This window comes from Marmota flaviventris, chromosome 3 (assembly GCF_047511675.1).
Source record: "Marmota flaviventris isolate mMarFla1 chromosome 3, mMarFla1.hap1, whole genome shotgun sequence".
In the NCBI taxonomy this organism is placed as follows: Eukaryota; Metazoa; Chordata; class Mammalia; order Rodentia; family Sciuridae; genus Marmota; species Marmota flaviventris.
In genome coordinates, this window is record NC_092500.1 from 143,606,879 (window position 1) to 143,751,057 (window position 144,179).

General features: G+C 37.9%; 3 protein-coding genes across 9 annotated transcripts; 2 read left to right on the forward strand and 1 right to left on the reverse strand.

Annotated features, from left to right (window-relative positions):
* The first annotated feature begins 7,526 nt into the window (after positions 1-7,526).
* Positions 7,527-51,500, forward strand: Cenpu (centromere protein U). 2 transcript variants are annotated; one of them, XM_071610501.1, is made up of 13 exons: positions 7,527-7,621; positions 15,546-15,594; positions 17,545-17,662; positions 21,610-21,715; positions 26,525-26,585; positions 27,210-27,461; positions 34,098-34,167; positions 39,131-39,239; positions 46,311-46,389; positions 47,006-47,053; positions 47,850-47,911; positions 50,179-50,335; positions 51,180-51,500. In XM_071610501.1, the coding sequence occupies exons 1-13, from the start codon at positions 7,536-7,538 to the stop codon at positions 51,291-51,293; spliced, it is 1,311 nt and encodes a 436-aa protein (XP_071466602.1). In that variant the 5' UTR covers positions 7,527-7,535; the 3' UTR covers positions 51,294-51,500. The 2 variants fall into 2 exon arrangements, with proteins under 2 accessions (XP_071466602.1, XP_027783020.2); XM_027927219.3 differs by lacking the exon at positions 7,527-7,621 and adding an exon at positions 12,643-12,815.
* Positions 51,501-51,580: 80 nt separating this feature from the next.
* Positions 51,581-87,530, reverse strand: Primpol (primase and DNA directed polymerase). 5 transcript variants are annotated; one of them, XM_071610499.1, is made up of 15 exons: positions 87,263-87,530; positions 85,761-85,925; positions 84,962-85,031; positions 81,042-81,267; positions 79,627-79,724; positions 77,564-77,693; positions 72,955-73,102; positions 68,400-68,687; positions 65,511-65,673; positions 63,090-63,178; positions 60,804-60,890; positions 60,618-60,726; positions 54,645-54,727; positions 54,495-54,541; positions 51,581-52,075 (listed from the first exon to the last, which is right to left on the reverse strand). In XM_071610499.1, exons 4-15 carry the CDS (start codon positions 81,219-81,221, stop codon positions 51,833-51,835), a joined length of 1,665 nt encoding a protein of 554 aa, XP_071466600.1. In that variant the 5' UTR covers positions 81,222-81,267; positions 84,962-85,031; positions 85,761-85,925; positions 87,263-87,530; the 3' UTR covers positions 51,581-51,832. The 5 variants fall into 5 exon arrangements, with proteins under 5 accessions (XP_071466600.1, XP_071466598.1, XP_071466599.1 ...); XM_071610497.1 differs by having other exon boundaries at positions 60,804-60,893; positions 87,263-87,529; XM_071610498.1 differs by lacking the exon at positions 87,263-87,530 and adding an exon at positions 87,143-87,224 and having other exon boundaries at positions 60,804-60,893.
* Positions 87,531-87,549: 19 nt separating this feature from the next.
* Casp3 (caspase 3) lies at positions 87,550-113,370 on the forward strand. 2 transcript variants are annotated; one of them, XM_027927122.2, is made up of 7 exons: positions 87,550-87,653; positions 100,743-100,810; positions 103,906-104,030; positions 107,766-107,894; positions 108,330-108,505; positions 108,970-109,090; positions 111,572-113,370. In XM_027927122.2, the coding sequence occupies exons 2-7, from the start codon at positions 100,758-100,760 to the stop codon at positions 111,799-111,801; spliced, it is 834 nt and encodes a 277-aa protein (XP_027782923.1). In that variant the 5' UTR covers positions 87,550-87,653; positions 100,743-100,757; the 3' UTR covers positions 111,802-113,370. The 2 variants fall into 2 exon arrangements, with proteins under 2 accessions (XP_027782923.1, XP_027782924.1); XM_027927123.3 differs by lacking the exons at positions 87,550-87,653; positions 108,970-109,090 and having other exon boundaries at positions 100,748-100,810; positions 111,572-111,736.
* The last annotated feature ends 30,809 nt before the right edge of the window (positions 113,371-144,179 follow it).

Below are 144,179 nucleotides of genomic sequence, written 5' to 3' on the forward strand. Positions count from 1 at the left end.
ATTTCAAGAGACATTGGCAGTGATTAGTCATGAGGGCGGGGGGTGGGGGTTAATTCTGTTATCTTTCAGTAATTCTCTTACTATAGAACTATTTCAGAAGATATCTCAGATATAGCAGCCAACTTTTTTTCCTCTATCCCTATCTTACTCCCTGTTACCATTTTAAAAATTTCCTTTTCCATGGATATTAATTAACTCCTATTTTTTTTCCCAAGCTTGTTGTTTTAAATCAATCTTCCTTTGTCACTTAAGTTTTTATGTTTAGTGTGTTTTGTTTGTTTTCCTTCCTCTGAAGCCCAAGCCCTATGCACATATCACTGATAAGGCTTGTCTTAGCCCATTTTTCTGTTGCTTTAAAAAAAATACCAGAGACTGGGTGATTTGTAAAGATTAAACATTATTTAGCTTATCATTCTGGAGGCTGGTAAGTCTAAAAGCATGATACTGGCATCTGGTGAGGGTCATCTTCCTATTATATAGAGTCCCAAAGTGGTACTGGATATGGTGGCAAAAGAGCCCACAAGAGCTAACCAAGCTGACTTATATCAGACTCTTGTGATAACTAACCAACTTCCCTATTGCCCATTGTGTATGAATGGGTGAACCCATTCCTGAGGGCAGGGGTCTTATGACCCAATCCCCTCCCAAAGGTTTCCTCTCTAATTATCAATAACATAGGACTTTGGGAATTAAATTTCCTTTTTTTAGGGGGAGGGGGAGTCCTGAGGATTGAACTCAGGGCCTCATGCATGCTAGGCAGGCACTCTACAACTAAGCTAGATCCCTAGTCCTTGGGAATTAAGTTTCCAACACATGAATTCCAGAGAATAAATATTCAAACTCTAGCAAGGTTCCTGGATCATTCTGCCTTCTTTAGTTATTAAAAGCCTTGTCTAATCTTGTCTTAAGTGTTTATTTATATGTGGTGCTGAGAATTGAACAAATATTTATATGTGGTGCTGAAAATTGAACCCAGGGCCTCACACATGCTAGGCAAGCCCTCTACCACTGAGCTACAACCCCAGCCCAGTGCACATGGTTTTGATTGCTATCTGATGGTTTTCCTAACTCTTCCCTAACTACAGTCTGAGGTTCTTGGGAATAGGCATTACCTTCCTTTTCCCTCCCTTAGCACCTGAACAAATGGCTTAGAAACCAATAGATGTTCATTAAGTAAGCCTTTTAAACAGAAGCTTGAAATTTTGAAAGTTCCTCTTGCCACTGGGTCAAAAATAAACGCTGGGGCTTGTTTGATGATGGTGAAATACACATGCAGTTGCCATCTTAACCATTTTTCAGCATGCATTTCAGCAGCAAGTACACAAACATTCTTGTTGTCTCCTCATCCATTCACAAAACTTTTCATCTTGCAAAGAAGCAGCTTTGCATCCACTGAATGATAACTCCTGCATCTCTTGTTTCTGTGACCGTGAGTAAATACCTCCTTCAAGTGCAATCTCACAGCAATGCACAAAAGTTCTGTTTTCCTAAATCCTCCCTAACCCTTGTTTTATGTGGTTATTTTGTTTCTGTTTTCTTATCATCCTAATGAGTATGAAATGGTATCTTGTTTTGATTTGCATTTCCCTTATGATCATTGATGTTGAACATCATCGTTTGATAGCCATTTGTGTATCCTCTTTGGACAAATTTTTATTCAAATCCTTTGCCTGCTCTAACACTGAGCTACATCCCTCGCCTTTTTTATTTTTGATTTGAGACAGGGCCCCACTAAGTTGCCTGAGCTGTCCTTGAGCTTGTGATCCTCTTGCCCCATCCTCCTGAATCACTGGAATTACAAGTGTGCACCACCATGCCCAGCCACCCATTTTTAAAATTGGGTTCTTTGGAGTTTTGTGTTATTGAGTTATAGGAGTTCTTTATATATTCAGGCTATTCATCTGGAAACACTGTTTTTTTAATTCTTAAATTTCACGGTGCATTGACTGGGGTCATTGCCTGCTCAGCAGCACTGAATATACAATGGAGCTTCTTCCTACAAATCAAAACTGCACCTCAAAAGCCCACTGGTCTCTTTCTCTCTCTCAAACCCTCCTCTTTAGTCAGTACAGAAAACAGGAAATATTATTGACCACAGCTGGGTTTTGCCTGGCAGAGAGGCAATCGTTTCTTCCAACCAGGCCTCCTGCATCTGCATGTTAAGCTTCTTTCAGCAGCTGCCACACAAGCTGGTTCTGGTGGAACTGAGCCAGGAGGCCCGTGTGAGTAAGTGGTGGCAGCTCAGCTGGCCCCTCCTTCCTGGCCCCAGCAAGGACACACCCTCGCTTTATTTCTAAATTGGAAAAGCAGTTTGTTTTTAAGTATATTTGATGTTTAGTAAATATTTTTGCTTTTCTCCCTGGCTTTAGACTTACTTAGGAGAATAATAAACTAAACTGTACAGTGTTGCTGCACACCAAGCACATTTTACATAGATTAGCCCTTTGTATATTTCCAACCTTTTGAGCCGATTTCTGCCTGTATCCCCAGTTTGCAGATGAGCAAATCAACACACACAGGTTTTGATCCACGTCATGCACCTAGACGAATAGAGCTGGCAGTCTGGCCGCAGAGGACCCTTCACCTCAAGCTATAGATTACTCTTCTGTCTTCTCTGTTTATAGCAAGGTCTACTTCCAGACAAACTGAGCATCATCAGTGCACGTGGTTTGGTTTTTTGGTTTTTTTATTGTTGTTTAGTATTTTATGAATTGTTGAAGGACCTTTATTTATTTATTTATATGTGGTGCTGAGAATTGAACCCAGGGCCTCACACATGCTAGGCAAGCCCTCTACCACTGAGCTACAACCCCAGCCCAGTGCACATGGTTTTGATTGCTATCTGATGGTTTTCCTTCGTCATAGCAGAGGCTATTACCACTTTTATTCTGGATTTATGACTTAAATTAAAAGTCAACAATTATGTACAATGGTAACCCCAAATTCAACAAGGACCAAAAAGCTGGATAGAACCAACCACTGCCTGTTAGGAAGAAAATTTGCATCAAGCTGGGTCACAGACATTTTGCAGGTTCATGCTGTTCCTTAGAACTTGTAGAAATTTCCAACTTTGGAGGTGATAACAGCTACAGATATTGTGGATTTAGTATGCAGAAACACATACTATGCTATTTACCTACACGTTTAATTCTTCCCAAAACTCTGGTAGGTAATCAGTCCATAATTATGTATTTGCCATCTGCTAAGTGCCAGGCCCTGTTCTATAGGGACACAGCAGACCCCATCCTTGACCTGGAGAATCTCAAAACTGGAGATAGACAGCAGTCAAGGAGTAAATGAACAATTTAAAATTGTGATAGATGCTTTGAAGAAAACACTTGTATTAACATTGTTCATTTTTAAGTAGGGTGGTCAGGAAAAGTTTCCATAAGGAGATAACATGGAAGGTGATAACCTGAAGACTGAACAAGATCCAGCTTGCAAAACTTTGGGGAAAGTTTTCAAACAAAATAAATGGTGAGGGTTTGGAGTTGTAGCTCAGTGGCAGAGCACTTGCCTAGCACATGTGAGGCCCTGGGTTCAATCCTCAGCACTACATAAAAATAAATAAAGGTATTGTATCCATCTATAATGTAAAAATCTTAAAGAAAGAGTGAGCCCAAAGGCCCTAGGGTGAGAAAGCTCAATATATTCAAAGAACTGAAAGGAAGCTGATATAGCTAAAGCACCATAAGCAAGGGAAAGAAAGGAACCACCCAGCAGCTTGGGAGGCTGAGGTACGAGGATCACAAGTTCAAAGCCAGCCTCAGCAACAGCAAGATGCTAAGCAACTCAGCAAGACCCTGTCTCTAAATAAAAAATACAAAATATGGCTAGGGATATGGCTCAGTGATTGAGTGTCCCTGAATTCAATCCCCAGAACCAAAAAAAAAAAAAAAGAACCAAAAGAAGTTAGAGATTCCTGATAATCTGGGTTGGTAGCCCTGAAAGAAATCTCAATTTTACTCTGAGCTCAGGAGGAAATCATTGAAGGCTTTTGAGGCATAGAGGTATATTCCCTGGATTACCCATTTGGAAGACAAACTCTGGCTGCTTTGAAAAGATCTAGAGAATGATGAGAACAGAAGCTTAAAGAAGACCAGGTAAGGACCACAGAGAGAGGATAGCTTCTTGAACTAGGCTAGTGGGAGTGAAGAGAACAAAAGAAAATGGGAAAGTGATTTGGAGGCAGAAGTACTGCATACGGGGACTCAGAAGAAGCGAAGGTTTGGGTGTAAGCGTAGCTGGTAGAGTTGTGCACACGGAGATGGGGAAGACTCGGAGGTGCATACACTTAAGGGGAAGGACTCCAGAGCTGGCATTTGGATAGTTTTCATTTTAAGTTCCTGCTAGACCACCAAATGAAGATCCAGATGAACCTGTAGCTCAGAAGACACATGGAGCTGGAGATAGCAATTCGGGAAGCTAGAGAAGGTATTTAGAGCTGTGAGACCTCATCAGGTAACCCCGGAAGATGTAAGGATGGGCAATAAAGGAGGGCCTCAAATCTAGCCCCGAGGGTCTCTGATATTTGATTGGAAGTTTAAGGAGCCACAGTGGGGAGTGAGAATTACCTTCTGTGCATCAAGATGGAACAGTGTAAGAGCGGTAGGCCTAAAGCTAAGAGAGCAAAGTGCTTGGGAAGATGGTAAGGGGCACCAATTCTGCCACATGCTGTTGGAAGGTGGAATAAGATGGGGACACAGCAAAGGGTGGCGGCTGTGAAAATAACGTTTCTGTGGAGCAGGGAGGATGGTGCTGTGGGGCAATGGCTGAGGCATGAACTCCCAGGAGCAGCAAGAAGAGCAAAAAAGGGCTGGGGGTGTGGCTCAGTGGTTAAGTGCCCCTGGGTTCAATTCCCAGTACCAAAAAAAAAAAAGAACAAGCAACTCCTTTTTCTATGAAGGACATCAGATAAATGGATGGTAACTGGACAAAGATGGGTGGTTAAGAGGTGAGATTTTGCAGGTTGTGGTGGCTCTTATGATGAAAGACACTAGAGCCTAAAGACAGGCTGATAAAAATGATGCAGAGGAGAGACAAGGTGCTGGTTTAGGAAAAGTGAAGACTGCAGCCCAGGGAGGGTGTCAGGGCTAGAACTGAAGTTAGTGGAGGCACTGACCAGTGATGAGACTTCTGTTGTGGCAGGAGATGGGAGACCTGGGCCAGGGAAGGGGAAGCTCCATGGTGAATGGAGCAGAAAGGTTAGAGAGCTTCTCTCTGAATACTTCATTATGAACTGTTATTTACTTTTTATAAGAAAAAAAATGACACTGGGAAAGATCAACTAACTTGTCCAAGTCCAGATGCCTAGTAAGAGGCTGAGCTGAGGTTTCTGACTCCAGGGCCTCACCCTACCTGGGCCACTTGTTTTGCTGGTCCTTCTCCCTCCAGGGTGTGAAGCCCGGTGCTTTGAGCCGTCACTGCTGAATGTTTTCTTAATTAGCCAATCCTGAGGTACAGCTTAACTTTCCATTGCAAACATACCGATTGCAACTGTAAGTCAGTTATGCCGGTCAGGTAAAGGAAGAGAAATGCCCTGGACTGTGGAATTTCCTTTGTGTTTTCAGCCACATTTCCAGCTGCTGTTTCCTCTCATGGCAGCCTGTCCCTAGCTGCTGACGTGAAGCAGGAAGACAGAGGGCCGAGGTTCTGGTAGCACTGTGGCCAGTGAGGGCCCCTGGTCAGGCCCAGAGCATCCCTCCTATTCTACCTCCAGCCCCCTCCTCATTTGTTGTGAAAAGTAGCTGCAGTTGTGAGTCTACTACAGGAAATGTGCCTGAGATTCTCAGCACAGAGGAACCTTCTGTCCTCAAAGCAAGCATGGTACCCAGTGCTGACAAGCCTGGGCTCCAGGTTAGCCTAGAACTGCAGAATAGAAGATCCTGTGGGGCCACCTCCCGCCCACCCCACTCCCATCAATACTGCTGTCCTTTCACGACTGTATCCCTGATTAGATTCCAAAATATGTGTTGCTTCATATTAAACTCCCTTCTCCACTCCTACTTTCTTACCCATATATTTGGCTTAAAAAGCAATTTTAAACTTCTTTGCATCACTGACTTGCTCAAACAGCAGAAGTCTTGCTAGATGAATTTTGCTCCTAAGCAATGTTCTTCAGGTGCAGAGGGATTCTGGTTTTGGCCCAAAGCAGCATTTTTTGCCACCACAAATGTATTTTGCATAGAAGTTCTTAGTTACTCTTTTTTGTTGAGATTTTTCACAGGGGAAGGGGAATAGTTTTGACTGTCAAATTTCTCAGACCAAAAATGACCATACTCAATCATACTAAGGTGGCTGGATTTCCCCCCTCCAAGAACTCTGGCAGCTTTCCTGCTTTGCTTGTGGCTTGGGAAAACTAGGGGGCTGGGTAATGGGAGTAATCCCAACACCAGTGCCCTGCTGCAGGGGTGGGTAAGCACCACACACTGACGGGGCATGTGGGAAGCATGTGTGAAAACCAGTTTGCTCACATTGTATATTAAGCAACATGTGCCAAGGCTGAGGGACTCCCATTTTTGGGTCTCTAGCATTCCCACACCCACTGATACTGCCTTCCCCCACCCTGCTGGTCCTGTGCCAGCTCCTCAGCCCTACCCAGTCTCAGTTGTCAGAGGGCCATGTATTTGAGAGAAATTTGGGGCTGGCCCAGACAGCCCCAGACACCAGGTCTTATTGATACTTTCTGTTGTCTATCAAATCTGGACATTTTTCACTGGGCATGGTGGCACATGCTGGTGATCCCAGCTACTCAGGAGGCTAAAGCAGGAGGATCATAAGTTCAACACCCGCCTCAGCAACTTAGTGAGACCCTGTCCCAAAATAAAATTAAAAGGGCTGGGAGATAGCTCAGTGGTAGCATGCATGAGTCCCTGGGTTCAATCCCCACTATTGGTGGGATGGGGGGTAAGAAAGAAAAGAAAAGTCTGGCCACTTCCCTCCATTCCTCATGCCCACTGCCCAGTGAGGGCAGAAGTCATCTCTTGTGAGGACAATGGCAGCAGCCTCTTAACTGGCCGGCCACCTTGTCACCTCTCTAGATCTCTGCTAACTCACCCACTTTGTAGTAAGAATGATTTCTCTAACTGACAAGTCTTATCATATGACTCCCTCAGCTTACTCTTTGAGAGGTTTCTTAATGCTCTCCAGCCTGAACTCTTGATATAGCCAGAGGAAGGCTTCTTGAACTTCACAGTGCATCACATCATCTGAGGAGCTTAAAATGCAGATTCAGATTCAATGAGTCTGGAATTGCCATTCTGCATTTCCAACAAGCTCCAGATGGTGCCAGTGCTGCTGATCTGGGTACCCCCACTTTGAGGAGCAAGGAGCTGAAGGAGCCTCACTTGCTTCCCTTGCCTCATCTTTTGCCACCTCCCTGACTCTGTCCCAGCCCTGCTGAACTTATTCCAGCTGAACTTATTCCAGAATGCATCATGCTCTTGCTCTCTGCAAGCCTGCTGTCCTTTCTCCTTAGAGCATGCTCTTACCCTGGCCCAGCTGACACCTATGCCGTTTGTTCAGTTGGATTGTAGATGCCACTTCCTCCAGGAGACTGTCTCTTACTCTCCAAAGACCAGAAACCGAGTCACGCATGTCTGCAGCCTCACAGTGGTATGGGGTATGGTGACAACGTTTTTTGCTAAAGCACAAGGTCAAAGGGCTGAGGGAGTGAGCTCTAAGGTAAAGGGCAGAAGCCAAGCATGGGGACAGGGGCTATGTCTTCCTAGGGAACGTTCTAGGCAAAATGGTTCTGTCACCTGGGAAGCCTGTTTGATGGGTGCTGTCTGTTGACGGTGACTTTGGCTGTCTCACTAGTCCCTTCTCAGCTGAGCAGGAGTTATTGAGGTAAGGACACTGGTTGCTGGGAACCCTTTGAATAGGGCCAGCCTGTGTGTATTCTCAGGCCACCAAAAATAATATCACAGTAACCAAGGTCATTAAAAAGGTGAAAACTTTTTCAAAAAATTCTTTTCTGATGATAGTTTGAGGGAGAGCTGTACAGACAACTGTAAGTAGAAATTTTATTTTTTTACATATTTTCCCTTCATTATTTCCCAAAGAAAGTCTTTTTCCTTGAGGTGTCCTTTGATTTTTATTTTCTCTTTCTCAGCTTTAAGTGCTCACTTGGCCCATTAACCTCAGCTTGAGTTATAATAAAATTATTTCCTAAGCAGGTTGGAAGTCTGCTATTCCTTGGCTAGAGAAGTCCTGGATTTTGCTGGAATACTCCTGCCAAGATTCCAACAGCAGCTCCTCCCAGCCCTTCAGGGAGCTGGAAATGGAATCTGAAACACGTGACATTGAATGGTTATGATATACTGGTCAGACCTATTTAATCATGTGATCTCAGCTTGGGCAGGAACACTGCCAGTCAGGGCTGGAAAAAGTAGGGCAACATTAGTTACAGAGCAAATAAGTTTAGTCATTGGGTAAGAGAGCCGGGGCACTGTTGAAGAGCATGTGACATGTGAAGGAATCTAATGTCACTCAGTTTGCTACAATGGAAAATCTTCTTGCCCTCCAACTTTAAAAGACACTGACTTCCTTTCTGGGACTCATTTCCTCTTAAAGGGAACAAGCAAGAGAAAGTCTCCTCCTTCCCTCTTCCCCGCCCCCTTCCCTCCTGGGACATCTCGATTTGTTTTGCAGTGTCATAGTCACAGATGTTGAGCAGTTGGTCTGTTTAAAACAGATAACTACCTTAGTTTAATGAAATGCAAGTTGAGTGAGATATTACTGTTTACCCAATATTTAGTAAGTGCTACAGGAAGGTAAATAACAAAGTAGGAAATTTTGAGAAATAAAGTATTTTCCTCTCCACAACAGAAAGTCAGAGTCTTTGCTTTAGGGGAAACTAGAACAGATTTGATGAATTATGGAAGAATAGAAATCAGGTGAAAAGAAAAATGAGCTAATTATTGGCAGTTAAAGCTTCTAGGCTTATTAATCTTCTTGAACTGACTTTGAACCAATTTTTTTAAAACTGATATTTACAGGTTTGAAAATGAGTAGATCAGTTCTCCCATTACATTTTCAAGTCTCCAGTCCCTTTCTTTATCTGCCCTCTGGTGGACACAGTGTTGAACAGAAAATTCAACAAAACTCCCTAGAAAAAAAGCAGAGGCAGGTTCAAGAACGATAAGTTCTTCTATGTATCTAGGGACCTGTTCCTCACTCTTATCTTCATGATAATTCTTTAAGATAAATAATACTCTTATTTGAACATCAAACTAATAATTCCAAAACATAGAACTAAAATATACATCAATCTATTCCTCAGGGAAGCTTATATGTCCATAGGGAAAGGTTCATACACACTCACTCACTTTATCCTAAGCATCCAAGAAGTTTTATAGTTCTTTTATTTTCTGTAGTTTGTATTATAATAGGCAATAGGGGTTCTTTCCCATTTCCCAAAATGAAAGTATTTTATATAATTTAAGGACCATCACTCAGATGTCCTCCAGCATCCTGAAGTGACCTATTCTAAGAAATCTTCAAGGTCTCTCAGAAGTTGGTCATCTTGTTCTAGGTGTCCTAGAGTAGGGATAACCCCACATTCTCCACTCCAATATCCTCAGCCCTCTTCCCACATATATGCTTCAACCCATCCTGAAGAATATCCTTCATTTTTCACCACCCCCCTAGACATCCATACAAGATGGATGAGCTTGGCAAACATCTGCAAAAGTAACTTTGGTGGAAAGAGCACAGCACAACATGGGCTCCATCTTAAAAAACAAAACAAAACAAAAAACAGAAAATACTGTCACAGCTTCCGCTTCAAAGTAATCACTATTCTTGTGAGGCATTTCTCGTTGGCTGGAAACTTCCTTGGCTGTAGCTTCTGTCTGCTGGATCCCTCCTCTTCCCTTCACTGGAGTTTCTACCAACTGGCCAGCCTCCAGCCCCTACATTTCCAAGAATGCCTTATAATGAGCCTTTTTGTGATCCATCTCTCTCCCCAACTAGGTTCCACCCCTGCCTTTACTTATTCAGAAGCTCATGAAGGTGCTCGGCTTTTCATCCTCAACAATACAGATGGCCAAAAGAAACTATGAAATTGCTATTCTGCTTCAAATTCTTTGGCATGGTTCTCACATAACCTCAGGCCAGAGCAAATGAGGCATCTTCTTCCTAGGACAGCTCTGTCTTGGTTTATCATGCTACATCCACCAGAGAGATCCCAGAATTTCCCTTTCCCTCTGCTTTCTCCTCACCCAACTTGAGAGTCACTGTCCTAAGCTGATAGTTTAACTGAGAAAGCGGCATGATGGGGAACAAAGATGAGTTTGGGTGGAGAATAATACCTAGACTGAAATTCTTGCTTCCTTGACTACAACCCTAGCTCTATAGTCTTGGGCAAGTTTCAGCCATAGACTTGAATTATCTGTCATTGAAGCTTCTATTTTCCCTTTCCCAATATCCATCCCTCCCACCCACCTCCTGAATTGCAGTGAGAATTCATATGGTTCCAGGAAGCTATAGAACATATTGCTTTTCCCTGGCCACAGGATTGGTTCAGAATAGTGTGATTGTTAATGTTATGCACCAATGTGGTTATGCTACAGTGCCCAGCTGGTTGGTTAGACATCACTCTAGATGTTGCTGAAAGGTACTTTTAGATATAACTATCATTTAAATTATTAGACTCTGAGTAAATAAAGTAGATTACTCTTCATAACGTATGTGAGCCTCATCCAGTTAAAAGCCTTAAGAGAAAAAGACCAAGGTTTCCTGGAAAAGGAATGCTCTCAGAGAAACCTGAGTTCCTAGTCTGCTGCCTTCAGAATTTAGACTCAAAACTTCATCACCAATACTTACCTGAATTTCTAGCCTGCTGGCCTTCCCTACAGATTTTGGAGTTGCCCGTTCTCCAGTTTATGAGACAATTCTTTAAAGCATATCAATCTCGGTCTCCCTTTCACATAAATACTGGTTCTGTTTTTCCAGAGAATCCTGGAAAATACAGGTATGTGTGCCAGTCTTTTTTTTTCTGAGAATACTGTGGTACAGCAAGGCTCTCTCAATGAATGGTAGAACTCAGATATGAGACTTGGAATGGCTGCTGGGTGCAAGTTCTGGCCCAGACTCGGGGTCTAGCGCAGGTACCACCACTAGCAAGTGGTGGGACTGCTTCTTAGAATCTATAAATTGGGATTTAGTGATTACCAACTACATAGGATTATTGAGAGCATTCAACAAGTTAATAGATACTAAATACTCAGAATAATGCCTGAATCATTGTAAATATCTAGGAAATCCAGGCAATACTGATGATATTGATGACAAGAAAACTCAGCCTAAGGAAAAGGTTAATGTAGAAGGAAGACAAGAAACTGAAGTCCAAACCCAGATTGCTTCTCAAACCTCTGGATTAAACTGAGCTTAACACTTCTGAACTTTTCAGTGACATGTGCTCAAAATTTCCTTTTATTATTTAAACCTATTTGGGTTAAATTTTTATTTCCACCCAGAGTACGAAATCTCTTCCTGTCTTAACAATTGAGCAATTTCTTTTCTCAGATCTGCAAGCACAAAAGGTTTGAATGACTATACCACCCTTTCCCAGAAAATGGAACTACCTGTCCACTCTCCTAAGGGTAAAAACTTCCAATCTATCCAGAAAACCTGTTTCTATGCATCAGTGGGAAACTTCCTTCAATATCACAAAGGTGATTTATCTTTCAATGGCAGTTGCCCAAATGATTTCTGGGTAAAGAGAACCTGCATTTCTCTGAAGAGGTAGCAGGAATCACCTACAAAAAAATGAAAAGATGATTTACTTCTGGGAAATGAAAATCGGGAATACAACAGGATACTATTTCAACTTATTAGATAGGCAAAATGTAAAAGTCTTGAAAATTCTAAGTATCTACAATATGTGAATACTGCTGTTGAGAGTATACATTGTACAGTCTACAAAACAATGCGTAAAAATGGCATATCATACAAAGTTGAAAATGTAGCCTACATAGCAGTGATATTACTACTAATTCCATCCCTAGAGAAACATTTAGACACATGGCCTGAAAGTTTTGCACAAGAATGTTGAGTTCTGCATTGTTGATAGTAGCAAAACACTAAAATTGATGTATCCATGCACAACAAAATAAAAAAAAATAAAATGGTTTATTTGCTTAGTGCTTTTCAAGGATAATGAAAGTGAATGAACTACCTCTAGCTACATAGATGTTGCATACAAGTCTGGATGATTACAAAATTCATAGCTTTGGGTAAGAAAGAGCATGCCAAACTCCCACAACCAAAAGCAGCAGGGAGCTAAAAGCCAAACCCTGTCCATTTCCAATGCATTACACTAGACAACTGCGGTAGGACTCCAGCGCAGGCGGCTCAATTGGATTTGGACTCCTCATTTTTTGTCCTGGGCCCACCCTCTGATTCGCGTAAACAGTCCACCTTCCTCCCCCCCACCCCCCGCCCTCAAGGTCTCAGGGCTTTGGAGCTCTTAAAAACTGGTGCGGGATCCCTGGTGAGAGTGAAAGTCCTGTTAACATCAGGTTGAGAGGCGTGGTCTCCGGCTCAGTTGCGGTCTTTCGACGCGTCTGGGTTTTCTCTCTCGCTCCGGGTTTTCTCTCTTGCTCCAGGCGGGGCGGGGCCGGGGGGCGGGGCCGGGGAATGGGTCCTGGGCCCGCCCCGGGAAGAGGCCTGGGTGGGGCTTGTGCTCATGCTCGGTCCTGATTGGCTGGTCTAAGCAGCGCGGAGCTCGGCGGGAGTTTCGTGGATCTGGCGGGTTCAGGAACGAGCCCCATGGCTCTGCATTGGCGGGTTAGGTCCCCGGCGCCGGCAGGGTAAGTGCGGCGGAACCCCAGGCCTGGACCGACTTTGTTTTCCGCTGACGTGGTCTGTACCACGCGGAGTTGTTCTTGCTGCCACTGAAACTTATCCGAGTGATTACTCAGGGTCTGTTTCCACTTCTGTAAAACCCGGGTAGCAACAGCCCCGGTGTTTATGGTTATCGTGAGATTGCAGGAGTTAACAGTGGGCAGGAGGGAGAACGTTAGCTAGTGGTAGTATTGCTTTGTGTGTGTGAGTCTCAGAGTAGTTCAAACAAAATATGCAGCAAATACTTGGAAGTACCTTTCATTTGCCAGACGTTACCTCATGGAGGGAAGTTTACACTCTGGCTGGGCGTCCCTACTCTTATTTTCCAAACGCAGCTGTTTTTGTAGTAGAAACTACAGATAAACCAAATTTCTGGCTGGAGGACTAAGCTGCCGCTTGTTATTATTAAATGCCATTCCACAGTGGATCAAGCCACTTATTTTTATCAAAAGGGGCCATGCACTTAAAAATAGATTGCAAAAAAATTGATCTAAAAGATTAATTTTTATTGGATGCGTTGGCGAGTTGCCCTGCTGGCGATGTCTAAAGCGCATCCAAGGCCTTGTCTGGACCAGGCTAGCAGGTTGCTAAGGGAACGCTCCCAAGACCGCACCCCCAAGAGTTCCTCCAGATCCTGGGTCCACCCGCTGGAGAAGGCGTCGTTTGTGTGGGGATGGAGCAGGGCACAGCCATGAGTAGATGCTTGTAACCAGTTGAGAAAAATAGAAGAGAATAGAGTAGCCTGGCACCTTAGCTGAAAACGGTTAAACTTTTCTTAATAGGCCAGTAGTCCCCCCCCCCCCCCCCCGTTTAGGGGGATGAGGGTTGAGATTCATGAAATGTGTTCATACACAGATGCACATACTTTAGAATCTTAAATATGGTTATCACAGATGTTTCCATCTTTTGGAAGCCCCACCTAGAATCCAGCCTAAAGCAGGGAGGATCCTTGATGGGATGTTTGAGCCCAGGCAGTTGAAATAGTTTAGATTAAGAAACTTAGGAGATTCTAGTTTTTAGACTTATTTATGTTACTTGACTGTGTGATCATTGAACATTTACTTTTTCTGAACCCTAGAATGATAGTCTGTAAAATTGCCGTAAAACTTTCTACCAGGTTTTGAGAATCAAAGCCTGGAACTTGTTAGAAATGCAAAATCCCAGACCTCGCCCCAGGTTTACTAAATCAGACACTGGGCTAGGGATGGGTTGACTCCAAGCAATTTTGTTTTACAAGCCTGTTATGTCATGCTCATGCCTGCTAAAGTCTGAAAATCACTGCTCTAAACAGTTTTCCAATTTTTTCTTTTTCAGTGATTCACAGAAATGATATTTTACATCATATAGTACACACATAACAAAAAGTTTATTAATAAAGTACTATACCCTAAAACAAATAAAAAAATATTTATAAAAAAAGTACTATACCCAGTGCAATCTCATATCTCTATTCTGTACTTTTTAAAAAAAATGCTAAGATGAAAAATCTTTTAAAATATTCTAGGGTAATAAAATGAACTACCGATAATTATGTCAGTGTTGAATTACTTGATTTTAGAAATTGTATTATGATTATTCAAGATAATTCCCTCTTTAGGAAAGCCATGTTGAAGTACTCAGGATTAAGGGTGCAGTGTCTTCAGTTTACTATAGACACACACCACAACAGAGGAAGCAAATGAGACAAAATGTAAACAATTGTTGGATCGGGGTAAACAATATACTGAGTGTGTTTTTATTACTTTTAAGTTTGAAAGTCTATCACACAAAAAAAATACTCAAAGAAATACTGATTTGTCTACCGACAAATGAGTATTTGAAAATTTCAGGTGTAATCTGCATGACATATTTTAAAGTCAGAGCCTACGTACTGTATTATACCAGAGTATCCCCTGGTACCACTCTGCAGTGCCTGGTATGTGGAGGATTCTCCGTAAGTATTCAGTGTCAACTGACAATGTTACTATTAATAATATACTACTATATAATGTTTTTCCTGTCAGTGTTTTTTCTAGTTATTATTATAGTCACTAGTGTTACATTTGTTTACTTTAAGCTTGTTGAAATTATGCAGCTTTATCCTTTTTAACCTCAGTGCCCCATGAAGGAATATTAAGGGTTGTAAAGAAGGCAGGCTTTAGATTGGAAGTAATGTAGATTTTAATGCAGGCTTCTTTCCATCCTGGCTGTGTATTGCTTTGGGCAAGTGTACATCTGTAGCATGGGATTTGCTTCTACCTTAAAGGACTGTTAGAGTTAAATGAAGAAATGTAGGTACAATAGCCAGGCATAGGTTGGAACAGGTGTTACGTGCCTAGTAAATGTTCGCATGCCTCCTCTTGGCTCAGTTGTGCAGAGATAATCAATCATTGTTGATTGATGAGGACTTCAGGGACAGAATAACAGCAGGATTAGGAGTTCTCCACCTCCTTTAGAGAGAGAAGTGTTATTTTATAAATTGGCGATATGATTTGACCTATAAAAATACAGTTAAATTTGTGGCATACAGGTTCTGCTTGCTAAAAAGGATTTTGCCATAACCTAAATTCCACTGGATGCATGCTATTAATTCAACTAATGAGGAATGTAATTTGGAAAGAAAATGCTTGGAAAGTGTCACAAGTTACAGTGTTTTCCCCAATTACTTAACACATTTACTAACTTTCCCTTTCATGTGTGTGTTTTCTGTTTAATAGTGCAGGATATTCAAAGAATGAATTGGGAAGAACACATCCCATGAAAGACGTAAGTTATCTTTTTACATTTTAGTGTAATTTTCTCACTGTTGACAAAACAAAATAACATTTTGTGGGAACCTGTTTTGTAGACCTCTCTTGGTAAACTCTGTTTTATTATTGGGAAAAAATATATTTCTTTGCTTCCACTTTTTCCAATACGATGGAGAAAAATAACCTTTGTTAACATTTTAGAAAGGGCTTTTTTTCCTATGGCTAAATTGATTTTATTTTCATCCAGATAATTGACATCATGTTAAAATTGTGTCACATATATTTTGCCATTTTTCATACATAGCAATTTTTCCATGTTACAGTTTTCAACACTTGTTTATGACATTCCACTTAGTCCCCATATAGTTTTATCTTTCTTCAGGAGAGAGTTTTAGAATCGGTTAAAGGTAGGTACATTTCTTTAATGCCCATGGTAGCTGATTCCAAATTATTCTCTAGTGGCTTTTCTGGTTGCCTATGGTATTTCACATTCACCCTGAAAAGCACCTACTTTTCAGGTTGCATGAAGTTGAGGGTTCTTTTTGGTCTCTATTCTGCCCCTCCTGTCTGTCTTAAGTGGTCTTGTCTCTGTCCTGACCCTAGCCATCAGAGGATGACACTTAGATTCCTCATGAAACTCTGGGATCCTCTGTGGACTTGTGCTTTGCTTTCTGCTCCCACCCCAGCCTTGGCTCACCTGCTCAGTGGATGGATTTCTCTCAGCTCTCCTGTCCTACGTGCTACTCCTGGTAGCCGAAGTCCAGTGTGCCTTGGGAGGGATTTCTCTAAGCTTTTTAGCTCTGATCCCAGGCTGCCTTAGTTGAAAGTTCCTAATGCCTGGAATGGATTTCTTCTTCTCCCGTCTTCTTCCCTCTGCAAGGCAGCCTGCCTAACAAGTGACTCTAAGGCAAAGGAGGACTCCTTTGCCTTAGAGTGGCACCTCTTTTGTGGCATTCCACCACCAAGTATTCCATGAATGGTTCTTTCACTGAGGTCTATGAGTGGTGACGTTTTTGTTTCATTTGCTGGTTTTTTTGTGTCTCCTGTGTGTCTTCCAGAATTTTCTTATCTGTTAATAGTATCCCTCTACATCTTCCATGCTTCCATGGAAGTTTTCCTCATCTTATGTATGTTTGGGTCTTTCATTAGGATTTAGGATAGCAAACTTCATGGATTTACAAATAGGTCGAACTGTGAACCCTGGTCTGTCCTAGGGCCAGGAGATTTTTCCCTTTGTGCCTTTGAAATGTTAATGAACTTTTGGGTATATGACATATTTCTGGGGGAGAGAGCCCATAGCCTTCCCTAGATCAGAGATTTAGGCAAACTGTAAAGCATGTGTGCCAAAACTGACCTGCCACTTGTGTTTGTACAGCCTTGCAAGCTAAGAAGCGTTTTTATAAGAAAGGTATTTATTTATTTATTTGCAGTGTTGGGAATTGAGCCTAGGACTCTGCACACGATGACAAACATCGTGACCTGTGAAAATGATCTAAAATTCAAATTACAGTGCCCATGAGTACAGTTGTATTGGAATGCAGCTAAACTCCTTTTTTTCTGCATTTCCACTATCTGCTTTCACACTTCAGTGACTGAGCTGAGTAGGGACAGCAGAAATCTAGTAACCTGTAAAAGCCTACATTATTTACTTTCTAGTTCCTTTTAGAAAAAGTTTGCCAACCCTGCCTTATTATTATCAAAGGCGTCTATATCCCCAGGATTGCTTTTTTTGTTTGTTTGTTTGTTTTGATGGACACAATGTCATTATTTATTTTTCTGTGATGCTGAGGGTTAAACCCAGTGCCTCACATGTGTGAGGCAAGCGCTGTACCCCTGAGCTATCAGTCCAAGGATTGCTTCTTTAGGTAGCACTGATAGCAGGAGTATCCTTGCTAAATAAATTGGCTTTGTAATTTTCTTTGGTTGTGAGCACCAATTCAAAGACTTTGATTTTATTCACTTTTAGAAAGCTGGTCAAAAGCACAGGCCTAATGATACATTTGACTTTGCTGATAATTCTGACATCTCAAGTATTGGCAGCCTTGGTGAAAATGAGAAAGATGATGAACCTTATGAAACCTTTGGTGAGTATTTTAAATCTTTATCCTAAAATAACTTTAAAACATTTATGTTAGGTACAACAAAAATACAGAAATATTTTCAAATATGTAACCTGCATTTAAATGCAACGTTTTGGAGAATACTTAATAATTTTTATCATACATTGAAATTAAGAACATCATCAAGCCAGGTGCGGTGGCACACCCCTGTAATCCTAGAAGCTCTGGAGGCTGAGACAGAAGAATCATGAGTTCAAAGTTAGTGTCAGCAAAAGTGAGGCGCTAAGTAACTCAGTGAGACCCTGTCTCTAAATAAAATACAAAAGAGGGCTGGGGATGTGGCTCAGTGGTCAAGTGCCCCTGAGTTCAATCCCTGGGGTACCAAAAAAAAAAAGAACATCATCAAAGTAGAACTCTTCTATTAACATTCATTAATATTCTATTCATATCAGGATACTATGTTACTTTGTAACAAGATTAATATAAAATATATTTCTCACATCATACCACTATATAAGGACCTTCAAGAGGAAAAGTAGAGGGACTTTTCCTTTATCGTAAACTCATGAGGCAGGAATGTTTCAAAGGAACCAAGAAGAACTTCACCTGTGTTCCTTAGTGTGAGGTAAATAGGGCTGATACATGGCTGGCCAGTAATCTATGAGCTGTCCCAATGGGCTATTTGTGTCTCAATGTGTCAATGACCAGTCCAGAGACCAAAAATGATGACGTGCCAAGGGCCCCTGTATGTAGAACAGCGGTAATCAGATATTTTTGCTGCAGTAAGTGTTAAGAGAACTTTGAAAACTTATTTACCATCTCACATATTTTCTATTTGGCTTCTAAAAATTTTCAGTCTACTTTTTTCATGAAACAAAATATATATTCCTGCCAGGTGGCGCACACCTGTATTCCCAGGGGTTCAGGAGACTGAGGCAACAAGGATTACAAGTTCAAAGCCAGCCTCAGGAACTTAGCTAGACCCAGTCTCAAAATAAAAAGGGCTCATATGTGGCTCAGTGAGTAAGTGTCCCTGGGTTCAATTCCTGGTAAGGAAAAGAAGAAAAAGAAAAGAAAATATATATTTCATAAGATGAAATAAAATGAGAAGTAATTGTGGGGAGTCACTCTGAATGACCCGTGCCTTCCATCCTGAAGCAATAGGCTCTGACAGATCACTCCATTTCACAGTGACTTGGGTGTCCTCCCAGCTCAGGAAGTTGAGGTCGATAGGTGTCATCCCTTGGGTTGAATTACACTCACCTGTTTCTTGTAACCCTGCCCTTTCTGGCCTTTTTTGGATAGAACTTTCTAAGAACAAATGTCCCCCCCAATAAGAGCCCACTTCCAAACATGCTCCCTTGCTCTCACCAGCCTCTTGTGACTTTCTCTTGCTCTCCCATTTGGGGAGCCTGAGGCCGAGAGCGGGGAAGCCGTCCTGAAGCTTGTTTAAAGGTAAAGTGTGTGTCTGTGTTTTAGTTGGTGTCCCTGGAAATTCACACCAAGCCACCTTAAGTTCAGCTGCCTGTGCGGGTCAGGGCAGCAAGTAATTAGCACAGAATACATCTTTTATTATGAGTTAAGAAAATTGTTTTAGCTACTTGTCTAAAATATCTAAAAATAGAAGATTCTGTAGGTTTTTAAAATCCACTTGTCTTAATATTCTCAAAAATTTACGCAGCTATTACCATATGTAGTTTCAGAATATTTTTATCATCCTAAAAGAAACCTCATACCTGTTACTAGTCACTCCCTATTTGCTTTTCTTTGATGAAGTGGAGTCACTGGATTTATCATAGTTCCATGTTTAAATTTTTGAGGAATTGCCTTGCTATTTTCCACAGTGGCTGCACCATGTGGACACACAGAGATCCAATTTCCCTGCATCCTCACTATGTTTGTTATTTTCTGGGTTTTTTCTTTTTTCTGATAATAGATATCCCCAGGGTTGAGAATGGTATCTCATGGTTTTGGTTTACATTCCCTAATGAGTAATGATGTCAAGCATCTTTTCAACGTGCTTATTGGCCAACTGTATATCTTCACTGAAGAAGTGTCTATTCAAACTCTTTGCCCATTTTAAAATTGGATTGTTTTGTTGTTTAAGTTGTAGGAATTCATCTTATATGATTGGTTACATATGGAAATTAGGGATTGATCTATTTTTCTCCCTTCCCTCATTGATTTAATCCACAGGACCAGTACAGAATATATTACTAACTTCTGTTGTGAAGTTGATATGCTCCTTATTTAAGCAGCTAGCTGTTTAGAAAAGTTTGTTTGCACTGTCCTGCTAAAATTTGAGCATGAAATCATGGTTTCCTGGCTCTTACCAGATACCACCCCCCACAACTCCCTCCCACACTCCCGCCCGCTCCTGCAGCAATCCCAGGTTTGTCACTACTGGCCACCTCCCTTGCCCTCTCAAGTTTGCTGTCCTTTCCATAAGCCCCACCCAGTGTACTGACTCCATTACTCCTCTTTCCTGAACAAGTGGGAACATCCTCCTCTTATAGCATTTCCTTTCTTTGCCTTTCCACCAAGGCCATTTGATCTCTTCCTCTTTAATCTTCTTTGTCTCTTTTTTTCTCCTGGACTGGGAATTGAACCCAGGGCCTTGCACATGCTAGGCAAGCGCTCTACCACTGAGCTATATCTCCCAGTCCTTTCCTTCCTCATTTAAGTTTACTTTTTTATACTACCTAAATCCAGAGTAAAGAAAAGAGAAAGAGAAATGAGGAGGTCTGACATCTTTCCCCAAAGGGCATTCATTCACAAATGTTGAGTGCCCACCAAATGCTAGGAATTTAGTGAGTAATAGTCCCAGGAGTAGACCAACCACCCTAAACATGTAGAATTTATAATAAATGCAGTGGTCTCCTGAATAGAGCATATAATGTTCCAGAGGGGTGAGCAAATAAAATATTAGATTTCCTCTTCATATATATATAAAATTAAAATATTCCCATTAATATATAAATACAGGAATGCAGATTTATAATTTAAATATCCAGGTAGTTACTGGTGTTATGGTTAAAATTTTTTATTGAGGTGTGATATCAAAAACATTTGGAGGAGCTGGGGTTGTAGCTCAGTGTAGAGTGCTTGCCTAGTGTGTGTGAGGCACTGGGTTCAATTCTCAGCACTGCATATAAATAAATGAACAAAAAGGTCCATCAACATCTAAAAGAAATATTTTTTCAAAAAATTTGGAAAGTGGCCTGTGTAACTGATTTGTAACTTGTCAGCCATTTTGTTTCTTTTTCTTTTTCTTTTTTTTTTTTTTTTTTTTGTACCAGGGATTGAACTCTGGGGGCACTTGGCCACCAAGCAACATCCCCAGCCCTCTTTTGTATTTTATTTAGAGACAGGGCCTTTCTGAGTTGGTTAGTGCCTCCCCATTGCTAAGGCTTGTTGAGAGCCACAGCTGAGTTGGGATGGCGCCTGGCATTTTGCCAGAAGGAGTGGTTGAGAGGTGACACCAGTGAGCCATTAGGATGATGATAATTAAGTTAAGCTGTGTATAATTGCTGTGACTGGATGATGCTGTGTATTCAGTTGTATATAGACCTCTGCTGTCCGGCAATAGGGCGGCTCCTGCTGCCTGCCTTGGGCACCCGCTACTTTTGAGTTCTCGCGGGCCCTTGAGTTCTCCTGGAGCCCTCTTGAGGGCGGAGAGATTCCCGGGGAGTGCCGGTGAGAGTTCGGGCAATAAAGGAGTTCCTGTTTGAACCTACAAGTGCCTCGTGGCATCTTGGTTATTTTGTGCCCAGCCAGACTGTGGCAGAGGCTGGCTTTGAACTTGAGATTCTCCTGCCTCAGCCTCCCAAACCACTGGGATTATATTCATGCACCTCTGTGTTCAACTCTTGTCAGCCATTTCAACAAACATTTTGTATTCCACTGTAAAGGAATAAACTCAAATACTTCCCAGACAGCCAGACTCTTAAGGTTGTGTCTGTGTTTCACAGATCCTCCGTTACACAGCACAGCTATATATGCTGATGAAGCAGAATTTTCCAAACACTGTGGATCATCCATGCCTTCAACTCCCCAAGGAAAAGAAGGAAAGAAAAGGTATGGTAAAATTTCAAGCAGTTTTTGTTTATTTGTGCTTAATGGGATTTCTGAGCAACTCTTTAAGATAGAAGCTAATAAAACTAAAGTTGTTTCAAGATCTTTTGAGACAATTTGTTATGTTCTTCCTCAAGAGAATAGAGATATAACCACTTAATTTTTCAATAATTGATATTACTAATAATAATTATAATAATTGACATAATTGACACCTGATTGTCTAGGAAACATGTTGTCTTTATTGATACAAGTTAAATTTAGAAACTAGAGGGCAGGGATATTGGTGTCATGATAAGCAAATGTCTTGGCTTTGCTCAATGGCCCTGTGTTCTTTAGTGCTATTCTAAGTTTTATTTATTACAGATTTTGCATATTTCCTAAGTTTATTCCCAAGTAATTTGTCTTTTTTTGTATTTGGCAATTTATATAAATGGGGTCTTCCATTTTATGTTCTCAGTTGTGGTTGATCGTTTATGTGAAAGCTATGAATTTCTTACATTAATGTTTTTAAGTTAATTCAGTTTTAGAAATTAAGCATTTATTCTATGCCAAATACTGTGTTTGATATTGAACACTAAAGATGTTTCTAAGAATATCTTCTTGATGGTATATTTAATAATGAGTTGTGAATTATATTGCAATTCATCTATTATAAAAATTAGGTGTCTTACTATTTAACCTTCATCGTAGATTTTCTGTATTAAAGCATTGCATTCCTGGGATAAAAAACAACCCTACTTTGGTTTGGCCTCTTTGCTGATCTTCAAATTCCTAAATATACACTACCTCAGGGCTTTTGCAGGTTCTATTCTTTGTGACTGGGTGGCCCACTATCTTTGCATGCTTCCTTTGGGATTTCAGGCACCACCAGATCAAGCAGTCTTCCAGTACCTCCCAGAAAATACCACCTTCTTTCATCTTTACTCTTTTTCCTCATAGCTTTTACCTCTACCCAACCAATATTTAATTCTTATGTTTTAATTGGTTCATTGTCTCTGTCCACAATGGAAACTTAAAGACAGAGTAGGACTTAGTTCTACAGTTCATTGCTGTACATCAGGTTCTTAGAACTCAACCTGGCACCTGATACACACTCTGTGAATATTTGAATTCATCTTCCTGTGTACAGTGTAGTGACATGGCTAAGGTGACTGACCTTGGACCCACTGTGCTGGGTTCAGATCTTCTGCCACTACCAAGTATTTGACCTTGGGAAAGACATTTAACCTCCAGGTTCCTTCATCTGGAAAGTGGGATGTAATGCAACCTACCTTCTGCAGTTCAGACGAATTCATCCCCTTAAGTTCTTCAAACAGATAGGTATGTAGTAAACGTTCAAATGTTAGATTTTTATTATTGTTTTTTCCACAAGCATTTACTGAGCATAGACTAGGTACCTCTGTATTAGACTCTAGGTTTACAATAATGTCTCTCTCTCGGACCATAAGGCACTGTACTAAGAAATGGGATAGTAAGATAGAGGGAAACTGCATCTTGATGACGGGGCTGCTATACCAGCCCTAAGTTGCTTCTGAAGTTTTGCTAAGAGGTAAAGAAAGTGTCTTGTTTCAGCCATATTCTATTTTTACATCGATACTACTCCTATCTAATAAACTTGGTAAAGAGTTTTGCCATTATCCTAAAAGCAGTTGAAGAATTTTAAGGAGAGAGTGACATGATCAAACCTGCACTTTAAAATGATCTCTCCTACTGCCATGTGAGGAATGGATATAAAAGGGGCAAGAGTGGAATGGACAGACTAGTTTGGAGTCTGTTTTAATAGTCGGTGCAGGGACTAGGGTAACTGCAGCAGAGATGGAGAGGAGCTCAAGCAGAGTTGTAAAGCACATCAGCAGGGCTTAGTGCTGTGTTGCTCCAGGAGGGTGGAGAAGAGTTCCTGGCATAGGCAGCTCCCAGGTTTCTAGCTTGTATAAATGGATTGCTGGGGGTGCCATTGGCAAAGATGAGGGTTGCTAGGAGATTGAGTTTTGTAGGGAGATCATGGATTTGATAGGCAGAGGTCAAAGAGACCATTGTCTGTTGAGTCTGGAGCTCAGAGTAGAAGGCTAAGCTGGAGGGAAACTGAAGTTATTGTATATAGATGGTACGAAGCCCACTTTTGAGATGGCAAGAAAATCCAGCAACAGTCAGGCACTGTGGTGCATGCTGTAATCTCAATTCAGGCTCGGGAGGGTGAAATAAGAGGATCTTGAGTTAAAAGGCAGCCTCAGCAACTTAGCCATGCCCTAAGCAACTTAGTGAGATCCTGTCTCTAATCGCTAAATAAAAAATTAAAAAGGGCTAGGGATGTGGCTCGGAGGTTAAGTGGCCCTGGGTTCAATCCCTGACATCCTCCCCCCAAAAAAAACAACAACAACAAAAAGACAACCAGCATCTTCTGTCCAGGTAAAGGAAAGGGGGAGAGAGAAAAGGTAGCAAGAGGAGAAAGAAAAAACAAGGAGGGTTTATTCACAAAAGTACTGGTGTCTGTGTGAGAGAGAGAGAATGAGAATAAGCAGGGGCTGGGGATGTGGCTCAAGCAGTAGCACACTCGCCTGGAATGCGTGCGGCCCGGGTTCGATCCTCAGCACCACATACAAACAAAGATGGTGTGTCCACCGATAACTAAAAAATAAATATTAAAAAAATTCTCTCTTTAAAAAAAAAAAAAAAAAGAGAATAAGCAGGTGATAAATGCAGCTAGGAAGCAGAGTAGGGTGAGGGCTGACATGTCCATTAATGAGGAGGATGTTCTTGGTAACCTTGGTTTTGGTCTCCTGCTAAGTCTAAACAAAAGACATCATTTGGGACCATAAGACAGGATTTATGTATAATACAAAAGGAAGTCAGGGCAGGAGGGGGCACTGGGGGGAGAGAGTCAGCAGCATTTCCTAGGACTCATGGAGATGGCAGCCACCAGTCCTTCAGATCCTCCCAAGGGACTTTCAGTTGTCTTCTTCCTTAACTTCTCCTTCCCTGTCTTAGGTTTAGGTGGCCCTGCTTTTAGCCCTCTCTTTGCCACCCACCCCCAACTTACATGGTTTTAACTACCTGTATGCCATTGTATCCTGAGTCCGTCTCTCTTGTCCAGCTTTCTTCCTGAGCAGGGATTGGTGCTGTGTTGCTCCAGGAGGGTGGAGAAGGATGTCCTGCTCCTATCTCCCTAGATGCCCACAGGCATTCAGACTCAAAAGGCAAAACTGAGCTCCAGCCTTTTCAAGGAGTCAACAAACTCCTTGTGTGTTTTCTAGATTAATGATCCTGCTGTCCATCCAGTCACGTAAAATCCAGCCATCTGGGAATCATTCTGGCATGTTCTGTGCCATGAATCTTACTGCTTCTGGTCTTCATGCCTCTGCCATCTCCCTGCAGCTGCTGTCACAGGCCACTCTCACATGCTCCCTGCAGTTGTTTCCTGCCAGGTCCCCCTGTCTCCTGAATCACCCTCTCCTCTGTTTCCTCTAGTTCCCAGATGGACTCTTATCTCTATTCCTACCACATTTTAGGGGCTCTCCATTGACCACTTGCATGGCATGGAAGGCCCCTGTGCCAGATTGGATCCTTAGATAAGTAGATACTGAAAAAAAGAAGGAATGGAAGAGGTTTGTTAAAACATCTGTGAAAGTTGAAGTTGGGTGAATCAGATTGGCCAGAGATGGTTCTGGCTAACCTCCCAGGGAACCCTGGAGGAAAGGTTGCCTGTTGAGGGACAACTATACTAGGCAGAGATGACCAGGCCCAAGAACCCTCATCATGCTGTTAGTGGCCCAAGACTGCTCATAGATGCTTCAGGGGATCCCAGGACTCTGTCTGAAGGCTGCCAGCTAACTGTAGGGAGATCTGAGCATCCTGCCTTTGGGGCTCTCTCTGTCTTCTCCAGTTATATCCCATGACTTCTTTCCTAGCATTTTCTTCTCTGGAACAACACATTCTTTCTGTACTGTTTTGTTTCTCGAATATGCCAGGCTGTTTTAAACCACCATGCTTTTACATTCATATTTCTTCTACCTAAATGCCCATCCTCATACTACTATGCCTAGAAAAGTATTTTTACAAGTCAACTCAAGTGTCCCAGCCATGCTGCCTTTCCTAATTCCCTAGTCAGGTGTACACATCTTCTCTGTTGGGTGCTTGCCAAGTTATCCTTTTGCACCGCCTTTGGCTTTCCTACCAGGCAGTGAACCCTATAAAGGAAGGTGGTGCTCTGATTTTTAAAGTAGTTGTATGCATCACACTTTGCCTTTTTTGAATGATGTGAAACATTTGTTGTATTGAATTGGATAAAAAGATAAAAAAAAGTTCTCACTTCTCATCAGAAGTTGGGGTTATTTTTCCTTGCCAAGGATAAAAGAAGCTATTTCCTTTTCTATCACCTAACGATGAGCCTTGTGGATTAGCTTTTAGTACCAACAATGGTCCATGTTCTTGGATGTGGTTCCTTAGAAGGAGGGGTGCCCTCAGACATACCACAAAGTGTTCAAGTAATGGACCACTGATCCTCGCCTGCCTAGGATAAACCGATGTAGCCTGGGTTTGGGAAGCTGTGGGCAACAGCTTGGGAGGTGACAGGCCTCGCCATGATGAGTAGATATCTTCTCATTAAATGAGCCTGTTTTCATGTTGGATGAACAAATTATAGAAGACGTATGAAAGAAAGTCAAATGTGGGGCTAGAGATAGCTCAGTTGGTAGAGTGCTTGCTTCACATGCACAAGGCCATGGGTTCAATCCCCAGCACCACAAAAGGAAAAAAAAAAAAAAAAAAAAGTCAAATGTGTACAAGATACTGATGCCTTGTTCTTTGGCACAGCTCAAACACTTCTGAAAATGAAGCAAGTGAAAATGAATCTATAAAAAATAGTGCAAAAAAGGTATGTAGGAGTATTATTTCTTCTTAATTTGTAAGGTATATCATACTTTATTTATATTGGATGCAAATAGAGAAAACTGTTCTGTAAACTATCTCATTTCCTATTTAGATTTGATGGAAGTAGGGAAAATATTCTGTAACCACACTTTCCACTGATGGTGTATGTTTTGAAAATACTTTTATGGACTGAGGTTGTAGCTCTCGCATGTGTGAGGCACTGAGTTCGATCCTCAGCACCACATAAAAATAAATAAAAATAAAGATATTGTGTCCATTTACAGCTAAAAAATATTTTTAAAAAAAGAAAATACTTTTATAATAAAACGAAGTATTTTTATAACTGAAGTATATTTTACTAAAGAAGTCTCAAATCTCTATGTTCCTAGTCAGTTTTCATGGCATTTATATTAAACACACTTTAGTGATTAGTTTGTGATTTACAAAGACAGAATTCTGGGGCATCAGTGGTCTTTAGTCTAGGTCTGTCCTAGCCATTGATCATGTCGCCATTTACCTATTAGGTTCAGTTCTTAAGTTTGAGAAATGTGAACTCTGTAGTTTTCTATTAAAATAAGAATCAAAAGCATTTGTGTTTTCTAAGGCAGTAATGCTGTTTTCCTCATAGCCAAGAAAACTCAAGCCCATTAGTGAGTCGGAAAGCAGTGAAGAAGATAACGTAAGAAGAAAAGTTAAGTTGGCAGAGAAAGTAAGTACACAGCCACACGCAGCTGCTCCAGATGTGGCCTCTTCAGGATGTGCGGAGGCCTCTTCAGGATGTGCGGAGAAGCCAGCTGAATCAGTCCCTCCTCAAAGTCTGGGACCCCTCAGGGACCAGTCCTCTGTTGAAAAAGAGAGTCATGCAACACAAAGTCAACTGGTACGTGCAGAGAAAAAAGTTTATTGAAAAATGAGAGGAAAGTAAAGCATTTTCTTTCTTTATGTCTTTAAAATTTTTTTTTTATTAAAAATAATGAATTTTGGGCTGGGGTTGTGGCTCAGTGGTAGAGTGCTCGCCTAGCAAGTGTGAGGCCCTGGGTTCAATCCTCAGCACCACATAAAAATAAATAAATAAAGGTATTGTGTCCAACTATAACTAAAAAATAAATATTAAAAAAATGAATTTCATAATTTTTATTAAAAATAACGCTTATTTTAGAAAACCAGAAGATATGTAAAGGAAGATAAATTCACCTACACTTCCATAACCCCAAAATAATCATGTTTTTTCCTCCATACATCTAGCTCTTTCATTGTGCCTTTCTCTCTAAAAGAGATCACTACTTGACATTACGTTTTCTACAGTGTCATTTTCATGAGTGCATAACATTCCATTCATGGAAGTGCCATAGTATAGTTGGATAGTTAATTTTTTTTTTTTTTTTTTTTTTTTTTGTGGTGCTGGGGATTGAACCCAGGGTCTTGGGCGTGCCAGGCAAGTACTCTACCAACTGAGCTATAGTTAATGTACCAACCCCAGCCCTAGTCAATCTCTTATTGGTGAACAATCGCAATTTTAAAAATTTTTGGTGCTTTGTTAGGGCTGGGGTTGTGGCTTAGTGGTAGAGCACTTGCCTAGCATGTGTGAGGCACCGGGTTCAATCCTCAGCACCACATAAAAATAAATAAATAAATAGATAAAGGTATTAAGTCTATCTACAACTAAAAAAATATTTTTAAAAAAATTTGGTGCTTTGACAAATTTCTTACAGCTCAATCTGTGCATACCCTTGATCATTTCCTTAGGAAAAAAATCATTCTCATATATATTTAAAGATAAAATAAAATGCAATTGCCAGTGGGGGTGGGGGATCACTCTCACAAGATTTCTGGTCATATTTGTTCTGAGGTTTTTAACACATAATATCTTTTGATTGTGTTTTTCATATGCCATTTCATTCAGTTGGCTTAATGTTTTGAGTAAATAATTCATTCTCGTGTTTGAAAAATGTTTCTTCTCTGTCTTCTGCCTTCCAGCTTCCCACTTACTAAACACAGGCAGATAACATCATAATTAATTTCTATATGTTCTTAGAGTTTTCGTCTTCATATACAAACATGAATGTATTTTTTTTTTTTATTTTTCTTCTTATACAAATAGAAACATATTACACAGGAGGGTCTGTCTTGGTGACATCCATGAGTACTTTAACTTTGTAGTTGTTGAATATATTTTTCTGTAAATATGAGTTGAGGTCAAGGCAGTTGATAGTGCAGTTCAGATATTGTGTCTCCTTCCTGTGGTTACTTCTTTTTATTATTGCTTTGGGGAAGGGGATGGTAGTCTATATCTATCCGTTACATAGAGAGGATGTCTGTTAACTTCACAGCTTCGTGGATTTTCTTTAGTTCTTTGAAGCTTGGGCTGTTTTTTTTTTTTTTAACCCAAAACTTTTTATTAATATTTTTAATCAAGAGCTCATAATTGGGTACATATATGGGGTATGATGTGATGTTTTGATACATGTACATGATGAAGAATGATTAAATCAAGTTAATATATCTATAATCTTTTTGTGGTGAAATGTCTGAAATTTACTCAGCTATTTCTCAAAATACACATTATTTTTTAACTGTAGTCACTAGGCTGTGCAATACAGTCTAAACATATTCTTTCTGTCTAACTGAAACTTGCTTCCTTTAGCCAACATCTTGGTGCCCCTGCCCTGGCCTCTGGTAGCCACCATTCTATTCTCTATATAGCTGTTTTTAATTACATGCTTATTTAAAGTTGTTTCATCTTTTAAATGAATGGCTTCTGTTATCTTTATGGAATTTTCCCCTTTAATGTCTTATAATATTTTTTGTCTTGAAAATCTATATGGTCTGATGTTAGCATGGCCAGAGGTGCTTTCTTATGTTTCCTTTGCATGGTGAATCTTTTTTTATCCATTTACATTCAATCTGTGGGTTGTTTGTTTGTTTGTTTTGTTTTGTTTTTTTGCCTTTAGAATATCTTTTTTATAGACAATTTAACAATCTCTCCCTTTTAATTGGATTGCTTGATATATTTAGTTTTTAAATTATCATTTTTTACTAGTACATTAAAATTATAATATATAACAGAGGATTATTAAGCCATATTTCTACCTGCACCAATCTCATTCCACAGTACATTCCCTCCCCTTCTCCTTCCCCCACTCCTCTTATTCTACTGACCTCCCTTCTAATACTGGTATTTTAATTAGTACACTATAATTATAGCTGGGATTCCTTGTGGTATATTTATTTGTACATGGACACAGCATAATTTGGTGGATTTTGTTCCCCAGTACTTGTAGTTACTGATAGGTTAGGTTTTGAACCCACTGTCTTGTTATTTATTTTCCATCTGTCCCTTCTGTTTCTTTAGCTTTTTGTTGCTCCTCTAAAAATACATTTATTTCAATGTAATTTTAAACATGGTTAGGTTCAAGTTGACCCACTTACTCCTTGTTTTACATTTACTCCTCTATATTTTTGATCTTCTGTTACTAATTTTGGTTTCATTACGTATTTTGTTGTTGTTCTCTATTGGCTTCTTAGCCACTTTTAAGTTTTTATTTTTAGTATGTTAAAAATATAGATCCTTAAATTAACAAAGTTTATTACTACTTTATGTATTTCTCCTATTAATTACTATTCACTATATAAATGTATTACGTAACAACATTATATTTCCATTTATTCACCCCATCCTCTGCCATTTTGCTCATATGTTTTAATTCTACTTAAATTATAAATCTAACTTTACAATGTTGTCATTTTTGCTTGTAACAATTATCTTTTAAGGAAATTATAAAGGGAAAAATATAGTCTTTACTCACTTGTCTTCCTGTTCTTTTACCATCTTGTAAATATGTATTTCTATCTAATACCTTTTCCCTTCAGACTATAGAACATCATCTGGCATTTCTCTACTGGTGACAGATTCTCTCAGATTTTGTTTATCTAAAACTGTTTCACTCTACCACCCCCCAATTGACCATGTGCATGCAAGTTATATTGGCAAAAAATAATGCCACAGCCACTAGAAGCTGCAAGAGACAAAAAATCTCCAAGATGGCAACTACTGAGCTACATAGTCTCATCCCTTACTTTAAAGCATATCTTTAATATGTTCCTTTTCTTTGGCTGTTGTTGAGATTATGTCTTTATCCTTAGTTTTCATCATTTTAACTTTGATATGGCTATGTATTATATTGTATTTATCTTACATGGGGCTTGATGAGTTTTTCAGATCTGTAAATCAGGGAAATTTCATTCAATATTTCTTCAAATACAGTTTTCTTGTGGTTCTCGCTCTCTTCATTTTGAAGTTGTATTTATTTTAAATCACAAGATATTTTTAGTCAGGTCCCTGAGACTCTGGTCCTTTTAAAATCTATTTTCTCTGTAATCTGCAAATTGGATAGAATTTTATTGTTCTGTCTTCAAATTCACTATTTTTTGCCATTATAGCTTGCAATTAAGTCCATATGGATTGGGCTGAATGGTGCTCCTCGCCAAAAGATTTGCCTATGTCCAGTTCCAGATTTCTCTGTATTTCGTGGGTGTGCCCAAATGTCTTCACAAGAATCCTTGTAAGAGAGGCAGAGGAAGATTAGACAGAGAAGACAATGTGAAGACAGAGGAAGAATTGAGTGATATGGCTTAAGCCTAGGAATGCCACAGCCACTAGAAGCTGAAAGAGAGTTTCCCTCAGCCCCCTGGAGAGAGCGCTATCCTGCTGATGCCTCTGTTTTTTTGGCCCATTGGAGCTAATTTCCAAAATTCTAGTCTTCATAACTCTCAGAGGATAAATTTCTGCTGTTTTGAGGTACCAAGTTTGTGATAGTTTGTTATAGCAGACACAGGCAACTGATGTACCACCTAATGATTTTTCTCTTTCTAGCTATGTGCTTTTGCTTCCAAAATTTACATTTAGCTCTTTTCTTGTAATTTCTGTTTCTCTGAGGAGATTCTCTATTGAGTTATGACCATCATTTCCTTTACCTCCTTAGACATAATTATGATAGCTGCTTTAAAATCTTTGTTTTCTAACTGCATTATCTGGGCTTCTTCAGATCAGTTTCTGTTGGGTGCATTTTTTCTGTCTTGACTATGGGTCATATTTTCCTGTGTGATAATTTTTAATCTAATAGATATATAATAGACATTGTTGTTGATAGGTTTTTGAGGCACTGAATTCTATGTCATCTTGTGAGTATTGTTACCTTTTATTTTAGCAGGTTTGGCTAATCATCGTGAAGTTCTGTAGGCTTTGTTGGGGATGGTTTGTGAAAAATCCTGAGGTGTTTTCTAAATACTTCTAATTTTAGACTCACCTCTGTATATGTTCTCAGTTACTGTGTAACAAATTACTGCAGAAGTAGTGGGTTGACCTCATATGCACAAGACCCTGGGTTCAATCCCCAGCACCACACACACACACACACACACACACACACACACACAAAGAGGTTGAAACAACTTGTTTATTACCTCACATTTTCTTTTACTTTTTTAAAAATATTTACTTTTTAGTTTTACACAATGCCTTTATTTTGTTTTATTTTTTTATGTGGTTCTGAGAGGGCCTCGCACGTGCTAGGTAAGAGTTCTACAGCTGAGCCACAACCCCAGCCCTATTACCTCACATTTTCTATAGGTTAGAAGTCTACCCTCTACTCAGCTTGATTCTCTACTCAGGGTCTCATACAGCTGAAATCAAGGTCTATGGCAGGACTGAAATCTCATCTGAGACTCAGGGTCTTCATCTAAGATTTTGACTGAGGTCCTTATTTTCTCTCTAGTTGGAAGCTGTGTAGCTTTCAGCTCCACAGGCTGCCCTCAGGCACTAGTCATGTGACCCTTTTTCAGCAAGGCCTGTTCCTCTTCAAAGCCAGCCAGACACCTCTGCAGGATACCACAGCAGGGTCTTATGTGATACTTGCAATCAAGGGAGCAATGCCCATCAGGCACAAGTGCCACCCACACTCAAGGGCAGTTTGATTATACAAGTTACCCAAGTTATCTTAGAATTCTGCTCACCATAGTCTCCACTCTGGCTCACTGGTGGACCTGGTCAGAGATTGGTTTTAGGCTTTGATAGGGTGGCTCTAGAACAGGCCTTACTCTAGGGCAGTGTTTCTCAACCTGTTTTCATTTTTATCCTCCCTAAGAAGGTTTTTTTTTGGGGGGAGGGGGTTACTGGGGATTGATCTCAGGGATACTCGGCCACTGAGCCACATCCCCAGCCCTATTTTGTATTTAGAGAGAGTGTCTCACTGAGTTGCTTAGCGCCTCACTGTTGCTGAGGCTGGCTTTGAACTCTCAATCCTCCTTTCTGAGCCTTCCAAACTGCTGGGATTACAGGTGTGCACTACTGCGTCTGGGTCCTAAGAAGCTTTTTTAAATAGGCATTTTTCCTCCTTATCATCCTCCCCCCAAACACAGTGAACCAGTTTTTGCCCCATGGAGAGCAATATGGTCTTGTCTGAGAGCGCATGCTCTAATAGTTTATAGTTCTTATCCCTAAGTATGGATCCTTCTGCCTGACCACTTGTCAGTGAGAGCTCTGCAATTAGCCACTTGTCAGTACAGTAAACCAGTTAGCCATTTGAGAGCTCTGCATTTTCTACATCTAATTTCCTTGTCTTCTATTATCTGTTAGGTTGTTAATCCCACGATAACCCCTTTCTTATAAACTTTCTGTAGTCTCGCCCTTCATGTGTGTGTATAGTACTATTTGAGGACTTTCTGGGGACCCCCACACAAACTCCTGATGCTCCGAATAGCTTATTCCAACTGCATCAGCTGCCCCCGACTATGCTCCCCACCCCCCCCAGAGAGACTTACCTAAATGCAGGATAACCTTTACTCACCATACATTTCCTTCTGTAACTTTTGTGACCACCATCCCTTGGAAGCCCAAATTTCTGTTCCTTTCTACAATTTGGGATGATGCATATGTTTCCATCATCTGACCCTTTCGAGTCTCATGCTCTGTGGGACTTCTGCGCAAGAACTCCTATGCATGTTAGGTAATTAAACATGGGTTTTCTCTTATGTCAGTTTCATTGCATCCCAGCCAAAGAACCCAGAAAGGAATGCGGGAGCCGTTTTCTCTTTCATACTTGAGCTATAACAGCTGGTATTTCATCATGGATGCAGCAGAAATTTGAGCTAATTCCATATACTGTTATTATCCTAAGTAATAAAGGTTCAACTTCCTCCATTGCAACCATTCTTTTTTTTTTTTTAAATATACCTTTATTTTATTTATTTTTATGTGGTGCTGAGGATCAAACCCAGAGCCTCACACTTGCTAGGCGTGGGCTCTACTGTTGAGCCACAACCCCAGTCCCATTGCAACCATTCTTAAAAATCAACCAAAAGCTTTAATTTTCCCAGTGTTTCATATATTAATTTAGATAGCATAAAAATAACTTAGAATTAGGTGAGAATTATAGCTAAATATTGATTGACAGTTTGATAACATGGTCTTAATCCTTATGTTAAAAATTTTTCTTAATCCCACCCCCACCCCCGGTAGAAAACTCAGAAAAAAGGGAAAATATCTCCTGGAAAAGGGAAGAAATCAAGAAGAGAAGCCATCGATTCAGGTACAAATTTTGTCATTCATTCAAGGAATTCATGAAAGAAAATTTGTTTTAATTTTTTAAAGTAGCATTAGTAGAAGTAGTAAACTGCCACTGCAAAAAATTAAGGATGTGTGACTTTGGAGTGACATTTTTTTCTAGTGTATTGCCATGAAAATTTTCAACATATAGCAAATCTGAAAGAATTTTAGAGTTTATATTCATGGGCTGTTTCAGAGTTGACATTTTATTATAGTTGCTTTATCACCTTTTAATTCATTTTCACTTTTAGTGTATTTTAAAATAAATTATAGACATCAGTTCTTCTGAAATACTTTAGCTTCCATGTCAATAATTAAGAGTTCAATATTTGTCTACCATTTTTTCTTGCAATGCAAAATGTACATATAAAACGCTGAGGTGTGTCGTTGCTGAGTTTGGGGAAATGCAAACGTATAACTCAAACCACTATCAAAATATAAATGCTTGCCATTGATCTAGAAAGTTTTTCTATGTATCTGTCAGTCCACTCCTCCACAGCCCCAGAGGCAATTTCTTGGGATTGTTTTTTCTACCATAGATTAGTTTTGCATGCTCTAAAATTTCCTATACATAAAATCACATAGTATATACTCTTGAGATTCATTCACACTGTTTTGAGTCATTCTTATTACTGTGTAATATTCCCCTGCATGACTATACCACAACTTATCCAATCTCTATGATGGACAACTGACTCATTTCCAGGTTTTGGCTATTATGAGTAAAGACACTATGAACACTTTTATTTTTTATTTTTTGTCCTGGGGATGCTCTATCACTGAGGTACATCTCCATTCCTTTTTATTTTTTTTAATTTTGAGATAGGGTCTTGCTAAGTTGCTGCAGCTGGCAAAAGTAGCTGATGATAAGAGACCATAAAGAAAGGCACAAAATTAAAAAAAAAAAAATCTGAAAAAAGATACTATATGTGATTAGCAAACTCCTAAAAAATGAATAAAAAGACAAATAGAAAATTGAGCAGATGACATCAATAAATTTTAATTGAATAGAGAACAGAGTAGAATAAACTTTTGAAGAATCCATCTCTGTATTAGTCACCTTTCTGCTCCTACAATACTGCCTCTAAGAGAAAAGGTTTGTTTTGGCTCTCAGTTTTGGAGGTCCATAGTGTTTGGTTAGCCCCCTTGCTGTGGGCCTGTGGTGAGACCGTCCATCACAGCAGGAGCACGTGGCACAGCAGGAGCACGTCCATCACAGCAGGAGCAAGTCCATCACAGCAGGAGCACATGGCACAGCAAAACTTCCCACTGTGTGATGGAGAAGCAAGAGAGTAAGAGGAAAAGGCCAGGTCCTATAACCTCCTTCTAGTGCACACCCCAGTGACCTAAAGACTCCCCACTAGAGCTCACCTCTCAAAGGTCCCACCACCTCCCAATAGTGTCCTTAACACATGGGCCTTTGGGGACACTCACATCCAAACTACAGCCATCACTAATCATAGAAATCTAAGTTACTACTACAGTGAGCCACCTTGTCACACCTACTAGACTGGCAAATATTTTAGTCTCAATTTCATATATAATGGAGATTACCATCAGTGGAAATCCTTAATTGCAGGTATAAAAAGATAGAATTTTTTTACAATCACCTGAGCAACTCTGGTAATGTTGAAAATGAGACCAAACAAAACCTATAGTTGCTTGTGGCTACATTTATTAGCAGTTCTTACACCTGTCCAAGAAACGTGTATTTTAGTGTTCTGACATTATTTTTTATGCTAGCAAAACCTATCACAGTAGAAATTATGGATAAGTCATGGTATATTTTCTACCAGAATGAAATACAAAGTAAAATATTTTTTGGTCCATCAACATAAATATGAAAACATCAAAAACATGCAAAACTGAACTATATTGTTTAGGATTATATTCATGTACTATAGAATCAACTAATAAGATAAATGCAAAATGCAGAATAGTATGTGGCAGGGGATACAAGTTGGAGGTACATAGGATGCCTAATATCTTATTAATGTTCTCTTTATTAAGTTTTACTGTGGGCCTATGGGTATTCCTTTTATTATTCATCTTTACATCACACATACATAAATGTTTTTGTGTATATAAAATATCTCATAATAAAAAATAAATTCTAATGACAAAATAAGAAATGTTGAATCAAAAAAGAATGGGCATGGTGGCGCATGCCTATAATCCCAGCAGCTCAGAAGGCTGAGGCAGAAGGATTACAAGTTCAAAGCCAGCCTCAGCAACTTAGCAAGGCCCTAAGCAATTTAGTGAGACCCAGTTTCAAACATAAAAAAAAAAGGGGGGGTGGGATGCTGGGGATATGGTTCAGTGGTTAAGCACCCCTGGGTTCAATCCCTGATACCCCTCCCCCCCAAAAAAAATATAAGGTGGACAGGTTGCATATAATGGTTCTTAATTAAACTTTAAAAATCTATTAAGCTATTAAGAGCTTAAGGAAGATTTTTATTTGGACTATTAATAAAATATTTAGTATTACTTAATTTAGAAAAACCAGACTTCTTTTGGTTTTGTTTTTTTTTTGTTTGTTTGTTTGTTTTTGTTTTTTGGTACAAGAAATTGAACTTGGGCACTTGGCCACTGAGCAACACCCTCAGCCCTATTTTGTATTTTATTTAAAGACGGTCTCACTGAGTTTCTTAGCACCTCACCTTTTGCTGAAGCTGGCTTTGACCTCATGATCCTCCTGTCTCAGCCTCCCAAACTGCTGGGATTACAGGCGTGTGTCACCGCACTTAGCCAGACTACTTTTGATAGATTATTGGTTTATCCAAAGATCCTAGTAAGTTGAGCTTAACTGAGCGAGGATTTGGGAATTGGGATAGTGGCTGAATTGAGGTGAGTTGCATTGTGGTTCTAGTCTAGAAGCCTTAACAGAGTACCTTTTACTAATTCCTGTTTCTAGTTTGTAAATTAATAGCAATGAAACAACAGAATGTTTACTGTGTGCTGGTCATTACACTAAGTGTTTAATACCATCCTTACTCCAGTCCTCATAATAAACCTATGGAGGATAGATGCTATTGTTTTCCCCATTTTTACAGATCAACAAATATCAAAATACTTGTCTGAGCTTGCATACCTTAACTGGGATCAGCCAGTGTTTCAGGCATCTATTAATGCATAGCAAAGTACCCCACACTTTTATTATTTAAAACAACAGTCAAAAAAACTACAGTCTACAGTCCAAATATGACCTTTGCCTTTTGTTGAAAATAAACTTTTATTGGGACATAGCCAGATTCATTCATTTGAACACATTCATGCTACAATGGTAGGGCTGAGTAGTTGGCTCATAAAGCCAACAGTAGTTACTATTTGGCACTTCACAGAAGTTTGCCAATAGACTCATAACCACCACCATTTGATCACCTCACAGTTTTACTTTGGGCAGTTCTAATTTGCTACCTTCATTTGGTGACTGGGCTGAGTAGAAGTCTGAGTAGGCTCCATTCATGTGTATCGTGCATGGAGTTAGTTACCGCGTGTGATTTTTTTTTTTTTTTTTCCATGTGGCTAGCTTGGGCTTTCCTGTTGTTTGGCAGTCAGAATTTCACATGATGGTTGACTTCCAAAAGGGAGCATATAAGGAGGGAAAAAGTAGAAGCTGCAGATCTTTTTAAGACCTGGCCTTGGAAGTGGTACCCTATCACTCCATCATGTCCTATTGATCAAGCCAGTCATCAAGGAAGGGAAATGGGAAAAAGTGGCAAAGAATTTGTGGCTGTTATTAATCCATGACGGTCAAGCATTGGACTCAGGTCAGTGTGAATCCATATGCCATCAGCTTTGCAGTATTAAATAAGGAAGTAATTATGGAAAAAGGACCATCCTGTCACTGGTTTCCATTGGTTTGTTAACAGTATACAAAAATTTGGATACTCATTCAAAATTAACTGATAATAATACCTTACAAATGCATAATTTATAGCTTTTGTAAATGTACTCATAGGTATTTTCTTACTTGAGTTAACATCACAACAAAAGCCAGAACTTATTTTTGTGGAATTGAAGTTGAACTCCACCACTCAACTCCATCCTCACCCCTTTTATAGGTTTCCTTTTAAGAGATTCTCACTAAATTGTCAAGGCTATCCTTGAACTTGATATCCTTTTGCCTCCACCTCTGGAGTTACTAGGATTATAGGCATGTGCCACCACACCTGGTTGGTAGAACATATTTCATTTCTTCAGTTTCACTATTGAGTAAACTGGGCCCTGGGTGGTTAAATATTTGCTAAGGTGTCAAGACTAGTAAGAAAGAAGCTCAAATGAGAACCTAGGTTTTCAGATTGCTAGTCCAGCATATTACTATGTTACAACTTTTTAAATTAATGTGTTCAGTAGTCTTGATGTATTCTACATGGCTTACCAGTTAATTAAAATTTAGAAAATACAACTGAGAGATGTTTATCACTAGTTATGTTGTTAGATAATAGCAGACTATTCAATAAAGGCCCAGCAAGGTAATTAAAGGCAGCGATGCTTTTGATTACTTGTGCAAAAATGGGAGAACTGAACTAGGTGTGGTGGCACATGCCTATAATCCCAGCAGTTCGAGAGGCTGAGGCAGGAGGATCTTGAGTTCAAAGCCAGCCTAAGCAATAGAAAGGCCCTAAGCAACTCAGTGAGACCCTGTCTCCAAATAAAATACAAAATAGGGCTGGGGATGTGGCTCAGTGGTCAAGTGCCCCTGAGTTCAATTCCCCTACTTCCCTACCCCCCAAAATGGGAGAACCAGGTGGACAGTAGTAAGAGTGAGAGCTTAGATGGGTTTGTGGGACTATGCCTGGATGGGAAGAAGTATGGCTTCTCCCAGATTCTTTGGTGATAGGTCTCTAGCAATTTGCTAGGACTATTTTTATTTTCAGAACCTTTGACCTAAAGCCAAATTATGAAAAATCAGTGTATTCAATTGACTTATCTTAATATTCTAGATACTTCCGAAAGTGTGCATATTTGGTGTCTAGAAGGGAGGAAGACCAGAGACATCATGGAATTGGATATTGTTTTGTCTGCATTTGAGAAAACCATTGTAGAATATAAGTAAGTCTTCTGATGTTGTGATATATGACCTGATGAATTTCCCCTGAAGCATTCTTCTGCTCATCGCACCATTTTTTGATATGTAGTGTTTTCGCTATCATTGCACTATAGATATTTTTATATCTATTACATTATATTTATTAGGCTAATTTCAAACTATTGAAGCATCTTGTCTAAAATATATTTCCTATCTAACATGTGTTCCATTTTGAAATAGTGCATTCCCCGTATGTTGTTGTTTTAGCCTTTGAGTTTGTTGCCCTCTGTGGCTGTTGGCTTCTGGTCAGATTGTAAAAGGCCTGTCAGCTCCCATGATTGAAAGGTTTGGAGGTACATGAGCCCCTGGGCTTGAGCCCTCAGTCATCGTGCAGAATAGCCCATCAGGTCAGGACTTCACCCTGTGTCCAGAGAGAAACAGCCTCAAGAGTCAACAGCCCTTTGATTGTCATTCTCCAGCCTGGGGGGTTGGTGGGAGACAGTGAAAAAACAGCTACACAAAGTCATTCTCCACCTGTGTTTTCTCCGGACTTTACAAGCACAGGCCCCAGTTTTATTCTTGTTTTTCATTATTGTAGTTGTTGTTTTCTTTTCTTTCCTGAAGTCCTTGAGGTGGAAAAAAAAAAAAAAAGGTATTATCAAAACTGCAGGAGCTGGGGATATAGCTCAGTTGGTCGAGTGCTCGACTCGCACAAGGCCCTGGGTTCAATCCCTGGCACCACCAAAAAAATGCAAACTGGCAGAGTAAGCCTGAGATGTGGTTCAGCCAGCTACCCCTGAGAACATCACTGGCCTCTATGAGAGTAGTGTCTGGGAGGACAGCAGTGAGGTCAGAGGATGGGGTGTGGATTCAGAGGAAGAATAAAGAACTGGCAGCTCAGGAGACACGGAGGCTTGAAGCAGAAGGCACAGACTACAACACAGTGCTGGGGAGGACACAGGGAAAGAAGAAATAACAAGAACAGAGGAACTTCTCGGAGCCCCTCTGTTTAAACCAGGGATATCCCTCAGTTCTGCCCCAAGACTTAGTTTGTCCCACACTGCCCTGGGGGATTTTGGGCCATTGTTTTAGTCAGCTTTTTCATCAGTGTGGACCAAAAGACCCAACCAGAACAACATACAGGGGCTTACAGTTTAAGAGGTCTCAATCCATGGTTGGTTCTACTGCTGTGGGCCAGAAATAAGGCAGAAAAAACACTAGGGCGGAAGAATGTGGTGGAGGAAAGCAGTGCAGGACATGACCACTAGGAAGCAGAGGGAGGACTCTGCTCACCAAGGACAAAATATATGCCCCAAAGGCATTCCTCCAGAGACCTACCTCCACCTACCACCCAGTTAATTCATTCAAGTGAAGTAACACGCTGATTAGGTTAAGTCTGCCACACCACCAGCACGAGCTTCATGAAAGAAGGTTTTGTTCATAAGAAATTACTGGTGAGTTTTAAATTAAAGAGACAGACTCTCATTACCTTTTACCCCAGCTCCAAGACGGCTTCTCCTAGCTCCCGCCTTCAGCCACCTAATGCGGTGGCGAGGTTTACAGAAGAGACTAGAGAGAGAGGGAGAGCATGCCAGGGAGTGAGCTTTTATTGGGGAACAAAAAATTTAAGGGAAAAATCCCATCCAATGAAGGTTAAGGGGTGCAGCATTCCAAAGTCAGGGGGCGGTGATTGGGTCTTCAGGTCAGTGGCCAGGCACGCCTCTGCATGGACCAGCCCTCGGACCTGGGAAAGGGTGGGGAATGGCTCCAACACAGCTGTGTTTAAGCGCCTCTCACCCAGCCAGGGAGGCAACTCAAATCACATGCGAGGATGGCCTCCCACAGTTAAGGATCTCATAACCCAATCATTTCATCTCTAAGCTTTCTTGCACTATCTCACACATCAGCTTTTGTGATATCTAAACCATGACGCCTAACATGTGCCTTCAGAAAGAAGGTTGCCATTCAGCCCAAGAGATGTCATGAAAATGTCTAGGAAAGCTAGACTTCTACCCAAAGAGGGACTTCCCCATGAGCCACAGCATGGGACCCCAATGCCAATGTCATAATCTTAGATTTAGCAGAGCTTATTAACAATTCATCAGTGAAATCATATTTGGAATACTATTTTGTATTATAACTATTCTGATAGTTGTGGATTATAGAAGTATTTTCATATTGAGGTAAAAATACATAACAATGTATCATCAACCATTTTTAAGTATATAGTAGTGTTAACCATATGCATCTTGTTATAACACATCTCTAGAACTTAAGTTTGCAAAACTGAAATTCTGCACCCTTTAAACAACTCATCATTTCTCTCTCCTCCTCAGCAATGACATTCCACTTTCTTTGTAAATGTGACTACTCATGTAAGTGGAGTCATATAGTGTTTTTGTTCTGTTTTGTTGCAGTTGGCTTATTTTAATGTTTTTGTGGTTCTTCCATGATGTAGCATGTGTCAGAATATACTTCCTTTTTAAGACTGAATAATATTTCAGCATATGTATTTCACATTTTCTTTATCCATTCATTCACCAGTACACATGCATTCTCACCTTTTGACTATTGTGAATAATGCCATGAACTTTGGTGTACAAATATCTGTGTCCCTTCTTTCAGTTCTGTTGTGTCTATATCCAGAAGACTGTATGGTAATTCTGTGTTTTGAGGAACTACCATACTGTTTTCCACAGAACTACACCATTTTACATTTCCATCATCAGTGCACAAGAATTCCAATTCTCCACATTCTTGCTAACACTTACCTGTTTCATACACATATAATTGCCATCTTGGTAGGTGTAAAATTGTGGTTTCCATTTGCATTTCCCTCATGGTTAGTGTAGGTGAGCATTTTCCCTTCTGTAAGGTCGCCATTCACATACCTTCTTTAGAGAAATGTCTATTCAAGTACTTGGTCCATTATTTCCTTTCATTCTGTGGGTTGCCTTTTTTCATTGCCTTATTGTTTCCTTTGATGTGCAGAAGTTTTTAAGTTTGATGTAGACTCGTTTGTCTATTCTTTCTTTTGTTTCTCATGTTTTTTGATGTCATATGCTAGAAATTATTGCTAAATTGAGTGTCATGAAGCTTTTCTCCTAGGAGTATTATAAATTTCAGATTCTTCCATTTAGTACTTAAAATATACTTAAGAGTTGATTTTTGTATATGGTATAAGGTAAGGGTCCAACTTCATTCTTTTGCATGTGGATCCACTTTTTCCAGCACCATTGTTGGAAGAAATTATTATTGCCAATTTGTGTAACCTTAGCACCCTGTCAAAGATCATAAACCCTCAAGATACGTGAGGGTTTATTTCTGGGTTCTATGTCCTGTTCTGTTGGTCTGTGTCTGTCATTCTGCCACTACCATCCTGTTTTGATTACTGTAAATTTGTAGTATGTTTTGAAATCAGAAGGTATGAGGTCCCAGCTGTTTTTCTTAAGATTGTTTTGGCTACTTTTGGGATCCTTTTAATTTTAGGATATTCTATTTATGCAAAAAATGTTGTTGGTATTATGCTAAGGATTATGTTGAATCTATGGATTGTTTTAGGTAGTATGGACATATTAGCAATATTTTGTCTTCCAATCTATAAGCATGGGATGTCATTCCATTAATTTATGTCTTCCGTAAATTCTCCACATTCTCACCAACATCTGTTTTTTAGGTTTTTGTTGATGTGTTTTTATAATAGTTAACCCAATGGATGTAAGTGGCATTGATTTGTGGTTAGTATTGTGTAGCATCTTTTTATATACTTGATGACCATTTGTACATCTTTGTTGGAGAAGACGGGGAACATAACCAGAGTCGTAAATTCTAAGGAAGAATAAAAAATAAATGTTAGATTAAAAACAACGTACAGGTTGGATATCCCTTATCTGAAATGCTTGGAACATTAAGTGTTTCATATTTCAGCATTTTTAAATTGGGAATATTTACATATGCTTTATGGTTGAACATCCCTAACCTGAAAATTGGACATCTGAAATGCTCTGAAATCTATAACTTACATCTAGTGTCATGTCTACTCAATGTCAGTTACTAGAGCATTTCAGATTTTGGATAAGGATGCTTAACCTGCAATGGGAATCTGTAAACTACTTCATCCAACAACAGAAGAAATCATATATTTATTAAGCACACATGAAACATTCACCAAGATAGACCACATTCTATAAAACACACTTTACCAGAGTGAAATAGAAATCATATTCTGCTCACAGACCACAAATTAGAAATCAATACCAGAAAGATGGCTGGAAAATCTCAAAGATGTTGGGAGAGTATACAGCACACTTCTAAAGAACAGACATACTGGTCAAAGAAGAAATCATAAGAGAAATTTTAAAATATTATGAACTAAGCGAAAATGAAACTACAACAAATCAGTGCCTCAATCATCTAACATTTCACTTTAGGAAATTAGGAAAAAGAAGCAAATTAAAGCCAAAGTTAATCTTTAGAAGAAAAGAATAAAAATCAGAGTAGAAAGCGATGAAGTTTAAAATAGAGAATAGAGAAGATCAACATCAAAAACTCGTTCTTTGAGAAAATCAGAATAGATCAATAAGCCTCTAACCAGGCTAAGAGAAAAAAGAGAACACAAATTACTACTGTCAGAAATGAAAGAGGGGTCATCACTATAGTAAATTGCATGAATAGTAGATGGATAATAAAGGAAAACTATGAACAACTGTATGGCTACAAATTTGATAACCTAGATGAAGTCGTCAAATTCTTTGAAAGACACAATCTGACACACAAAAGAAAAAATAGGTGATGTGAATAGGTCAGTATTTTAAAAAACTGAATCAATAGCAACTCCCCCCAAACAGATGTCACTAAAACCCAAATGGACTCACTGGTGAATTTCACCACATTTTTAAAGAAGAAATTAGATATTTCTCTTCAATATTTCAGAAGATAAAAGCAAAAGGAATACTTCCTAACTCATTCTGTATGGCCAGCATCACCTTCTACTCAAATCAAAGACATTATTAAAAAAAAAAAAAAATAGACCATTATCTCTCATGAAAATAGACGGAAATATTCACAACAAAATGTTAGTAAATTGAATTCAACAATGTATGAAAAAGAATTAGACACCATCACCAAGTAGGTATGCAAAGTTAATTCAACTTTAGAAAATCGTGTTTAGAAAAATTAACATGATCATATTAATAGATTCAGGAAAAGCATTTGATAAAAATCCAATAACCATGTCATGACAAAAACTATTGGTAAAATTAGGAATACACCACTCTATTCTTTAACTTTAGATAAAGAATATCTGCAAAACAAAAAAAACAACCTATGGCTAACATTGTACTGAATGATAAGGAACTAGAAATTTTCCCATCAAGATCAGGAACTAGGAAAGTCTATCCCGTCTCACCATTCTTTTTCAGCATCACACTGGAAGTCCTAGATAATAAGACAAAAAAAGAAAAAGTATATAGATTGGGAAAGAAGTGAAACTGTCTTTGTTCTCAGATGACACAATCATACTATCATCTCTGTAGAAAATCTGAGAGAACAGACCAAAAAACCTTTTTGGGACCAGAAATTGATTACTGCAGGGTTGCAGGGTACCTGGTTAGTATTCAACAGTCGGCTATTTTCCTATCTACTATCCAAAGCAAATGGAATTTTAAATTAAAAACACAAGACCATTTACATTAGCAATCCCCCAAATAAAATACTTAGGCATAAATCTCACAAACTATGTAGAAATATGTAGGAAGAAAACTACAAAACTCTGATTAAAGAAATCAAGGAAGAACTGCATAAATGGAGAGAGATTTCATGTTTATGGATAGAGAAGTTTGATATTGTTAAGATGTCAAGTTCATTAAAAAACCCAGAAAGTTATTTTATGGATATCAATAGTCTGATTCTGAAGTTTATAATAGAGAGGCAAAAACCAGAGAATAATCAAATCAAGATGGAAGACCAAAGTTGGAGGACTAATACTACCTGACAACAAATTTACCATAAAGCTATAAACAAGACAGTGTGGCATTGGTAAAATAATAGATAGATAAATCAGTGGAACTGAATACAGAGCCCAGAAACACACCCACAGAAATGTAGTCAACTGACTTTGAAAAAGGAGGAAAGACAATAAAATGGATACAAAAGTCTTTTCAACAAATTGTGCTGAAACCGTAGGGTATCCGCATATAAGAAAAAGAAAAAAAGAATCTAGACAAAGACCTTATGTGCTTAACAATATTAACTCAAAATGAATTATAAACCTAAATATAAAATGCAAAACCATAAAACTCTTAGAACAGGAGAAGAAAAAAATGATGACCTTGGATTTGAAAATAAATTAATAATACCAAAAGCACTATCCACAAAAGAAAGCATTGATAAACCAAACCTCAATAACTTTTTTTCTTCCATGTAAGACACTTTCAAGAATGAAAAGATAAGCCACAGAATAGGTGAAGATATTTGCAAAAGATGTCTGATAAGGACTGTTATTCAAAGTATGCTAAGAACTCTTAGGACCCAACAATAAGATGACAAAAAATTAATGGGCCAGAGACCTAGCAGAGTGTCTGCTGCTGCTGGAACACAGTCACAGTGAGTCTCCTTTCCAGCCAAGAGTGTTCCCACCTGGGGAACAAGAGCATGGCCACCACATCTCTCCTCCCTTGTGGCAAGGGCCCAAACCACTTTCTTTGAGTGGTCAGCTCTATAGTTTCTGAGACACTGGCAGATAACTTGTGGCTGCCCAGGATAAAGTCTGCTAGTCAATAGATCAGGTAGTAGGAAAAAGCCAGGATTTGCTTTAAGGATTTCTACATTACTTGGTATCACTGTGGACTTGGCTTATTCCAGGGAATTAAATGACTGCACCAGAAGGTTTAGGAGGAAAAAAAAAATTTCCTGCTGAAACGTTTCCAGTTTTGTTTTTTTGAGTCTGAGAAAGGGCTACAAGTTGAATATTGTCATCTTAGATATGTACAGTAGTATATGTCACATTGTGTGTTTATGCCCTAAGCAAATGAAGCACACCTTTCAAAATCTTTAAATACCTAGTTTGATTTTTTTCCCTTTTGACTCCTTTACAGACAAAGAGTAGAATCTAAAATTTGTAAGGAAGCCATCAACAAATTTTCTTTTAATATTAAAGAAGAACTCATCAGAATGGTAAGCTTACTGACATGAATTTGTTGCTCTAAATTTTTTTAATGCTGGGGCAGCACATTGTTGTCTTAGAAAAGCTTGCACTTATTCTCAATAGGATAACAGTACATTAGAGCTACCCACATTTTACATGCTGTTTTTAAACTAAAAACTATTATAAACTACATATGAAACTAAGTGTTTCATTCAGCTTTGTTTTGCTGTAACCAAAATACCTGACAAGAACAACTGAGAGGAGGGAAAGTTTATTTGGGGCTTATGGTTTCAGAGATCTTTGTTCATCCATGGCTGACTCTGCTGCTCTGAGCCCAGGTGAGGCAGAACAGCATGAGGGAAGTGCAGGGCCTGCTCCCTTCATGGCCGCAGGGTAGCAGAGGAAAGTGGGAGAGCAGGGGGCTGCAGGGAAGATGAACCTTTCCAGCCATGCCCCATCTGTCTAGAGGTGCCACCTAGTCATTCAAACCAGGATGGACCATTCTCAAAATCCAATCATTTCAATCTAACCTCTGACTATTCTGTGTTAACCAGAGGTTTGGGGGGACACCTCATATCAAAACCATAACACTCTGTAACATTTAACTTTGGAAAAATTCATCTGCTTATTTTTTGTTTTGTGTAGCTTAAAGAAGCCCACATGTTGAAAAATCTGAAAAGGAAGAATGCTAAGGTAAATCACTATGTGATTAGAATTATACAAACAAGCCAGGTACAGTGGCACACACCTGTAATCCCAGCAGCTCAGGACACTGAGGCAGGAGGATTGCGAGTCCAAAGCCAGCCTCAGCAAGTGTGGCCCTAAGCAACTCAATGAGACCCTGTCTCTAAATGAAATACAAAGTAAGGTTGGGGATGTGGCTCAGTGGCCAAGTGTCCCTCGGTTCAATCCCCGATATCCAAAAAAAAATATATATCTGTCAGTATTATTTGACTATAAAGAGTTAAGTAAAGATAAGACTTTTTTTTTTTTTAATTTGTACAAATCTTGGAATTCGTATACAATTTTTTATCTTTTTTAGTCTTTTATTTGGTTGATCTTGTGGTTGATTAAGGTAGAGAAATGTTATGCAAGATAAAGAATGGGGATCTATGTTAGTCATCCTTCTATCACTATAGTGAAATACCTAAGATAATCAACTTAGAACAGGTTAATTTGGGCTCGTAGTTTTGGAGGTTCCAGTCCATGACTAGTTGACCTGTTGGTTTGGGGCCTATGGCGAGGCAGCACATGATGGTGAGAGTGTGTGACAGAGCAAAACCCCATAACATCATGCCAGCGAGCACAAGAGAGCAAGCAGGGGACTGGGTTCCTACAGTTTCCTAAGGGCACACTCCAGTAACCTAAAAACTGCCCACTAAGCCACACCTAGTCTCTCTGTTTCCTGCTGCTCTTCCAGTACCTGGCACGATGTCTGTGGCAGTGTTTAAATGTTTACATTAATTTAACAAATTATTGTATTACTTAGATGACTTCTGATATTGAAAGAAAAAGGCAGCGTCTCATTGAAGTCCAAGATGAACTTCTTCGGTAAGATAATACCAAAATCCTGGTTGAGAACTTAAAAGGACAGTAGTATAGTGTGTCATTTGGTGGAGTGTCATATTAAAAGCACCAGGTTATCTTTGAGCTCAGATGGTCATGGAAGGCAGGTTATGTTGCCTAGTTGCAGAACCAATTAGCACAAGAGAATTCAGCACTGCTCTGTTTCCCACTCTCTCTCAGTTCTGGCCCAAGACAGCCTGCTTAAGAGGTTTAATGCATAGTCTTTAGAATTAGACGGCTGGGTTTGAATCCAGTTTGTGCCATTTACTGGCTGTGCAGTGTTGGACAAGTTACTTACCTTTCCAGTATCTCAGTTTCATCTTTTTTATGTGGGCATAATAATACCACCTGTATCTTAGCGTGTTATAGGAATTGAGTGAATCTCTAGAAAAGTGCTTCATAATGGCTAACACACATGAAGTGTTCTTTGTTACCACAGAAATGTATACCCTGGAGCGGCATTTGTGTAAATCCATACTGTTGGGCCAGAAAAACCTCACAGGCTTTGCAGGCCAAGGCAGTCCCCCAGGCTGGTTCAGAATACAGGATCACACATTTTCTGCTGCTCTTCTGAGGCCAGGACTGAGCTGGAGGCTTGAATAAAGTAGAATCAGCTATGCTCTCTGCTTTTAAGGAGTTTTAAAATAGAGAGGGCTGGGGATGTAGCCCAGTCTCTCAAGTACACTGCTTGCCTAGTAGAAGCAAGGCCCTGGGTTTGATCCCCAAAACACACACACACACAGCCTGAGAAAGAATGTGATATTATCAGGAAAGATGTAATTAAGTACTAGGTTGGTTTTTTATTAGTGCACTATTGTCTTACATAATTGTGAGTTCACTTTGACATATTAATAAATTCATATAACATAACTGGCCCCATTTCAGTCCCCAGTAAAGTACTGAGTTTTAAAGAAGAGAATGCCCTAAGAATTTAATAATGGACTAGTTAATAAATTTCTTCCCTTGATTTCCACATTTTGTCTAGGGACAGGGGCTGACCCATATAAAGTTTCCATTGGCACAGCCCCAAATTAGAAACTTAAGGTAACATAATAACACTTAATAGCTTCCTCTGAGGCAGGGCACTTTCTACAAATCTATTAGTCATCATCCTATGAAGTAGGTGATGTGAATTCTGTAATGAGGCTCTGCTTTGTTGTCATGTGAGACCACTCAGACTTAAAGAGTTTTTATACCTTTTCTAGGTATAATTTTAGAAGTTGGAGAAGTATATTTCGAAAATATATAGTAAGAATAAGTGTAGTATATCATGTTTTTAACTTTGCATGTGAAAACCCCAAAGCACAGAGGAATAATAACACAGTCAAACCCCTAGGAAGTGGGGGAGCAAGACTCTGCTGTCAGCTGATTGTAATTCTGACTCCTGATCATAATCCTGCCAGTTCAGAAGTCAGTTTGCTGATGGGTGCTGAATTTGTTCAATGTGAAGGACTGTTAAAAAGGGCTTTTCTTTATTATTTTTAAGAGGAGGAAAAGATTATTTTGGCTCAGTATCAGAGGTTCAGCCCATTGTTGGCCAACTCCATTGCTCTGGGCCCAGGGGAGGCAGAACATTGTGGTGGAAGAGTGTGGCAACTGGAAGCAGAGGACTTGACTTTTATAAAATCATAGTAGAGGACAGTTTTTTCTATATTTGGGAAAAATTAAAATTGGCAGCCTTTCCTCCTCATTTTGGCCCATAAAACCTAAATTATCCCTTATTTTATAGGTAAACAAACTAAACCACTAAGAAGTGAAGCAGTTGGTCCAAGGTCCACATTTTTCATCCAGGTACTATGATAGTTTTCCCACTAGTTTTACTAGACCTTGGAAAATGGACAGGATTTTGATAAGAAGGGGAAAGTTTTTGTCCACAGTTAAAACTACAATGCCTGGCTACTCCTGCCTGAGACTATAAAATGCCAACCAAGTTTACAGGTTAATTCATAGCTCCCAAGTCTGGACTGAATTGATGAATTTTAGCATATGTAAGGCATATTCTTCTGGGTGTCATTGTTCATTATTCATTGTATATCACAGGTCAGAGGGTTTTTCCTACAAAGAAAATTTAAACCTAGTACTCCTTTCATTTTTTTCAATTATCTTTGTCAGATCCAAAGATAAATCATCTAGTCTACCTCCCCTAATTTTTCATACTTAATGCAGTATACCTAAATACATAGTCTCATACTTTGTAGCCTGTTACACTTCACTATATGTTTATTTTGTGGAAAAATTTATTTTTGTTCTAGGTTAGAACCACAACTAAAACAACTACAAACAAAATATGATGAACTTGAAGAGAGAAAGTCATCCCTTAGGAATGCAGTGTATTTCTTATCTAATTTAAAACAGCTTTATCATGATTATTCAGTTGTTCAAGAGAAAGAACCAAACATAAAAGAAATGGTAAGTTGGATTTTTACTTTTTATTGTGCTTTAGATGATGAAGGGTATTTCCATGCTATGTAGTACTAGAAGCTTTAAGACAATGAACAGCATAATATAAAGCAATGAAAATTTATTATATATCTTTTTTTAGCTATTCAATGAAAGCTAGAGGAGTAGAAAAATCCCAAAGCAGTAAAACATGTATAAAAATTTAAATATGATCAATTAAGTAACATATAATTATACAATGTAATGTAGTTATTATACTATACAATATATAAACTCTACAGATTCAATTTCCAACCCATTTTAATGCACCTATGTCAGTTTCACTGAAATATTTACATAATTGAAACCTGTAACTTAAAGGTTGCAATTCAAATGTTCTTAACCCATTAAGACATTTAACTGATCCTCCCAATTTTTCTAGATATTTTGGATTTTTATTATAAACTTTTATAATAAGTTTGGTGTTCTCATTCCATCAGTTCTTGCAGTAAAAAATACCTACCTTACTTTTTTGTGTGTTTTAAAATAGATATGAGATCAAACAAACCCCACCTCAGATTAGCACACTTGCCCAGAGCAGTTGTTTACCTGTCACAGGCATGATTTTGTTTTAATCCAATGCTGTAGTTCTCCTTGAACCAACTATTCATATTGGATAAATAGATCAGTTTGAGCTTTATAGAGTGGTTCCCTTGTAACTTTATATTACAGAGTGAATTAAAGCCAATTTTCTTAATGATCTTGGTTAAAAAATGAAAGAAGTAGCTATCAAAAGTTCTATCAAAAATTGTTCTATCGACATTGGTCAACTATTTAATATTTGTGAACTTATATAATTTTCTGTCTTCAACAGTATGATTCATCCAGCCTTCCAGCTCTGTTATTTAAAGCCAGAACACTTCTGGGAGCTGAAAACCATCTGCAAAATATCAATCATCAATTAGGAAAGCTCCTTGGCCAGGAATGAGAAGACCAGTCTATGAAATATTACCTACATAACACATCTCAAACTTTTTTAAAAGTATGACTTAATCACTAAAATAAATGAAACAAGTTTGTCTTAGAAGCCATAGTCATCTTTCCTGATAATAAAATGCTAATACCTTATTTTAATCAGCCCCAGATATTAAAACCCAGACATGAGTATTAATCTATAAATAAACTTTTAAAATTATGTCATTGTGAACACAGACCAATTTTGGTTAATGAGATGTCTATTGAATGAGTTTAAAAACACCAAAGCCAATTTTCAATAAAACTGGTTTACTTTAGTAAATAACAAATTGGAAGATAAAGTGATAAAAACACAATTGATATAAACAGACTTAATAAGTTAACATAATTATTTTGTGTGCAGCTGGAGATTGAACTTGGGGCCTTTGCATGCTAGACAAGCAGGCACTCTACCACTGAGCTGCACTCCGAGGCCTAATTTAATAAATCTGTTATCAAATCTCAGACTTCAGGCAAATTTTTGCCTGGATAGTAAGCACTGTCCACAGAGAGCTACTCTTGAAATACCTCAATAATTAGTTCATCGGGAATTTCATCCTCTGTACTACTATGAGAAGTAAGAAGACTGTTCTCTACAGCTTCAGCTAATTCAGCATCTTCGGTTGCTTCTAAAAAGCAAGCATCATCAGTGCCATTATCCCAGTCAGCATCGGCAGATGCACCTGCTGTTGACGGGAGCTCATGAGGATTCTTGGTTTCATTGTGCCCAGTTTCATCTTCTGTAAACTCTTCTTCCTTTATTTCAATGGGGAAGAAGATGGGAAGATAAAAGTTATTTAGATGCAATATGCGACAATTTCACCATACTCTGAATCTATGTTAAGGGATGAAGTAAGGACCAGTTCTTCAACAGTTAGTACAGTGAATATGCTCGATGAACTGTCTCTAGTATAGTCATGGGATGAGTGTATTAACTCAAAGGTGTTGCCTTTGTAGCTCAGACACTCTTGAAATTCCAAATTTTAAGTTGCCTGCAGTTCCTTGACATTTTTCAATATTCCCAGACTGGGCTACAACAAAGGTCGATTTGATTTTACAACAAGTGGCTAATCCAGCTAAAGACAGATTAGAAAATACATTTGCTATCTTCACAACAGATTTATTTCTCTAATTTACAAAGTATATTAAAAATTGTAAACATGGTTTGGAAGAAAATTGTCCAAATATGTTTGGGTTGTATATTAGATAGCATATTGCATCAATGTTAAATTTCCTGAATTTAAAATTTTTTCCATAGCTATGTAAGAATGTCCTTATTCTTCATGAACACGCTTAATTAAGAAGTGAAGGGTTTAAATATCTACAACTTACTCTTGAGATTCATCAAAAATAGTAATACATGTGTACATTAGAGGGAGGAAGGCAGCCAAATGTCAACAAATGGCAAATCCAGGTGAAGGTTGGGCCAGGAGAATCACTTATTTTCATGCGGTATTTGCAGGTTAGAAATTTTCTTTACTTTTTAAAATCTATAAGATAATGTTATAGAAAAGTGATAAATAACACCAATAATATAATAATTTAGAATATTTTTAAAAGATTTTAAGCAGAAATGATAAAATGCTTAAGTGATACTTATATGGGTATTCATCATATTGTTCCTTTATTATCTTAAATAATAGCCAAAATAAGTTGTGTCCAAGTAATGGTAACAACTATATATGCCAAAAGTACTTTCAACTTGTCATATTTGTGGTATTTTCAAATAAGCAGAAAAATAAATTTAAAAATCAGCTGAAACCAGTCATCAAAATAACACTCCTATCAAGGATGACATATCCCTCCTCCTCCTAAGAGACACAATTTCATTTTTTAAAATTAGTTCTTAGTTATTTATAAACATTTTCAAACCAGGCAATTTGGCAGAGTATTTGGAGGTGTTGGTTCTTTTATATCCAGCTCTTAGGATTTCCACTATTCTAAACTTGGAGACATGAGTTATTTCAGGAGATAATTTTTTAAGATAATTTTTAATTGAATAGATAATGTGGGTTTTCTAGACTATAAACTCAAGCACTTGTTCAGCTTATAGCAAGTAATTTATTCTAACCATAATGGTATAAAAGTGCTCATAGATATGACCCAGAAGACAAAGGTAAGATTTAAAAGTACAACACGACAACTGGGTATGGTGGTTCATGCCTGTAATCCCAGCAACTCAGGAGGCTAAAACAGGAGGATCACAAGTTCAAAGCCAGCCTCAGCAACTTATTAGCAAGGCCCTGAGAAATTCAATGAGACCCTGTCTCAAAATAAAAATAAAAAGGGCTCAAGATGTGGCTCAGTGGTAAAGCACTCTAGGTTCAACTTCTAATAAAATTTCTTATAAAACATTAATGTCATAGAAAAATGGACAAAGGAGAGATATGCAATTCATAATAGAAATACAAATAGTAAATATGGGAAGAGTTTGACTTCATTAACAAAGAATAGAAGGTGAACATCCAGTGTTGGGAAAGGAAAGTAGTGTTATTAGGTGTCCAATTTTTTATAGAACTCTGATTTCCTGTTTTATGGACAGCAATTTGATAACAGGTTTTGTTGAATACATTTGTGACACTTTAAGGGGAAAAAAACCCTACCAAATAGTTTGTGTATTATGACTTATAAAAATATACACGAACAGGTGTAGATACAAATTCTGGAAGATGTATGCTAAAATTTCACATCAGGTCAAACTATGAGTGGGGAAGATTTTTCTCCCCTTTGTATGTATTTTCTATTTTTCTTCTACACTGAAAATGAATCACTTGAGTAAATAAAAGACCAAAGAAAAATGCTGCTTTGGCAGTCTGATAATAGCTATCGAAACTAAAACTGTATATATTCTTTGGTGCAATTCTACTTCTAGAAATTAATCCTATAGCCATGGTTGTTCAAAGAAACAAAAAGATGGCTACTTTGGTTTACTTTTTGTAAAGTGAAAATGAGAAACTTTCGAAGCATCTGGGACTAGTTAAATAAATTGATTATATAATTTCTTATGCAGCAATGACATAAAAATTATCAGATGTGTGCTAAGATGGGAAAATCACTACACTATATTCCTAAGTGAAAACAGGTACCATTCTGTTTAAAAGGTATCTGGAGAGCTCACTTATTCTACTATGCCAAAAACCAATTAGTAATGAGAAAGATGAAAAACTGCACCTACCTGTTTGAGAAGAAACAGAAGACTGACTTCAGCAGGTAATGGAAAATCTGAATCAGAAAGACAGTCAAACTATTATACAGATATAGAAAAACTATTATAGACAGATATCTAGTTTTTACTTTATTGTTAATGAAAAAATGAACTACTCACAGTCAGATTTGAAGTTTTCTGCTTTGCACACAGGGTCATGACATTTTTGATACCAAACTTCATTTTTCAGATCAACCAGAATCCTTTATGTTTTAAAAAAAAAAGTATTAATAACCATATTGTATAGAAGACAGATTCAGCTATATGCTGCTTATAAGAGATATGCATGAAACAAATATGGAGAAATTTTTAAAGTAAAATAGAAAATACACACTAATCAAAAGAAAACTGGTAGTTAAAATTCACACAAAATGGACTTCAGGCAAGAATGTAGAAATCTGCAAAAGCTCCCCCCACACGACAGAATTCTTAACCCTGAATCAGCCATGTAATACAGCTTCAAAATATGTAAGCAAAGAAAAAAAACTGACAAAACTGAGGATGAGCAAATCTACCCATAAACAATCTTCTACCAAATAAATCAATATTTTAAAAAGCATTCTGGTAATTTATAGCTCAAATACAAATAACCAAGAAAAAAAAGTTTAATAAGGACTCAAAATATTTGGAAAAAGACATCAGAATCACCCCTAATAAAATAAAATGTAGGAAGTAATAAAGTGTTAAGTAAAAGGAATGAAGGTCAAAATTGGAAGACTAATGAAATTACTGCAAGGTGAGTCAAAAAATAAGGCAGACAAATAGAAATCAAATGCAGCATATACTAAAGCTTATTAAAGAGTACTATGAATGTTTACCAGTAACTTTGAAAATTTTTGTAAAAGTACTAAATAAAAATAAATTAAGCAAAATAAATATAACAGAAATATTAAATCTTAAAATTAAATAAAATTCTCAAAAATTTAATTAAGTAGTTTAAAACATCCTGTTTTACAGAGAAGGAAATAGAATGGCTAACATTCCACATGGTGGTTGGTGGGGTAGAGGGCGGGCGGGCAAGTGGTAAGGGACTTGTACCAGGAGAAAAAAAGAAATGACTTGGTCTAATCTACTTGTTTACCTTCCAGTAACAAATTGACACAGGCTAATGCTGTAGTTTTCAAACTATACATTCAAGTACCCTGGGGCACTGTAGGATGTTTAAATCCTTCTAAGAATCAGTTACACCTGACATTTGTCAAGCATCCCAAAACCACTTGTGCTTCCATCTTCAATATTACATTGCACTTCATTCCTTTCAATGATATCCTTTGTGGAGTTGGGATTTTGGGTGGTAGTTGTGATAAAAAAGGTATCAACAACATCAATGTGGAATGATATGAGGAGGTGGTGATGGTATCTACACTCCAAGGTTTAAGAGGCTATGCAATGCCCCAAAGAACATATAATCCATTAACAAGTAATAATATTTAAGAATGAAATAAAATATCTTCTTCCAAATTTATAAATATTATATAACAAACAGCAACAAAACTGTTAGGACATAATTACTAATTGAATTGTTTCAAAGTAGCTAATTAATTAACAAAACTCTTAGGTATTCCTTTTGGCCCTGGAGCAAATATGAAAAATATTACTAAAACACTAGGGCACCGTAAAACAAGAAAATCTGGGCACCTCTGGACCAAATGCTAGGAGGACAGTTCTCATTTATACAATGTTCTTTGCAGGATCTTTCTGGCTTTAGGATTACATATGGTAATAAATCTAGAATCTAGGGATTAATAAGGGTTTGTTTCCCAGAAACATCACCCATGCTATGTAACTGTATGAGTGTAAAATACAGATGTTTCATAACCTCAGTGCTCCCTGCTGTGTGTGGTGACTGCTCACTTCTGCCTTGGGTTTCAACCTCAAGCAGCAGTGCAAGTGCCAGCTGTTCCAGGCCTTCCTCTGCCTGGCCTATGCCTTGTAATCCCTGGTATCCCAAAAGTTAGTAAATCTTGGTATTAAATAAGATCTCTAATTTGTGTGAGATGTTTTAATAATATATCCTCAACTTCATTAGTTACCACAGAAAACAAAATTATAACTACCAGATTAGCAAAACAAATTTTTAAAATCTCACTTTACTGAAGTGTTGGTGAGAATATGGAGAAAAAAAACTGACAAAACTGAGGATGAGCAAATCTACCCATAAACAATCTTCTACCAAATAAATCAATATTTTAAAAAGCATTCTGGTAATTTATAGCTCAAATACAAATAACCAAGGAAAAAAAGTTTAATAAGGACTCAAAATATTTGGAAAATATTTTTCCAAAGTCGTAAAACACTGTTGGAAATAGTATAAATTAGGACAACCATTTTTAGAAAACAATTTATTATCTAGTAAAATTAAACATACATACTCTATGACAGCAATTCCACTTTTAAATATATGCTTTAAGAAACTGTTGTAACATGTGTATTAGGGAATATGCATAACAATGCCCACAAATAGCTATCCAAATGTCTATTGTAAAACAACAGCTAAACCAGCACATTTATGTCTATATAATGGCATATTATAGAGTAATGAAAAAGATTTAATAGCTACATCCTGCAACATGAATGGATGGACCTCACAAATATAATCCTGACCAAAGATCAAGTGAAAGGATGTGATCCAAAACAATGTAAAATAAAACAGTCTATTTTAGGGATATAAACATATATGGAAAAAGTCACAAAGAAAAGCAAATGAAAAATTAACATAAAATCCAGGAAAATACTATTATCTCTGAAAGCCTAAGAAAACAAGAAATGGGAGTTGGGCCCACCAGGTATTATTTTGTTATAGTTCTGTTTCATAAGTGGGTGACAGATATAACAGGTGGTCATTAAAAAAATCAGAAAAAAAAATGCCATTCATAATAGCCTCTAAAAAAAAGCCTAAGAATAATCAAGGAGGTGAAAGACTTCTACAAAGAAAACTATAGGATATTGAAAAAGAAACTGAAGAAGACACAAGAAGTTGAAAAGATCTTTCATATTCATGGAGAGACAGAATTAATGTTCTTAAAATGATCATACGACCAAAAGCACTATATAAATTCAGTGCAATTCCCATCAAAATACCAATGACATTCTTTACAGATCTAGAAAAAACAGTCCTAAACTTCATTTGCAAGAATAAAAGACCCAGAATAGTCAAAGCAATTCTAAGGCATAAAAGCCTCGCTGAAAGCATCATAATACCTGACTTTAAATTATACTACAGTAACAAAATCTGCATGGTATTGGCATAAAAACAGGCACACAGACCAATGATACAGAAAGAAGACCCAGAGACAAGCCCACACAGCTACAGTCATCTGATCCCTGACAAAGGTGCCAAAACCATACTTTGGGGGGAAAAAAACAGTATTTTTAATAAATGCAACTGGGAAAACTGGTTATCCATATGTAGAAGAAGGAGACCAGATCCTTCTCTCTCACCTTGTACAAAAGTCAACTCAGAACAGATCAAGACCTAGAAATTATGCAATTCCTAGAAGAAAACACTGGGTTATAATACATAGGCATTGGCAACTACTTTCTCAAGAGAACCCATAAGTTTAGGAAGTAATGCCAAGAGTTAATAAATGGGATGGGTCCAAATTATAAAAATTTTGTCTGGCAAAGGAAAAATTAAGAATGTGAAGAGGGGCTGGGATTGTGGCTCAGCGGTAGAGCGCTCACCTAGCACGTGGGAGGCCCTGGGTTTGATCCTCAGCACCACATATAAATAAATAAATAAAATAAAGATACTGTGTTCAGTTACAACAACAACAACAAAATATATATATATATATATATATATATATATATATATATATATATATATATATATATAAAAGAATGTGAAGAAAGAACCTATAGAATGTCAGAAAATGAGTTAACTAGTCTCTGACAGAGACTTAATATCCAAAATATATAAAGGATATTAATACCAAGAGAATAACCCAATTAATAAATGAGAAAATAAACTAAACAAACTCTTCTCAAAAGAATACAAATGGACAACATAGGAAAAAAGGTTCAATATCGTTAGTAATTAGGTAAATGTAAATCAAAACTACACTGAGATTTCATCTCACACTAGTCAGAATGGCAGTCATCATCAAGAATACAAACAGTAGTCAGGCACAGTGGCACATACCTGTAATCCCAGCACTCGGGAGGCTGAGGCAGGAGAATCGCAAATTCTAAGCCAGCCTCAGCAAAAAGCAAGGCACTAAGCAACTCAGTGAGACTCTATGTCTCAATTAATACAAAATAGGGCTGGGGACGTGGCTTAGTGGTTGAGTGCCCCTGAGTTTAATCCCCAGTACCCGCCCACCCACTCCCCCCGCCCCGACGCCCACCCCCAAAGAATACAAACAATAATAAATGCTGGAGAGGATGTGGAGAAAAAGGAACATTTTTCCAGTTAGTGGGATTTTAAATTAGTACCACTATAAGAATCAGTGTGGATGGAGACTTAGGTCAAAAGGCTACAAATGGAACCACCATATGATTCAGCTACACCACTCCTCAGTATTCATCCTAAAGAATTAAAGTCATCATACTACAATGATATATATATATATATACCCATGTTTATAGCAGTACAATTCACAATAGCCAAGTTATGGAATTAGTCTTGGAGTCAAACAGATGAAGACAAAGAAAATGTGGATATATACACAATGGAGCTTTATTCAGCCATAAAGAATAAAATTATGTCATTTGCAGGAAAATGAATAAACTTGAGAATATATGTTAAGCAAAATAAGTCAAACTTAGAAAGTTAAGAGTCAAATTTTCTCTCATATGTAGAAGCTAGAGAGGAAAACAGAAAGGTGGTGGTGGGGAACCTCATGAAACTTGAAGGGAGATCAGAAGAGGAGAGGAAACGGATCAAGGGAGAAGAGGCAAAGGGAATTACTGGGGAATGATACTGGACAAATTATATTGTTATATTGTGTCCATATATGAATATGTAACAATCCTATCATTATGTACAACTATAATGTAGAAATTAAAAATATGGAATAAATAAAAAACCAAAAATAAATAAAATGTATATATTTCACAATTAAAGAACAAAATAGACATGGATTCATAATACAAATTGGTATGATCAGTATATGACAATGACTTTTTTGGGTAAGTTTATATACATTAAAAAAAGACTAGAAAGATACATGAAAATGATATCTAAAATTCTCTGTAGGTTGTGGGACTATGAGTGATCTCACCTTCACGCTTTGTGTTAGTATTGTACATACAGTTTATGATGGCTTTTTAAACTGAATTAAAGCGAGTATGTCAAGGGCAGCACTGATCATGCCACCAGCACGTTTTCCAGCTCTCCAGGAAATCTTCATGATCACTTCCTCCTGTCTAGTGCATGTGCTGTACTGCAGCTTGACTACCCAGGAATGTCAGCTTTGACATTAGACATAAAACAGCAAAATTTCTCATAGCTTAACTCATTATTGGGTTTCTAGTTTATCCCTATCTAACCATATCCCATATTATTTAAAATTCTATTTCTATTTTTATGTTTTTTTTTTCCTTTTGTTGGGGGCATTTTAAAGAAAATTCCTAAAACAGGGCCTGGCATACAAAGAAAGCATTCGATAAATACCATGCTTTGTCTTGAACAAATGAACACCCCTTTTACCACCAACTTAACAGCAACTAAGGAGCTTCTCTCTTGCTCAAATCTGCACAATTTCAATCCAGATCCATAAGGTGTCAAAAAATAATGGCAAGTGAAAAGCAGTGGCATACCTTTCCATCACTATCTGTCCACCTGTCCACTGCCTTCTTGCTTTCCCTGCTCAATCCTATTTTAGTCTTGTCAAGATTTTACTAAAGGGTTATTTTATCAAGTAGAGTATGAATAAAGCTGGTATATACTAAAAACAATGTAATAACTAAGAAATTCAAATTAAATATGATAAAACATTAACTAAATACAACAAATACAAATTTAATTACAATTTATTTTATCAGAAAACCAACATAAATTTTGTATTCAACTTTATTTAAAATTTATAAACATTTAAAATATACCATAAATTAAATACATACAACTCATTAATAAACAATATTACTCACATGATATTATTACTTTTGTGGGCTCTTCCAATGTTTTCACACCACCGGAATTTGGAAATATCATAAACCAATAATTCTTCTGGGAAAAAGTAGCTCCAGCGCCGAATTCCTAAAATGCAGAGAATGTTTCTAAAGGTACTGTTACTCTATCATATAACAATTAACAAAGAGTAAGATAAGCTTTACCTCCTTTAATGTCATTTTTATTCACCAAAGAAAGAACAAAACGATCAACTTCAGGATAGGGTGAACACTGAAAACCTTCAATGGTTTCTACTGCAAAAAAAGAGAATTATTATTTATAAATGGAAATAGGTAAAAGTTTAGATGTTAAACTTTGATTAAATTGTTATTTAGTACAATTATGAGTTTTGCAACCCATCAGTTTTTGGTTTTTGTTTTTCTTTTTCTTTTTTGCAATTTGCCCTCCAGTCAGTTCCTAGGTTCTTGCTTCTTACAAGAAAGCAGGTAAAATTCAACTCACTTAGGCCCAATGTTAACTAATTTTCAAACTACTAATGTCAAAGGGTTTCTTCAGTCTGACAAAGAGAAAAGAAGCCCTTCGCTTCCAGGTACTTCCTAGTTCTACTGGCCAAGCTGCCATGAGCCGGCCTGGCTCCTGTACCTTTCTTTGCCTTGGGGTTCTGTTGAACATAAATGACTTCACAGAATTTCATCAGATAAGGTCACTCTGTGGTCATGAGGACTCAAGACAAAATTAAGCCCTCTCTGTAATCACTTGTGAACAGACAAAGTGTGAACCTTTTTCCAAACCACAAAAATGGCCAAACACCACCACATCCTGGCTAACAAATACTTCAGTCTCCCTCTCATCTATCTGCCTTCTGTCTAAATAAGACCTATTAAGGTACCAGTTGCTGGGCTGGAGTTGTAACTCAGTGGTAGAACACTTGTCTAGCACATGTGTAGCACTGGGTTCAATCCTCAGCACCACATAAAAATAAATAGATAAATAAAGGCATTGTATCCATCTACAACTAAAAAAAAAAAAAAAATTTTTTTTTTAAAAGAACCAAGCTGGGTGTAGTGGTGCACACCTGTAATCCCAGCAGCACAGGAGGCTGAGAAAGGAGGATCATGAGTTCAAAGCCAGCCTCAGCAGAAGCAAGGCACTAAGCAACTCAGTGAGACCCTGTCTCTAAATAAAATACAAAATAGGGCTGGGGGTGTTGCTCAGTGGTTAGTGCTTCTGAGTTTAATCCCCAGTACTAAAAATAAAAGATAACCGATTACTGATTTTCCAATTCAGAATAAATCCATGTTTCCTTGTATAGTCTCTAAAAACACCTAATCCATGCCCAGATTCTCTAAGTCTTTTCTTACACCCTCTTATTAAGATACCTGTAGTTCTCCACTGCTTCAAGGAAACATAAACTCAACTTGCTCAGTACAGGTGTGTTTTCTGTGTCTCTAACTAGAAGGAACTGATGACTCAATTCTACCTAAAAATCTAATGTGATCATTTTAATGTATTATTTATAATTTCATTTAATTTGCAAAGTCAGAAAGATCTATCTTTCACTTCTAAGATAAGTAATTAGAGAAATTTGGGGAAACAATTGTACAGAAATGAGGGAAACAGACTCCAAGTCAATGTCTATATTACATGTTAAACAATCAGAAGAAAATAAATATATAAAAAGTTATCCATATTTTAACAAGCTTGTGAGCATAATATACATATATTAGAGCCTACTTTTTCTCTATCATAAATGGTTGTTTTCCACATCATAAAAACCTAAATTTAATGGTTTTATAGTATTTCACAGTATGTAATTAATCCTATTTCATTGTATATTTACATTGTTTTCAGTTTTTCATTGTCATAAATTATGATAAACCAAAATAGTGAATAAAAAAGTTTACTGGAGGGCTGGGGGTATGGCTCAGCAGTAAAGCACTCACCCAGCACGTGCAAGGCCCTGGGTTTGATCCTCAGCACCACATAAAAAATAAAGGTATTGTGTACAACTACAACTAAAAAATAAATATTTTTTGAAAAAATTTTACTGAAGAGTTCATGTAAGAAGTCTTAGAAAAAAAAAACGGTATGTTCTTTAGTACAGGAAGGGGTAAATTATGATAACAGATCATGAAACACTCTGTAACCATTAAAAAAGTGAGTGTTCTCTATATTGGAAATTCAGGAAAAGGTTGGCAGGGTAAATAGAAAACTACTGTCTTTGTAGAAAGGAGAGTGGAAGAAAACTGTAGCTTTTATTTTGAAATGTGTTTATTTTATATATACAATGTATAATTCTTTTGTATTTTTTTAAATATGATAAAATGCAAATTAGTGATTAGTATTTTCATAAACTTTTTTTTTATTTGGCATAGAAATTAGTAGTTTTAAATGATCAGTGGATATGAATACTTTAAACTTAAAATTTTAAAGGCAAAAAAGACTTTATATCCTTAAATTCTGATAGGAAATTATTTTCTTAAAATTACCTGAAGTGATGGTACTATTCAAATACTCAGCTTGCTTTCCTTTAATCTGAGGTGCGTCACACGTAAGAATTCGTAAAGTATCTGAAAATCTGAAGAATATAGGTAAAAGAAATAAAGTAATATTATATTAGAATTAAAGTGGCATGACTTCACAGAGGAAACTGAATTCCAAATAATTCTATTTTTATTTCACATTTGCACAAAAAGACTCTAATCCTACCTTATAAGACTATGATTTGCCAATTAAAAATTTTTGTTTAAAGTATAGGTTGTTGATCATTTAAAATCCCCCAATTAGAGATTATTTTTAAATATTTTTTAGTTGTAGATGGACACAATACCTTTATTTATTTATCTTTACGTGGTGCTGCGGATTGAACCCAGGGCCTCACACATACTAGATGAGTGATCTACCACTGAGCCACAACCCCAGCCCCAAATACAGAGATTTTAAATCTGAGGATTCTATAACAGCTAAAGCAATAATCTAAAGTATGATTTTTTTTGAAATTGTTGTAATATTTAAAAAGGGCAATAATCATAAAATCTTTAGGGGCCGGGGTTGTGGCTCAGTGGTAGAGCGCTTGCCTAGCATGCATGAGGCACTGGGTTTGATCCCCAGCACCACATAAAAATAAAATAAAATAAAGGTATTGTGTCCATCTACAACTAAAAAGAAAAAAAAACAAGAAGAAGAAGTAGTAGTAGTAGTAGTTAGCCTTTATTTCTAGAAATGTAATACTTGGTATTTACTTGGGCCCATAAAACACAATTAAGTAAGGTAGTCTTATTCAGTAGAAGAATCCTCCACTTCCATGTAAGATTAGTACTGACACTGCAGCAAGAGTCCGAGAATTTTCATACCACTAATACCACTTCCAGAACTGCAGCTGCTACCACTACCACCAACGAACATTTCTGAGCAGACATCATGTGCTGGGAACTGTTGTAAATATTTTATGTGTACAAATTAAACTTAACTCTCCCAACAATTCTATAAGATAAATGTTGATATTGTTTTCACTGTAAAGAAAAGAAACTGAGATTTTGACCTTTCTTCTATGATGTTATTAAAGGAACACAAACATAGAAAGATACAATAAAAAAATTTTTAAAAATCCATCTTTTCACCCTACCATATAATAGCTGTTAACTGTATATCTTGACACAACTTTCCCTACAGCAATGTACTTTAAATGTTTATTCTTAAAATTAATTTCTATGGAATTTTTTTCTTAAAAAACTATTTAGGGGGCTGGGGATGTGGCTCAAGTGGTAGCGTGCTCGCCTAGCATGTGTGAGGCACTGGGTTCAATTCTCAACACCACATAAAAATAAAACAAAGACATTGTGTCCACCTAAAAAAACTAAAAAAAAAATTTTTTAAAAATTTAAAAAACTATTTAGGGAAGGCAAAGGGAAAAGAATTATAGGAAGTCAATTATGATTTGGTCTATCACAGCCTAATGTTTTGGGCTAACAAAATTGCCAATTCAGAAAAGAGGAGAATGAATGAGGTTGACTTTCACACTTTTAAAAAATGACCAAAATCTAAGAACCTAAATGTTCAACAATATATCTGACAACAAATTAAAGTACGTTACCATAATAGAAAATTTATATAGGCAATAAGTTTTATTTATAATTAACTGTTGGCCAATTATTGACTTGGCAAATATTCATGATATAATGTTGAAAAAAATAGGTGATATAACCATATAAGTAATGATTTCAAGAAAAATTTTGGTGAGGGACAGTGCTGGAGCTCAAACCCAAGGCTTTGAGCATGCTGGGCAAAGGATTCTAACTGAGCTACCCTCCTAGCCCAACAAATACTTTATGAATAAAAGAGCTATGTAGATTATGTGTGTTTGTATGTGGGAAAATGAGAAAATAACTGTAACTATTTTCAAATTCAATACAAGGAGTAGTGTTTTCTTCACAGATGTGATAATCATTTCAGAAATTCTAGAAAATAAATTAAATATAATCATAAAAAGATATAAAGAGCTGGATGCAGTGGTGCATGCCTGTAATCCCAGCTGTTCGGGACACTAAGGCAGGAGGATCCAGAGTTCAAAGTCAGCCTCAGCAACATAGCAAGGCCTTAAGCAACTCAGGAGAGACCTTGTCTCTAAGTAAAATATAAAAAAGGGCTGGGGATGTGGCTCAGTGGTTGAATGCCTCTGGGTTCAATCTCTGGTACCCCCCCTCCCAAAAAAAAAGATATAAGGAGAAAACTAAGTGGTTAAAAGGTAACTTTTACTAGTATTTTTCAGTTAATGGAGGAAAGAGAATGTTAGGAACCTTCTTGGTCTTAAAGTAGAATGAACTTATACAATTCACATCTCAGTAACATACAGTGCCACTGATTAATAATTATTCACGAATATACAGTGGTTTAGTTCTGATACTACGTACCTGACATTGCTGACCAAGGAAGAGAGGAAATATTGATTTTCTTCAGAAATACTTTTTGACTGTTTAGGAAAAAATTTGTTATCTTCAGCAACCTCCAAAGCGACACGCTTTCCTATTTTTGATGATTTATACAGTCGGAAGTTTCTGTTTCTTGTATAAACTCCTACATAAAAAATTAATTTAAAAAATTAATGCATGTTTTCTGTGATTAGTTTTACAGTCAGCAAATATTATTTTAGTATATAATTACCAGAAGAAACAATTATTTTCTACAAACAGCCATAAACAAAATTAAAGCAATATATAAGATAAATTTGAGCTGACATGTAAGAATGCCATGTTCAGAAATAGTAAGGAGCAACTGTCCAGTTGAAAACAAATAGAAAAGCTAGACAAAGATAACAGAAAAAAATTAAGACTATTGGGAAGCTACAAAAACAGCAAGGATATATGGTGTAAAATCCCAGAGAAAAGGAAAGCATCAAAAAATATCAGATACTTAGAATTAATCTAAGACATATAAGACTTCTATTCAGAAAATTATAAAACATTACTGAGAGAAATGAAAGAACATACAAGTAAAAGCAAAGACATATCATATGCATAGATCAGAAGACACAATATTATGAAAATGTTAGTTCTCCTCAAGTTGATCTCCCAGTTCAATATAATCCACATCAAAATTCTGATAGGGCTTATGTGTTTATTTTTCTATTTTAAATTGAAAATTGAAAGTTAAATTTAAATTGAAAGTTGATTTTCAATTTTAAATTGATGTACAAAAGGTCATATATAGCCAAGAAATTTCAAGGAACAAAGTCAGAGGAATTATTTTGCTAGATATAAAGACTTACTAAAAAACTACATTAATTAAGACAGTGAGGTACTGGCACAAGGACAGATCAATAGAACAATGAAACAGAATAAAAATCCAGAAATGGGCCAGAACATATATGAACACTTGATTTATGGCAGAGGTGGTACTGCTGAGCAGCAGGAAAAGTGAGCAGCAGGAAAAGCACAGTCACTCCAACAAATGGTGCTGAGACAACGGCAAATCCACATTAGAAAAAATGAATCTTGGCTCCTCATCCCCCAGTAAGCAAAACTGCATTCCAAATAGGCTGCAGATCTAAATATAAAAAAAAAAAGGCAACACAAAAGACTTCTAGAAAATAAGCTGGAGAATATCTTCATGACTTTGGGATAGAGAAAGATCTAACAACATAGAAGAAACTCTAATCACAGAGGAAAACACTGATAAATCAGAGTATTACTACTATTTAAAGGTTACTTTATTCATCAAAGACATCATTAAGACAGTGAAAAGGGAAGCTAAATACACGATTCCAATTATAAAAAGTTCAAAATAGACAAAACTAACCCATGTTAGAGGGCGGAAGAGTTGTAGTTACCTCTGGGGTATGGAGTAGGTCATGGGTTCCCGACCATCTCCTTGCCTGGGGTGGAATGGTTTTGGCGAAGTGTGTTCACTTTGTAGTAATTCATTGGCCTAAGCACTCATGAATTATGTAGTTTTATATATTATTGTTATGCGTCCATTAAAAAGTTTTGAAGAAACTTTTTGACATGTACTATTAAATCTCCAAACTTTTCAAAGAACAGTTTAGGACTTGATTTCCCACTCATTTGGTATTCAAATAAATCTGGGTATTCTGTTGAAATTTCAAGACTATCATGAAAGTTTCACCACTGTCCAGTGATCTAACTTTCAAAGACAGAACTGACATGAACTAGGGTATTCGTATGGACATTTTAATTCTGGGGTAAAGTATATTTACTGGATAATGCTGCTATCTCTCCATCAACTTCTTCTTATGCATTTTTTCCTAGTTTATTGCAGGCTTATTCAACTAAAATTGATGTTCTGCTAATAAAACAAACTTGTCATTTGGAAGCATGCTCCTCTACTTATAACTTACTTGCTTGTTCACCCCCAAACCAGTACACTGCATTTATCTCTCTCCAAATTCTGGTACTTATTGGGGATATCTGAAAGATATATGATTCAGCAGGAACACTTCTCTATTTCTGGAATCTCTGTTGGCCTCAGAATCTTGCCTAGAATCTTGTTTAGACTCTGAAAGCTCTCCACAGTGCTCAAACAGTCCATGACAAAAATGTTGCTCTTACAATTTATCACATCTCATGCTATGAACTCAGCATAAAAATCAGGTTTAGGGGCTGGGGATATAGCTCAGTTGGTAGAGTGCTTGCTTTGCATGCACAAGGCCCTGGGTTCAATCCCCAGAACTAAAAAAATAAATAAATAAATAAATCAGGTTTGGTACATAAAATTGGAGCTGTTGTATTAGGGCTCTTGATTGGCCTATGTGTTGAATCAGGCTACAGTCTGCTCATCCCAAGGCTTCCTACTTCCTCAGTTCAAAGATCAGAACCCAGTGGAGGTTGGCCAGGCTGAAGAAGTCATCATTTGACCATGGCAAGAAAGCTGATGTAATGGCTCCTGCCACTACCACAAATCTCCCAGTCTAGAAAATGCCTACCTGTACTTTACCACATGAGCAGCGTGTTCACATTGTGTCTGTTTTTGAAAGTGATTTAATCTCTATCAGTGTTAGGGTGTGCTGGTCCAAATGTCAGAACTAGAGCACAGCCAGCCACAGCATTCTCTTTTGGAGCTCAAGCCAACCTAGTGCTTCAACTCCACAGGGACCCAAAATCTCTAAACAGAAACCTAGTAGATTCCTAGCACCCGAACTCACTGATCACATTTTGCTGGTGACTCGCAATATCATTGTGGAACAATGGTGATAGCAAGAACCTAACCATACCTATACGCAGGCACTGACTTGTCTTTTAAAAAGTACCCAGGACAGTCTAATAAACAGCTGTCAATCTACTTACCTAGATCCACAAAAAGATGCTTTTCTCCCATGTTGTTCTTTACAATTAAAAATGAAAGATCAGGACCACTTTTGTCAGCTGACCCCAGTCTCTCCAGTTCCTCCAAATTTAACGCCCAGCTCTCTCCCATATCCTTAACTGTCAACATTTTGTTCAAGGAACTCCCTTGTTTTAATGGTGCTTCAGAAAAATGGGAAGATTCATGGTCTGTTATCTCTAGAATTCTATCATCATCTTCACTGGCAATACAGTGAAAAGCAGGCTGCAGAATCTTTCTGACAAAATTACCTAAGGAAAAAAGGTACTGTGATTAATTTTTTTCTGCAACCTACAATTTAAGATCCAAACATAAATCTACATCTGAAAATTTTACACAGTAAGGGTTTTTTATTATTGTTTTTTTAATTTCCGGTTTTGAAACTGAGTTGTTGCTGTAAACTGTAACATGTGTCTCCTGCTACTTCCTTCTTTCTGTGTACCCTTACTTTTTCAATTTCCCCTAGCATAGGAGCTTGGTGTCAGTTGTAAACAAATCATTTACATATTGCTAGTATGGTGCTGAATCTAACATGCTGTCACCAAAAAAGCACCACTTTTATTAATACAAATCAAAAAGACTTATCTTTACAATCAATGAATGGAACTGTGCTGCTAAGATAATGGAAAGAAACACTGAGAGAATCTCTACCATATCCTCATGGAGTTAATAAATTTAATAATTTTTTTTTATTTATGTAAGACAGTGGAATGCATTACAATTCTTATTACACAAATAAAGCACAATTTTTCATATCTCTGGTTGTATACAAAGTATATCCATACAAATTCATGTCTTCATACATATACTTTGGAAAATAATGTCCATCACATTCCACCATCATTCCTAATCCAATGTCCCTCTCTTCCCCTCCCTGGAGTCAATAAATTTCTCACAAGTTCATTCTTTCCCTTTACCTGCCATTACATGCCCTAAGAACCCTGACTTGTCAGTTCCAAGGTGATTGCTAATCCCACCTCTCCCTCCAACCAGTCCCATGATGATCTATGGCCTCATAGAGTGAAAGCAATTAAAAACGTTTCGTCTCAGACATTTACCCTAAGAGCTCTTCATAGTAGGGTCATCTTATCTGTACCATAAAGTTGTTTAGACAAACTAACATTTGTTTAAACTCACATTTACTATTTATAGCACAACTTCAAGTAGTAACTTGGCTATTAAGTGTAACAATACTGAAGAAATGTAATAATGTAAGTAAAATTTAGTTTTAATTTTAAAACTGTAATACTCTGGAGTTTTTATTACTTTATTTAACAAAAAGGCTTGAATCCTTAAATTATAACATACACATTCTAATTACATTCCTATTCAAAGAAATAAATCCAATTTCTTACAAAACACTAAACATCAAAATGAAAGCAAAAGCATTTGATCCTTACAGTGATACACAGACATGAGGGAGAGAAGGTAAACACTGAGTGATAAGAAATCATGACTCAAAAGTACAACAAGTAAAGTAAGCATAAACTGAATTAGTTAATTTTCCTAGAAACTTAAAATTATATCTCCTCCACCCTAGGCTATGGGAGGCCATCCTCACACCTGATTTGAGTTACCTCCCTGGCTGGGTGAGAGGCCCTTAGGCACAGCTGTGTCAGAGCTTTCCCCACCCTTCTCCAGGTTCGAGGGCTTGTCCATACAGAGGCGTGTCTGGCCACTACCCCAAAGACCCAATCATCGCTCCTGACCTTGGGACACTGCCCCCTGACCTTGGGACACTGCCCCCCCCCAATCTTCATTGGATGGGATTTTCCCCAGAATTTTTTGTTTCTCTCTCTCTCTCTCCTCTACCACAATAGGTGGCTTGAGGCTGGAGCTAGGAGGAGCCGTCCTGGAGCTGGTTTAAAGGTAATTAGAGTCTTGTCTCTTTAATTTAAAACTCCCTAGCGGTTTCTCACTATTCGAACCTTCTTTCATGAAGCCAGCATGGGTGGAGGGCTAAACTAGGCAATAAAACAATAAAAGTTGTGACAGTAGTGCTGAGGAGGCCAGGTAGGCCCTTGACCTTGGATAACCTAGCCAGGATATGATGACAGCAGCTAAGTGCCAACACTCTGACTCCCAGCAAACTATTCTGCTTTCTACTTCCCTTCTCGAATCATGTCACCCACACTCCTCAGACAGCAACTCATATTGGTTGGCAATAATTGAAAAGAACTAATCAATCACAGACACTTCAGATACTAGCTCAGAAGCGTATTTGTATAGATTAAACTCTAATTCCCCTTTCTAAAAGGAACTTGAAATTTCATCAAGAGATACCCTGAGAGAGGGGAACTGAAGGGAAAGTTTGAACTACTTTATATTCTCTGCATCTCATTCTGGCACTTCATAATTTTAGAGCCAAGAGCCTTAGATGACATCTCATATATCAGGTCTGATTATGTCTCTTGCCTTAACCACACTAGATTCTCATTGCTCCCCAAATAGCCAAACTTGCATTCTATACTTTTGTTTTTAAAGCTTTTCTGACATAAAGGCTTTTTTACCTTTGTCTATATAATAAATGTTGTCTGCTTTCAGAAGAAATATGTAGTTCTATTCTCCCTTTCTTTCCTAGCAATGGATTTTCCATTTCTAGCCTTGTGGCCAGTAATCACAGAGCAGACTATGAGGAGTAAACAGGAAACAAAGAAATAATCATGCTCAGATTCTGCTTTCACACTCTATTTAATCTCTACACATTCACTCAGCAAATATCTATTAAATTTCCATTTGTATTTATTATTGCTGCTACTGTTATATTAGTAAATTTTTTATTGATAAAAAATACTATTAATATATGTAAGCTAAGCTCTGAAAAAACAATAGTGAATAAGAAATAGCCCCTTGCTGTACAGAAATATTAAGTGGAATAGAGAAGAAGACAAGGAAAACAGGAAACTATCTTAGGAAGTGGTAAATGCTTTGATATGATAAGTATGGGACACTTTCTGTAGCCCAGAACACTAAAATAAACATTAGGGTTTGGGATGTGACAGAAACAGCTCAGATGATTTGAGATTTACACTGAGTCTTAACAGACCAGGTGAATTGGAGGTATATCTGTTCAGACAGAAGCAATAAAAATGCAAAGTCTCAAGGACTAGAGAAAATGTGCCCACAGGAGGAGCTGAGTGAGGACAGAGTTAAGAGATGAGACTGGAGCACAGTGGGTCCCGTTTTGCAAGCAAGGATGTCTGTATACTTCCCTAAAGGCAAGGAATAATCACTGAAGGGTTTGAGGAACACGAGTGGCACAGTTCACTCGGACTGAATGAGCAGGTGGAGAGAGATACTCTGACAACAAAATTTTTCCTGAGGTAACTGGGTGGAGAGTGACGCCACTCACTGATATACATGTTGTGAGAGAAGATTGAGAAGCTGAGGAGCTTGGCATAGGACATGTTAAGTTTGAAGTGTCTCTATGGGGATGTTTGCAAGGCAGCTGGCAGTATGAGTCTGGTATCTAGGAGAATAATCTGGGCTAAGGATAAAGACTTGAGAGTCATCAACACAGATGATAATGGAAGTTATGACAGTGGATTCATCAAGGGTGCGAGTACAGTGAGAAGAGGACCAAGGATAGATTGTAATATTAAGGGATGAGAGACAGAGACACAAAGAATATGCAGTAAGTTAACAGAAAATGGGGAGATAATAAGGAGCCCTGTGCACACAGCACACCAGGCCACTGTGACCTATCACTGCCCTGATCCAGCAATTAAGTTCCCAATTTTCAAGGCCATCCTTTAGTGACTATGTTCATGACTTTCATCCTGGCCACTGATAAAAATTTTAAGGCACCTGCAGCGCTGAAATGGCTTGCCCATTTCCTGAACTTCAGTCAACTATCTGCTGATTAGATCTAGGAATGCTTGTCCTATCCTTGCTTTCAAAAACACTCTGAATGTTTGCTCCTATTTAGACCTTATTAGTTGGTATTCCCCTTTTGCCTATTTGTCTCTCCAGTAGACTCTATTCATTTTAGACTCAGGCCTGTATCTCTAAATGCCCAGTCCTGGAACAAATACTCTGGTTACAATTTTGGGTTAATACATCTAGATTCCAACCCTGAAATTACATGTGGAACAATATTATGAGTCTTTCTTGATGTGGAACCCAAAGCTCAAAGTGAAGGTTAACACAATTCTGAAGCAAAGGTCAGAAATGCAGATATGAGGCATTACAGATAAGGCTTGAAATGAAAGACTGCTTACGAGTTATCCAGAAAACAGAAATGAATCCTGTTAAACAGAAACCAGTACCAGGACATGTATGGCCAACCCCAACATGTGTGATGAGAGAAAAGCATTAATGCCAAAGATAACCTGAGTAGGTTAACCTTCATGGGACAGATAGTTTAGAGATCAGGACAAATTCTGGAAAAGCAAAAAAATCACATTTCAATATTTTAGGACAGGTTGGCAACCATAAAAACTTATAAAATTTTAAGCAGAATAAGAAAATATGAGCTGTTAATAGAACTCACAGTATTTTAAAAGGTAGTGTACTTACCAACGTGAACATTATCTTTAAATGCCACATCATGGAGTTGAAATATTAAATGACGGCTAAATTTTTCATCAGTGCTAGAATCCAAGTTGAAAACATCTTCAGATGAACAACTAACATTGTATAATTCTTGAAGTGCTTTACAAACATACTAAAAACACAAGTAAAATGTAAATAATTTGTATGTTTAAATTTTTTTCTATGAGCAAATGCAAATATCTTGGCACAAATAAGTCTAATGTTAAAAATAAATTTTTTACTTACTTTTAGTACATTTACAATATAACAATCTTATCAATTTATAAACTGAATATATCATTTTAAAATTATATTTATGTTCAAGAATTCATTGGCTCTAAAGATTAAAGAGGCCTCTTAGAAGTCAAACAATGTGTACATTAACCTCCTTTAAAATCACAAATTTAAACATCTCTTTAAACATGAGTTAAAAAGTCATTAATTCCATTTTTAAAAATTTGAGCTATTAAAAAATTTCTCATTTGTATTGCACCCCAATTCACCTCCAGGAATACAGCCTCTGGGGTTAGATGACACTGGCATTGACAGCCATGAGTTACAGAGGCAGCAACCTGGGTAAGGGCTCAAGATGAGGTAAGGTAAGCCTGAGTTGTAGCTCTGTCATTTATCAGCTCTGACTCCGGACAAATCTAAACCTTATATTCCTCAACTGCTAAATGGGAATGATAATAGCATCTAATGTTGGGAGTTGTTAAAAATAGTGAAAAAAATGAGATCTAGGAGTCAGCACAGTGTCTGGCACATGTAACTGCTTGAAAGTACTGGCTATGCAACCTGAAGACAAGTCACGTGTCTATAAGCCTTCCTTCTCTCCTTTGCAAAATGAAGCTACTAATAAACCACCATGTGAAGTAATCTTGAAAATAGTAAAAATGCTCTTGCCAATTACTTTAACACCTAATAGTTATGCAACAAATTGTATTCATTAACATTACTTTGGTATTATTAGAGTACCATATTCCCCTTCATTATATGAGTTTACTCATCAGTAAATTACCACTTTCTCAGAGAAGGTTACATCAATCTCCATGTTGACACCAAATTCTCCTTACGTTTTCTATCTCTTTACAGTACTGACACAACTATAATTTTATGCTAATTTTTTTTTCAGGGAGAAGATGTGGCCAATTTTTATTAGAAACCAGGAAAGAAGTCTGCAGGACTGCTACATGGAGAGAAAATTATTTTACTGCTGCCAAAACAAGAACATTTCCCCAACCTTTTCTCCCACCATTTATCAAAACATTTAATTATTGTATGATTAGTTGAGGTTTTCCTAATGCCTGGGGATTTTACAGCCTGCCAAAAAGAGTTTGAGAAGGTTTAAGGTACAGATCTGAATAATGAGGAACAAGCATAAGGAAGTAACCATGTTATATTTAGGGAACACAAGTAATAGACCCGTAATAAAAGGCAAATAAGTTTGGGATAAGAAACTCTGATGCGCATCTTGAGGAAAGTCAATTTAATTATAAGTGGGAGGACTTAGGCAAATACTACTTGAACACTTTAAATTGGTTCAAGTAAAAAGGCATAACTGCAGTCCAAGTTTTCAGAGAAAATTAGCATGATTAGTTTCATCCCAATGAAGATGAAACTCAACCGAAGGCCCTCCTTGCCCAACAAGAGGGAAAGGGCCCCTTTAAGACCTGCATACATTAGTGTGCTGGGCCTGTCTTAACAAAGTGCCACAGACTGGGTGGATTTAGATAACAGAAATTTATTTTCTGAGGGTCCTGGAGGTTAGAAGTCCATCCATCTGTGTCGGGAGGGCCAGATTTCCCCAAAGGCTTTAGGGAAGGACTCTTCCTGCCTCTTCTTAGATTCTGGTCACAATCACTGATCACTATAAAGACTGCCTTTATCTCTTAATAATATATAATCTAATTTTATGCTAATTTATGTGGTTATTTTGACATTTGTTTCTTCTCTATTACAGAAGGCATCTCCCAACATTTGTTTTCTTGTTTTGTAGAAACAGAATCCCCATTTTTAGCTAGGTAAGAGGTCACAAAGAGTAAAGACCATTTTCCCTAGACTCATTTACAGAAAAGCATGAAAATGTGACTAAGTCTGGCCAGTGGGATGTGAAAAGAAGCAATGTATGCCATTTCTAGGTTACACTCATAATGTGAATTAGGCAACATCTCAGGATTGGTAAAGCAACAGCATGAAACCTAATTCAATGGAGCTACATGGGATATTATATAAGAGAGAAATACATTTCTATCCTGTTTAAGTCGTTTCATTATGGATTTTTTTTTTAAATGGCAGCTAAATCTGTTCTCCATAGGATTAAAAATTCTGTGAAGTCAGAAACTCTTGTCTCTTTGGGTGCATCATTGTATTCCTAGAGGCCAGGCACAGTGCTTGCAACTTGGTAGAGGCCAAAATTATTTTTGGTAGATGAATAAAACAGAGTTCTGTACTTTAGAGCTACAGGGAATAAATGTAGTGATTGCAACTTAAGTTAAACTTTAAATAAAATTTATAGTTATTTAACTAGTTAAGTTGTAAAATCTAGAGGTTAAGAATAATGATTGTTTGAACAACACTACCTGATAAAATCCATTAGCACTAGAATTCATCCTAATTGGCAGAAGAGGCTTATTTAATTTGTCATATAAGTCAATGAAGCAAAGGGCACTAATATCATAAGTAGTTATTATTAATCAGTTACTTATTAACTGTCACATTAAAAATTGATAAAATTATGCTATGCACACAGGAATATACCACAGTGAATTTCACCTTTATGTATATCTATAAAATATTTTAAAAACTAGTATAAAAAAATAAATAAATTGAAGGAAGACCAGTAGTGTAGAGGAAGGAGAAGGTGGAGGAGGAAGTAACGGAAAGGGAAAGAAATGGGGACTGAAGGGGAACAAATTATATTCCATGCTTGTATGATTATATCAAAATAAAACCTAATATTATGTAAAAACTATAATTGCACTAATAAAACCATAACAAAAGAAGAGACCTAGTCTAATCTATATTTCTTCAAAGATTCAAAATAAAAAATTATTCATTGGACTATAGACTTATTGCATACAAAGTAACCAACAAATGACAAATGAAAATAACTTCAACAGTTATTTATAAAAGCATTTCACTAAGTAAAACAATCCTAATATGAACTATTCTATCAACATGTTAAACATGTTAAATGAAAATATATAATTTTGAACCTAGAGCTCTATAATTATTCCAAGTTTTGTTGATGTAGATTAGTTGTTCAAGGCTTATTTAGATAAAATGATGTAATGAATTAGGAGGAAAAGAATTCTGAACATGTAAGTGCTCTTTTTCATCCATATTCATTAATCTACATTGCAAACAGGATTTATACTAATGTTGATTTCATTAGGGATATTTCTAATTTCTAATACAATATTGTACATCTTTATTAAGGGAATCACCACATTTAATGCTGATGAAAATCTTTGAATCTTTTTTTTAAGTAAATTTTTAGTAGTAGATAGACACAATACCTTTATTTTATTTAGTTTTTTATGTGATGCTGAGGATCAAACCCAGTGTCTCACATGTGCTAGGCAAGCGCTCCTCCACTAAGCCACAACCCCAGCCCAATCTTTGAATCTTAATTAATTGTAAAGCCTCAGAGAAACTACATAGGAAATTCTACTTTAGACAACAGAAATGTATCACACATCAGAAAAAAATCAAGACTTATGAATTATTAAAATATAATTAAGGGGCTGTGGTTGTGGCTCAGCAGTAGAGTGCTTGCCTAGCACGTAAGAAGCGCTAGGTTGGATCCTCAGCACCACATAAACATATATAAATAAAATAAAGGTGTTGTGTCTAACTACAACTAAAAAAAAATTTTTTAATAATTAAGTTGAAAATTAAGCATAATTTACCAACTCTAATGAAATAACATTTATTTCTAATGATTCAACAGCTATTTTAAGAAAAATAAAACTTGTTTTGGTTTGGGGGAAAAGGAGTGTGAACTATACCTTTCTCTTCTATGAAAACTGGGACAACTATAGTTTTAGACTATGTTTTGCCTATAACTAGCTGTAAGGCCTGAGCAGGCAATGGTCTCTTCTAGGTCTTGATTTTCTTATTCATGAAGGAACAAGATACAATGATTTCCCAAACTCCTGCCAGTTCAAATATTCTGATACTACCTTTTGAAGTTTCCTTGAGGTTCATCTCAGTACTCAAATTTTACAGTAAAAAATATTTTATCTGGCCTTTACCAAAATCAGCTATTTGTAATGAAGTCAGAGAATTAATGCATAATTTAAAAACACAGAAAACTCCCAAATTGCCATCTTTCTCAAAGCTTTCTTAAAAAAAAGTGATATTATTAAAATATCTGGACAAAAATTGAACTTTTCATGGTTCAATTTTTTTTAATACACAGAAGTAGTATTAAAAAAATGAAAGTAAAAAAAATAAAAGTCAAAGAAAGAGTAGCAAGAAATAAGGAGAAATACAAAATTTAAAGTGACACAGACTGGATTTGCTGAATGAATGAATACATGAATGAAGAGATGAATAGAAAGTGGAAGAAAAACTATAATCTATCCTTTACCTCTATGAGTAATGCAACCATCTTTTTCCCATCGGCTTCAGGATTGGCAGGTTTGTTAAATTCCAAATCAAAATAAAGTTTGCATACAGCATTTTCAGGAATAACTTCATAGCAGTGCATGAGATTTTTTCTAAATTGAATAATTCAAGATTGTTAGATTTATATCTTATACCATTTAGTCAGTTAGATTGAACCCAGGGCACTCTACCACTGAGCTACATCTCCAGTCCATTATTTTTTTATTTTGAGACAGGTGCTGAGGCTGGCCTCTGATATTCATGATTCTCCTGCCTCATCCTCCCAATTTGCTGGGATATAGGTGTGTGCCACTGCATCTGGCTTTTACCTTTTAAATCATGAAGCTGATCTTATACCTCAAGGACAGTGTAAACTGTGCTTTAACTACATATGCCTATGAAATAACGTGATAAAGAAAATGTGCTCACAATAGGTTTATTGCTCGCAGTACCAAGAGTTTCCATCAAAAGATATAACAATTATATTCTAAAACATTATTTAACTGGAAAATAAGGTCAGTCTTACAGTGTTATTTATTCACAAATGTTTGATATTATATAATATCTCTGAATTTGTTTTTGGTATCATCATGAAACAAATTTGAGAAAATTTTTTTCCCTCAAACTGCAATCCCAGAATCACATATTCTTGAGGTTCTATAAATTTTTCATGAGAATTTTTCAATTTTGTATTTTCATTAGTAAGATATTTTAGAAATTGGTAAAGAAATATTCTGAATGACCTGACTTTACTAATGTTTCTAATGGACACATTTACAGTTACAGTCTTGCTAAAAAGGGAGGAAAGACTTTGATACAGGTAATAAGAATGGATGATGAGGATTGGGGCTATATAGTTCAGTGGCAGAGTGCTTGCCTAGCATGTATGAGGCACTGGGTTCAATCCTCAGCACCACATAAAATAAACAAATAAAGGCATTCTGTCCATTTACAACCACAAAGAAATTTTTTTAAATATTTATTTTTTAATTTTAGGTGGACACAATATCTTTATTTTACTTTTATGTGATGCTGAGGATTGAACCCAGTGCCTCACGCATGCCAGGCCTACGCGCTACCACTTGAGCCACATCCCCAGCCCGATTTTTTTTAAACTCCTGCCCTGGTGTTAAGGGTCCTCCTTTTTTTTTTTTTTTTAAATATTTATTTATTTATTTTTTAGTTTTTGGCAGACACAACATCTTTGTTTGTATGTGGTGCTGAGGATCGAACCCGGGCCGCACGCATGCCAGGCGGGCGCGCTACCGCTTGAGCCACATCCCCAGCCCCCGATTTTTTTTTAATTAAAAAAATTTTAAAAGAATGGATGATGACTCAAATGTAAATGATAATTCAGATTAAGTGAAGTCCAGATGACATACTATACAAATAAAGGGTTTGTAGTAACTTGAAGAAGGAAAAGTGATGGGGGTACAGTACTAACATGTAATAGGTAGTACAGGAATTCAACACACACATCAGGCACATGCATGCAGGTACACGTTTTATAATAATCAGTATCATATTTATGTTGCAAGGTTTAGTTTCAGCAAAACATCATCTGTCACATTACCTTAAGAATTTTAATTCACCTCTAATTAGTATTCCATGTAAATAAACATAACTATGTCTAGTTTTATATTTGCAACTACTTAAGTAACATTATAATGAAAGTATTTTAAATTGAAACAAGCATCCCATATTAATTTACATTAATTCCGTACATTATTCAGGTCTGGAAAATCCATGAATTCATCACTCAGAAAGCAGATATTTCTTTATTAGATAATTAATCAGGTAAATAATAGTACAACATAATACTTGTTTGCAAAAGAAAAACTTCACAGAATTCCCTTTGGGTACACAAATGTGTGTGTGTGTGTGTGTGTGTGTGTGTGTGAGAGAGAGAGAGAGAGAGAGAGAGAAAGAGAGAGATTGATTTTTCTTTACAACACCAGGTGAAATAATTGAGCACTGCTATGACAAAGGAACTCCAAACCCAGTTCTAATAATAAAGGAGTGCCTAATCTGTTAGAAACTACTTACCGAGATTTATAGTAAAACCAAAGTTGAGCATAGGTTGTTACAAGGTAAATGCGTTGACCATCTCCCACTTTACATTCCAAAGCAAATACGTGAACATCCTTAAAAAAATCAAAAATAAAATTCAACAAAATTCAAAAAATGCAAATCTAAATTCAACTGCATGCTATTAAATATTCATAAACATTTTCATGCTTCAAGTTTTCAGAAACTGGAATATGGACAATCATATTATTAAAAAAAGTCACTATATCCATGCAATTCAAAATCTATTTATATTTATTTCTAATCATTCACATCATGTACAAAATGGAAACAAACAGAATGGATTAAAGGAGAAAAAAATTTCTTGATTCCATTACACTAAGTTAAAACCTCCTATGATAGTTGTATTTCTTAGTATATGAAATTAAAGCTATATTTATTTCAAAACTACCTAAATATTACTACAAATAATTTGAGCTAAAAATCAATTAATCAATTCTCTAATATTTATAAAAATGTGTGGGAATGAATTTTTTAAAGGCTACTAGAATACTGAATTAAATAGACCTTCATGGCTGGGCTGTAGAGCTGCTTCTAATAAAGGCATACATACACATGTTCTTTTGTTTCCATTTAAGCTAAGGCAGCTGTTCAGCCTACTATCATTTTCATGAATGAAGAAATCATAGGACTCAGCTGCTCAATCCTATTAAAAATCTTTTTGAAATAAATTTTATAAGTTGGTAATTAACAAAACCAGCAGGCAGACACCTGTATCTTTTTTAAAAATCCAAATTGACATGAATCTTATGTTTTAATTTCTGATACCGGAGTTAGGTTTGTACAAAATAATTAAGAAAAGTTTTTCTTATATTTCCTAAACTATTTTAATAAGATATAAGTGAGCCTCTTCTTGCTAGGTAAAGAAGGGTCTCACTCCCAAAACTTAAGTGTATTAGGTTTCTACACAGCATCAATGGCCAAGAGTTACAATACATTTAATTTGGATTAAAATATGCACCTTATCTTTTCCTTTATACTTCTTTATTTCTAATGGTACCCAACAAACAAAGAATGTGCAATGTACTCTATTGCTTCATGTATTAATTTTTTTGAATGTTTCAAGTACTTCTTCCTCCCACTTGCTTAATGTGTTGGCAATATGTATGGCTGCCCTTTCTCTAAGCACAGCTTCATTTAAATGTGATTACACATTTTTAAAACTAATTGGACTATCTATATCATTTTTTATTACTAATACAAATTAAATGGTTAATGATTTGAAGGAATAATATCCTACAACATGTGATTTTAAGATTGCCATTAAATTCTCTTGATAGAGAACATAATCTGAAATGGAGTCAAATAGATATTTTTAGAAATCTTGAGTCATAGTTGTTCTAAAAAAAACAAAAAGAAGATGAAGCAATTACCTCTTTGCAGCTTTTAACAAAATTAAAAGCTTGATTTTGTCGATAAAACAGCCTCCAAATGGAGGGTGGTTCTTCTGACTTGGACAATCTTGGTCTATAAACAGAGGACAATGGTTTCCTCTCATACTGAGATGCTAGTTCTTCAATTCGCTTCAGTTTTTCTTCCCATTTTCTCTTCATTGGTTTATAAGTGTGGGGAGAATAAATCCTGTTCCACTTAAGTTTTCTATCAATTAGTATTAAAACAAACAAAAAGGCCATCAATTTCTTTGTTTAGAACATGTTTTGGTGGATAAAATTTCAAACTCATTTCCTAACGTTTATGTCTTTATTTGCTTTATATTTTCTTTTTAAATTAAAGAGTTTATACCTTTCATTTTTTTTTAAAGAGAGACAGAGAGAGAGAGAGAATTTTAATATTTATTTATTTATTTTGTAGTTTTCGGTGGACACAACATCTTTGTATGTGGTGCTGAGGATCGAACCTGCACGCATGCCAGGTGAGCGCACATGCCAGGTGAGCGCGCTACCGCTTGAGCCATATCCCCAGCCCCTATATTTTATTCTTTACATGAAGTTTTACCATTGAACAAGAACAGGACTGGTTATCAGAAATCTTAGATTCTCTTCCATCTAATGGCTCTTTCACCTAGTAGTGTTATGACTTCAGAAAGGTTAATAAAGCTCCCAGAATCTTGTTTTTTTTTTTTTAATGGGAGTTAATAACCTTTTGACTACTTTATGTAGTATCCTGAGTACAGATGTGATAAGAATATAAAAATATTTTATACTATACAAAGTTTCACATAAATGTAAGTACTTTTTTTTTCAATCATTATAGCTTTTCTTATAACCATTTTATTGCACCACCTGCTACCTACATGCCCAGCTGGTGCTACTAACTTGGTCACCATTCTTCTGCTACTATTTCTTAGTATAGAGTTCACGTCTAGACAGCCAGTGTGTACCTCTTAGTTCTCTTTTATTCTGTTTCTGATGTCTATTTCTTGTCTCCCAACACAAGTTTTAGTATCTAAGCATAACATCACTTAAATGTCATTACAATTTTTTTTTTCCAGCAAGAGATGCCATCTAAGCTCAGTTCCATATCAACTCTGGGTTTGGCCCTGTGATTTGCTGGGGCTAATGTCACACTGACAAATGTAAAATAAACAGAGGTGATTTTGCATTGGATTTGGCTATCCTGGAGTTCTCTCCTGAAACTGTCATGTTATAACTGTGGCCTCATAAAGAATGAAAGGTCATATGGAGAAGAAACAAGACATCCCAGCTAACAGCCAGCACCAGCAGTTAGATATGTGAATCCAGAGTAATATCTAATCCACAAGAAAACTGTAAACCAAGAAACAAACATAGTTCTAGAGATATCAATATAAATTTCACAACAGATACTCCTCAGAAAGAAACATCAATTCGGTGGATTGAGGAAATGGGACAGTATTTTTTAAAATTCATTCATTTATTTATTTTTAAAAGCTACTTTAACTTGTCAATACAAAGTGCTATGGTTGTTAGCCAGATGTGGTGATGCAATGCCTGTAATCCCAGCTACCCAGTTATTTGGACATAATATCTCTATTTTATTTATTTATTTTTATGTGATACTGAGGATTGAACCTAGTGCCTCATGCATGCAAGTCATGTGTTTTACTACTGAGCTACAAACCCAGCCCCTATACCCAGTTATTTGGGAAGCTGAGGTAGGAGGATTGCAAGTATGGAAGAGCCTGGAGAACTTGGGAGACAAAAAAAATTTTAAAGGGGTGGGGGAATGGACTGAGGGTATAGCTCAGTGGTGAGCCTGCCTACTATGTGCAAGGCTCTGGGTTTAATCCCCAGCTTGTGTGTGTGTGTGTATACATAGTGCTATGGTTCTTTATTACTAGATAGATTCTGGATATTCATTTTACTTTAATCTGCTTCATAACTACATAAAAATCCACTATACTTAGATAAACCTAATTGAGGAACTGTCTATTATATGAAATGTATTTACTTTCAACAAAGTCCACTGTTTGCTTAATGAAGAAAATAAACACAGAATACAATCATATCTGAATCATAGTATCTATGACTAGGAATAACCATATAAACATTCACACTTAGTGACACTGAAATCTTAATTTTTCTTTTTTGCAGTACTGGGGATTGAGCCCAGGGCCTCATGCGTGCTAGGCAAGCACCTTATTACTAAGCTACATTCCAAGCCCTTTCTATTTTTTCTTTTGAGACAGGGTCTCACTAAGTTGCCAGTCAAGTCTGAAATTTATGCTTCTCCTGCCTCAGCTTCCAGAGTAGTTGGAATCAGAGGCATACACCACAACAGCTAGTCTGAAATCTTCTCAGAAAAAGTTTTCTTGGGGCTGGGGATATAGCTCAGTTGGTAGAGTGCTTTCCTCACATGCACAAGGCCCTGAGTTCAATCCCCAGCACCACAAAAAAAAAAGAGAGAAGAAAAAGTTTGCTTGTTTTTATAAAAATCCTGGTATGAACATGGGAGTATGTCAAACATTAAAGTCACGGAGTCTTCAATGGAAAACCAGTTGAAGATTTGCTGCCTTTGGGAAACCAGGAGCATCAACAGGGGGCATGGGGGGGTGGGTGGGATCAGTATATATCATATCCCAAATTCTTTGCACAGCACGAAAATTTTAACAGCTGGCATGAGATCAGAAGACAACTGGAGGGTTGAATGACAAAAGCAAAGGAAATGGAGAATTGGAAGGCATCTGGCATTCTGGTTTGGGACTATCATATTCCTCATCCCTACCTTATGGGAGAATATGTCATCATATTAGAAATGCTTTTAATTCCTGGTGGAGAATGAATACAGTACTCTTTTATATAATTATACATAAAGATTCTTTTTACCCAGAGACCAAAACTATTTTTGGCAATAGTTTCCAGGTTCCAAAGGAAAATACTTGATGTATTTTAAGAGAGTAGGTTTAAAGAGCTTTATAATTTATTTCTCAACACTGCACCAGAATGTCTATTTAACCATGTTTGATACCCTTATCAGGTGGCTGAGCTAGAAAAAAAGGTTGGGTTAGTCCTTTCAGGGTAACTATGGGAGAAGGGGCAATGAGGATATAAATGGAGAGTCAATCAGATCTAAGCAGCCTTGGCTTCCCTGGGTTTATGTTCAGACTTGCTCAGCTATGACTCTTTGTGGCTTCCCCCCAGCAGCTGGACTAGGGGAATACATGATTCATATTCACTAGCTTTTAGGGAGACCTGAAGCCAATCTTGCCATGCTTCTTTCTAGCCCAGCTCTCCTAGGTTCTCCTTTTGTGTAATCATAGATCAACCCCAATCCCCTAACTCCAACTTCTCCCTCTATACTGAGATTAGATTCATCAGGATTTTGTGTTTTCTAGTAATATTCTAGTTCTAATATTTAGTAATATTCTGGTATATGACAAGGTTTTCTTAATATTATCCTTTTCCAGTTGCTTGTAATACATTTATATACTATTTTTCTCAGTGCTTAAATATTCATTCTAAAGTATGTGGTCAAAATTCACTTGTAGAAATATTATTATGGGCCAGATATGGTGGTGCACGCCTGTAATCCTAGCAGCTCAGAGGCTGAAGCAGGAGGATCACAAGTTCAAAGTCAGCCTCAGTAAAACTAAGGTGCTAAGCAACCCAATGAGACGCTATCTCTGAATAAAATACAAAATAGGGCAGGGGATGTGGCTCAGTGGTCAACTGCCCCTGAGTTCAATCCCTGGTACCAAAAAAAATGTTTACTTCCTGGATGAATAATACCATAAGAAATTAAACATAATTAACTGAACTTCCTCCTTTCCCCCCAGTTCAGTACTTTGCCTGTGTATGCTTAAACAAAAGTAACTCTGGGCTGGGGATGTGGCTCAAGCGGTAAGCGCGCTCACCTGGCATGCGTGCGGCCCGGATTCGATCCTCAGCACCACATACAAACAAAGATGTTGTGTCAGCCAAAAACTAAAAAAAAAAAATAAATATTAAAAAAAAAAAAAAGTAACTCATATTTAAATTCCCAAAAACCTATCATATGGGCAAAGAAAGCTTATAGCAATGGGGTGCAGTGGTGCATGCCTGTAATACATACGACTTCAAGACTGAAGCAGGAGGATCACAAGTTCAAGGCAAACCTCAGTAACTTAGCAAGACCCTAACCAACTTAGCAAGACACTGTCTCAAAATTTAAAAAAAACATACAAAGAACTGAGGATGTAGCTTAGTGGTAAAGCACACCCCTGGATTCAATCCCCCTTACCAAAAAAAAAAAAAAAAAAAAAAAATCTTATAGTGATACATTGTTCTTTTCTAGTTCTTTCTTTTTTGGGGGGGGCAGGGTAACCAGAGATTAAACTCAGGTGCACTCGACCACTGAGCCACATCCCCAGCACTATTTTGTATTTTATTTAGAGACAGGGTGTCAGTGAGTTGCTTACCTCTTCAATTTTCCTGAGGCTGGCTTTGAACTAGCAATTCCCCTGCCTCATGCCTCAGCCTCCTGAGCTGCTGGGATTAGAGGCATGCTCCACCTCCCATCCAAACAACATCACTCTGCCAGAGGCATCCTTAAACTATGTTCAAAACTTTCCATAGGAATACTAATTAACTATTTCACAGCATCACTCAATTCACATTATAGCTTACTTCATGAAGTCTAAACTCCCCTCCAGAATCTGGCCTTAAATCACTTACCTATTATTATTCTCGTTCAGCTTTCTCACCAAATGAATGATAATGATCACTTTCTGCTCCTGGACCACTCCAGAAATTCTCTTGCTCTTGTTTCTCTCACAGTTGCTTTTCCTGAATTCTTCTCCTTCAAGGTCCAGATCAAATTCTGCTACCTCCAGGACACCTCTGTAAAGAGAAATGATAGGGCTAAGTCAGGAAACATTGCCTCTAGCTGTCTGCTATAATTAATACTTCTCTAGATTAAGTAAATTAGTATAATTTAGGTGAAAAGAAGAAACTGCTGCTAATGCTTTATTGAAAGCATGATTTTTGCAAGAAAATTTAGCATAATGGGGAGTTATATTGGCCAAATTAATTATATTGTGTGAATATGTAACAACTAATGAATGAATATGTAACATTAATATGTACAACTACAATGCACCCCAAAAAATGTGGGGGGGGGCATCACAATGGGGTAAGGAGGACTTGTTAAATCATATTAGTTCTCTCTTTGCTAATTACTGCCCTGCTGAACCACTATGAGGGCTGAGTGGGTCCTAGTCCTCAGTTTTATCATAGCAGAAAAAGGACTGCCACTGGTCCTCACTCCATTTGGGAGGTATTTCAAAAAAGGCCTACTTTTTATTTCTGGGATCTGAATTTAACTACTGTGGCTCTCTGCAAAGACCAAACCACTTAACCTCTTTAAGTTCAGATGGAGACTGGAATTCCTACATCCAGCAGTGTGGTACACGCCTGTAAACCCAGCAGATGGAATTCCTACATCCAGCAGTGTGGCACACGCCTGTAAACCCAGGAACTCCCCCTGTAAACCCAGCAACTCCCGAGGCTAAGGCAGGAGGATTGCAAGTTCAAAGCTAGTCTCAGCAACTTAGCGAGACCCAGTCTCAAAAAGGACTGGGGATGTGGCTCAGTGGTTAAGCGCCACTAGGTTAAATCCCTGGTATTAAAAAAAAAAAAAAACCTAAATGTGTTAAGAAATTTAAGAGCCCAGGGTAAGCACTCAACAAATGGGTGCCATGCGTTTAACTGTGTATATTTATATCAGAATATAGCAATATAGCCCGATTTACATCCAACTGGACAAAATTGTTGGGGGAAAGTAGGTTCTATCATGGGGGGGGGGGGGGTGTCCGCGATTTCTTGACAGAACTTCAAAATTATAACTAAACACAAAATCTGAGCAGCAGTTCGTGCTCATGTGCGTTGGTATATTCTTCTATGAAAACACTTCACAGTTTGTATGAGGGTCTGGAACGAGCGCAGAACCCAAAACAGGCCGGAAACCTGGAGGACAGTTAAGATTTTTGATTTAGGGGCAGGGAGCTGGGGGAAACCAAGGAAAGGCCTGAGGTCTTTTGAGGGGTAGGAGAGTTTACCAGTGCGAATCTGGGCTTGCTCCCTCCCTCCCGGAGCTCAAACTGGGCAGCAGGCCACAGTTTTATCTCCCCTGCTAGTGACCTTGGACCAGGCATGGCCGGGGGTCTACCTCAACTTACCTCCGGAAATCAGTGGGTCGGGGGCGGAAGCCCGCGGGTCTTCAGCGGAGGGCGGGATGCAGACTTCAATCTCCCCGCGGGGGCGGGCCCAGCGCGCGGGGCGGGGATGCCGCCGGAGAAAGGCGGGCTCCGCTCCGGGCCCAGCGGGGACGTGGTCCTGCGGCGGGCTTGGGCCAGGCGGGCCGGAGCTGAAGTAAGCTTTGCCGCCAACCTAAATGCGAGCTCCGTCGGGCCGGGGGCGGGGCCGAGGCCGGGGCGGGGCCTGTGGGGGCGGGGCCTCCGGCGGCGCGGGCCTAGCTCTCCACTCACCTCTCCTGGCGGCGGGTGGCGGAAGCCTTGCAGTCGCGGAGGGTAGCGGTGTGTGCCGTGTGGCGCTCGCTAGAGCTACGCGGTAAGTGGCGCTCTCGCCCCTTGTCTGCCCTCGGCTCACCCGCTTCATCCCCCCCAAGCCCGGCGCCCACCGCCAGGACCTGCTGGTGTCTGCAGCTGCTGCGAGGGGACCGAGGAAATGGGCGGTCTGGGCAGCGGATCCTTTGTTTTGTGACGACTAGGACTGCGGGGGCGAGCAGTGAGGCGGCGGAGGCAGAGACCCTGCCGCGGAGCTGGAGTCTGGGCTGGGTGTGGAGACCCAGGAGATGAGAGGCCGGAGAGCAGAGGCTGGGTCCTAAACGCCAAGCCGAGGGCGCGCGGACGGCCGGGGGCGCCGAGCTTTGTCGGCGGAGGCCGGGCGGGGAGGGGGCTGCGGCCGGGTGGGTAGGCCGTGGGCACTGAGGCCCGGCAGGTGGAGGCAGGACCGAGACGGGAGGAGGCGGGATGCTGGAGAAGTGACGGCGGCTGGACTCGCCGGCCCTGGCCGGGATCGAGAAGGGAGGAGCGGCCCCGGGAAACTCTGCCCTGGGGGCTGAAAGCCGGCCAGATGCTGACTGGGGCGCTGGTTCTGGGAGCTGATCCTGCCATTATTGCATGAGTGTTTGGGGTTTGCTGTTGTCTAGGACCCGATCCTAGATTTTTCTCAGGTTGACTGTGTGGTTTTAGTTTTTCCGGAGAGCTAATTTTTAAGCATTAACCCCAATTCCTTTTCAGACCTGATGGCTTTCGTCAATCCCCCAGTTCCTTTCTGTGTTTTTATATCCATAGTCAAAGTTACTGTATCAACAGCTTAATCCCTTCAATTCGTGATGAAATAGTGTCACACTTGACACTCTTTTTCTCAGTGGGTCATCTTAAGCCTGACTTGAGCTGCTGCCTGGGGACCCAGAAAGCATACGTCTCACCTACCCACCCACTCCTTCCGCAGTTAGTCACCAAGACTTGTCAACCTCCTTAACGTCAGCCTCCTAAAGATCCGTGCATGCCCCTCCATCTCTAATTTCAACCGCTCTGACTTTGCCAGCCTCCTCTCTGGTCTCCCCACTGTCTCCGGCTTCATTCCAGTCCATTCGTTACAACGTGAAAATATAGAAAACTGTTTCTTTGTCCTCAGGGTCAATCTAGTACCCTAATGTGGTTAACAGAAAGCCAAATATTGAGGTCCTGAATACCCTCCTCTGCCGTATCTTTTACCATGTATCCTTTCACTTTCTATACGGTCCTGTGTTCACCTTCATACCTGTTCTCTTCCTGGAACACATTTACATTCCCGTTCTCCTCCCATCATATTTGCTTGCAAGTAGGAACTCCTACTTAGGTTTCTGTTTTAACAGTTGAAGATCAGATCTTCCTATTATGTGTTTCTTTTGCACCAGGCATTTCCTAAGAAGCCTCTGTCATATCCTTTACAGTTTGTATTCTTCTCTACTGGATTATAAGCAAACTCCATGAGGGATTGACTTGATTTAGATTAAACTGAAGTAGTAGAAAGGACAAAGATCCTACCCTTATGCAGATCTTATACAGATATTCACAGGTACAATGGCTCAACAAGGCAAATGCAGGGCTATGTTCATTCCCTAGCAGATAACTTTATCATACCCTACCATAATACAGAATGTATTGTCAAAGACATTTGTTCAACTCATCCTCACAACAACCCTGTGAGGTGCATATATTATAACTAATTTATAGGATGAGCTAGCAAGTCTCAACTTGGGACTTAGGCTTAGGTCATCCGACAATAGAATACCCTTTACCCTCCAATACATTTGCATTCATTAAATAGGTACAAAACAATACTTAAGAATCTAAAAATTCCCACTTTTTTTCTTTTTGATTTTTTAATTATTTTTAGGTACACATGACATCAGTGTGTATTTTAACATATATACATGGTGTACAGCTTATTCTAATTAGGATCCATTTTTGTTCTTCTACATGATGTGGAGTTACTCTGATTGTGTATTCATATATGAACATAGGAAAGTTATGTCTCATTCATTCTACCATCTTTCCTATTCCCATCCCCCCACATTTTTTGCTTTAAAGTCCAAATACCACTTATACTCCCTATTTTGGGGGAAGAATTTAAAGAATTACCTAATACTAAGACCAGAATGAATACAGTGTCATTCATGGAAATAAAAATAGCTTTATAACATTAGAAGGGCAATGAAGCAGTAGGAGATTCTCTTAAATTATGTTTGAAAACAATAAACAGCATTTTAATTTCAAATATCAGATAAGATGCCGGTTTCTTAAAATGGCAGGGGGCAAGCCCTTTTCTCAGAAAGCTCAAACATTCAGATTATAACAGGGTTAAGCTTTACATTTCATTTTTAGAGATCATGTGACCATAGCACATTCAAGTGGCTGAGCACATCTTGATAAAGTCTTTCACCACTTAGCACTTATGTTATCTTTCATATTCTATTGGTACAATGAGTTCATGTTTCACCTCTACCATTCTTTTCTAATCCATGTGTTTTAGTTATAATTTGCTAAATAATCCTAAAAAAAGTTTTATTTTTTTCTAGATCAGGCATAATCATTAAAAAGCAAAATACTGTAATAAAACACAAACACACACACACACACACACACTACAAGCAATTACTTGTGTTAGGCCCTGGTTTGGGGAAAATAAAATGTAGAACACCATGATAAGTTAAGTCAATCCCTCATGGATTCTTCTCTACAATCTAGTAGGAAAGAATACAAACAACTGTAAAGGATATGACAGATGCTTCTTAGGCAATGCCTGTTGCAAAAGGAACATGTATTAGGAAGACTTGATCTTCAGTTTGTTAAATGAAAACAGAAACCTAAGTAGGAGTTTCTACATATCTGCCCACAGTTGATGTTCAGTAAATTATTATGGTTATCTATATAATTTTTATAAATGGTACTTACGATCCTTCATTCTACATTTATTTCATACAAAATATTTAGGTCTACAGGGGATTTTCTATTTTCTCCTTTTGTGCCTCCAAAAAATATTATCTCAGGACTGAACTTGGGAGAGAAGGAAAAACAGATCCCCTTGCACATGTTGTACCATGTCCTTTCTGACTTGTGGCGCAAAATTGGAGGCTCTGAATAGTGGTAACATACTAGTCTTTCTTATTGTGTGGCCCACACCAAAGAAAAGGAAAGTATGGTGCATATGTGCATGTGCTACAACTTAATTTAGTTTATTCTGTATTTAATTTTACTTTCCATTTGTGTGTGTGTTTTTAATTTAATTACCTTTTAATTATTAAGAGATTGAACTTAGGGCTGGGGATGTGGCTCAAGTGATAGGGTACTAGCCTGGCATGCATGAGGCACTAGGTTCAATCCTCAGCACCACATAAAAATTTAAAAAAGTAAAGATATTGTGTCCACCTAAAACTAAAAAATAAATATTTTTAAAAAGAGAGAGATGAATTTACCAGGCCCAATGATAGTAGCCAGTTTAGTAATTCTTATAATTCCATATAAGTAATTCTTATATGTCCCTGAAGAACTTTAGAGACCAAATAGAGATAGGAAAGAGACCAGATTTAAAATCTCTGGTACATTACAACTGAAATCTTTTCTTATCCAACCTATTGTGACACAGATGTTATTTCTGTTTCACTTACTTAATCTGGAAATGTAACTGCTTTTGAGACTTTGTTATCACTGATAGGTAATAAATGTAACCCTGATATTTTTCAAATTGTTTGATAGAAATACAGTCTTCCCAGAAGTCATATTGGAATGGATTCACCCTTCCTTTGGAGGCAGGTGGGAATGTAGGAAATCTCTCAAAGATTTAGTGAATGCCTAACATGAAACCAGTTATTTTATTTTAGAAGTAAATAACCTCATGGCATCAGAAACATCATAATCTTCATTCCTATTTTCTTCATTATTTAGAATAAGTACTCTACAGTTGCCACTTAATATCTGTGGATTCAACCAACCACGAATCAGAAATATTAGGAGATAGGTTGAGGACAAAGCTCAGTTGGTAGAGTGCTTGCCTTGTATGCATAAGGTCCTAGGTTCAATCCCCAGCAACACACACACACACACACACACACACACGACACAAAATTGCTTCTGTACTGAACATGTAGAGACTTTTTTTCTTGTCATTATTCTCTGACCATCATAGCATTTACATTGTATTAACTATTATAAATAATCTAGAGATGAGCTAAAATATATAGAAGGTATGATAGGTTATATGCAAGTAGTATTCCATTTTATATGAGGGACTTGAGCATCCTTGGATTTTAGTATCCAAGAGAGGTCCTAGAACAGATCACCCACAGATACCGAGGGACAACTGTATATCCTATTTCAGTTCTCAGTAGTCGATTTCTAACTTGTTACTAATGTTCTTTGTCTTAACTTAATTACAGCTTTCAGATTATGGATTTTTATTGCCTTTTTTTTTAATTAACTGGTATTATCACTCCCGTGATTTTTTTTTTAAGTCGTGGATGAATCTTTAATTTTATTTATTTATTTATTTATATGTGTTGCTGAGGATGGAACCCAGTGCCTCATATATGCTAGGCAAGTGCTCCACCGCTGAGCCACAACTTCAGCCCTACTCCCATATGATTTTAGCCGCCTATAGAATATGGAGTGGGAGTTGGCTCTCTTGGGTCATATCCTTGTATGAATTCTGGCTCTGACACTTTTTAAACTTCTCTAAGTCTCAGTTAACAGAAGCATAAAATGGGATCATTTTGTCTCAGGGTCTTTTTGAGAGGACTGACTAAAAATACATATGGGCCTTTCATCCCAGAGTAGTCTATATTAACCAGAAGTAAAAGGCATTTTAATTGTTGCTTAGGTAAATTTTTAATTAGAAGTGTTTTTTTCAAAGTATTCATATTCATGGAAATGACTCAAAAATGATCAATGTTGATTCTTAGGTCTCATAAGATTTAGAAAACTCTTAGGGCAGAGACCAGGTTTTAGAATGTCCCTATAGGGCAGGCACCAAAAACAGCCTAATAATGGGGGACAGATTTCCTAATTAAGAATCTCTAGGGGCTGGGATCGTGGCTTAGTGTTAGAGCGCTTGCCCTGCATGTGTGAGACACTGGGTTCGATCCTCAGCACCATATAAAAATAAATAAATAAAATAAAGGTATGTGTCCATCTACAACCAAAATAAAAATTAAAAAAAAAAAAAAAGAATCTCTAGAACTGCTTATACTATTTTAACATCTTATTTTGGAAGCCCTACCCTATGCAGACTTTCACACTGTTTATTCTTCAGTAACAGGGTGCTTTTTTTTTTTTTTAATTTTCAAATAGTTAATCTGTTGCAACTTAATATGGAAATTTCAATTTTAGAAATTAATTTCTATTCCTCTACTTTAGTTCTATAGATAATTTATTCTGTTTTATGCCAGTATTGCAACAAATAACTGGCTAACCAGCATGTAAATAGGGAAAGCATTCCAACTTTTCACTTCCTTAGGAAAACACAGCTTGAAATGTTTAAATGTCTATTTAGAGTGACAGTAAATTTATACTGGTAACATTTTTTAACTTTTGAACATCTGACTGCTGTAACTTCTGTAGCAAGTGTTAAAGGAATTCAGGAATAAGTAATTTTAAGACCTAAATTCCACATTGGTATCTAATGTCAGCTGCTTTACTTACAACTTCTCCATGACCCCAATATATGTTGAAAATTTGATTTCTTATCAGAATCATAAACTGATGCAAAGAATAATACATCATCACAGTAAGGAACCATTAGAGTTAAGTCTCTTGTTGTGCCAGGGTATGTATTTTAAACCCCATTATTTATCTTCACTTATGTGTATTTTTGTCAATAGAAAAGTGTAAGAACCTAACTCCTATTATCATTTAGGGCAATAAAGGTTTCCCTTAGGAGATGATTTTTTATCCTTCTAAGATGAGATCACCATCCCTAGAATAATTTGTATTCAGCCAGTCACTAGCTAATGGAGATGAGGTAATGTTGAGTGTAACATTAGCAATTCTGCAGAAGGCACAGCTCCACTCCCAAGAGATTGGATTTAGTACTTCATGTGGAAAAAGCAGATGATGACAAATAGCAAATGTGCACGTCTGGTGCTAGAAGGATTTTATTCACCATCACATAAAAATTAGTTGTCTGTGAAGATCAACTGATAACTGAGATGATACATAATAATAATGAGGAAAAATAAATTCATTATAGTATCTGTTCCTGAGAAATTCTTATCAAATATAAGATAATATTTTAACTCCAGTCCTGGAAGAATTAATGTTTTTTTCAAATTCATCTGTCTCATTTCTAATATCAGAAATGAGTTTATTGGCAATAAGACTGATCTATCTGAACTTTTTTTAACTTTCAATAATTGGTTGAAGAAAGTTGGCTTGTTGTAGGAAAAGAAAATGACTTCCCATATATTTTACTGATACAATATAATTTTATGTAATAGTGGGATTCATTGTTACATATTTGTACTTACATACAATATAATTTGGCCAATAGCATTCCCCAGTATTTCCCTCTTCCTGCTAAGTCCTCTCCTCTACTAGTCTCCCCTCAATTTTCATAAGATTTGCACACACATACTTTTTTTTTCCCTTTTTTCTCTCAAGGTTCCATATATGAGAAAAACAGTATTTAAAGCGAAATTGAAAGTCAAGGTATGACCCTTGACTTTGAGTTTGGCTTAAGCAAACAACTGGGGCTGGGGATATGGCTCAAGCAGTAGCGCGCTCGCCTGGCATGCGTGCGGCCCGGGTTCGATCCTCAGCACCACGTACAAACAAAGATGTTGTCTCTGCCCAAAACTAAAATGTAAATAAAATTAAAAAAAAAAAAAAAAAGGAAACAACTACTTAAAGTGACTTACTATTTAGATAAAATTTTAACATTGGGCCGAGCCAAGAAACAAATATTATAAAATTCTAGAAAGCTGATCCCTATTTAAATATTCTATTATCAGTCATAAAGAGAGAATAGTTTTGGTTTTTGGTTTTTGGTTTTTTGTTTTGTTTTTAGAGAGAGACAGAGAGAATTTTTTACTATTTTTTTTTTAGTTTTCGGCGGACACAACATCTTTGTTTGTATGTGGTGCTGAGGATCGAACCCGGGCCGCACGCATGCCAGGCGAGCACGCTACTGCTTGAGCCATATCCCCAGCCCCAGTTTTGTTTTGTTTTTTAATTGGACTTTATTTTTCGGAACATTTGTAGATTTAATGCAAAATTGAAAAGACTGTACAGAGCTATCCCATATCCTCCCAACCCCACACTTGATTAGCCTCCTCCATTATTGACATCCCCCATCAGGGCAGTACATTTGTTACAATTGATGGACCTACATTGACACATCATTATCACCCAAAGTCCAGAGTTCAACTAGCTATCACTGTTGGAGGAGTATATTTTGAGTTTGGGCAAATTTGTAATTATGTACCAAACAATGGTTTTACTGCCTTAAGAAGGTCCTCTGTGCTCTTTCCTTCTCTCCTAATCCCTGGCAACCATAGTTTTGCCTTTCCCAGAATGTCATATAATGGGAATAATTTAGATTAACTTCTGTCATGTAGGAGTAATGTATTTAAAGTTTCCTCCCTGTCATTTCATACCTTGGCAGCTTGCTTCTTTTTAACACTGAATAATATGCCACTGTCTTAAAGAATCATTATTTATAAAATTGCTGTAAGCACCTGTCTAGGTTTTTGTGTCGACCTAAGTTTTCAGCTCCTTTGGGTAAATACTAAGAATCAAATGGTAAGAGTATGCTTAGTTTTGCAAGAACCTGCCAAATGGTTTTCCAAAGTGCTTGTATCATTTTGCTTGCTCCGTATCTTCACCAGCAGTTGTCATTGACAATGTTTTAGATTCTGGTCTTTTAAATAGGTGTATAGTGGTTTCTAGTCTTAAATTTGCTTTTATCTAATGACATGTGATGTAAAACATCTTTTAATACACTTTCTTGACATCTCTCCAGATTTTCTACTGATTACTCATAAAGTCTTGAAACAAAGATAATAATATTTTCTCATGCATTGTAATATATTAATAAGCCATTTATAATTAATTCACCAGTTTCTGGACTTGTTATCCACCCTGTACCTCCGTTAAACAAATTAACCACATCTCATTTCTTAACCGCAGGTGGATAATTACTTTGGCTATAGTCTGCCCACTTTGAATTGACAAGCATGGAGACAAGTAGGTCTCTATGATGCCTACTTGACATGGAAGTTTGAGATTTTTCTTGTACTTAATACTTTTTTTTTTTTTTAGTTGTAGTTGGACACAATATCTTTATTTTATTTATTTATTTTTATATGGTGTTGAGGATCGAACCCAGGGCCTCACATGTGCTAGGCGGGCGCTCTGTTGCTGAGCCACAATCCCAGCCCCTTGTACCTAATACATTTTTATTGTCCATATTAAAAGAAAAAGAGAAAGGTAGATAGACTGAAACACAGTACTGAGAATGACACAGGCAAGAAAGGGTGGCACCTCAGTAACCTTATTTTTATCACGCTTGAATCAGTGTCAAGGGTTAAAATTTTCTAGCCACTGTGGATACTATTTCATAAAGTAATTGTTAGTATTTTCTAACCTTAAAAACAATCTAAATGCTATAGAAAAATTTAGAAAATATTAAGGAGTAAATAAGTTGTCAGTATTCCCATTATCCAGAGATAGCCACTGTTAATAAATATATTACTACATGGAGGTTTGCATACTTTTATTCTTTTTCTTGTGTGTGTTTTGAGATCACAGTGAATTAAAAAAAAAATTAGTTATAGATGGACACAATACCTTCATTTTATTTATTTATTTTTATGTGGTGCTGAGGATCAAACCCAGTGCCTCACATGTGTTGGGCAAGCATTCTACCACATGAGCTACAACACCAGCCCTCACAGTGATTTTTATAGCCTAATTTCACTTAACCTTATATTGTGAGCATTCCCTATGTCACTGATAAGTTCTTTAAGAAAAAATGGGAGCCAAACATGGTGGCACACTCCTGTAATCCCAATGACTCAAGGCAGAGGAAGATCGCAAGTTCAAAGCCGGACTCAGCAACTTAGCGAGACCTTGTCTCAAGAAATAAAAAGGACTGGGATGTGGCTCAGTGGTTAAGTGCCCCTGGGTTCAGTGCCTAGTACAAAAAAAAAAAGAAAGTAGAGGAAAAAATTTAAAATGATTAGCTTTATAAACCATTATTTGGATATGCTGTAACTGAAACATGTCTCTGTTCTCAGTCTCCAATTTTTGAAATGACTAATGCATGGTTTTCCCTTTCCTTACTCCTACCACCCACTGATATTATTTCCTTAGAATACATTTTTTTCCCCCAGTAGTGCTAGGGATTGAACCCAGGGCCTTGTGCATACTAATCAAGCACTCTATCAACTGAACTATATCCCCAGCCCAGGATACATTCTTAATAGTGTAACTTTACTACATTGAACTTTACAGTTTTTATTAGGAAGTAGGGGAAGACATGTTGTCTTAAAAGATCATACCAATATATGCTCCCTCCAGTAAAATACGAGAATGTCTTTCTCCTGCACCTTTGCTGGCATTGTACATGAGCAGTTTTTGTTACTTGGTAAAACATATAGTTAAGAGCACATGAGTACAGTGTCCTCTGTTATATAGATAGAGGACAACTGGAGATTCTTGTCTCATAATTTGTCTTATAAAATATGGGGGAAATAGATTCAGTCGTATGAGAAGTACCTCATCCTCCTAACATCACATTCACCAGTCTTCCCATGTATATCAGAATACTTTCTCTTCCTTCCCATTACAATGGATGAACTGTCCCTATTCTTACCTGAAGTTAATGCTTCTCCGTGTATAAGCTTGATACCTCCTTTCATTGCTTAGGAACTTCATTCTTTTGTCTCACCATACTAATTTCTCACCTTCTACTTCTACCTTTTACTGGATTGTTCTCATTAGTCTTAAATCCTTAATATGGCTCATCTTTATTTTAAAGTGAAACAAGGAACATCATCTACCTCTAGTCCCCCTCCAGCTACTGCCCCAGTTCTCTTTTCACAGCAAAATTGGAAAGAAACTGAGGCTGGAGGTATAGCTCATTGGTGGACCACTTGCCTGGCATGTGTGAGGCCCCAGTTTCAGACACTCACACCACAAACAAACAAAAAACTGGAATTGTCTTTACTCACTTTTGTTATTCACAACAATTAGTTCTTTTAAAATATCACTTTTAAAAAGTTTAAAACTTGGCTGTTGGTAAGATATAAAATTAACATGTTAAATATTTCATTTAATTAATTAATGATAGAACCAGTAAGATGTTAAGAACAGTTAAAAGGGGAATTTGTTAATATTCAAAACTGGTTACTTTCCTGTAGGGTAATAAATGTAAATTGGAAGGAGCAGGGTTTTTTTTTGTTTGTTTGTTTGTTTTTGTCAGGTGGATATCAATTACATCATTACAAGAAAAATTCAATTTCACTGCTATAGACAAGAATCATTAGCCTAGCTATTTTCTATGGCTTAACTTCCTAGAGAGTTGTAAAGATACTGTCAAGAGATTAGTTAAAAGAGTGTATCCTATAGAATCCATAATCCCGGAGAGTTCTAAACAATGCCCAGCACCCCATTGAAATTAGACCTAAAAATCTCTTTTGCCCACTTTCAGGTCTCGGATAGTATTTTCTTACTATATACATAACATTCAACAAAACCAGTGCTCTCATCTAAATTGACCTCTTAGCAAGACTTGGAATGGATGAATAAGCTCTCTTTGAAAGATTTTTGCATGCTTTGTATACCACATGCATCCAGTTTCTCTACTAAATCTCTAAATAGCAGGGTGCCCCAGTATATCTCTTGCCCTGATCTTTCCCCCAACTTCTAGACTCTTATCTATATCCACTGTTCAACTCTAGTTCAGGCTACCATCATCTTCTGCTGGGACTATTCAGAAAGTCTTCTCACTGGACCATATGCTGCCATTCTGACCATCTGCAGCTGATTCTCCCTTTATTCAGAATGCTGTTCCTCTTCCACCTAAAATGTTCCAATGATTTCTCCTTATAATTAGGACAGAATCAAAGTTCCTTCTGTCTCCTATGACCTTATGTAATTTACCTTTCCCTTGTCATCCTTCTTTACTCCTTTGCTTCCTTTACCATGCACTAGTCAAACTCGTCTTTCTGTACCATGCGTGCCACAAACTTTTCCAAATCCTTTGTACTTACTGGTCCTTCCTCCAGCAGTGACATCCTCTAGTGGCAACACCTATATCATTTAGACTTCTGTAAATATCACCTCAATGGTGACTTCCCCCCACCTTAGCTAAAGTAGCTCATACTCCCAGTTTATTAGTTAACCTTATTTTATTTTCCTCAGAGCTCCTTCCAGTGTCTGAAATCTTATTATTATTAGTTTATAATTATTTCTGTCTAGAATGAAAGCTTCTTAAAGGGAGGAACTTGTTTCATCTTCCACTCTGTTGAAGGGTCTAGGCTAATTCCTGGCACAAAGTATGTGCTCACTAAATACTTGCTAGCTAACTAAAAGATGGGTCATCCCAGTTGTGCTTGCATCCTCCACTGATTTTTCTAAAAATCCTATAGGAAGTAAAAGGGTAGAAAAGTAAAGAGCCTTCATAAAAATGCAAACCATAGACTGGCTTTGGGAGAAGGTGAAACACTCCCCTCCTCTGTGATTACATTGAAATGGACTTCCTTTTCTCTGTATTCTTTGTCCATCTTTCCTACCAGAAGTGCACACAAAACTGGAGAGAGGTGAGGGAGGAATCTAGCTTTGTAAATGGAAGGAATTGTTTCCAGGAGATCATGATTGGGGGCCTTCATGCAGTCTCAGTTTGGGAACATAAAGTTCCAGAGAGGATGTCGGTGATGGCTGTGCAATGGTGTGACTATACTTAATGCCACTCAACCATATACTTTAAAATGGTTAAAATGATAAGTTTTATGTATGTGGCACTAAGATTTTTAAAACTTAAAAAGCAGGGGACTTTCTAGAAAGCCTTTCATGGGTGACGAGTCCTGATGGTAGGATTGTGTATTTCTCCAGTATTTTTTATTTTAGCATAGGACAGAGGTTACAGTATTTTGCTTAAAATTTTTGACATTCCAGGGCTTCTAGAGTTGAGAAATTCTTTTGAGCCTCTTTGTTCTTGTTTCTTGTTTTATTTCTGTCCTGTTTTCTTTTTATTTGGGGAAGTACACTACCAGGGCAAGTCCCTTTGTTCCTGGAAAGCTAGAGACTACTAATAGAACTTCAGGAGACAAGTAAAAAGGAGATGGCTTCCTCAGGCAGCACAGCAGAGTGGGAATAGAAGGGCATCTGTCACTCAGTGGGCGTCTGTTGTCAAACTCACTTCATCACTAAAAGTTTGGTTTCTTGACTTTGTAGAATTTCCATGAAGAGTAAAGACGAGATGTTTCACATAGTACCTGATATGTAGTAAGTGGTGGTGGCTTCGATTGTAAGGACTTGTTCACTGTGTGAGATGCAATTGATGGAAGAATGAAAGCAGAAACTCTATAGTCTTTACTTCTAGGTTTCCTAGACCCTTCGACATCCTAAATGAGAAATTGGGATCTTAAAACTCAGTTTCAGAATAAAGATTATATGGAGGTTTAGAACTTCTTGGTACTGTGTCTCTTGGGAATCTAAGCATTGTAGAATAGTATTATCTGAGGTATACCATTATGGTAAATTTTTGGTTTTTATTTTAACTGTGTTTAGTTGGAAGCCAAATTCCTACAGATGACCTGCTTTGTTGTGTGACAAAGGAAACAAGTTGCGTTCCCTATCTTAATCTGGCAGAGATACACAAATGGAAAAATTTATCCAGCTGCACAGTTCTCTGTGTACTGATATGATTCATTATATGTAATTCATAGCTCAGTTAAGAACAAAAAAGAGAGAGCGCTTATATTGTGCATACTTTGCAAAGGCAAAGTATTAATAATCATTCTCCCCAGGTCTGACTCACAGAGACTTTTAATAACAGAGGAAAAACAAGGGTATCTGGAGAAATAATCACTGGGAAGACTAATATAGTACATTGGTTTTATAGTGACTTTATTCTATTTTGCTTATATTCTAGTTAAGAAAAGTAACCATGGAGAACAATGAAAACTCAGTGGATTCAAAATCCATTAAAAATTTTGAACCGTGAGTATTTAAGTGGAATCCTACACAATCAGAGAAAAATGGGTATGTGGAATACAGCAGATTTTGAGAAATGGGGAAGCAGAATATGAGCTAAATGGAGGATAAAACTAAAAAAAAAAAAAAAAAAAAAAACAACATAGGGAGAATAAAGGGAAAGGCCTGTACAGCTTCTGACCCATGACTAGAAGTACCAGACAGCAGAGGCAGAACTCACTCCTCAGAGTGTGCTGGCCCTTCCTAAATCACTGTACAGGATTAGAGGTTTTGTGTTTAGGGTGTTTTTGACCTCTGGTTTCTAGATTTTAAATTGCAGTGTCAATATTCAGTCTGGGAAAGAATTGCCTATTTCTAGATTATCTTTTACTGTAACTTTGTTTTGTTTTGTTTTGTTTTGGCCTTCCTTTCAGTTTGCTTATTAATACTTCCAATAACTAGTAGCTAGAGAAATGAAAAATATAAAACTCTTCATTTAATTGATGTCTCTTATTTTCCATGTGAAATCTTTTGTGATATTTTTAAGTATTCTGAGTTGATCAACCCAATGTCTAAATGTACCAAAACATCACAGTATACCCCACAAAGATGTATAATTGTTATCTATCAATGAAAGGAAAATTTTTGATTCTATTAAGTTTATTTCTGAGGCCCAGTATTATTGGAGACCACTTACTGTGAAACAACTTATTGTAGCAATGCTATTGACAAGTTAGTAGTAATAAAGATTTAGCATGTTTGTTGAACAAAGTAATTTTCCTAAAAATCAAACTTTTGAAATGCAATTCCATTTTCCAGAGTTTGTTGTTGTAGTTTGTTGTGTTTAAATACTTCTAAAGTGATTTATACATTTCCCTATTTTCTTGTCATACAGAATATCATATAAACAGGAAACTGCATATAGTCTCACAGAAATAAGGCACCCTCATATTCCCATATTTTGAGTCTCTGGTCTTTGTTAAGACGTGGCTCCTCTTGGTCTAGTGATCATATTGCTGGTAGAGGATCTACCTCCTAAGGAGGCAGCAGGAGGCATTGGGGAAAGGGCATCAGGAGAGAGGAGTTAAAAGTTCTGTGGTCTATTATAGGTTGGTATCCCTTATCTGAAATGATGAGAACCAAAGTGTTTTGAATTTCATATTCTTTCAAATTTGGCTGTATTTTCATGTATATAATGAGATGTCCTGAGGATAGGACCCAAGTCTAGACACAAAATTATGTTTTATAAAAACCTTACACAGAAAACCTGAGGTAATTTTATATGACACCTTCAGTGCACCTGCGTTTTGACCACAACCTGTCATATGAGACCAGGTGTGGAATTTTCCAGTTATGACATCACGTTGCTGTTCAAAAAGTTTCATATTTTTGACCATTTCTGATTTTGAATTTTTGGATTAGTGAGGCTCACACATATTCTATATAACCTGAAGCTTTTAGGGTTTTCATTTTCGCTGTAAAATATGGGCTCTTAACCTCTAGCTAAATGTTAAAATTGTTTTCTTACCTTGACTCCTTTAATTTACTACTTTTAATTTTTGTTCCAACAAAATTTTTGAAACTGTTAAAAATCTAAAATACTATAAAATACTTGAGTATATGGACTTAAGGTTTTGGTGTTTGGTTGTTCCTGGGCTTGTTATTTCCAGATTCTTTGTAGATCACGATCAGAATCATGGTCGGTTTTTGGAACATATCCATACCCATTCATTCACATAAAGTTCTGGGCTAATTTCACTAGCAAAATTGAATAGCTACAACAGAAACTAGATGATCTAAGAGCCCAAAATATTTACTATTTGTCTCTTAAAAACCAGTTTACTAAGCTGGGTGCAGTGGCGCACACCTGTAATCCCAGCAGCTCAGGAGCCTGAGACAGGAGGATCCTGAGTTCAAAGCCAGCTTCAGCAAAAGCAAGGAGCTAAGCAACTCAGTGAGACCCTGTCTCTAAGTAAAATGCAAAACAGGGCTGAGGATGTGACTCCGTGATTGAGTGCCTTTGAGTTCAATCCCCAGTACCTTAAAAAAAAAAAAATCAGTTTACTGACCCCTGATCTGGATAGCCAAGATTTGAATTTATTTATTTATTTGTTTGTTTGTTTGTTTGTTTGATACTAGGGATTAAAACCAGGGTCACTTAACACTGAACCACTTCCCCAGTCCTTTTTATTTATTTTTTAATATTTATTTAATTATTTTTAGTCGTACACAATACCTTTATTTTGTTTATTTATTTGTATATGGTGCTGAGGATTGAACCCAGGGCTTGCATGTGCTAGGCAAGCACTCTACTGCTGAGCCACAACCCCAGCCCCCAGTCCTTTTAATTTTATTTTTAGTTGGGGTATTGCTAAGTTGCTGAGGCTTGGGATCCTCCTGCCTTAGACTTGAGTCATGGGATTACAGGTGTGTGCCACCATGCCCGGCTTCAATAGCTAAGGTTTTTAAATAAGTGACTTCCAGACAAGTATTTTCAATTATTTATAACAGTGCTTCTGTGTATTAATAAGTTATTCATTTGTTGAGCTCATAGAGCTTGAAGAAGTTTAGCGATTTCCTATCATTTCAAGGTGATCTCTAAGATGTCATTCTTGGGGCTGGGGCTATGGCTCAGTGTTAGAGTGCTTTTGGGTTCGATCATCAGCACCACATAAAAATAAACAAATAAAATAAATGAACTAAAAAAAAAAAAAAGATGCCATTCTTTCCTTAAAGGATAAACTATTTCAGAATTGCAAAAAAAAAAAAAAAAAAAAAAAATGTTTTAAATTATAAAATGCATTTGATGAAATTTTATTAAAATTTAGAGGAAAACATGAAACAGAAGTTAAAAGCCTAAACTTCAAGTCCAGCAAAGTTTTCCTCCAGCCTTGGCTCTGACACAATATCTGCATAACCTTCAGCACATTGCTTAGCCTCAGGCCAATCATTTCCTCATCTGTAAAATGGGTTGTAAAATTTAAATGAGGAAAAGCCTTTAGCACAAAATTTTGTGTCTAGCATTAAATAAATGTAAACTGTTCTTATGAGTCATAAAAGTTATATTAATGGATCAGTCCAGTCATTTCTACCTTGATGAACTGTTGTTGATTTCCAAACAGAACGCTCATACATGGAAGCAAATCAATGGACTCTGGAATATCCTTGGACAATCGTTACAAAATGGATTATCCTGAAATGGGTTTATGTTTAATCATTAATAATAAGAACTTTCATAAAAGCACTGGTATGTATCTTATCTGATATTTTAAACTTTTCAAGCATTTGTGCCATTTGTATTTGATATTAAAAAAAAAAAAAAAAAACCAAACAGGATCCATGTGTAAATGATTGGTAAACTGTGATACAGAATAGCCAGAAAGTAGAGAAAAGGCAGAACCTTGCAGGTCCTTTAAGACAATGTGGACTTTTCTACCATGTTCAGAAGCTCTTCCTCTTCCCACAGCCAGCCTCCTGTTTATGTGCTTGGCTTCTACCCCTACTAACCTGTAACCCTTGCTTTTTCTTTATTCTTCTGCTCCCTCTTTTATGACAATGAAAGGTTCTCAACAATTCCTAAGTAAGTAGTAGTATTTTTTTCTTTCCAGAACCTGCAAAGCATATGACATATATTGTCTCTTTTATTTTTACAACAATCCTGAAAAGTAACTAACTACTGTTAGATTACAAAAGGTTAAAAACCTTGCACAGTCACGTAGGTATACAGTAGCAGAGCTAGAGTCTGGACCCTGGTGTGTCTGACTCCAGAGTCCCAGCTCTTATTCCCCCACTTGGTCGGTCCTGCTTTACTTCTTGTGTCTTCATTGAATCTTGCCCTTTTCCTCTTTACCCTACAAAGATGACAGAGATCGCATATTAAAGACACCTTTGTTTTAGTGTGCTTCCTCTTAAGGTTTGATCTGATGCTCACCTCCTTCCCTTCTTCCCTAAATTTTGAAAACATGTAGTTTAAGCTTGCCATCTTCCCTTCGTGCCACTTTCTCTTAAACCTATTTTTCCTTTCCATTTTCTACCTTCACCACTGAAACTGCTGTGTTTAAATTCACCAAGGACTGAGCACCAAGTCCCATTTTCAGTGCATCATGTATGATTTGAATCTAATAACACATTTTAGAATATCTTTTTAGACAACATAGAAAATAAAATACTTCACAATCCCCAAAATTTAATTAACATTTTGGTACATTCCTTGATCTTTTTTTTTTTTTTTTTTTTGACAGTGTTTTTGAAAACTTATGCAAGCAAATATTGTATCCTCCTTGTCCTACTCAATATACTATAAGCATTTTTTTCATGGCCTGCATAATTTCCCTGTTATTTCAATGATTATATATTACTGCATCACCTAAATATGCCAATATTTAATTTGCATATTTTACCATATAAATTAGTATTTTGTCTCTTTCCTCTTTTTTCATCTTTAATATAATGCTGTAATAATTATTTGAATCAGCATGTTAATCATATTGGAATTAATTTTTAATTAGAGAAACTAGGTGCACAGATCTAATTTAGGAGACTCCCAACCAGAATGGTAGTGAGAATGGAAGGAAGTCAGATTATACTGGAAAGATAAGCAGGAGTTGGTGTTAGGTTAGTTAAAAGGACTGAGGAGAATAGAGTTGAGAAATTGGTCTCTTAATCTGAATGGTACTGTTTTTATTACTTTTGGCTACAAATTGAGAGACCAACTTAGCTGTTAAATAAATGACAAAGCACTTTGTCATTCACTTTACGTATTAAAATTTTACTTGTAGATATTTTAGTCAGCTTTTTTGTTGCTTTGACCAAAAGACCTGACAAGAATAATTTTTTAATACTTATTTTTTTTAGTTGTAATTGGACACAATACCCTTATTTATTTATTTTTATATGGTGCTGTTAGACCAGGACGCAAGAAAAGACCACTAACTCCAATTAAAATCAAATTAAAGCAAGCTTATTATTTCGACCGGCCAGGCTGCCTCTCACTCCCAAAACGGCGGGAACAAGACAGCCCCCAGGTTTCCTGAAGCCCAGCTTTATAGCCCAGAAAGTTACACAAAGGGGGGTTACAGATAACAGAACTCTGACAAGCATCACACTAATGGTAGTTTACATTTTTTGCTGACCCCAACATCAGAATTTATGAGGACCATTAGAGCCTCAGAGAGGGTCGTTGTCTGGCCAGGGAAGGCCAATATTTATGAGGTGTCACTAAGTTTCAGAGAGGGCTGCTATCTGGTCAGAGAGCCAGGCATGGGTGAGTTCAAGGCACGGGCAGGCATTCCAAGCAGGTTCAGAATTTGCAGTAATTTATAGTAAAGCCGAAATTATCTTTTCATGATTTTGTGGGGAGATGCCCAATTTTAAGAAAAGATCGGGTTGGGTCTATCAGTGCTGAGGATCGAGCCCAGGCTTGAACATGCTAGGCGAGTGCTCTACCACTGAGCCACAACCCCAGCCCTGACAAGAATAATTTTAAGGAGGAAAAGTTTATTTTGAGGCTTGCAGTTTCCAAGGTCTCAGTCCATAGATGGCCAACTCCATTCCTCAGAGCAGAGACAAGACAGAACATCATGGCAGAAATGTGTGGTGGAAGGAGCCGCTCAAGACATCCAGGAAGAATAGGGAGCTCTAGGACAAATTCTATGCCCCAAAAGCATTCCCCCAATAACTCACCTCCTCCACCCACATCCGACCTGCCTTTAGGTACCACTCAGTTAATCCCTATCAGGGGATTAATTCACTGATTAGGTTAAGGCTTTCACAACCCAATCATTTCACCTCTAAACCTTCTTGCACTGTCTCATACATGAACTTTTGGGGGGCGCCACATATCTAAACCATAATAGTATTCTGCCTCATTTTCTACAAATATCCATTTGTATTGGCCTATAGAATTTTATGCTATTGAACTTATTCTTTCTTTTTTGTTTCTTTCCTTCCTTTTCTAACAGTCGTCTGGCTTTTTCTGGTTTGAAATTTGAATGACTAGCAGTGTTTTCCATTCTGTAAAGTGGCCCACAAACTTTGCACATGTTTCTTTCCTTTTCTATCTTTTTTGTTTGTTTGTTTTGTTCTGTTTTGTTGTGCTGGGTATTAAACCCATGGGCTCCCCTAGGCTAAGCACATATTCTACCACTGAGCTATACCTCCAGCCCTGGACAAGTTTCTTTTCTTTTACCTCTTTTTTTTTTTTTGTAGTTGTAGATGGATAGCATACTTTTATTTTATTTGTTTATTTTTATACAGTGCCAAGGATCAAACCCAGTACCTAGGATCAAACCCAGTGCCTCACACATGCTAGGCAAGTGCTTTGCCACTGAGCCACAACTCCAGCCCCTGGACAAGTTTTTTAACTCATCTGTGCCATATCCCACATCCATTACAGATGAAGCTAATAGTAATAACTCATGGTAGTTGAAAGGATTAAAGGAGATTACCCATAGCAGAATACCTGATGAATAGTATTAATGAAATATGAGAGCAGAAATGTATCTTAAAATTGTTGTAAACTTAGAATTAAAGAAATTCAGTCCCTGTGAGTATATATAATTTTTTTTTCTTAAACAAAAGTAGGATCATAGTGGTTTTTAGTCTTTAAAAAAATAAAATGACCATTTTCCATGCCAAAATTTTATATTTAAAAAAAAGCAACATACTGTATTATACAAATGAATCATAATTTATTTGACCAAACCCTTATTGTTAGGCTTTTGAAGTCATTTCTGTTTTTCACTGTCTAAACATCTGTGAAAGATATCCTTGTATCTGTAACACTGAGACAGCTTATATTATAAAGTGTCTTATATGCAAAAAATTAAAGAGGTTTTGTGTTACATGTTTAAAATAATTCAAATTTTCTTAACCATTTAAAAGGAAGAATTCACTGATTTCATGAATTGCTACACAGTTCATTATTTCAAAGCAGATATTCTTCTTTTAAAATGCAATTAAAAGTAATTCTTTCTGTTGCAAGGGATGGCCTCTCGGTCTGGTACAGATGTAGATGCAGCAAACCTCAGAGAAATATTCATGAACTTGAAATATGAAGTCAGGAATAAAAATGACCTTACACGTGAAGAAATTGTGGAGTTAATGCACAATGGTAAGAAATAATTAGAAAGAATGACCTTCAACTGTGGAATTATACTGCATGCACATAATTCTGATCTTATATATTTTAATAAGTAGTATAAATTTTATTCATGCTAGCCCCCTACAGTGGTTTCCAGTTTGTGGCTGTGCCCCAAGTTAGATTTAGATGATCTTATAGTTCTATTCTCAGTTTTCTTTTATATTTATATATAAATTATATATATTTACATATAATTATATATATTTACATATATATATGACAGTAGAGTGTATTTTAACATATTACACATACATGGAGTATAACTTACTAGAATTCCATTCTTGTAGTTGAATATCGCTGTTCTCAGTTTTTTCATCTGATTCACCTATAGTATGTCTGAGATTGCTGAATAAAGTTACAAGAGTTGTTCTTTTTTTTTTTTTTTCCTCAAAAATGTCTTTCTAGTTTCTAAAGAAGATCATAGCAAAAGGAGCAGCTTTATTTGTGTAATTCTAAGCCATGGTGATGAAGGAATAATATTTGGAACAAATGGACCTGTTGACCTGAAAAAATTAACAAGTTTCTTCAGAGGAGATTATTGTAGAAGTCTAACTGGAAAACCCAAACTTTTCATTATTCAGGTAGTATGAAATTGAACACCTTGGTTGTGGAGAATTAATCAGAGATTAAATTTACTCCACTGTGAGGGGGCTGGGGTTGTGGCTCAGTGGTAGAGTGCTGAGTGAGGCCCCTCACATGTGTGAGGCCCTGGGTTCTATCCTCAGCACCACATAAAAATATATATATAAAATAAAGATATCGTGTTCAACTACAATTTAAAAAAAAAAAGAAATGTGTTTCTTTTAAAAAAAAATTACTCCACTGTGGATTATCCAAAGGATTTTTTTTTCCTTAAGACTACAGAACAATTGTTACATTTTTATTTATTTAAACCATCACTTAGGAAAATGGAGTACATTTCAATTGTAGACTTATATCAGACAGACTCAGTAAAATTAGCATTGGATTTTACATAGCCTTTACCTTTCTTAGATATGAGTTATGTACATACACACATATTAAATGTTTATTTTCTAACATGTAGGCCTGCCGGGGTACAGAACTAGACTGTGGCATTGAGACAGACAGTGGCATTGATGATGACATGGCATGCCACAAAATACCAGTAGAGGCCGACTTCTTATATGCATATTCTACAGCACCAGGTAAGAAAGTTACATATAGTGAATGTTATGTGTAGATTTTAAATGAATTTCACTTTAGCCATTTGGAGACTTAAGCAATGAAGAGTATGTTCCAGAAACTTGTTAAGATCTCAATATCCCTAAAAAATAACCATCTTGTCTATATTTATAGGATACCACAGAGAAATCTCAAAAAAATGTGGACATGGGGGCCAGGTTGTGGCTCAGTGGTAGAGGACTTGCCTAGCATGTGTGAGGCACTGGGTTCGATACCTGGCCCCACATTAAAAAATAAAGATATTATGTCCATCTACAGCTAAAAAATATTTTTTAAAAAATGTGTAGACTTACACAGTGCCATTCACAAACTTAAAATATCAAAAAGAGTATACTATATCGCAACAGAGGCTAAGTAAGAACTTCACCCACTTACTAAAATAGAAGAGAGGTACAATTTATCCCTCCTTGTCCATAGTTTCAGTTTTTGTATTTTTAGTTAACTATGGTCAACTGTAGCCAGAAAATAAATTAAATGAAAAGTTCCAGAAATAAATAATTCATTAAGTTTTAAATCACAATATACCCAAAGTGGCATGATGAAATCTCTTTTCATTTCTCCTGAGAAATTAACCATCCCTTTGTCTACCGTACCCAGGCTGTATCTGCTATCCACTCATTAGTCACACAGTAGCCATCTCAGTGTCACATTTAATGTCTAGTTATCAGTTCTTATAATCAAGTTCCCCTTATTTTACTTAAGAAAGCCCCAAAGTTTAAAAGTAGTAATGTTGGAAATTCAGATATGCCAAAGAGAAGCCATAAAGTGGTTCCTTTATGTGGGGGGGGAAAAAAATTAAGTGAAAGTTTTTGACTTCCTATGGGGGGGGGCTTTATACTGAGGTTTCTAAGATATACAGTAAGAATGAATCTCTCATGAAGTTGTGAAGAAGAAAAAAGAAATTCATGTTAATTTTGCTGTTACGCAATAAACTACAGAAATTGTGGCCGCAGTACATGATGAATTCTTAGTTAAGATGGAAAAGGCATTAAGTTGTGGGTAGAAGACATGAATGTGTTTGTGTGTATTATACAAAGGATTTTTTTTTTCCCTAAGACTACAGAACTCTTTTACATCCGTATTTTCTAAGTGATGATTGATTGAAATGAATAAAAATGTAACAATAGTTCTGTAGTCTTAGAAAAATAAATAAATCCCTTAGTTAATCCACACATAAAAAAAAACAAACAGCATATATAGGGTTCAGACATCCATTGGGGATGTTGGAGCACATCCCCTGTGAACAAGGGATGACTGTTTTCTAGGAATTCTTTGGAAGACAGGTAAAAAGATAAACATGACTACAATAGAAGAGGGTAGAAGTGAATGGGAAAAAATAAAGAAGGTAAAAATAATTTATAAATATGCTATTAACCACATTTTTATGGTTGTGTTTCACATATACATAAACATTTTATTGATTCTACAACTATTATACAGCTAACTCAAGGTGTCAAAGACTTTGGAAACATAAATCTATGTTTTATCTTATGTTTCCAAACTCTTTGACACTTTGAGTTTTTTTAACGGTGTTACATTTTTAAATATGTTCAATATGGTTTCCTTTATCTTCTAGTTATCTCTCCAGGAGCAGTACTTCTAAGTTAAATGCAGTGGGTCCAATGGTTGATCTGAAAAAGTACAAGGAAAACACTATTTTCCCTTTTCAGACTTTTTGAATACTCTGTGTTTATTGTACTTTATTTAGATGCCTGTAGCTAATGACATCTCAAATATGTGTGCAGGGGCTGGGGCTATGTCATAGAGCGCTTGCCTAGCACCTGTGAGGCCCTGGGTTCGAGCCTCAGCACCACATAAAAATAACTAAATAAAATAAAGGTATGCTGTCCATCTACAAGTACAAAAATATTTTTTTTTTTAAAAAAAAGTGTGTTCATACATAAGCAATTTATTTCTTGACTAAGCCAATATTAAAATAAGGTGAGGGGCTGGGGCTCAGAGGTAGAGCATTTGCCTTGCATGCGCGAGGCGCTGGATTTGATCCTCAACACCACATAAAAATAAAATCAAAAGATATTGTGTCTACTTATAACTAAAAAATGAAATTTGATTGAAAGACCACATAATTTATAATGGTCCTTTTTATATGTCTTTGCTTTTGCATCATCTTATCTTCTGCATGTTTGTTTGTTCTTATCTATGGGAAGGGAGCCCAGAAAGTAAAATTCACGGTAACTCAGTGGTAAAGTTAATCCACAATTCTCTTTCCCTGCTGAAAGCAGAGGTGAATACACAATGTACATCCCCCCCCACCCCCAGCCCAGCATCATTTCTCCTGAAACCAGAGAAGCCATTTTTCCTTTTTAAGTCTAAAAAGACCTATGGAAGTTCATGCTTATTTTTATCATTGAGGTTATATAATAATGTATAGAGTCAATTAAAGTCAGGTATCCATGATATTTTGGTTATATGTTGTCTTGTAGGTTACTATTCCTGGCGAAATTCCAAGGATGGATCCTGGTTCATCCAGTCACTGTGTGCTCTGCTGAAACAATACGCTCATAAGCTTGAGTTTATGCATATTCTCACTCGGGTAAACCGGAAGGTAGCAACAGAATTTGAGTCCTTTTCTCTTGACTCCACTTTTCATGCAAAGAAACAGATTCCATGTATTGTGTCCATGCTCACAAAAGAACTGTATTTTTATTCCTAAAGAAATAGTTGATTTTGTTAGTTTGTATGCCAAGTGAGACAACAATATAAATAATACTTTGTTTCCTCTCCCACTTAAATTTTATCTAAAGATGGTACTTTGAAACATACCACTTCTGCAGTAGAACCACAATGAAGCTACCTCAAAATTAGGTAGTTGGACTTGAATTTAATTAGGAATAAATAAATATGAATAATGGTGCAATTATTATGAGAGGAAATTATTGTAAATTTATATCTTTCATAATTCACAAGATTTAGTGATGCCATGCTATGAATTTTCAATAATTTATGAAGATTAAATGTTTCAGTAATGATGAATTTTAATATTTTCCTCCACACACTTAAGACTGTGCATTCTAGTTTTTGTCAAACTATATAAATGATGATGTGGAATTATGGACCTTAGAACTTGGGGGACATTGGCGTGTTCAAAGGCTTAAGCCTTTATTTTAGAATTGATAAATGGAAGTCAGCCAACTGCATTTTTACATCAGTTGTCATAGCTTATGGTTTTGTGCTATTTGTTCTGAGCATGTCTATTATAAAAAAATTATGTCTACTTGAAGAGAACTAAATATTTTAGAGAAAGTATGAGCAAGCTGAGTTGATTCTTTTAAGGCTAACTTGCAACATTAATGGACAGACAGAATCATAACTTTAAGGTGCTAAGCTCTACCAGCATATGTTTCTTCTCATTTGTTTTTATGCAAATCAACTTTACAGACCAACAAAATGTGTAAAGAACTAATATAAAAAAATTCAATTTTTGATTGTTAGGCTAAACAAAGAACTGCTACAGGAACATACTAAAATATGATGTGTACAATAAATAGTGAAAATATAAGGAAAGAACAATAAATGATCAGCTGGGCACTCTGTAATTTGAGAGAAAATAGTTTGAGCCTAAGATGTGGGACAGCCTATTCAGTGTAGGCAGAGCCATAGACTGGGCTTCAGAAAAGCACCACCCGCTGGTTTCTTACATGTACAGGTGTACGTGTGGCAGATGCTTCTTAGGCATGTCATAAGAAGATGGACCAAACCAGAAACTTACAAAATGGATATTTTTCCAAAGGTGGTGAGAGTCATAATAAAAATCATGGTATTCCTTGTGGTAAAACTTGTAAATGTTATTTTCTGAAGTTTACAGTCAAAGTAAAATAGTGGCAAAATTGTATGTAGTTATCTGAAATAAAAGGACCATGCACACAGGACTTCAGAAGCATCTGGTGGGAGCCTGTCCTGTGCACAGAGGGAACCTGGAGGCCAGAGCTTAGCCCCAGCCAACGAGGCCAGAATCCTGGCTTCCTCACACCTGGAAACATTGAGCCATTACTGACTATACTGGCAGGTCTCACTGGCTTTTGTCCAGCATTTCACATGAGCTTTCTTTTTGCCCAAAGAAAGGAACTCATGTTTTAATTTACAGCTAATTGATTCGATCTATTGACTTTTTCTAAGACAATGTAGCATGTAATGGTATCTTATGATGTGTTCCTGTGTGACAATTTTGTAAAAATTTGTTATTGCATTTTTATTTCAAAACATAAATTCAAACTTAAAATCACCAATGTGTTTGAGTTCTTTATTGATGATGATGTCTTTGATGTTGTACTGCTAAATGGAAGTTAAAATATTTTTAACCACGAGCTTAATCCAGAAGATTCAAAGAGGATGCAACAAGGCTATAATGTGACATTTTAAGGTGCTAGCTCACCTTACAGACCTCACTCAGGTCATGGGTCCTATGAGATGGTCCCGTCCTGTTTCTAAAATGACCAGGATGCCAGGTTTGCATAGATCTCAGTCAATAAATAGGACCATATTTCTGAATTTTTAAATTTTCTACCACATAAATTTTTAGCAGGGCAAAGGACAATCTAAACCACAGAGGCTGGGGTTCAGTCAGAAACAATAAAATTGGAACAGGAGCTCTTATTTCCAAGGAAGAAAGTGGCTTGAATGATTTTATTAAACCTCTTTTTTTAAAACTGTGGCTTTGTACTGTGTTGAGAAAAATCTAGCCTATTCTAATCTCCCTGCTATATAAAGAGGTCTCAGATATTAAAAAGAAGACCAACAGCTCACTAGAAAAATGGGCCAATGTCATTAAAAAAGACCACAGAAAAAGAAAGACCAGATTCCCTTAAACTTGAATAAAGAGCTTGTTCTCCATCATAATGAGAAAAATTAAGGAATTATGTTATCTTAAGACTAGCAAGAATTTCCAAAATTTGCTATCAAGGCAGGAAATACATACTCCCATTGATGGGAGTGTGAAGTGGTCTGATCCCCTGTGGAATATGACCATACCTATCAAATCCTTAGTCTTTGAAGTGGGACTATCTAGAAATCTAGACTATCTCTCCACCTGCCAATATACAAAATTACAGGCAATATTTTCATTGCAACATTGTTTTAATGATTTTTAAAAATGGCAGGAACCTAACTGCAAAGAAAATAGGTCAAATACATTGGTGCATTCACACAGGAGAGAAGGAAGTGCTTAGAGGGAAAAGTGAGTTGAAAGTTTTGATTTTTGCTTTATTAAGTGGAAGAGATTTGAGCAAGATTTGATGGCAGGGATCCAATTAAGAAAAAAATTGAAAATGTTAGAGGGAAAAGTAACTGGCAGTATAGGATCCCTGAGAACCCCAAGAAGGATAAACCAGCATAACTAGAGTGCAGCAGGGAGAAGAGAATATTTTCTTTTAAAAAACAGTAAAAGTATGAGAAACTAGGTGTGAATTAAGCTAGATGTGTACTTTTTGTGGCAGGAAGTCTGTAGTGGTAGCTTCTATATCATCTGAAACAAGTCAAGGACTCACCGAAAGTAAGAAATGAGAGTGGAATTGAGTTCAAAGTTAAGCGGGGGAGAAGTTGACCAGAAAAGATCAGTAAAATGGTGGGGGCGGGGCAGTTGAAACCTACATTGTGAGTGTACAGTGGCACCAACCTTCACTGGTTTTATCTAGAAACGTTTAGGGCTTGGCACGGGTGTTGCCTGTGTTGGTTTTTTCCAACATTGGGCTTTTGCCTGCATTTATTTAAAATAGGAATCGACAGATTTCAGGATTCTAGGAAATGCTTTTCTAAATTGATGAACCATGGCATCTAAGCTAAATAGATGGAAATGAAACTATAGGGGTATATAATTCTAGGGAATAAAAAGAGTGACTGCTTTTCTTTAGAATGTTGAGCAAAGGGATTCGGTGTAACCTTGCAAAGGACAATTCACAAAGCACCAGCCACTATTAACAAACTCAGAGCCACTCTAATACACTCATATTCTTACAGTTACCTACTAAAATTTAAGGTGATTTACTATGGGTTCTCTTCTTTCATCTCACAAAGTCATTGATGGAGGCTTATTGTACACATTTATCCATGAACCATCAATCCCTCTCTCTGTTTAGTGTTCAAGCCCTGATCTAAATGTCCCTTCAAATCATTGGATCGATATCAACTATGGAGTGTCCTTGGGAAGGGAAAAGTAAATCCACCATATTAAGAGTTTTTCAGCATGTGAAACATAGATAAAATACAACTAAGAAATATTTTCGCAAAACAATCACATGCAGTTCCTTTCAACTCAAATGAAACAACTTCAGTTCCTCTCTCTGCTCCACCTCCCACATCTACCCTTTCTCTCTTGGGTTGCATACAGCTCTGGAATCCGTAGTTGGCTGCCACTTCCCATTCTGAACTCATTTCCTCATCTCTAAAATGGGAACAATAATATTGTCAAAAGACAAATTTAATTTAAAAGATCTGACTTTATTAGCAATTCATGAATCATGCTGCTTCTTGTCTATAAAAATAGACAGGTGCTCCATTAAGCTGAGCGGAGGAAGTTGGCTTTACAAGCAGAAAAGGGCCAAACAGGGAACAAAAAGGAAATTCGCTATTTCAAAGTTACTTTTCTTATGGGATTAAAACAGGGGACTTCCTTGTCATTCTGGATCAGGTAAACTGGGCCCCTTCCGATGGCTACTGCGACTCTCTTGCTTTTTTGAAAAGTAGCTCTTTTCAAAATTCAGTTTTTACTTGGCACCTAGCATGAGTGCGTGCATTCTGGTTTAATCTGGTCTGTTAGGCCTCATACCAATCCACTCACCTTATAACTCGCCCGTTCTTGGAGTAAAAAAAAAAAATCCAATGGTCAATTCTGGCTAGTACAGGATGTCAGAAAAATCAATGAGGCCATTGTTCCCACATACCCAGTAGTGCTGAACCTCTAATCTTTTTTATCTCATATCCCAGCCTCCATCACACATTTCTCAGTATAAACTTAGCCTTGAAATATGCCTTCTTTATCATTCCCCTCCATCCTGCCTCACACCCACTTTTCACTTTTACCTGGACAGACCCAGACACTAACTACGCAGCAACTCACCTGGACAGTTCTCCCCCAGGGATTCTCAGGGAGCCACCAATACTGGTTCATAGATGGCCTGGCTCTCCAACAAGAGAGTTTGTCCCCTAGTATGTAGATGACCTCCTGCCCTGTAGTCCTTCACTAAAATATTCCCACAGGTCACACTAGCATCCTGCTTAACTCTCTGACCTCCTGGGGGGACCAGGTTTCTCAATCTAAGGCCCAACTCTGCTTCCCTTAGGTACAATATTTAGGAAGCCTAAATATTGACTCCAGACTTTAAAAAACATTCCTCTTCCAACCACCAAAAGAAACATGCTGTCCCTGTTTAGGCCTTTTTAACTATTTCTGCATATAGATACCAAAATTCTCCCTCATAGCCAAATCCCTCTATGAAGCTTCCAAAGGGAACCTGTTGGATCCTCTTCCATGTCCCTGTTCTTTTTCCTCCACCATGTCTACTCTACAGAATTCTCAAATCCTCAACTCTATTTTTACCAAACCCCAACAAGCCTTTTCCTGTCACTCCATTGAGAACATAGACAAGGCTTGGGAGTTCTTTACCAAAAGGCTGGGGATACCCCCCACCCATCCCATTGCATTCCTATGGAAACAATTAGTTTATCAAGGCTGGTCCCAATGCCTCAAAGTTTTAGCAACAGCAGCTCTCCAAATCCCTGAAGCAAGAAAATTTGCATTTTATCAACTCTTACTGTTCTTACTACACACTCTCTCCCAGATCTTCTTAGTCATCATTCATGTTTATCCCTTCCCCCAACCAGAGTCCAATGACTGCATCGCAATTCCTGGATCCCCTAATCACCTTCCAGCAAGACTCCTCACTAAATCTGGCCACTCTTCTTCCAACAAAAAACCCTCTGGCCATGTAATTATTCACTCTTGTCCTGACATTCTGGACTTCTAGATGAGTTCATTTTCTCACATAATGGATCAGCATTTACCTGACTCCCAGACTGGTTCATAGATGGAAGCTCCCAGAAACAGTCCCCTTACCTTGCAGGTTATGCTATAATTCAAGGAAAAGCTACAGCAGATTCTCCTTTCATTTTCACCTAGGTATTAGATTATCTCCCTTACCTCTAGGCACCACATCCCAGCAAGCTGAGTTAGTGGCCTTCACCTGAGCTTTATCATTAGCCAGGGATAACCAGCCAATATTTTTACTGATTCCAAATACACCTACAAAAATATTCATTCTAACATCTTAATCTGGAGGGAAAGGGGCTTCCTAACTCAAGACAGGAATGCTGATTCTTAATGCTAGCTACATAAAAGGTTTGCTTGAAGCTGAACTTTCACTCGGTAAGGTAGCAATCTTACACTGTAAAGGGCATCAGACTAATAAAAATTACACTAATAAAAATTAACCAGGGGGCTGGGGTTGTGGATCAGTGGTAGAGTGCTCGCCTAGCATGCATGAGTCCCTGGGTTCAATCCTCAGCACCATATAAAAATAAAGATACTGTGTCCACCTAAAACAAACAAAAAAATATATTAAAAAAAAATTAGCCAGGACACAGATAGGCTTGCTAAGAAAACTGCTCAGTCTAGTCACCACCCCCAAACAGTTTTATATTCCATGCCTACAAAACTTCAGCTTCCTTCTAATGCAACCAAGGTCCTTCTGTCTTCACAATTTATTCCATCTGAACACTCATTCTCTCCAAATATTCCTAAAGAATTCACTAAACCTGTCCCCTTCAGACTTAAAATGTCTCCAGTAAATTTTCCAATCATGTACAACCTGTCTCAAGGCTAACCCTAACTCTGAGACCACCTCCATTTCCCACACATCAAGCTAGAGGAGTCCTTCCAGCCACAGACAGGCAGCTTGACTTTACACACATGCGATAATGGCACCCTCTTCTCCACAGAAAATCTTAACTAAGTTTCTCCAGAAATCTTACCATAATTGATTTTAGGACAATCAGAAAAAGAATCTCTACAAAAGAGTTCAATGTAGGTAAAATTCCTATTTTCCTGTTGCTGTACTTTACTTGGCCACTGGCGTGGAAGAAATCAGTGTTTCGGGTGCTGAATGCCCCCCCCCCCCTTTTTTTAAAGAGAGAGAGAGAATTTTAATATTTATTTTTTGTTTTCGGCGGACACAACATCTTTGTTTGTATGTGGTGCTGAGGATCGAACCCGGGCTGCACGCATGCCAGGCGAGTGTGCTACCGATTGAGCCACATCCCCAGCCCTAAATGCCCCTTTATTGGTTTTTCACAAGCATTTATCCAGTATAATAGTTTGTAGAAATGTGTTTGTAAATGCAAAATATGATTTAAAAAAAAAAAGATAAATCTTTTAACAAGATCTCTGGCCTTGAGCTGGGCTTCACAGAGATGTCTACATTTCTAAGATAAGAGAAGTTACCAATTGGGCTCCATGGTAATAGCTGGCAGGGGGAGGAAAGAAAGGGGAGAAGAAGCTCTCCCCTTCTCAGGTATTGTCCTTGAAGGGTTCACTTGCCCAGAACAGTGAAAGAAAAAGCTGCTTTTATGTGAACTTCTGCAGACTGTGAACTTCTGAGCCCCTCCCCTTACATGCTGGGTATAAAACTCTGAAACAACCTGAACTTGGGGTTCAGGGGATTAATTAATTACAGTGAAAGCTGTACCCTCTGAGCCTGGCTGCAGTCAAATAAAACTGTTTCCTGCTGTCTTCGGTGCCCTGCCTCGTCTGTCCCCCACAACAATGCCACCCTTAGAAAGACACCTCTACTGGATGGGTTGAAACCTTTCCAACTAGCAACAGCTTCCAGTTGGTTTACCTGCCTCCCTCCAGTCAGATAAGGGTCCCAAGTGTACTTCCTCTATTACCCAAGAACTGGCTAAAATTTAAATGTGAAATGGAACTTCCACATTCCCTTATCATCCACAGTCCTCAGGAAAAGTTGAAAGGACAAATAGGACCCTGAAGGCAACCTTAACCAAACTATAAACACTCCCTTTGGCTCTACTCTGGATCCAAGCATTGCCCAAAAAGCCCTTTATGATCAGCTCCTTTGAACTTCTCATTCAACCTCAATAACCTAGCATTCCTCTTGACTTCATGAAACCCCGCCTGGCTCACCTCAAGGCTACCCTCTGGAAGTATGCCCACACCCATGTTCCCCAGGCCCAAACTTCAGCCCCCCCCCCCCCTGCCATTACTGTAGGAGATTTAGTTTACCTCTACTCCTCTACTCTTCCCAAACCTTACAAGTGGACCGGCCCCTTCAAGGTCATTTTAATCACTCCTACTGCAGCCAAATTAGAAAGCCACTCCCCCTGGGCCCATCTAAGCAATTCAAAACTCATTTCTACTAATGCCTCTTGCTCCATAGGACTTCCCATTACCCACCTTCCTGCCATTCCTGAGGAAGTTGGTGAGCCTCACACATGAAATTCCTAATGTCCCTTTCTCAGGCCTTCTTTCAACTTTTCATAACAGCCCTCAGAGGTATTCACTCCCCTTCCTCTCTCTCCTTCTCAAGCATTAGACCTCATTTGGGATCTTTGGCTTCAAGGGACATTCATTGACTTAACCCCCACTCAAATCTCTTTTTTTTTTTAATTTTTTATTGTTGGTTGTTCAAAACATTACATAGTTCTTGATATATCATATTTCACACTTTGATTCAAGTGGGTTATGAACTCCCATTTTTACCCCGTATACAGATTGCAGAATCACATCAGTTACACATTCAAATCTCTTTCTTCTCTCTGTGTTTTCTGCATATCATCTTTAACTTCACAAGCAGCAAAGACAAAAATGGCTGATGAGTTCAATGAAAATCCTGCCCCTGCTGATGAAAATGTTAATGCCTCAAACCTGGAAGACATACCCCATGCCATGGGGACAGGTTGAAGAAGCAACAGAAATAACCAGAAAAATTTTGAGAAAAATTAGTCAATTCATTATTCATACTTATAGATTCCTCGTGATAATCTTAATAATATGCACAACTGTGAGCATGACCCATGGCACAGAAATTTATTGGGCCCACATCCCACAGCCTGCCGTTGCTCACGTAGTAACATGGTTTGAAACTTACAATCTCAGGTTCTGACCATGGCCAATGCAAAAACACCTACTTTTAATAGTGAAGAAGTTTGGGCCAGTTTAGCTGAAGGAATTTCTCCCATGAACCCTTTTAAATGCTTTTCCACATATGTGACTGGATTACTAGCTATAACTATACTGTTAATTTTATTTCTGTTCTTATTTTGCAAAATTTGTTGAGCAAGAAGAAGATTAAAACACCAGGAAACTTGGGCTGGGGATGAGGCTCAAGCAGTAGGGCGCTCACCTGGCATTTGTGGGCACTGGGTTCGATCCTCAGCACCACATAAAAATAAAATAAAGATGTTGTATCCACCGAAAACTAAAAAAAAAATAAATATTCTCTCTCTCTTAAAAAAAAAAACAGGAAATTATGATTCCATGGTAAATCATGCTTGCTATGCTCTGAAGACCCTGCGCTCCTGGAATCATGGAGAGTACACCCTACATCTGAATAAAACACATAGCCCTGACTAAGGACAAGAGGGTCCGAACTGTATTACCTGCTGAAATTATTCTCTTTTTTTTTTTTAATATTTATTTTTTAGTTTTAGGTGGACACAACACCTTTATTTTATTTATTTATTTTTATGTGGTGCTGAGGATGGAACTCAGGGCCTTGCACATGTTAGGCCACAACCCCAGCCCCAATTTTCACCTTTCTTTCAGCCCCAATTTTATCACCTAATTTCCACTATACTTTCAATAAACTTTCCTCTACCTATTATTATGAAAAAATGATGTGACTCCATTTTTGAGAAACCAGCCTCTACCTCAGAGCAGCAAAGTCTGTCCAAGGAAGGGGGCATGACCCTTGTCCTTGGAAAAACCCACAGAGCACTCCTAGGCACATTCCCACTCTGCTGAGTTGTTTATCTACAAATAACAGGAGAGATTTGCGGCCCCAGGTGTCCCTGACTCAGGCTAGGTGAGGACCCATAGCAACCCCCTAGCAACCACCTATCAGCATGAGACAGGGAAAATACCTGGGATGCCAGATGACCCCTAGTAGTTTATGGTGGTTGATAACATGTTGGGAAACCATGTAGTTAGTTCAGCACATACTCCCCTCATGGCCTAAACCAATTAGTTCAAATGAATTCCCCTCTTATACTAACCAGTCACTCTTACCCAACTAGTTCCCGCCAGTGAATGTGCTAATCATGTTTTAGAGTTGTTATTTGATTTTCCCTCTGTGTGTGATGATTTGCTAAGAGATGCTATGATGTATGTGGGGGTCCCTGCCTTCCCCATAGAATGTATAAAACTGCTGCAAACCCTGGGCTCGGGGCCTGTCAGCGTCACAAGTTACTGTGTGCGTGCAGAGGACCGAGCTAGCTCACAATAAACACCTCTTTGATGCTTACATCGATCTTGGTCTCTGGTGGTCTTTGGGGGGTCCTGAACTCGAGCATAACAATTAATTTTATATGGGAATGATTTCTTAATAAGTTTACCTGCCAGGATCCAGATGCCTTCTACAACACATGGATGGATGCCATTCTCCTGCTCACCTCTGACTCCCCAAGAACACAAAGGGGAACTCCGCTTGAAGACCTCAAGATCCCCTCCCACCTTACCTCTCCCCACCAGGGTCTCCATGCTCTATGCCAGAACTCTGAAAGGTGGGGTCCCCACACATCTCCCCTTCTCAGCTCAAAGCAGCCAGATCCAAATCCAGTGCCCCTATTCCATTATCTTTTCAGAGTCTAAAATGAACAGTTATGGAAAATAATAATCCTACAAAACAACCCCCAAAGAACAGCAGAGAGACTAAGCAGCTCAGGAGGAGGAAGGGGAAACTAGCCCAGCATTAACCTTCTGGTAGATCCTTTCCTGATAACAGAGGGGCCTGAAGGAAGGAAGTGAATAACTGAATATTAGGCTCTGGAATTTGACCTTCCCCCATTGCAAATTAATCCTAAAAGGACACACAGTGAATACTGAACAGTGGGCCCTGAAGGAAGGAGGCGAATACAGAAACTCTAGGAGACAATAAATTCCAGAAAAAGAAATACCCATCCTTCGCAAACTGGACTCCTATCTCTCCAAGTAAAAATGAGTCTCAACCTTTTACTGCTGCCCTCCTGAGTTTAAAGTTTGAACCTACATGACTAGCCCCTAACTATCCGAACAGCGCACCCACAAGTTCCAGTGACGAAACCACCCTACTGGTACCCTATAAAACCAAAATCCCCTCTGTAACTGGTGGTCATTTTCGCATCCAGAAAATGAGTCCCCATTCTGCCTGATTCTGCAAAGAACAACAAATAGCTTCCCTAAATCTGTTGAGGTCTGCACCCATTATTTTGCGCTTACACCTATATCCTCAGGTTTTGCATCTGCAGATTCAACCAACCACAGATAGAAAGTAATTAGAATAAAGATTGTGTCTATACAGAACATGTTCAGATTTTTTGGTCATTATTTCCTGATTAATATAGTGTAACAACTATTTGCATACATAGTATTAGGTATTATAAATAATTTAGAGATGATTTAAAATATAGGAGGATGTGCATAGGTTTTATGCAAATATTATACCATTTGATGTACTGGACTTGAGAATCTAAGGATATTGGTTTATGTTTTTCTTTTTCTTTTTTAAATCCACAGAGAAACCTAGCACCAATTCCCAGCTGACAGTGAGAGATTCTAGACAATCCTAAAACCGGACTGTTGTAGGGGACAGATGAGGCAGGGCACCAAATATATCAGGAAACAGTTTTATTTGGCTGCAGCCAGGCTCAGAGGGTACAACTTTCACTGTAATTAATTCATCCCCTGAACCCCGAGTTCAGGTAGTTTCAGAACTTTATACCCAGCATGTAAGGGGAGGGGCTCAGAAGTTCACAGTCTGCAGAAGTTCACATAAAAGCAGCTTTTTCTTTCACTGTTCTGGGCAAGTGAACCCTTCAAGGACAACACCTGAGAAGGGGAGAGCTTCTTCTCCCCTTTCTTTCCTCCCCCTGCCAGCTGTTACCATGGAGTCCAATTGGTAACTTCTCTTAGCTTAGAAATGTAGACATCTCTGTGAAGCCCAGCTCAAGGCCAGAGGCCTTGTTAAAGGATTTATCTTTTTAAATCACATTTTGCATTTGCAAACACACTTCTACAAACTACTATACTGGATAAATGTTTGTGAAAAACTAGTAAAGGGGCGCTCGGCACCTGGAGTCCTGATTTCTTCTAGGCCACTGGCCAAGTAAAATAGAGCAACAGGAAAACAGGAATTCTACCTACATTGAACTCTTTTGTAGAAATTCTTTTGCTGATTGACCTAAAATCAATTATGGTGAAGATTTCTGGAGAAGCTTAGTTCAGATTTTCTGTGGAGAAAGGGGTGCCACTACATGGACTATAACCAACTCAAACTGGAATCACACTGAGATGGGTGGGGAGGAGAATTAGGTCTTTAAGGAGATGGCACATCCTACTTCCCCCAGACTCCACAGGGAGTAGGTCAAGTTAAGCCAGAATATTTTAGTTTTTTAGGGATTTCTCTTAGCACCCACGTGGGGTCCTAGATTAGAAATCTTGCCCTGTGAGGGAATGTTACATTCCTCATTAAGTGTTTGTATGTAGTTTGTCCCTAAGGGTTCACCTGTTGGAGGCTTGGCCCCCAGTGTGGCAGTGTGGGAGGCGGTGGTAACCTTGGGCCTGGTGGGAAGTTGTTTGTTCATTGGAAAGGATTAAGGTAGTTCTCATGCATCCTGAGAGGGGAGTTAAAAAACAAGAAGCCTGGCCACATCCCCAGCTCTTTGGTTTCCAGTCTGGCTATGATCTTTCCTCTCTCTCTCTCTCCCTCTTTCTCTCCCTCCCTCTCTCCCTTTCTCTCATGTGCTCCAACCATAGTGATACTATATGCCATGAGGTCCTCACCAGAGCCAAGCTGATACCAGCACCATGGCCTTCTACTTTCAGAATAGTGAGTTAAATAAACCTCTTTTCTTTATAAAGTGCCGAGCCTCAGATATTTCATTATAACAAAATTTAAAGGATTATTAATACAGTGGTACAAAGTGAGTGGGTGTTGGAATAAGTAAAGGAAAGAAATAAGATGTGAGGGAAAGGAAACTGCTTGGGATGTATCCCTTGGCTTCATCTTTCCCTTTTGTTCTACCTGAGATTCGGATTCAGGATAAGGAGACAGAAATACAGGAATCTATAGGAAACACCCTCAAGCCACTGAAATGCAGAATCAAGCCATTGAGATACAGAAAACAGAGTGTTGCAAACTTGGCCTGGAGCCCTTGTAAAATGAGGGAAATACACAAGCACAGGAAAACTGGTGTGAAAGTGCAGCTCTACCCTGAATCCACCTCCAGTCCAGCCCCTGTTACAGCCCTTCTATAAATATTGGACGCCCAGCCTAACTCAAGGCTGCTTCTCACTCTCAAGACAATCTACATTCTCCCTTGAATGTGTAATCATCTAGCTTCCTAAAGAAACCTCTGTCTATGCCTTTGTCTGGCTCATGCTGAAATTCTCTTCCATCACGTATGCCAAGAACTTCACTGGTCCTGAGTTTCCCTCTCTTCTGAGACTCCTCAGATTCTCTCCGTTACATACCTATACCCATTGCTAATACCAAAAAACCTAGATCTAATGCTTCAGAAAAGGGGTGGTGTGCCTTCTTCGTGTGTGTGTGTGTGTGTGTGTGTGTGTGTGTGTGTGAGTGTGTGTGTTGAGGGTCGGGGGTGGGGTGGGGGGTGGGGAGGTGTTAAGATTCATAGTCTCACCAAGCTGATATCAAGGTACCAGTTGGGTATATTCTTATCTCACTAGGAAAAAGATTGTTTGCAAGCTCAAGAATTTTGTTGGTAGAATTCAGTTCCTTGTGGTTGTAGGACTGAAGTTCCTGTTTTCTGGCTGTCAGACAAGGACGCTCTCAGCATCTGCAGACCACCCTCACCCTTGCCATGCGGCCCCCTCCATAGAACATTACTCAAAGTCAGCAGGAGGAGCACTCTCACTTCAAATTATCTCCTCCTGTCTGTGACTGCCTGGGCTTTTCTAAAGCACTCATCTGATCAGGTGGTGTTCACTTGGAATAACTTCCTTCTTGATTAATTCAAGTTAACTGATTAGATCCTTTAGTTACATCAGCAAAATTCCTTTGCTCTTGGCATAAGACCTGGCTACTCACCAGAGTGGAATCCCATCAGTCACATGTGTCCTTCCTGCACACACAGATGTGGTCATACAAGGCATGTACACGGGGTGTGGGGGATGGGCATCTTGGAATTGGTCCTGTCCTGCCTGCTTACTCATACCAGCTCCAAGGGAGGGCTGATCCTTAATAAGTGGTGAGTAACGCTTGATAGATGCCTTGTGATTCAGCTGTTGATTTGCTGGGAAAATTCACCAGAATTTTCTTTGTGTCACATTTACATATTTTACACAATCTTGGAAAATTTTGTAGATGCCACATCCTGGAAAAAATGTTATCCTTCCTGGAAATGTCACACCCGGGAGGAAGTATGTTTTGTCATTCCAAAGTCCTTTGTCTGTGTGTCCCAGGGAACATGGTAAATATGTTGTTGTGCAGCCAGAAGAACATGTCAGGTGGCATAGGGTATAATTTTGGAAATACCCTCCATCTAAATAGGAGAAAATTAAAGCCCAAACAGGACCAAATTCATCCAGCCCCCTGCTCTGGGCTTCCTGTGGTGCTGTCTTACCTGAGATTTCCAAGGGTTGATTGGGCCTGGTTATCAAAGGAGAGATGTATTAATGGATTAGGATTTCTAACAAGTGGTCTGATGAATGGGCAACAGCTAGGAAATGGAAAACACACTAGCCAAAGTGAATGGGTCAGGACATTTTCCATTTAAAATTTTAAATTTCTGAAATGACCACTATAACCCAGGGAAAGACTTTGGTAAAAAAAAATTGTCTTCAAATTCTTTGATGTTGACTTGATTGAATTGAGGATTAATTCTTTTGTATGAAAGAATTAAAACATTTTTCTCATTTACAGTAGGAAAAAGTTGTATTCATATTAATAGACTTCATGAGCATAAGAAAGGGGGTGACTTACAAAGTTCCTCAAAGTCTATAGGAGTAAAACAGCCACACAATTATCTTGGTCATTTTCCCCTTCCCAGGCTACTGACATCTGGCTGGCCTACAGTTCTCTGCTACCTTCGTCCCTCCAAATGACCTTCACATCTCTTTTAGGCTGAGCTTCTGAAGGAGACCCAGCAGTGTTAGTTCTCCTTTAAGGAAGGATCCCTGATAGGTGACCAAAAGTGGGATAGATGAGAAAGCTTGAGAAAAATGTGTGGGGTTCAAAATCTAGAATTTCAAAGTCAAATGTCAAGAGTGTTTCTGGGTGTTGCAAACTAGACCCCAGAGCCTATCCAGACCTGGCCTTCCAAGCTCTTTTAAAGGGGAGTTAAAGACCTGCAGTGATGTGAGCATGGAGAAAGAAGTGCCTTTGGTGAAGGCTAGCACTAAAATCATCCTGGCTTTAGAGGGATTCTCACCAGTGCTCTAACCAGAGCGCCATCCCAGGATTCTCACTGGCTTTCATTAGGAATGCAAAATCGGACACCTAAGTCAGTTTAGCTGTTTTCTATAAAGTTAAGGATATATTTACTGTATGAACCAGCTATTCTACACCTAGATGTTAGAGAAATGAAAAAACACATCTGGGGGAAAAAAAAGAAAAAAGCTTGTACATAAGCATTCATAGCACCTTTATTCATAATAGCCTAAATGGAAACAATACAAATGTCTTTCTGGGGTGAATGGATTGAGGTGTAGTCATACAATGAAATTTATTCACCAAAAAAAAAAAAAAAGAGCAACTACTAATTCACACAATATGGATGGATCTCAAAAGCATCTTCGAAGTGGAAGAAGTCAGATACACAAGTATACACTATCTGATTTCATTAAACAAAGATTTAGAACAAGCAAAAAAAAAAAAAAAAAAAACTAACTGCAGTGAAAGAAATCAGATTGGTACTTGCCCAGGGCAGGGATTAGGGGCATATCAACTGGAAAGGGGCTCAAGGAAGATTTGGGGATGAGGGGGGATTAGGGAGACATTAGGGATCTGGATAGGATGGTGGGAAAAATTATATAGATATGTTCATCTGTTCAAACTCATCAAATCACAATTTTAGCCAGGTGGCACATGCCTGCAATTCCAGCAGTTTAGGAGGCTGAGGCAGGAGAATTGACGTTCAAAGACAACCTCAGAAACAGTGAGGCGCTAAGCAACTCGTGAGACCCTGTCTCTGAATAAATACAAAATAGAGCTGGGGATGTGTCTCAGTGGTCAACTGCCTCTGAGTTCAATCCCTGGTACCTACCCAACCCCAAAATCGCAATTTTAAAATGAGTGCATTTTATTATATTTAAATGGTCATTATATGGATATCAGACCCCAATAAAGTTGGTTTTAAAAAACGACCCAGGTGCAAGGTTTACAATGGAGAAAACTCTGACCTAGATCACTCTGTTTCTTCAGAGCATCTGAAGTTGATGGTATGTTTCTGAATTCCAATGGGATTCCTACTTGATATATAATACTATAAAACAAAATGAAGTAAATGTGCTTCTCCTTCTTCTTCCTGCTAAGTATAGCTAAAAAGTTTGAACATCTTACACAAAATAAATATAAGAAAACTCTGAAAGTGGATAGAAGGGAAAGTGGGTAAGGAACTAGGAACTCAGGGATGCACGGCAGTAGGTCCCCTGGGTTTTCTTTTTGTCTTATATACCCTGGACTGGATGCTGGAGAAGCCACACCCCACAACACTAGTGGGCATAGATACCCCTTCTCTCCATCCACCCCCTTGTCTGCCACACACACACAAAAACAATCCTCCAAGGAAAGCCTGCTACCTCTATCGGCCCATAAAAGGACAGCCAAGCAACCCAAACTTTTTTTGATATTAAGCACCCTGCTCCAACCAAATACCACTAGACCTTAGCCCGACCCCAACCCTGGAGGAAAAAGGAGTCCTAAGCAGCTGGACTTGTTCCTCAAGTAGGTACTGTTTCCTCCAAGAAGAACTTCACTGGCTCTGCTTTGGGGTAATATGTGACTAGTGACAACTACAAGACAATAGGGTGTCCCTTCTAAAGAGTTGATATTTGATGTATTCAAATGGTCCTCTTTTTCTCATTCTCATATTGGACCTTGATTTTAAAATAGATCAAGTCTTCTATCATAACCCCATATTTGGGAGGAGAAATACTTAGCAGACTACAAGGGTGACTGAGTATCCAAATGATCTTTGGCACTACTTGGGTGGCCTCTGGCTGCTGCCAAAGGATTTACTTTCATTATCCACTAATTAAATTCATGGACTGGCTGACAGGAATTTTTAGTTGGGATTCTAATAAGATGTGATTAATATGCTCTGCAATCTTTTCATGGTAGCTCAACTGGACTTAAGAATTGCCCCCATTTTTCAAGCCCATAGAGTAAGAAAAAATTTAAAGACAAAGGAAAATCTCATTATTTTCCTTGAAGGAATAATAAATAATAATAAATATTATTATTCAGACTTGATTTAGTAATAGAAATGTTATCCTTATTAATATCTGCTTTAGTAATTGTATCTTTTCAGGATTGATAAAAGCAACTTATACACAGAGAATGTAAAAGATTTTACTCCATGTTTGAAATGCTTTGTTCATTAAGAGTAAGTGGGGGGGCTGGGGATATAGCTCAGTTGGTAGAGTGCTTGCTTTACATGCACAAGGCCCTGGGTTCAATCCCCCCACATACACACACACACAAAAAAAAAGTAAGTGGACTCTTCATAGGACGGTGTAAACAGAGTTTGCAAAGATCTAGAGCCTCAACAATGCTACTGCTACTTGCATCATCCAGACCCAGCAAGAATGGCAAAGTATCAAAATGGCATTTTGGAAAATGAACTTGTCATGACACTCAACCCAACCTGCACATAGCTCTTATGACTATGAACTCTTCAGGCTATAAATGACTGATAGTCTCTGCATATGGAATACTAATTTGTAGTTTTCTGGGCACTTTGGACAGAATATGCATGTGCTAAATGCTATTGTGTTGGATTATAAAAAATATAGAATGGATGTGATTTTTCAATCACAAGAGATGTTCCACCAGTTGATCTGTATAATTATGAAATAACATGGTCAAACATTGGAGTCTGTCCATGGAAAACATTGCTTAACCCTCCCTAAAAGGGATTTTATCAAATCCTATCAATTACTAAGAAACCTGTTAAAGTACCAAGTCATCAGATCTCAAATCCTTATCTCCCAGAATAAACAAATGCTCATCCCACTCATTTTACAGCCATTAATGTTTCTTGTCCCTAGACATAGGATTTAACACCAGTCTCTACCAAATTCCATGTCAGTAGTGGCATCCGGGTTGGTCCCACGAATGACTACAAGGTCAAAGGATAGACCTGCTCTCCGACCAAGGTCTTCCTCATCTCCCTGAAGTAAGTTTATCCTGCTGTAACTGGAAAGAGTCAAAACTCCAAAGCAGCATTTGTCAACAAGAGGACAGATACACTGACCATCACAGACGCTGACATGCAGGACAGTGAGCACCAACCACCACATTTTGCTGCATGGTTCCACCTGAAATTTGGTCTGATCTGGTCAGCAAGTCATGGCAGTGGGCTAAAGGGAATTCACTCTCGAGCAGCAAAACTGACTTTTCCTGAGTAAGATGCCTTGAACTAGTTACTGTGATCTTGTCTTCTAAAAATATAATAACAGGTTCCTTTAACTGTCATGTTGATATACAAAATACCTAAATGCTTCTAAATAGGAAGGTCCCCCTCTCATGTGCCACAAAGCACAAAAGGAAATCCCCACAAGACAAATGCCTTTCACTTGAGATGCCACATGTGACAGTTAAACAGCTAAAGTTTTTTGTTTTGTTTTTTTTTTTAAAAAAAGCTCCCCAAATGTGATGGGTATGATAATTGGTCTAACTTCACAGTTTGTACTTTCTCAGTGGTAAAATACAGAGATAACTAACAACTGATATCTTCTTAGTGCCAAGATATTGATGAATCGTGTGGTGAGGAACCAGCATTTAACCACAACCCAGGCTGCATTAGAAATCAACCCAAACACTTGTATAATGTAATGCCACTTTGTTTCTAAATGACAGTTATAATTGCATTAATTTTGTATTAAGTTTGTTCTCATTTCTGATTACTCAATTCTGATTAAATCTCTTAATGTAGATTTCAGATTACTGCTATGAAATATCATTCTATGAAATGTAACTTACAACCCTTACAATTCTGCAATTTTAATTGATTGTATTATTTGTATCAGTTGCCTATTTAATAACACTTAAAAAGGTATCTTACAAACATATAAATATTAGTTAGGTTTCCTACTTAAGCTAGAGAAGCTTCACTTTCACATTTGCAACTTCACTTTCACATTTGCAACTTACTAATATGACTTGGGCATAAAGGTGTGGTACAGTTCCCTGGAACCCTTTGTTCCTTTTCATTTGCATCTTAGCATGTCCAGAATTTTTTTTTTAATGATACCAGGGATTGAACCCAGGGGCACATAACCACTAAGCCACATCCCCAGTCCTTTTTAAAAATTTTTTTATTTCAAGACAGGGTCTCACTAAGTTGCTTAGGGCCTCGCCAAATTGCTGAGGCTGGTTTTGAACTCACAATCCTCCTGCCTCAGCCTCCCAAGCCACTGAGAATACAAGCATATGCCACTGTTCCTGGCTCAGAAAATAATATTTCTATATCAGGTGATAATAAACAGACAAAGATGTTTGTGAGTCGAGATGTATGCCCTCAGGGCTCCAGTGCCCCAGACCCCTCTGAGCCTCTCCAGTGGCTGAGGGCAGCAGTATTTCCACACACCTGTTACACATAGAGCCCTAGAACACAGATCAGATGTTCTATTTTACTCAAATGATGAGTCAATGGCATCTCATCTTAATCAAATCAATAAATAAGCATTTATATATACTTAAGTTCTGGTTGGATTTGTGTTCCCTTCAAAAGGCAAATTACTTAAATTAAACCACAGGCAAATGTAGAGTTAACATAACTGAGATTACCTCATGTACCACCTGTGCTCACAGACTTTTTTTTTTTCTTGTCATCATTCCCTAAACACTACAATATAACAACTCTTCACATACTGCATGGTATTAGGTAATATAAATTGTCTAGAGATTATTTAAGGTATCTGGTGGTAGAGGGTGTTGCTATTAGGTTCTGTACAAATGCTAGCTCGTTTTATATAAAGGACTTTGAGTGTTGCAAGATGGAAGGTCCTAGAACCACTGTCCCTCAGATACCAAAGTTGGACTACATTTGCAACTTAAAAGAGATGGGTGGACAGACACAGTAAGGTTGCAGGAAAGAACGGAGTAGCCATCATAGCTGTCATTTACATTTTATTAGATTACTGTCATCTGGAAGGAAATATATAAAAAAGAAAAAACATTATAGCACTGGTGTAATTACACTGAATTGTAATGATTCTTTGGTTGTTTATTCCCGGGCAAGAACTGTGAGTTCTTCCAACCAAACACTCTGTATTATTGGTTTCTCTGTCCCAAGGGACTAGAACTGTGGTTGTCCCATGATTAGTTTCAATAAGTGTTTGCTGAAACATACTTGGTATATTTAAAACATGTTTCCATGGCTTATATCTGGAGACTAAGAATTTTCAGTATTTGTACATAAAGATGTTCACTCATAACTGTAGGTAAGACATTGTAATTTCTGAATAGGGAGACCAACCTATAAAATTATTGTAGAATTGATGATAATGGATGGTAATCGTCTGTACTCACATCTGCAAATGTCTCTCCTGACACTGGCACCAATGTCCTTGCCTGGGTGCCCTAGCTTCTTTTCACCACTTGGGGGCAGCACAGATAACAAGATTATAGTTTCCTCGAAGAAGACTTGGAAGTCAGTACAAAGTGCCTCCTTGCTTATAGAAAATATTATTAAATGCCAAATGGTTGCAGTGTACTTAAAAGTTTTAGGATTGATTATCACAGATGACATTATGCTATAATCCTATGGCAGAGTCTTATCTGTTGAGTAAGTCTAAGTTTCCTTCCAGCTCTAAGACTGTTTTTCCAGGTTGATCCAGGATTTTTTTTTTAAATGTGGAGGTAAATAGTAAATGCTCAAGTTTACCCCCAGATCAGGAGTAACAGATGCCCCAAAGCAGAATCCTGAGGAAGAAGGGCCCCCAGCATCGTATCCAGGCCTCCCGTTGCAAGGCAACCTACTTTTATGAAGCTTCAATCTGGACAAAGGTCTGACCAGTAGGAAAGTATTCAATCATGTCAGGACAAAGATTTGAAATTGAAATTCTCCAGGAAAATCTGGTATAAGTGATCCTTAGTTCCGTGGTCAGCTAGAAAAAGGGCCCCCTTGCACTTTCCCATCTTCATTGGAATCTTTGATATCAAAATTACCAATAGCTTCTCACTTCTGCTTCTCTTCCTGGTGCATTTCCCATAAGCAGCCTCCTCCATCTTGCCTCCCAACAGGCCATTGTCACCTCAGGAAATTTTAACCATGAAAGCAGGGCTCTATAAAAGGAATTACACATTAATGTAGAGAAAAGAACAAAGGAACTACCCCCTTTTTAAAGTCCCCCAAACCTCTTTAATGGAAGGTTAGGTTATAATATAAACGTGTGGGGAACACTTATTAGACACATTTCTTAAAAGACTGTTGGCAGAAGTGAGATGGTGCTGAGATACTGTTGTATTTGGAATGGACTGCTGCTTCCACTCCCTGGGTTTGTCTCTTTATTCTTTTGATCACCCCTAAAAAGCAGAGCTTCAGGCTAAGGACTTGAGTGTGGGTGGTTTTTCTGGGAAGTGATCCCAGGAAGCAAGAGAGAAGGCAGGAAGAGTGGAACAGGCGAGAAGGAAAAGCCACCATGCTGTACGCTATCCAGGCTGCTGCCCTGGGCTTCTTTCGGCCAGAACCTCAGAAAGGCATCCAGAATGTTCTACACAAACAATGGAGACCTGCACATTTGCCCACCAACTACTGTCCCACAGGGATTGAGGGTTTCCTCTGAGGCTGTTAGCTCCCCAATATTTCTGGGCTGTATTTGTGTGCAGGCAAACCCCTACAGTGTTGGAGACGGCCCTGGGGTATAGCTATGCTTGAGTTTGAGATGGGCTGCTGGCAGCACAGGGAAAGTCTGAGCTTCTGTGGAGCTGTCCAGTGTGGCTGAGAGGGAAATTGGGTTGAGCAATTGCACCCAGGCATGAGAGACATTGTCCTGGAGCTTGCACCCTTTCTTCTAATTCATGGTCTAGGTGCTCATTTACTCTAACCAAGTGGCCTTGCTGCATGGTCTCTTCTGTAGGACTCTCTTCAAAGGGCAGTCTGTACTTGCTCGAGGGGTATCTGAGGTGCTGCTGTCTGACGGGGTAGGCCTATGTGGATATAGCTTGAATGGGATGAAGAGAGCCCACATGGGGTTTGCAAGGCTCCTCAAGTGAGGGTCAAGGCTGGGAGAGAAGCAAAGGTGATTGACCTGGGGCTCAAGACTCCTCTTCCGTCACCGCATGCCAAGGAGACAGAATTCTAAATTTAATGTTGAACTTGTGGGTTGGTTAGAGATATGTTTGTAAAAATAGGAGAACATATTTTTGTAACTATTTGTTAATTTGATCTGACTCATAATTCTTTGGATAACGCAAAGGTGAGCTAGAAGTCCAGTTCCATGATATCCTGATTTTTGTGGCCTTGAACTAATAAAAAGGGACCTTGGAAACTTTGGCTTTATATGCTTAAATGATTTCGTAGAATTCCCAAGTTCTTTAGCTTCTGTGATGACTCGTGGTTGTTACTAAAATGAACTTCATTTTGAAATCAAGAGATATTATTTAGGTCAATAATGAGAAGGCACTAGACTCAAAGTTTCTGTGAACAAAGGATATGAATAATTAAAAGCAGGAGAATTTATTACCTGGGGGTTGAAACTCAGAAGATTGCACGTGAGCTGCTTCCTGCGGTGTGGCCACCAGGTGGAGGAGGAGAGCATCAGAAGCAATGCACACCTGGACCCGCAGGGGAATGGAGAAAGAAGGCAGAGAAGCAGGACCTTCTTAAGCCAAAGATGGATCTTACCAGAAAAGAAGAAATTTCAGGGGTGGGTGGGGGGGAAGGTGGAACATGGAGTTAAAATGGAAACTACAGAAGTTGAATGACTGAGAGAGAGAACCATTTTAGCAACATGAAAATATATCTCAATGTCATTTCCCTTCATATCTCCAGTGTCTGATATTCTCGTGAAAAGATGAATATGACATAGGAATCTCTATCGGAGTCATTTGTTATTATTAGTATTAAATAATAGCTGACAACTGACTACTGACCCTTATGAAGAGCTCTCCTAAACACCTTTTATATACTGTCTCCAACTTTAACTTTTAGATGTTCTTATTATTATCCCCATTCTGTAGATGAAGGATCTGGGGTATGGAGGGGTGGATTAATTTCATCAATAACAAATAAACAATGGGTCCCTGAAGCAAATTCAGGAAGACTCCTTCTATTCCATGAAGTCCAATATTTTCCTAGTTTCATCTTATTATGAATAGACCTATTTCCAAAAGGGGTTTGAAGCTACTATAAACCTTTTTTTAATTTTAAAAAAATTTAATAGTTTAGCTGTTGAATAAGGGATCAGAGAATTTCAAGAACATTTGGTGAGGGTCCACAGTCAGTTGGCCCTTTAGAATAATTGAGGACAGCATGACAATGAACTGGCAGGTGCTTATCCCAAAGTGACATAAGTAGAAAGGGACAAGTGTTTCAAAAGAGGAGGCACAAGGTGCTATGGGAAGCGCCTTCAAAAATGGGGAAGATTGCATTTGGGGGTTCTGAAAGGATCAGGGGAGTCTCAGAAGAAGTTGTATTGCTCTCAGGCAGGGTCCTAAAAAATGGGACAGGATTTGACACTTAGAGGTTGACTTTTGCAGTTCAGACCCTGTTCATATATTGTACTTTTTTTTTTATGTCTCCCAAGGTATTCTTAGTAATTTTTTCATTAAAGTATTTATTGAACATCTACTGTGTCCTAAGTACTGAGCTAGGCACCACAGGTGCAGGTGAGGTATGACAGTCTCTGCTCTCAAGTAACTTGCACTCTAATACAGGAAACAAACAGTCATCCTTCAGATTGGCTCCAACACCCCCTCTTCCCCACAGACAAAGTCCAAGGATGCTCAGATTCCTTATGCAAAATGGCACAGTATTTATGCATAACCTATGCACATTCTCCACTACTTTAAATCACCTCTGCATTGCTTATATTGCCAAATACAATGAAAACAGTTTTTATATTGATAATTTGGGGAAATAATGACAAAAAAAGAAAGGCCACAGTACAGACATAATATTTTTTCCCAAATATATCTGATCCACAGTTGGTTGAACCCCAGCATTCAGTACTCGTGGATATGGAGGCTCAACTGTTTATATATGAATATGATATAGTGTAACAGACATATGCAACAAATAATTCTCATTTTCTGTAAGCCTATTTTATGAAATTTTAAACTTAAAGTACCTTCTCCCTCTTCCCAAAAAACCTATTACAGCCAGGCACGGTGGTACATGCTTGTAATCCTAGGGAATCCGGAGGCTGAGGCAGGAGGATCATGAGTTCAAAGCCAGCCTCAGCAACAGTGACGTGCTAAGCAATTCAGTGAGATCCTGTCTCTAAATAAAATTCAAAAATAGGGCTGGAGATTGGGCTCAGTGGTTGAGTGCCCCTGAGTTCAATCCCCAGCACCCCAAAAAACAAACCAAAACCAAAAAACCCATTACATAATCTTAAAGGAAAGTTCAGTTTATAGTCTTCATATAAATTGCAGTAGGGTCTGTTTGGGAACTGCTAGAATAGTCCAGACAATAGCGAGAGAACTGCATTAGTAGAGACATAAGAGGCACTATCTAGAAATCTCAGAAAAGGGGAGGAGGTTCTATGGTAGAGGAATCAGATAGCATCTAAACTGTGCTCTCAACATTATTTAAGTTCCACAAATATCTTGGAGGCAAAAAGCTCCAAGTACATGCCAACAATTCCTCATGCCACAAAATTTGATGACTTTCCAACCCATTTTTGCATGACCAAAGTTTCCAATTCAGTCTCTTCCAAGACCACTTTTTACATCCATTAATTTCCAGTTTTGTAGTGCAAGCAAAGAAAATGGTGAAAAGGGCCTGACATGTGTTGATGTCACCTGCTCTAAGGACCAGGTCCTGCCATGACATTTTGTGTTGATTCTCTTTTATCATCAGCCATAACATGTTACTAACAGATGACGAAATTGAAAAAGCAAACTGCCGAAGTGATGCAGCTTCTATGTGTAACAGTTGGAATTAAAATACACTGTGATTCTTTGGTTTTTTGTTTTTGTTTTTCTTCGATCAACTTGACTGGACTAGGTCTGCCCGGTAGAGATATTGATATTTAAACTTTAACTTAATATCCTGTGGGTTTGATTTTAACATCTGGAGATGTCATAACATGATAATAACTTGCTATTGTTTAAATAGTGTGTACTATACTATACGGCCTAGAGATTGGTAATTCTGACCTAAATTGATTGAATGCTAAAACACTTTAAGGTAAGCCTAGTATCATATAATATAGCAGAAATAAGTTGAATTACTATGGAGTTGCTACTTCTGAACCTAATCTAGTTGGGACAAAGTAGATGTTCAGAAAAATCTCCAAGATCTTCACTTGGGTGATACAAATACTTTTAGATCAATCAGTATTTATGTGTACATCTATATGTATATGTATGACTCTATTGTCATGTGAGAGAAAAGAACAAAGAAAAAAAAGAGTGAGGTTAGGAAAAGACAGGAGGCTAGAGTTGTCACTTTTTTTTGGGGGGGGGGGGAGTGCTAGGGATTGAACCCAGGGCCTTTGCATGTGATGCAAGCACTCTATGGATTGAGCTATATCCCCAGGCCTCTGAATTTATCACCTTTAATACTTTATAAAAGACCACATGGCCAACCTGTGGAAATTTGGATGATACTTTGAAACAAAAAACCTGAATAGGTCCCAAGGCTGGTGCTGACCTCCCTAATTGCAATCATGCTGGTTAGGAGGAAGTTTGGCAAAGAGGAAAAAAAAAAAAAAAAAAAAAACCCTTACAAATCACAGGTGTTCTACAACATGGAGACTTTAGTGAATTCCTGTGGGTTCAAAGTATCATCACTTAAATACCATGATGAATACTTTTCATACCAGGGTCCCACCTCCCCCATACAGCATTTCCCCATGGCCACCTCTTCTGCTCAGGGGTCAGTATCACAGCTCCCCGCTGATCACACAGTCTTGTGGCCTTCTTTGGTAATGTTGTCTCTCTCCTGATTCCAGGTTTTCTCCAGAAAAAAAAAACAGGACGACTTGTGCATGTGTTGTGAGCATTCAACCAATGCACAGGAGTCTGAGCCGAAGGCAACAGCTTTTCTTAATCAGGTTGATGATTTAACTAGCAATGTATTCACTTCAGCTGGGCATTCTGTCCTCAGCAGAAATATTTCTCATCTTCCAGGAGACAGGCAAGGTTATAGAGTTAATCAAGCCTTGAGAAGCATGATCAATCATCTAGACACTTTCTGATGCAAACAATCATCTCTGTTGACTTTCCTGCCAGTTCTTATTCCATGTGAAACTATTTATGAAGCAGCAAAAAAAGTCCAGGTACCTTTAGAGAAGCTGTCACTTCTAAGACAGTGTCACTATCTTGATACAGGGAAAACAGGTCTGGGGAAATCCAGCTGATTTGGCCCAATGAGGAGATCTTGCTATGGCCTGGGACCATTAAAGGGCAAGACTTCTCCTACTGGATTTCCTGAGGAGTTGGTAGGAAGGCATGCGCTTCTGCATTCTGTCTTGAGCTTTCTACATTGAGATTTTAAACCTGAATTTCAGGAGAGCAAACTGCAAAAGGCAAATATTGGTTAGAGGCCAAAGTGCTCAACAGTCTAAAATAAGCCTGCAATATCACAGGGGTGGGGGCGGGGCCTCACTTCTTAATACAAGTAAATTTCAGGAAGGGATCAAAAACCCTTTGCAAAAAGATAAACCAAGACACATTAAAATTTTAAAGAACTTACTTGAGCAAACAGCAATTCATGAATTGCTTCAAACCAAAAGTAGTTTGGGAATCCACCAGAGGAATTTGAAGGGAAGGTTTTTATAGGGTAAATGAAGAAGCAAAGAAGTTACTTGGTTAAAGTTTGAGCAGTTGCCTTACTTGGACTATTTGGTGGAAAAGTCTCTGACCAGCCCAGCTGGTCACTGGTGATTGGCTGAGGGTACATTTTGTTTTGTTTAAGTAGGAGCCCAGGGATAGGAGCCATTTCAGCCTAATGCCCTCCTGTAGAGTTAGTTTAACACTTTCTATACGTGTCAAGATTAGGAGGGGTCTTTCACCCAAAGTGTTTTTACTATCTTGTTTCCCTCAGCAAAATGAGGCCGCCCCCATGGAGCTGGGGCTGGGGCTTTGTGGCAGAGCGCTTGTCCCACACATGTGAGGCACTGGGTTCTATCCTCAGCACCACATAAATTAGTAAAACAAAGGTATTGTGTCCATGTTCAACTAAAAAAAATAAAAATTTAAAATTAAAAAAAAATGAGGCTGCCCCTTTGCCTCTGTAGGTAATTTTCTAAGGAAGGGCCTTCCAAATATCCTGATCTCATCTTATCTCATTCTTATCCCCAACACCTTGTCTCCCTTTGTGTCTTGTACCCACTCCTGCATTATTTATTTATTTTTATTTATTTATTTATTTTTTGATACGAGGGATTGAACCCAGGGTGCTTAACCACTGAGCCACATCCCCAACCCCTTTTACATATTTTATTTAGAGACAGGGAGGGTCTCAATGAGTTGCTTAGGGCCTCACTAAATTGCTGAGGATGGCTTTGAACTTGCAATCCTTTTACCTCAGCCACCTGAGTGGCTGGGATTACAGGTGTGCACACCAGGCCTGGCCAGCCCCTGCATTCTTAAGGAAAGTCTTAAAGAAATCTCCCAAGACATATTAGTAAGACTATTAGCATATGGAACTTCCTCTGTATTTGGAACTTTCATAATTACGTTAGTTTTCCATTTCAATTTTGTAATTATCCCTGTTCTCTATTTCAAAAGACATTTATCTCTGGTTCAGTGATACCTATGAGTCAGGGCATTTTTTTGTATTGGTTCTTTTTACTTATACATAGCATTAGGTTTCATTTTGAATAATTATAAAAGCATGGAATATAATTTGTTTTAATGTGGCCCTGAGTATATTCCCTTTCCCTGCCTCTTGCCTCTCTTGTTCCCTTCCCTCTAATTTACTTCCTTGTTGTTTTTTTGTTGTTGTTGTTTGTTTTTGTTTTTGATTAGTGCCTTGAGGATATACATAATGGTACGATTCGCTCTGGTGCTTTCATACATGTACATAGGAAAGTTAGGTCAGATTCCCCCACTGTTATTCCCTTATCCTGTCGCTTCTCTCCCTCCCTCTCAATCCTCTTCCTCTTCCCTCTGATCTTTTTTCTATTTTGATGAAATCCCCCTTTTCTTTTCTTCCTTTTTCCTCCCTTATTTTGCATTACCTTCTGCATGTCAGAGAAAACATTCAACCTTTGACTTTGTGGATCTGACTTATTGCATCTTACATGATATTCTCCACTTTCATCCATTTATCAGCAAATTTCATTCTTCTTTACAGCTGAGTAATACTCCGTGGTATATATATGCCACATTTTCTTTATTCGTTCTTTTGTTGAAGGGCACCTAGCTTGGTTCCATAGCTTGGCTATTATGAATTATGCTGCTGTAAACATTGATGTGCCTACATCCCTATAGTATGCTGGTTTTAGATCTTTTGGATATATACTGAGAAGTGGGATTGATTGGTCATATGATGGTTCCATTCTTAGTTTTTAGAGGAATCTCCACAGGAGGCAGGGTATATTCTATTTTATTTTTAAATATTTATTTTTTAGTTGTAGTTGCCCACAATACCTTTTTAAAAAATTTTTAATTTGTTTTAATTAGTTACACATGACAGTACAACGATCTTGACATATCATACATTTGAATCAGATGGGATATAATTTCTCATTTTTCTGAGTGTACAGTTTGCAGAATTACATTGGTCATGCAGTCACGTATATACCAACAGCAATAATAATGTCTATTTTATTCTGCTGTCCTTCTATTCCCCCCTTCCCCTCCCCTCCCCTCCCCTCCCATCACTTCTCTCTACCCAATCTAATGTGACTCACTTCTTCTTCTTTTTTTTCCCCTCACATCTTCATACCTGTATTCTGTATAACAAAGGGGGGGGGTCTCCTTCCCTCTTCCATGCAATTCCCATTCTCCCTCCCTTTCCCTCCCACCTCTCTTCCCTACCTAAAGGTAATTTTCTTCTCATGCTCTTCCTCCCTACCCCATTTTGAGTCACCTCCCTTATATCAGAGAAGACATTTGGCATTTGTTTTTTAGGGATTGGCTAACTTCACTTAGCATAATCTGCTCTAATGCCATCCATTTCCTTCCAAATGCCATTGTTATTTTTTAGTAATATTCCATTGTGTGTAAATGCCACTTTTTTTTTTTTATCCATTCATCCATTGAAGGGCATCTAGGTTGGCTCCACAGTCTAGCTATTGTGAATTGTGCTGCTATAAACATTGATGTGGCTGTGTCCCTGTAGTATGCCATTTTTTAGGTCTTTTGAGTATAGTCTAAGAAGAGGAATAGCTGGGTCAAATGGTGGTTCTATTCCCAGTTTTTCAAGGAATCTCCACACTGCTTTCCAAATTGGCTGCACCAATTTGCAGTCCCACCAGCAATGTATGAGTGTACCTTTTCCCCTGCATCCTCGCCAGCACTTGTTGTTTGACTTCATAGTGGCTGTCATTCTTACTGGAGTGAGATGGTATCTTAGAGTAGTTTTAATTTGCGTTTCTCTGATTGCTAGTGATGGTAAGCATTTTTTCATGTACTTGTTTATTGATTGTATATCCTCTTCTGAGAAGTGTCTGTTCAGGTCCTTGGCCCATTTGTTGATTGCGTTATTTATTTTTTTGTTATTTAACTTTTTGAGTTCTTTGTATATCCTAGAGATTAGAGCTCTATCTGATGTGTGAGGGTTAAAAATTTGTTACCAGGATGTAGGTTCCCCATTTACTTCACATATTATTTCTCTTGCTGAGAAAAAACTTTTTAGTTTGAATTCATCCCATTGTTGATTCTTGGTTTTAATTCTTATGCTGTAGGTGTCTTATTAAGGAACATGGGGCCTAACCCCACGTGATGGAGATTAGGACCTACTTTTTCTTCTATTAGACGCAGAGTCTCTGGTTTGATTCCTAGATCCTTGATCCATTTTGAGTTAACAGTACCTTTTTTTATTTATTTATATTTATGTGGTGCTGAGGATCGAACCCAGGACCTCACATGTGCTAGGCAAGCACTCAACTGCTGAGCCACAACCCCAGCCTAGAGGCAGGGTATATTTCAAATAAACAATTAAAAGCTTTCTGACACCAAAAGCACGACAAACAAAGAAAAAATAAGTAAATTGAACTTCATCAAAATTAAAAACTTGTGTGCATCAAATGACCCAAGCAACAGAGTGAAAAGGCAACCTGTAGAATGGGAGAAAATATTTTTAAAGATATATCTAGTAAAGGATTACTACTCAGAATATAGCCTACAACTTAACAACAAGAAACAACCTGATTAACAGTGGGAAATGGAGTTGATAGACATTTTTCTAGAGAAGATACACACATGGCCAGCCAATACAGGGAAAGATTTACAGCAGCACCAATCACTAGAGAATGGAAACAAAAATCCCAGTGATGTACCACTTCACCCCATTGTAGGGCTATTATCAAGAAACCAGAAAATAATAAGGATGGGTGAGGATGTGAGCAAATTGGAATCCTTGCATAAAAATAAACTTTAAGTCAAATGCCATAAAATGAGACAAGGAAGTTCATTTTTCAGTGATAAAGTGGTCAATTCAGTAGAGGAAATAACAATCATAAATATTTGGGGTTTTTGTTCATTTGTTTTTGTACTAGAGATTGAACCCAGAGGCGCTTAACCACTGAGCCACATCCCCAGCCCTTTTTATTTTTTATTTTGATACAGGGTCTCACTAAGTTGTTTAGGGCCTCACTAAGTTGCTGAGGCTGACATAAAACTTGCAATCCTCCTGCCTCAGCCTACCAAGCCACTACAATTATAGATTTATAGATATACACCACTACTCCAAGCTCTGATCATAAATATATATATATATATATATATATATATATATATATATATATATATATATATATATATATATATATATCTATATATCTATCCAACAATGAAGCATCTAAATAAATAAACCAAATATTAATAGACCTAATAGTAGAAAGAGATGAATATATATATATATATATATATATATATATATATATATATATATATATATAATAGTAGGGGACTTTAACATCTCATTTTCAGCAATGGACAGGTCATCCAGACTCCCCCCAAAAAAATCAAAAATGAGAAAAAGTTAAATTACACACTAGACTAAATGGACATCTATAGAATGTTCCATCTAAAAGTTGAAGAATACACATTCTTCTCAACAGTACATGAACATTCTCTTGATAGATCATATGACAGAGGCCACAAAACAAATCTCAACAATATTTTAAAAACTGAAATCATGTCAAGTTATCTTATCTGACCACATGAAAAGAAACTAGAAATTAATACTAAAAAAAACCTTGGAAACTACAAATACATGGAAATTAAACATTTTATTCTTTTTGGAGGAGGTACTGGGGGCACTCAGCCACTGAGCCACATCCCCAGCCCTATTTTGTATTTTACTTAGAGACATGGTCTCACTGAGTTGCTTAGTGCCTTGCTATTGCTGAGGCTGGCTTTGAACTCAAGATCCTCCTGCCTCAGCCTCCTGAGCTTCTGCGATTGCAGACATGCACCACTGTGCCTGGCTAAATATTATATTCTTGAATAACCCAAAGATCAAGGAAGAAATTAAGATGAAAATTTGAGAATTTCTTGAAACGAATAAAAATGAAACACAATATACCCAAACCTATGGAAATATACTGTAAAAGCAGTATGAAAGGGAAATTCATAGCAACTGACACATATATCAAAAAAGTAGAAAGACTGTTGCATCTCAAGGAATGGAAACTAGAACAAATCAAATGCAAAATTAGTAGAAGGGAAGAAATAATAAGGATGAAAAAAAATAAATGAAACAGAAGCTAACAAAAAATGTGAAAGATCAGTGAAAAGAAGACCTGGTTCTTCAAAAATATAAAGTGGTTAAACCCTTAGCTAAATCAAGAAGAAAGGAAAGAAGACTCCATTAAAAAAATCAGAGATGAAAATGGAAACATTACAACAGACACTACAGAGTGTAAAGGATCATTAGATATAATTATGAACAACTATCCACACAAATGTGATAACCTGGAAGAAATGAAAGAATTCCTGGACACATATAACTTACCAAGAAGAAAACCGGAACACACAGTTAGTTAGTAATGAGATCAAGTCAATAATAGAAAGTGTCCCATCAAAGAAAAGCCCAGCACCAGATTATTTCAATGTTGAATTCTTCTAAACATTAAGAACAGATGTTAATCTTTCTTAAATTATTCCAAAAAATTAAATAGGACAGAAGAGGCGCCTTACAACAACCCCCTCTCAATTTTTCCTTTTGTTTGTTTGTGTGTGCTTGTGTGTGTGTGTCTGGTACTGAGAATTGAACCCAGGGATACTGTACACCTGAGCTACATACTCTGCCCTTTTTATTTTTTGAGACAGATTCTCACTAACTTGCCTAGCTGTCCTCAAA

Bases quoted from the DNA above. Each gene is read 5' to 3' on its own strand.
- Casp3 (XM_027927122.2), top strand. From the start codon at position 100,758: ATGGAGAACAATGAAAACTCAGTGGATTCAAAATCCATTAAAAATTTT. The intron at 108,506-108,969 runs GTAGTATGAAAT...TCTAACATGTAG, and splicing joins CCAAACTTTTCATTATTCAG to GCCTGCCGGGGTACAGAACT. The intron at 109,091-111,571 runs GTAAGAAAGTTA...GTTGTCTTGTAG, and splicing joins TGCATATTCTACAGCACCAG to GTTACTATTCCTGGCGAAAT.
- Primpol (XM_027927218.3), bottom strand. From the start codon at position 81,221: ATGAAGAGAAAATGGGAAGAAAAACTGAAGCGAATTGAAGAACTAGCA. The intron at 60,727-60,803 runs GTAAAGCTTATC...TCTGCATTTTAG, and splicing joins TAAAAATGACATTAAAGGAG to GAATTCGGCGCTGGAGCTAC. The intron at 54,728-60,617 runs GTGAGTAATATT...TAAAACATAAAG, and splicing joins CACAAAAGTAATAATATCAT to GATTCTGGTTGATCTGAAAA.
- Cenpu (XM_071610501.1), top strand. From the start codon at position 7,536: ATGCCACTTCCTCCAGGAGACTGTCTCTTACTCTCCAAAGACCAGAAA. The intron at 39,240-46,310 runs GTAAGTCTTCTG...ACTCCTTTACAG, and splicing joins AAAACCATTGTAGAATATAA to ACAAAGAGTAGAATCTAAAA. The intron at 46,390-47,005 runs GTAAGCTTACTG...TGTTTTGTGTAG, and splicing joins AAGAAGAACTCATCAGAATG to CTTAAAGAAGCCCACATGTT.